Source organism: Cyprinodon tularosa, unplaced genomic scaffold (assembly GCF_016077235.1).
Source record: "Cyprinodon tularosa strain WSP-4 unplaced genomic scaffold, ASM1607723v1 ctg950, whole genome shotgun sequence".
NCBI classification, from domain to species: Eukaryota; Metazoa; Chordata; class Actinopteri; order Cyprinodontiformes; family Cyprinodontidae; genus Cyprinodon; species Cyprinodon tularosa.
This window is the reverse complement of record NW_024039730.1, coordinates 60,491-201,708: the sequence shown is the minus strand read 5'-3', so window position 1 is coordinate 201,708 and position 141,218 is coordinate 60,491. Positions and strand designations below refer to the sequence as shown.

The 141,218-nt window shown below is 39.2% G+C and overlaps 1 protein-coding gene and 1 long non-coding RNA gene across 3 annotated transcripts; both read left to right on the top strand.

Moving 5' to 3' along the window:
* Nucleotides 1–29,507: 29,507 nt before the first annotated feature.
* On the top strand, nt 29,508–79,062 carry st3gal4 (ST3 beta-galactoside alpha-2,3-sialyltransferase 4). Of its 2 annotated transcripts, none has more exons than XM_038275282.1 (12): nt 29,508–29,803; nt 43,220–43,286; nt 44,510–44,581; nt 54,414–54,489; nt 58,042–58,131; nt 61,392–61,489; nt 63,643–63,706; nt 64,036–64,131; nt 70,891–71,080; nt 71,534–71,668; nt 78,165–78,317; nt 78,407–79,062. In XM_038275282.1, the coding sequence occupies exons 3-12, from the start codon at nt 44,560–44,562 to the stop codon at nt 78,494–78,496; spliced, it is 1,014 nt and encodes a 337-aa protein (XP_038131210.1). In that variant the 5' UTR covers nt 29,508–29,803; nt 43,220–43,286; nt 44,510–44,559; the 3' UTR covers nt 78,497–79,062. The 2 variants fall into 2 exon arrangements, with proteins under 2 accessions (XP_038131210.1, XP_038131209.1); XM_038275281.1 differs by having other exon boundaries at nt 29,509–29,732.
* LOC119776706 lies at nt 55,383–56,349 on the top strand. Its single transcript, XR_005279809.1, has 3 exons — nt 55,383–55,551; nt 55,623–55,686; nt 55,903–56,349. It is a non-coding gene; the product is annotated as an uncharacterized LOC119776706 (long non-coding RNA).
* Nucleotides 79,063–141,218: the final 62,156 nt, after the last annotated feature.

Sequence of the window (141,218 nt, the reverse complement as noted above, 5' to 3'; positions counted from 1 at the left end):
GAATAGTGGTTTCAGCCAATACTGAGAAGGTTATTCAAGCCAGACCTGGCCAGCCGCGCGGGTTTGCTGCATTCATATGCTAATTAGGGCCATTAGTACAGCTGATCGCTCTCCACATACGTCATGGTACGTTTCCGACAATTTGTGGCACGACAAACGCGGACAAGCACGGGTTGCAAATTGTCGGAAACTGACGAAAATCAGGCAGATCTACGGGGGTTTACGGGGACGAAAATCTCACTTTTCATGCAGTGCTTGTTTATAGATGTTGGAGATCGGCCTGTTTTCCAGTGTGGTCCTGTTTCTCTGACCGTGACTGAGTGGATGTGCTCTCTTCGTCCTCTGGCATGGGAGCTGCCTTGGAGCTTGTCTGCCTGGCTGTGTGTTTCCTGGACGGGGCCGCCTTTTACAGCTGCTTTTTGTATCTCTGCTTCTGTCTCCTTGAACCCCAGTCGGCCTCGGCAGATGGCCGCTCACACTGAGCCTGGTTCTGCTGGAGGTTTCTTCCTGTTAAAAGGGAGTTTTTCCTCTCCACTGTCGCTACAAGCATGCTTAGTGTGAGGGATTGTATTTGAGTCAATGAGTCAATGCAATCAACTGGTTTTCCTTAGATAGAAAACTTTGTATCGATTTGACTGTATGATCTGGTTGAACTGTAAAGTGCCTTGAGATGACATGTGTTGTGAATTTGGCGCTATATAAATAAACTGAATTGAATTTAATTGAATTAATTAGAGAAACAAGGTTACCCATGCTTCAGGAATTAGTATATGTCAGTCAGTGTGTGTAAAACTGTCACTCTAACATGTAGTACTTAAACCAAAATAACAGAAAAGTCATTTAGATGAGATGAGAGAATTCAGATGAAACAGCATAACACCAGTTTCTCCCGTATCCTTTAGATTTTACTAGAATCAGTTAAAATTTGTTTCCTTTCTAGCAAGAGTTTATCTCTGTTTCCTCTGTTTTTAGTAGCAGGCACTGATTATATGCCATTATTTTTAAGGTAGCAAGTATAATAGCACACTGTCTTAAAATGTACATTTCAAACCCAAAAAGACCCTTAGACAGAGTCTAGTGCATCCTAAGGACAAAATCCCCAAACCCAATATGAGCAGAGTGGTGTATGCAGTGCAGTCAATGCAGTGAGGAATGCTCTGATCTTTAAATTTAAGAAACCAAACAATCTCTCCACAAACGCATAGCCCATCACAGAAAAGCTACCTCCTACGGACAAGACTACTTCTACACCTTATGGACAAGGATATTCTTTTGAGGACCAGAATGTTCAAATTCTGGATAAAGAAAATAGGTGGTTTGAGAGGGGCGTGAAGGAAGCCATCTATGTTAAGAAAGAAAAACCAACCTTAAAGCTGAAGTCTGTAAGTTTTTAAAAATAACTTTTTTGTCATATTGGCTAAAACTGTCCCTATGCCCAGACAGCAGTACATATGATATGTAACCTGTGAAAAAAACTGCTTCAATTGGTCCCGCATACTGCCTGTATTTCAATCTGGAAAGAATAATTCAGGTCGAGTCAAAACAACCAATCACAGCCAGAGGAGCGTCTGATGGAGTGTCAATCACAGCTCACACACGCTGATTGACCACCCCCCCCCCTCTCACCGCTTAACCTGCCGCTGCCGCCCGGCTGCAGTCAGGAGGACGCGTGTGGAAGTCATGACGGAGCGACAGCCACCAGCAAAAGAGAAACTGCCCTTACTGCCCCTGCCGACAACTGCTTACACGGCAAACTTCGGTATAACCAGCATCTTATATCTAGCTGCTTGGAGGCTCTTACCGGTTCACACTCCATGCCGCGTACGCTGCTTGGACGCTTCTGGTCGCATGCGGTAGCCGCGCAGATGCTGTGAGAGGGGTGGAGCTTGGAGGTGGGGCATGAGTGAAGCAGAGAGGGTGGGGGAGTGGCGTGAAACCTTTTTTTCTTCAAATTTTCAATCGAAGTCTGCTCTCTTCTCAATGTTACAGACTCCAGCTTTAAACAGAGGGGTGGGATTCAGCTTTCCAGCTTTCAAAAACTTATAATGCAGCAATTAAGTTAATCCCTTCCCGTTATCATTACAGCTCCACCCTCTGTACATTACAGGGGGTGGACCTCGTAATTTCCGCCATTCCAACAATCCCCTATAACGACCAAACTTTAAGACACTTAGATGGGTATGGGGTATTGCAGTCTAACAAAAGAAGCCAAACGACCCCCATTCCAAATGGGCGGACCCCTTCGCCTGTTCCCATTTGCATGTTTTCAACACAAAAACAAGGCTTTGTTGGGCTACTGTATAAAACCTCGAACTCAATGATATTCTTGACATTTTGAATTGAGAAAGCTTCCTGGATGGGAAGCGAAACGTCTTCAAACTTGGGAACCAAGTCCAGTGGATTGTTTTACATTTTTTTTAAATAATGTTCAAGCCTTTTCTAAAGCACATTTTGACGCAGTTTATTGTTGTACATCCTGAATTGTGTGTAAATCATTGCGCTCAGAGGTTCTTTATGCATACACAGGATTCACAATAAAGGTCCAAGACGTTCAGTGATCCTTTCAAGTAAAGATTTTAAGAAAACTTGTTAAATATGGAAGTTAGGTCCCCCTGAAGGTAACTTTCTATCCCGTTCTTTTCCTGGGAGCAAGTTATTTATCACTCTTAACTCAAACTGGGTAAAACCATAAAAAACGACTATAAAACAGGAGTAAAAAAGTAACAGAGTTTATTCCAGGTCAGGTCGTTACAGGACAGAGAAATTGCTTGGAGTTGGCACAGCTGTGGGCTCAAAAAACGTCAACGAGCGTTTGAGCCCCGAACAAGGTCATTTCATGAGTCCATGTGTTGCATCAGGTGGATGCTTAGCTGTCCGTATCAGAAACTGACATGCCATACATGCCCTGACCTTTATGCATCTTGCCTCTATGCCCCAGGATTACAGATAGCTCTCCTTTATCAGTCCGGCTCCAAGATATGCCCACATCCTGTGTATTTTTAAAGACACGAAGGCTGTCCTGATTAGATGACCTCCGTATACACAGTGACATCCACCATGTGAAGGAAGGCCTTCTACTCTGTCTAATCTAGCTAACAGAGTAACAATGCACACGATGTATAAAGAATAAACCTAATAACTGTTTGGAAAGTTTTATCCTGTCTATTAAAGTTATTTTAAAATCAAAGTCGTTTTCATTAGAGCTACTGCTCCACTACCTACAGGTGCTGGTCATAAAATTAGAATATCATGAAAAAATAGATTGATTTCAGTAATTCCATTTAAAAAGTGAAACTTGTATATTATATTCATACATTACATACAAACTCATATATTTCAGATGTTTATTTTGTTTAATTTTGATGATTACAAATGACAACAAATGAAAATCTCAAATTCATCATATCAGAAAATTAGAATATTACTGAAGACCAATAAAAACAAAGGATTTATAGAAATGTTGGCCAACTGAAAAGTATGAACATGAAAAGTATGAGCATGTACAGCACTCAGTATTTAGTTGGGCCTCCTTTGGCCTGTATTACTGCAGCAATGCGGCGTGGCATGGAGTCGATCAGTCTGTGGCACTGCTCAGGTGTTATGATAGCCCAGGTTGCTCTAATAGTGGCTTTTAGCTCTTCTGAATTGTTGGGTCTGGTGTATTGCATCTTCTTCTTCACAATACCCCATAGATTTTCTATGGGGTTAAGGTCAGGAGAGTTTGCTGGCCAATTAAGAACAGGGATACCATGGTCCTTCAACCAGGTACTGGTAGCTTTGGCACTGTGTGCAGGTGCCAAGTCCTGTTGGAAAATGAAATCTGCATCTCCAAAAAGTTGGTCAGCTGCAGGAAGCATGAAGTGCTCTAAAACTTCCTGGTATGTGGCTGCGTTGACCCTGGACCTCAGAAAACACAATGGACCAACACCAGCAGATGACATGGCACCCCAAACCATCACTGACTGTGGAAACTTTACACTGGACTTCAAGCAACGTGGATGAAGTGCCTCTCTTCTTTTCCTCCAGACTCTGGGACCTTGATTTCCAAAGGAAATGCAAAATTTACTTTCATCAGAGAACATGACTTTGGACCACTCACCAGCAGTCCAGTCCTGTTTCTCTTTAGCCCAGGCAAGACGCTTCTGACGCTGTCTGTGGTTCAAGAGTGGCTTGACACAAGGAATGCGACAGCAGAAACCCATGTCTTTCATACGTCTGTGTGTGGTGGTTCTTGAAGCACTCACTCCAGCTGCAGTCCACTCTTTGTGAATCTCCCCCACATTTTTGAATGGGTTTTGTTTCACAATCCTCTCCAGGGTGCGGTTATCTCTCTTGCTTGTACACTTTTTTCGACCACATCTTTTCCTTCCCTTCGCCTCTCTATTAATGTGCTTGGACACTGAGCTCTGTGAACAGCCAGCCTCTTTAGCGATGACCTTTTGTGTCTTGCCCTCCTTGTGCAAGGTGTCGATGGTCGTCTTTTGGACAACTGTCAAGTCAGCAGTCTTCCCCATGATTGTGTAGCCTATAGAACTAGACTGAAAGACCATTTAAAGGCTTTTGCAGGTGGTTTGAGTTAATTAGCTGATTAGAGTGTGGCACCAGGGGCCATCAATTTTGAACCTTTTCACAATATTCTAATTTTCTGATATGATGAATTTGAGATTTTCATTTGTTGTCATTTGTAATCATCAAAATTAAACAAAATAAACATCTGAAATATATGAGTTTGTATGTAATGTATGAATATAATATACAAGTTTCACTTTTTAAATGGAATTACTGAAATCAATCTACTTTTTCATGATATTCTAATTTTATGACCAGCACCTGTATTGGTGTCAAAAATAATCATCAGGCACTAAGACTCATTATGTGTTATCTCTCACCTGTTAGCCCAGCCATGCATGCATTTGCAGCAAAGCCTTTGATACTTTTACTATCATTTCAAGCAACAACCGAAGAAAGATTAAATTAAATCCCATCACTCAGCAGTCACAGGCAGAGTTCAAGTAAACCGAATAAGTGACAGCTCAGGCTATTAGCGGTGCCATTGTAGTTGAAAATAACTAGTGTTTAAGACAATATGATATTGGTTTGTTTACAAATATTCACAAGGATCAAAAGGATATATAGCAAAGATTTAGATCTAAACTAAATTAATGCTCTGAGACAATTAACAAGGCAAGGCAGGTCAAGGCTAATGTATCCCCATATATTTCAGTAAGACAATTTAAAATGCTGTATATGAAGAAATTAAGAAAATATCTTTATCATTGATTGCATTTGCTTTTTCACTTGTGACTTTGGAGTTGTCTTGGTTACTCTGACTTAATGATCCAAGATCTCTGTAACAATATCCTAGATCATTAACAGATTACTGGAGAATCAAAGGCTAGATGCATTTGCTGCCGCTTCCTGGCATAGATAATCAGATTAGATTTGATCAGACTGAAGACTATATGTCACTGAAACTTGGCTCTATGTATTGTACAATACTGGCATGAATAAAATTTGGTTTAATTTTATCTGTTTTGATGTAAAATACTTTTGAGATGGCAATCTAGTGAAGTAAGATTTCATAGTATAGTAGTATAATGTATAATAGTAATATAGTATATCAACTATTTTTTCTTTCCGTAAAAATTCAAAAAATATCCACTGGACTTGGTTTTCAAGATTTGAAGACGTTTCGCCACCTCTCCAGGAAGCTTTCTCAATTCAAATGTCTGGATCATTAACATCATAACGTTAAACGACCCATTCATCGGTTACCATTGCATGTTTCCAAGCAATACAAGGCCTTGTCCATATAAGACTCAAACTCACTGCGGATCCAGACATTTGAATTGAGAAAGCTTCCTGGAGAGGTGGCGAAACGTCTTCAAATCTTGAAAACCAAGTCAGGTGGATATATTATTGAATTTTTACAGAAAGACTATGACCTGGATGACTGAGAACCTTCATCAGCAGTATATCAACTACAAATGATTGAAAACGTCACATGCACTATGTATCCACTGAAGCCAGTTTTTTATTGGATTTAAAAATATGTATTTTTAATTAAATCTGATACAGTGGAAACCCATACATTTTCAGCTGTGTTTTTATAATAAGTGTATGCCTAAATCATGTAATCTAAAAAGAATGTGTTGTATCTTGAACTCCACAATAAAAGAAAACAAGACAACATTAATGGTGGGAAAAAAGTTTCAATAATCTGTTAGATTTTATGATGGAGTATTAGAAATATATATGTTATCAAATGATGGGAATAAAGTCATCATATTACCATATTAAAGTAATAAAACCAGGCCTGTGAGTTTAAAGTCATAACTTCATGTGAATAAAACATAATGTCACGAAAATAAAATCACAGTAAGTTTATGAGAAAAAAACCTTTGCAAAATTAGAAAATTGAAATCTTACAGGGCCCCCAAGGTGCCCCCCTAGATGATTGACATGCCACAGCATCAGATCTTTCTTGTAGGCCTAAACTTGATACCATGCAAGGTACAATGGAGAAAACTTAACTTAGGTTAAACTTTTACTCAAACAAAAGAAAACCTACCAATTCAAAATGTTTCAGAATAAAAAAAAAAAGTAGCAAAATGAAGAAAAGGGTTACTCAGTTACCTTGTTTTGTAAGCAGAAATGGCCCTTTTACAAAAGAAAAAGCAGGCGTAACACAAAAACTTTATGAGCCTTAAAAAAGCAAAGGAAACATTTACATAAATCAGGGTTAAATATTTAAAGTCAATGATTCACTGACTAAATGTGACTCAAGATCATAGTTTTAGCATTAATCTACAATTCTAGATTTATCTAGTTAAGGGGAGGCTTTTTTGAATCTATATCTGCACATTATTTTAACTTATACTGGACTAGTTGATCAAAGTCTGTGTACTATTATGGACAAATTAATCTAGTCTCACTCCCACCTAGAGGCCTCCTCAGTGTGACTGCTCATCATGGATAAATCATCCATTCAAAGTTACCAATCTCTCAGACACAGCAGGGGATGTCACAGGACTCCTCAACCCCTTTGACTTTTTTCAATCAAAGACAGGAAAATTGTTTGATGAAGTAAAGATCGATCTTTAGAGGTTTGTTGCCGGCTTTAAAAAAAAGCCGTTTTAATTTGGCCCTTAAAAGAATCGTCAAATCATTCGTAATTTTACCCCTTCTCATAGCTCCCAGAGTTGACCTAGCACTTTCTCCAAAACCCCAGTAGTAAGTGTGCCAGCACAACGCTTAAGCTTGCAGACTATCCCCCACTCACGTGGAAAGAAAGTTAGCAGCAGAAGATACAGTGAGGTCCCACTCCTACGGTGAATGTCTGATAACAAAATTATCGCCCACGTGGTGTACGTCCCAGAGGCGTAGCCAGAAAATTTTTATAAGGGTGGCCAGGCAATAGCCAATGTACACTGAGGGGTGGCCGAAAGTTGATAGGCGCCAGAACCTCGGGGTCAGTCTAGAACAGGAAATTTAACAAGCACAACATCTATATTTGCTAAATAAAGACAAACTATACTTTCCTACAACATCTGCTGACAAACATATTTAAAAATCTGTGCTTTCTAGATAAAAGGTATAGTGGATGCAATTCTTTCAGGTTTGAGTTTTGGGAGAACATCCTTTCCATTGGCATTACTTACCTACTTTTATTAATAATCAGCATAAAACTGATATTTACAAGTACTAATATCTACATAAATTGATTATTTAACACGTTTTATTAAAATAGTTATCAAAAGTTTAACTGAAGACTCCTAGACAGGGGCATTGCTAGGCACAAAGCTTTACTGGGGCACTGGCCCCCTACCGCATGTGCCCCTCCTTCATACACAAATACAGACAAGCACACTGCCTCAACCCTGATAAATTCCTACCAAAATTGCCAGGTGAGATATTAATAAGTGTAAGAACATATTTGTTTTAACAAACATGAAAATTTTCAACATTGCAGCTATAGAAAATAAGACATTACCAACTTTAAAAATAAAAAGTGTCCTTATACACATTCTGAAGTAATCATTAATTCCTAGGTTTCAGAGAACTAAGTTTTTCTTTTATTTTTTGAGCATTAAAGTGTACCTCCTATTTTTCATTTTTTCAAAGTGGTCAATAACTAGACTGTGACTCAGCTTAGAAAGTTCTTCCTTTTCAGCTGATAAAATAGCAGGATGATGGAGCCTGTCTTGTCCCATTGTGCACCTCAGCCAAGTGTGGAGCCTTCTCAACACACTGAATGACCCTTCACAACTACAGCTGTAGACTGGGATAGTGAGGGAGATCTGGATGACCTGCGTTAGTGTGGGGAACATGGTGCTATCAAGCAAGTTGGAAACACACTGCATATCCTTGATGACAAGGCTTTCTTTTTCAACCATAAAAAGCTTTCAAACCATTTTGAATTAAATGAAAGTTTTTTTTACTCCAAATTTGTCCTGGGGATAGTGGGACAACTTCACTTGTCTAGGACCATCATGCTTTTCCCCTAAGTCACTAATGTCCCCTTCTTGTTTGTGGACGCTGGTTGTTGCTCCCTCATCACCTTCATGGTCCTGTCTCACCTGTCTCTCCTGTCTCTCACCTGTCTCTTGCCTGTCAGTCTCGCCTCCTCCTCCCTTTCCTACTCCAGCACCTTCATTCTCATTCTCTACAGCAAACATTAAAAAACTTAAATTTATAATTATGTAAATATCAATCATATTGCTTATTACATTCCTAATGTAACTGCTTAGCTTAAATCACTAATTCATCACGGGACCTTACCTCCCTCTCTCTCATCTTGTTTTACTGCTTCCCTGTCTCTGCTTCGTGTGAGGAATTTCCTGATATCCATCTACAAACCAATGCAGTAATTTTCAGTTAGTAGCCTATAAATCATGTGGTTTCACTGGGAAAATAATAACATTGACAGGTTAGAAACGTTACGTTAAAAATGCGGTCGCGGCCGCACAGTGTCCCATCCAACTCAGCTGAGAGCAGCGCGTTAATTTACCTGCAGTTCATGCAGTGATATGCGCTGACGTGGGAGCGCTAATACATCCTCAATTTGGGTTTACCAACACACTTGCTGCGCATTTGAGTAAAAATATACGTCTCCTCCCGTTGGAATTACCGTAAATTCTCTAATATAGGCCCGGGCCTTTATTTCACTCAAGTGCATCGCTGTCCAGGCCTTTATTGGAAGGAGGCCAGAATTAGAGACAGGCCTCTATTGCTATTTGAGCAAAACAGACTACCAGTGGAATGAATAAAAAATTAGATTTTGTGTCTATTTGAACCTATAAAACACTAGGTTCATTTATTGAACAAGAACAGTTACCATAACGGTATACAGAAATTTAACAACAAATAGCCTACCTGTAATTCAGGCTAAATTCCAGTGGGAAAAAACGTAGCAAACATACCAGTAGTGCAACTAGTGCAATGTAAACACTTAACCATACATGGTGATAATTAGGCTGTTTTATAACAAAAAGCAACTTACAGGTTTAGACACCTCCTCGCTCACTCAAATTGTCTCGCTTGGTGTGAAGTAAAAAAAAAAATAATAAAAATCCTCCAACTCTGTTTAATCCTCCTCATCAGTTTCCTCCTCCTCAGTTTCCTCCTCCTCTTCATCTCTCACTGTATTCTCCTCATCACTCGCGCCAGTCTCTATCACAAGTTCATTATTGTACAGTTCCTCTTCGTCCTCCTCATGTTCTGCCGCGTGTCTGTTTTCTTCCTCGCGCAGACGGGCAGCAGTCAGGGCCTGTCGTCCAGCAGCGCAGGGCTGTGGTACTTGTATGTTACTACCACAAGTATAATTTTGAGGTATGCCCAGAAAAAACGTTTATAGCCCCGGCCTGTATAAGAGACCGGCCATTATTTACCTCCGCCATCAGCGAGACAGGCCATTATTAGAGACCCGGCCACTAATGGAATACAGGCCAATATTAGAGAACTTACGGTATCTAAATTGATGCATTAAACAAATATATCACTGTTGCAAATATTCATGAGATTTATACTGGGGCACAGCTCATTTATACTGGGGCACGTGCCCCAGTAAATGGGGTCTGGCGACGCCGATGCTCCTAGATGACTTGCAGAGACACACAATTTTCTCTTTACCCTTAAAAACAGAAAATCTATTTCTGAAAAGAGCATGAAGTCTGTACTTATCATCTTTAATGTCAGTTTATTGATGTGGATAATTAACCACATCAATATATGAAAAATAATTTTTTTTTAAATAATCCACTTGAGTATTACTGCCGCAAACATCTGTGTTTGAAGGGGAAAAAATAGTAGGGGTGGCCAATGATTGGCTAAAGGGGGCCATGGCCACCTCTGGCCCCCCATCTAGCTCCGTCCCTGGAACGTCCTTGTGATTAGCTGAAACGATGGAGTTATCTAATAGGCTCTATGCAGAACTCCACTTCCTGAAATAAAGACAGCTCATTTGTTTGCTGTCTTTTGCTACAAAATGAAGTAATTAATCTAGGTGTGCCTGACATCAGTAACCATTCGCATGAATCAGTTCATCCAGTAATGAAAGACAGGGAACAAAGTAGCTGCCAAGTTCAGGAAGCAGTGGAATTTTGCACAAAGCCCATTGTTTGCAAATCTTACAATGGAGTCAAGTCAGTTTAGTGCAAAAAGTCCTCACAGAAATAGCTTATAAAGGAACATATAACAAATGGCTTATCTGTAGCTGAGAGAAAGCGGCTGGATAAGCTCATCAGGAAGGCCAGCTCTTTGGTGGGATGCCCTGTGGATTCAATGCATGTCATGATCTGCCCTGATCTAATTACTCATTTCACTCACCTGCAATACCTTCCCCGCCTACTAATCATCATTAATTTTATCCACCTGCTCCTTCTGCTTTATACACATCACAACCCAGCTTTTGGGGCCAGATAACAAGCAATAACAAGTATGCAGATGACAAGTATGATGTTTTTTTTCGTTAGTTTTCAATTCGAGTTATTTGTTGAGTTCATGTCCTCGTTCTAGGAGTAAAGTGGATAAAGAGGGTGTTAGTGTTGTCTTGTTGTGTCCTGATCGTGCCCTGGCTGTAGCCCGCTTTTCCTGTAGTCCTGGCTCTTATCCTCTGAAGAGTAACTTGTTCCTGTCTCGGCTCAGTTGGAGGGAGCCAGTTTAAAGTTCCGCAGTTTCTCCTGGTACCATGTTTTGTCTCTGCCTCTCTGGAACTGAACCTGCCTGTTTTTGTGTGAACGTGTCTGCCTAAGCATTCTGCTGGAATCCTGGAACCCTGAACCTGCCTGAACACTCTGTGGATTCCAGGAACCTTGGATCTGTCTGTTCCTGTTCAGATCTGAGCCCCTGACCAGTCCTCGGACTCCTGCCTGCTCAATGGGGTTGCTGGATCAGGAATACTCTGTGCAGCTTCGTACCGCATCTCATTTGAGAGTCCCATCGGCTTGATCCTGCCTTCCTCAGAGAGGATGGACCGAACTGTCAAACCAGGTAGGCTAAGTGGCTCACATGGATAATCATCTTCTGTCAGATTATCATGGTCACTTACCTGTTTTTTCTCCCTCCAGAGTGTCAGTAATAGGCGGTTTCCCTGCCTCTCCTTGCAGCCGCTGAAGATCCACAGCTACACAGCTTTGAGTCCCGTTTTAGTTTGTTTATGATGTTAAACGTTTAGAAACTTCCCACTGTCTATCTCGCCTGAATACTGGGTCCTACACCTGACAGTGCAGGAGGTGAAAAAAAAGGACACCAACTAAAATAACATCTCTGTTGGATAATGTCTCCACCCCAAGCATGAAGCTTTTGCTGAAATGGGAAGCTCCTTTATTGACAGACTACGCATCCTAATGCACTAGGCAGTGTTATCAAGACCCTCCTCCCGAAACCGTAAGATCTATAACCTCCTTTTCCCCAAAAAACCCAAGTCGTTACATTGATGCTGATTTTTGCACATTTTTCGTCTTGATCACTTAATTACAATCGCTCTTTTTTTTTTTTCTCAACATTCCATTACGTAAAAATGTCCACAGCGTTTATTATTATTTATTATTCTTTCCAGATGAAACACAATTTATTTTTAAAAAAACCTGTTTTAGTAGGGGTTTTTATTGTTTATTTTCTTACTTTTGGTCCACATTTGTGTGACCAATTTTTGCTTAATTTTTGCGCTGTAACCCCCCACAAATTTCCCTGTTGTGGGAAAAAAAAGGGATTTTTATTTTATTTTTTCTATTCTTTTCTATTCTATTCTATTCTATTTTTTATTCTATTATTCTTACCTCCACAAAAGGGGTTTTTATTTTTTTAGGCAAGTTTTTGTGTTTTGTCTGTCTGTTACGGGAAATTTTGGGAAAGTTATTAACTTATTTTAATTAAAATTTAAAAAGGGTGCCCTCACCCAAAGGGAAATAACCATTAAAATTTGGGATTACCCCAATCATAACCAATCGGGTTTTTTTATTTATTTTTTTTTTTTTTCTTTTTAAAAAAATTTAGGGGAACAACCGTCTCCCCCCCCATTCAAGAGTGGCATCGTTACTATTAAAAGCTTCTGTGGGACTGGAAAAATTTTCCCACCTTTTCCAGCAAGTCCGCCGGGGATCCTCTGAGGGAGCCTCCTGCACAGCTGCAGCTCGTCAAGATATAAAGGGGGATCCACTACTTGCGGGTCTTCGACCTTGCCTCAACCCGCAGTGTTTTTCCCAGTTGGTCAGCGCTTAAGCCTAGATCCTCAAGTAATTCAGGGACTTTGAATCCAGCTAGGATTCTAACCCCTGTCTTTTTTCCAGGAAACCTGTGCCTCCTCTTAAAAGCCTGGAAAGCTAACCTCCGACCGACCCCGAGCCAAACCTGAAAATTCACAGAGAACCTCCAAGCAGCTCGGGACTAGAGCTGGGAAACCCAAACCAAAGGGTCGTTCTAATTAACTGAACGCTGAACGCTAACGGACTCTGCGATAACTCTTCTCCAAACCAAAGTGACTCTCCCAAAGCTAACCTCAAAAACCCCCAAAGGTACAATCGTGAACTCTGGAAATCAAACCTCTTTGGCAACGCTAACTGAACTTCTCTCACGCAACTCCGGTAACCAGAATCCAGGCCCCCGAACCAGAACCCGAAAATTCGTTGCTTGTGTTAAAAAACTTTTAAACTTTCACCTTGTGCCGTCAGTGGTGTTCCCATTTTTGGGCCCTTTTCATGAACCCATCATGACAGAAACGGGGCCCAAAACTCAAGGCCCAGCAGATCACCTCACCCGTCGACTGGGGGGAGCAGGATCCCAAATTTCAGGGACAAACCCAAACGCTCCGTGAGTTATACATCTGTTGAAAATCAAACCAAATGCTACAAGCTGTGCTAATTATCTGAACACCTAATGCTGTCCCCCCAAACCTTTTCCCGGGGTCCAGTTCCACCTCCGAGGTCCCGCTGGCGTCATCAAGTTCCTCCTAGTCCCCAAAAGATTTTCGGGTAACAAAAGATTGCAAAGGATTTTTTATTTAAATGTCGGCTGATTTTTCAGAACCCCCTGGCTGTTTTTCACGATCATAAGAAGATAATTTTTCATTCTCTCGCAGTTAACGGGGAAGACCCTTTAAATGGGCTCGGGCAAGATTTCCGCTGACGATAGCTTAAATTGCTCTATTTCTTTTTCATTTCTGAATTTACCCAGGTATTAAAACCAAGAAACTGATCAAACTATTGATTCTAAGCTCTTTTCATTTTAAACAGGAAACTCTTCGGGGGGTGAAATTTTTCTTTTAACTTCCGGGTTAAAGCTGCACTTCCGGATGGAACCAAAGCATTTTAAAGGGGAGCCTTTTTCAGCAAAAACGAGCAATTAAAGAGAACTCGCAACCCTCGCAACCGCTACCCTCGAAGTTTTTAAATTCGCCTCTCCATCAGAAGAAATAGAATTGGGCCGAAACATTTTCTAAGAAGCAGGGTACACTTTCCCAGCCCCACAAACAACTGTTTGTTCTCCCTCTACAGACAGCTGCCCATTCAGAGGTAAGCCCCAGTCTCTACCGTTGCCGTTCGGGGCCTCTCTGGGGCGAAAGGGATGTCAAACCCATGCAGATGGAAAACACCGGCTCACCCCAAAGGGGAAAAGACAAAGGCTTTTTTTCTAGGAAAAACCCATGTACTACCGTGGTGAGAGTGGACACTTCTTCTTCTTCCTCCCCCGCTAAACAAAAGCCTGGGCCCCCAGAGGATCTGAGAGTCTGGGGGGGGCCAAATAAACACTAAGAAATCCCCTCGACTGTTGTTTGCCTGCCACACTTTTCGTGCAAACCGAGCCTCCCCTTTCTCGCTTTTTATCGACTCGGGGTTGTGAATGTAACCTTATCGATTCAAAACCTCGTCCAGCAACTCCAAATTGAAACCTTTCCCCCTGACTCAGCCCTCAATGTACCCGTATTGAGGGAAGAAACTCCAAAGTTACCCACCAAACTCAGCCCCTCGGCTACTCGTCGGGTAACCACCGAGAACTAAACATTTTTTTTTTTTTCCCTCTGCATGTTCCCCGCTGGTGCAGGGTTTCAAGGGGTTGGGAGAAGCATAATCCTCCATTAACGGGACTAAACCACCTGGAATCAGGGTCCACTATGCCACGAGACATCCTTCGTCTGCTGCCCCCCTTGGGGGGGTTTTCCAAGGTGGGGGGGGGATGGACTCTCCTGACCTTTCTTCAGTTCCCTCTGAGTACCATGATCTAGCCCCAGTCTTCAGTAAGGTCAGTGCGACGTCCCTACCTCCACACAGACCATACGATTGCGCCATTGAACTTTTACCTGGTGCTCCTTTACCTAGCAGTAGATTGTATAACATTTCTAAGCCCGAGAGAGAAACAATGGAAAAATACATCAACGAATCTTTAGCTGCTGGAATAATTCGCCCTTCATCTTCTCCATTGGGCGCCGGGTTCTTCTTCGTGGGAAAGAAGGATGGTTCCCTGAGACCTTGTATTGACTACCGAGGTTTGAACCAGATCCCTATTAAAAACAAATACCCACTGCCTCTTCTTGCGTCTGCTTTTGAGCCTGTACAGGGAGCTACTGTATTTTCTAAACTGGATTTAAGAAACGCTTATCATCTCCTTAGGATCCGTGAAGGCGACGAATGGAAAACTGCCTTCAAAACACCCTTGGGCCAATTCGAATATCTTGTTATGCCCTTTGGTCTAACCAACGCTCCAGCCTGCTTCCAGGCCCTCGTTAACGATGTTCTAAGAGACTTTCTCAACGTATGTGTTTTCGTGTACATTGATGACATTCACATTTACTCCAAGGACCTCGAAGAACATAAGAAACATGTCCGCCTTGTTTTACAGAGACTGCTGGAGAACAAACTGTTCGTGAAAGCCGAGAAGTGTGAATTTCATCAACCTTCAGTCACCTTTTTGGGGTTTGTGCTCGAGGGCGGCCAGGTTAAACCATCCGAGGACAAGATTAAGGCAGTTTTAGACTGGCCAGTTCCAGAGAACCGCAAAAAACTACAAAGGTTTTTGGGTTTTGCTAACTTCTATCGTCGATTTATCAGAAACTACAGCCAGACCGCCCTTCCATTAACTTCTCTGTTCTCTGTCAAACGCAGTTTTCAGTGGACTCCTGAGGCTCAAGCAGCATTTGAAAAATTAAAGTCATTATTTTCCAGAGCACCAGTCCTCATGCAACCTGATCCAGCCAAGCAATTTATCCTTGAGGTGGATGCTTCAGATTCCGGTGTTGGAGCAGTCCTATCCCAGAGACTAGACTCAGATCAGAAGATACACCCCTGTGCTTTCTTTTCCCGTAGGCTTTCTTCCGCTGAGCAAAATTATGATGTGGGTGACCGAGAACTTCTGGCCATCAAACTGGCGCTGGAAGAATGGAGGCATTGGCTGGAGGGAGCTGAGCACCCGGTTCTTGTATGGACAGACCACAAGAACCTGGCTTACATCCAGTCAACCAAACAAGCTAATCCCCGCCAATCCAGGTGGTCAATCTTCTTTTCTCGGTTTAACCTAATCATCTCCTACAGACCCGGATCCAAGAACGTGAAGCCCGATTCTCTCTCTCGTCTCTACTCCGTCGATCATCCCGAAACACCTGAACCTGTTCTTCTGGCTACCTGTACAGTGGGAGTAGTCAACTGGGAAATAACTGACCTCATAAACTCAGCCCTGGCCACTGAACCCGATCCAGGTAACGGTCCCCCTAACCGTACCTATGTTCCATCTTCCGTCAGGTCCCGTCTCATCCAGTGGATGCATGCCGCCAAATTCTCTGCTCATCCAGGAGTCAGTAGAACAGTAGCTCTCATCTCCAGACGCTTCTGGTGGCCAACTCTCCACAGGGACGTAAAGGAGTATGTGTTGGCTTGCCCCACATGTGCCCGTAACAAAGCCTCACACCAACCTCCTTCTGGCCTGCTTCAACCACTTCCTGTTCCCTCGCGTCCCTGGTCCCATATCGCCATCGATTTCGTCACCGGTCTCCCTGTCTCTCAAGGTATGTCCACCATATTCACTATTGTTGACCGTTTCTCGAAGTCCTGCCATCTTATTCCCCTCAGAAAACTTCCCACGGCCTTCCAGACAGCCCAGCTTCTCATCAAGCATTTTTTCCGGTTACACAGCATTCCCCAAGAGATCCTCTCGGACAGAGGCCCGCAGTTCATCTCCCAGGTCTGGAAGGCTTTCTGTTCTGCTCTTGGCTGCAAACCCTCTCTCACCTCTGGTTACCACCCCCAATCGAATGGTCAGACTGAGCGTATGAATCAGCAATTGGAATCCACCCTTCACTGCCTCACGTCGAACAACCCCGTGGACTGGAGTCAATTTCTTCCATGGATAGAATACGCCCATAACTCCCTCAGATCTGCATCCCCTGGACAATCCCCTTTTCAGGTCAGTCTCGGCTATCAACTACCTCTTTTTCCCGCAGACGAGAGAGAGATTTCGGTGCAGTCCGTCAACCATCACATCCGCCGTTGCCAAAGGATCTGGAGGGAGACCATCGCCACTCTCAACCAGTCTACAAAATCCACTAAGCGCTTCGCCGACGCCAGGAGACGCCCAGCCCCCGAGTACTCCGTAGGCCAGGAGGTTTGGCTGTCCCCCTCGAGGGGATGTCTCGAAAACTCTCCCCTAGATTCATCGGACCCTACAGGATCACCCGAGTCATCAATCCTTCAGCCGTCCGTCTCCAATTACCTCAGTCCCTACGGATCCACCCCACCTTCCACGTGTCTCAGATCAAGCCTGTCTCCTCGAGCCCTCTGTGCCCACCGTCCGACTCCCCGCCACCCGCCCTGGAGGTCGATGGACATCCGGCCTTCACGGTTCGTCGCATCGTGGACTCCCGTCAACGAGGTCGCGGAGGGCAGTACCTCGTCGACTGGGAGGGCTACGGACCGGAGGATCGCCAGTGGGTTCCAGGCTCGTACATCCTCGATCCGGCCCTTATCGAGGAGTACGAGCGTTCCTGCCCATCAACCTCTTCCGGACCACCAAGGGGCGGTCGTTGAGGGGGGGGGTACTGTTGGGAGCTGGAGAAATTCCACCTTTCTCCAGCAGAGTCCGCCGTGGATCCTCTGAGGGAACCTCCTGCACAGCTGCAGCTCATCAAGATCATCAGAGGATCCACTACTTAAGCTGTCTTCAGACCTTGCCTCAACGCTGCAGTGTTGTTCCAGTTGGTCAGCGCTTAAGCCTAGATCCTCAGAGTAATTCTATGACTTTGAATCCAGCTAGGATTCTAACCCCTGTGTCTGTTTTCCAGGAAACCTGTGCCTCCTCTGTGAAAGCTCAGGAAGAGCTAACCTGCCGAGCCGACCCTCTGAGCCAAACCTGAAGATTCACAGAGAACCTCCAAGCAGCTCTGGACTAGAGCTGGGAAACCCAAAGCCAAGGTCTGTTCTAATTAGACGTGAGACGCTGAAGCAGCTAACGGACTCTGCTGATGAACTCTTCTCCAGAACCAACAGTGACTCTCCCAAAGCTAACCTCAAGAACCCTCAAGGTACAATCTGTGAACGTCTGGAAATCAAACCTCTGTTGGCAACGCTAACTGAACTGTCTCTCACGCAGACTCCGGTGAACCAGAATCCAGGCCCCGAACCAGAACCCGTATATTCAGTGTGCTTGTGCATTAATAAAACTGTTAAACTTTCATCCTTGTGTCCGTCAGTGGTGTTCTGCATTCTTGGGTCGCTTTCAGTGAACCCATCATGACAGCTTCAGCATTAGATAAAAAAATCCAGAAGAATTATACTGAATACAAAAACATAGGAAAGATTAGATTAGCTTTATTGATCTCACAGCGGAGAAATTCACTGGTCACATATTGGCATAGTAATGAAAGAAGGTGCAAACAAGGAGGAAAAGGTGCATTAGGAATAAAAATAAATAAAAATAAAATAAATAAAAATAAGAAATAAAAAAAAATACAAGGGAGTAACACAGAGATTTGAGGTGACATATGTACAATCAGGATGGCTTATATACAGGTGGATTGACTTTAACATCAAAGTGCAGTGGGTAAGGAACAACGGTGAGGTAGTGGTATGACTATCATATTCACATATATTGCACATTCAGCATATTGCACAGAATATTGCACAGTCAATAAATAAAAAACTCTAATATAGTTGCACAGTGGTTGTTACAGGAGTTATTGTGGTTATAGTGCAGTATTATAGAGTCTAGTGGCAGCAGGAATGAATGACCTGCGGTAGCGCTCCTTCTTACAGACAGGGTGTCTATCTTTCACTAAAGGAGCTGCTCAGCTCCTCTACAGTCTGGTGCAGGGGGTGAGAGGTGTTGTCCATGATGGATGTGAGTTTGGACAACACCCTCCTGCCACTTCCTCTACTGAGTCCAGAGGGCAGCCCAGGACAGAAGTGGCCTTCCTCACCAGCTTATTCAGTCTCTTTCTGTCCCGCTCTGAGCTGTCAGGGGCCCAGCAGACGACAGCGTAGAGCAGGACTGAGGCCACCACAGAGTCATAAAAGGTTTTAAGGAGGGGCCTGCTGACTCCAAAGGCCCTCAGCCTCCTCAGGAGGTGGAGGCGGCTCTGGCCCTTTTTATACAAAGCGTCAGTGTTGTGAGTCCAGTCCCGTTTATTGTTGACGTGAACACCCAGGTATTTGAAACTCAGGTGAGCAATGCCTTGCTCGAAGCATCGATCTGCTGATCAAATGAGAAAGCAGAATGAATCAAGATGGTTAGAGCAGAATATTTGGTAATTATCTAGATCATGTGCAAGTTATAGATATAGGCGTAATTTACAATATGGAGCAAAATAGTGTGCTTTTCCCTAATACTTTTGGGAATATTATCTTGTGAATATGTACATTTCATTTTTTTGTTTAAATCAATATGTGCATGTGTGGCTCTTATCCTGTGTGTGTGTGTGTGTGTGGATTGTGCAATGTATGTGTGGATCTTGTTTTATGCAAGTGTGGATCACATATGAGATTAAAAAAATAATAATTTTTTAAGAAGCAGAACTACAATAAATGAAACTGGGACCACTGTGGGGAAATAGTACAATAGAACATGTTATATACATATAGTAAAATGGGAAATAGCCTGTATTTGTATAGCACTTTCTGTTCCCAAAGTATCCACTCACCCATTCATAAACACATTCATATGCCAAGCTGTATTTTAGATGTTCATTTTTTAAACACAGTTTATACATTGCAAATTTCATACTGAGTCATATCCCCTAAATGTACTTAAATATATTTAATGTTTAGAAACTCTAATCACAAATGATTTGGAGACAATAGTCATACTTCATTTTGATTTTTAACATAGATATTGGACATAGATTGGAGATAGATAGTCCTCCTCTGCCCCTATACGCAAAAAAGGTTTAGCTTCGCCACTGACCAGAATAAAATGTCCCGACATTAAGAGATTAAAATGGTAACATCACGAGATTAATTTAGAAAAAAACTGACAAAAAAAGAAATTGGAATACAATGAGAATAATCCCATATTATGGGATTAAAGAAATAGTCCTCTTCGTTCATAAACTATCAGAAGAAAGAGCAGCATTTCCCACTGAATTTAAATGCCTTGCTCAGTTTAGCTGCTCTTAGTTGATGAGTCAAACCAAACGTTTCATTTTATTATCTTTTTTTCTCTTAATATAATGATTGTACTCCAAGAGTTTGAGGACATTATTGACGTAATATGGAAATGACTGCATTTTTCCAATTATTGTTTATTCTCCAATTGTAACAATGTAACTGTAGTTGCTGAAAAAAATCTTAGTTTGATACTAATAAGCCGTTGTAAAATTTTGTAAACTATATAAGAAGGAAAAAAACAAACGAGACAACTGAAAGATAAAAATTGTCTCGTTTCCACATGTATGGAGGACCAACTCTGCCAAATCTGTCATGATGGGTTCACTAAAAGCGACCCAAGTATGCAGAACACCACTGACGGACACAGGGATGAAAGTTTAACAAGTTTATTTTGCTCAAGCACACAGAATGTACTCGTTCGGGGGGCCTGGATACTGGTTCACCGGAGTCTGCGTGAGAGACAGTCAGTTAGCATTGCCAACAGAGGTTTGATTTCCTGAAGCCTACTGATTGTACCTTGAGGGTTCTTGAGGTTAGCCTTGGGAGAGTCTCTGTTGGATCTGGAGAGGGGTTCATCAGCAGAGTCCGCTAGCTGCTTCAGCGTCTCACTTCTAGTAATGCACAGACCTTGGCTTTAGGTTTTCCAGCTCTAGCCCTGAGCTGCTTGGAGGTTCTCTAGGATTCTTCAGGTTTGGCTCAGAGGGTCGGCTCGGCAGGTTAGCTCTTCCTGAGCTTAACAGAGGAGACACTGGTTTCCTGGAAGACAGAGACAATGGTTAGAATCCAGGCTGGATTCGAAGTCATAAAGTTTCACTGAGGATCTAGGCTTAAGCGCTGACCAACTGGAACAACACTGCGGCGTTGAGGCAAGGTCTGAAGACAGCTTAAGTAGTGGATCCTCTGATGATCTTGATGAACTGCAGCTGTGCAGGAGGCTCCCTCAGGGGATCCACGGCGGACTCTGCTGGAGAAAGGTGGAACTTCTCCAGCTCCCAACAGTACCCCCCCCCCCTCAACGACCGCCCCTTGGCGGTCCGGAAGAGGTCGAAGGGCAGGAACGCTCGTACTCCTCGATAAGGGAAGGATCGAGGATGTACGAGCCCGGAACCCACTGGCGATCCTCCGGTCCGTAGCCCTCCCAGTCGACGAGGTACTGCCCTCCGCGACCTCGTCGACGGGAGTCCACGATGCGACGAACAGCGAAGGCCGGATGGCCATCGACCTCCAGGGCGGGTGGCGGGGAGTCGGACGGTGGGCACAGAGGGCTCGAGGAGACAGGCTTGATCTGGGACACGTGGAAGGTAGGGTGGATTCGGAGGGACTGAGGTAGTTGGAGACAGACGGCTGAGGGATTGATGACTCGGGTGATCTTGTAGGGGCCAATAAACATAGGAGAGAGCTTTCGAGACATCCCCTTGAGGGGAATGTCTCGAGTAGACAGCCATACCTCCTGGCCCTCAGTGTACTCGGGGGCGGGACGTCTCCTGGCGTCGGCGAAGCGTTTGATGGACACAGATGATTGGTTGAGGGTGGCGATAGTTTCCCTCCAGATTCTCTGGCAGCGGCGGATGTGTTGATTAACGGACTGGACCGAAATCTCTCTCTCGTCTGCGGGGAAAAGTGGAGGTTGATAGCCGAGACTAACCTGAAAAGGTGATTGACCAGTGGATGCAGATCTGAGGGAGTTGTGCGCGTATTTGATCCAGGGGAGAAATTGGCTCCAGTCCACGGGATTGTTAGATGTGAGGCAACGAAGGGTTGATTCACACTGCTGGTTCATCCTCTCAGTCTGACCTTTTGATTGGGGGTGGTATCCAGAGGTCAGAGAGGGTTTGCAGCCGAGAGCTGAACAGAAAGCCTTCCAGACCTGGGAAATGAACTGAGGACACCGGTCAGAGAGGATCTCTTGGGGAATGCCGTGTAAACGAAAGACGTGTTTGATGAGGAGCTGGGCTGTCTGAAAGGCCGTGGGGAGTTTCCTAAGGGGAATGAGATGGCAGGCCTTTGAGAAACGGTCAACAATGGTGAAAATGGTGGACATACCTCGAGAAACGGGGAGGCCGGTGACGAAATCAATGGCGATATGGGACCAAGGACGCGAGGGAACAGGAAGCGGCTGAAGCAGGCCAGAAGGAGGTTGGTGTGAGGCTTTATTACGGGCACATGTGGAGCAAGCCAACACATACTCCTTGACGTCTCTATGGAGGGTGGGCCACCAGAAGCGTCTTGAGATCAGGGCTATTGTTCTGCTGACTCCTTGATGAGCAGAGAACTTGGCGGCATGCATCCATTGGATGAGACGGGACCTGACGGAAGATGGAACATAGGTTCGGTTAGTGGGACCGTTACCTGGATCGGGTTCAGTGGCCAGGGCGGAGTTGATGAGGTCAGTAATTTCCCAGTTGACCACCCCCACTGTGCAGGAAGCCGAAAGAACAGGTTCAGGCGTCTCGGGATGATCAACAGAATAAAGACGAGAGAGAGAATCGGGTTTGACATTCTTGGATCCGGGTCTGTAGGAGATGATGAGGTTAAACCGAGAGAAGAAAATTGACCACCTGGATTGGCGAGGATTTGCTTGCTTGGTTGACTGGATGTAAGCCAGGTTCTTGTGGTCGGTCCACACAAGAACCGGATGCTCAGCTCCCTCTGGCCAATGTCTCCATTCCTCCAACGCTAGTTTGATGGCCAAAAGCTCTCGGTCTCCCACATCGTAATTCTGCTCTGCTGAAGAAAGTCTACGGGAGAAGAATGCACAAGGGTGGATCTTTTGATCCGAGTCTAGTCTCTGGGATAGGACTGCTCCAACTCCAGAATCTGAAGCATCCACCTCGAGAATAAACTGCTTCGCTGGTTCAGTTTGCATTAGCACTGGTGCTCTGGAAAACAAAGACTTTAATTTATCAAACGCAGCCTAAGCCTCAGGCGTCCACTGAAAGGTGCGCTTGACAGAGGTCAGAGAAGTTAATGGAAGGGCGGTCTGGCTGTAGTTCCTGATGAAACAACGATAAAAGTTTGCAAAACCTAGAAATCTTTGTAGCTGTTTGCGGTTCTCTGGAACTGGCCAGTCTAAAACTGCCTTTATCTTGTCCTCAGATGGTTTTACCTGGCCGCCCTCGAGCACAAACCCCAAAAAGGAGACTGAAGGCTGGTGAAATTCGCACTTCTCGGCTTTCACGAACAGCTTGTTCTCCAGCAGTCTCTGCAAAACAAGGCAGACATGTTTCTTGTGTTCATCGAGGTTCTTGGAGTAAATGAGTATGTCGTCAATGTACACGAAAACAAATACATTGAGAAAGTCTCTGAGAACATCATTTACGAGGGCCTGGAAGCAGGCTGGAGCGTTAGTTAGACCAAAAGGCATTACCAAATATTCAAATTGGCCCAATGGTGTCTTGAAGGCTGTTTTCCATTCATCTCCTTCTCGGATCCTAAGGAGATGATAAGCGTTCCTTAAATCCAGTTTCGAAAACACTGTGGCTCCCTGAACAGGTTCGAATGCAGAGGCGAGGAGAGACAGTGGGTATTTGTTCTTAATTGTGATCTGGTTCAAACCTCGGTAATCAATACATGGTCTCAGGGAACCATCCTTCTTCCCCACGAAGAAAAACCCGGCGCCCAAAGGAGAGGAAGATGGGCGGATTATTCCTGCAGCTAATGATTCGTTAATGTATTTTTCCATGGTTTCTCTTTCAGGCTTGGAAATATTGTACAACCTGCTGCTAGGTAGTGGAGCACCAGGTAAAAGTTCAATGGCGCAGTCATATGGTCTGTGTGGAGGTAGGGACGTCGCACTGACCTTACTGAAGACAGGGGCTAGGTCATGGTACTCAGAAGGAACTGAAGAAAGGTCAGGAGAGTCCATCTCCCCCCCACCTCTAGGAGACCCCAGCAAGGGGGCAGCTGAACGAAGGCATGTTTCATGGCATGAGATGGACCACGATTCCAGGTGGCGTTCAGTCCAATTTATGTGAGGATTATGCTTCTCCAACCATTCGAAACCAAGCACCAGCGGGGAACATGCAGAGGGAAAAACAAAAAATGTTATTGTCTCTCGGTGGTTACCTGACAGAAGTAGCTCGAGGGGCTGAGTTTGATGGGTAACTTGATGGAGTCTCTTTCTGTCAATAGCGGATACACTGAGAGGCTGAGTCAGAGGAATGGTTTCTATTTGGAGTTGTTGGACGAGGTTAGAATCGATTAAGTTCCGTTCACAGCCTGAGTCGATGAATGCAGAAAAAGAGAGGCTTTGGTTAGCACAGAACAACGTGGCAGGAAGTAACAGTCGAGGAGATTTCTTAGTGTTAATTTGGCCCGCCAGACTCCTCAGATCCTCTGGCGGGCCCAGGCTTTTGATTTAGCCGGGCAAGAAGCGATGAAGTGTCCACTCTCACCACAGTAAATGCATAATTTGCTTAGAAATCGCCTTTGCCTTTCCTCTGAGGTGAGCCTAGTGTGTCCCACCTGCATGGGTTCGACATCTCCTTCGCCCGAATGAGAGGCCTGAATGGGCAACGGAAGAGACTGGGACTTAGGTCTCTGAATGGACGGCTGCTCTGTAGAAGAAGAACAAACAGTCACGCTATGTGAGGCAGAAGAAAGTGTCCCCTGCTTCCTTGAACTGTTTCTGGCACGAATTCTATTGTCCAATCTAATGGAGAGACGAATTAGATCTTCGAGGGTGGCTGGTTCGTCGAGGGTTGCAAGCTCATCCTTAATGTGCTCGTTTAATGCCATGAAAAAGGCTCCCTTCAGAGCGCTTTGGTTCCATCCGGAAGCTGCCGCTTTAACCCGGAAGTTGATGGAGAATTCAGCCACCGAAGAGTTTCCCTGTTTTAGATTGAATAGAGCTCTAGAGTCAATAGTTTGGTCAGTTTCTTGGTTGAATACCTGGGTAAATTCAGAAATGAAATCAGAATAATAGCAGTTTAAGCTATCGTCGGCGGCAAATCTTGCCTGAGCCCATTCCAAGGCTCTTCCTGTTAACTGAGAAAGGATGAAGGTTATTTTCTTGTAATCCGTGGAAAAGCTGCCGGGGGAGTTCTGAAAAATCAAACGACATTGAAATAAAAATCCCTTGCTATCTTTCATGTTACCAGAAAATCTTTCTGGAAGACTAGGACGGAACTCTGATGACGTCACTGCTGGTGACCTCGGAGGTGGAACTGGACCCGGAAATGGTTGTGGTGCAGCATTAGCGCTGTTCAGGTAATTAGCATAGCTTTGGATAGCTTGATTTTGTCTTTCAATGTGGGTGTTTAACTCACGTAGCGCCAGACCGTGTCCATGGATCTGGGCCGCCTGTTCCTCCAATCGACGGATGTAGTGATCTGCTGGGCCTTGAGTTTGGCCGCAGTGTTCTGTCATGATGGGTTCACTAAAAGTGACCCAAGTATGCAGAACACCACTGACGGACACAGGGATGAAAGTTTAACAAGTTTATTTTGCTCAAGCACACAGAATGTACTGGTTCGGGTTCGGGGGGCCTGGATACTGGTTCACCGGAGTCTGCGTGAGAGACAGTCAGTTAGCATTGCCAACAGAGGTTTGATTTCCTGAAGCCTACTGATTGTACCTTGAGGGTTCTTGAGGTTAGCCTTGGGAGAGTCTCTGTTGGATCTGGAGAGGGGTTCATCAGCAGAGTCCGCTAGCTGCTTCAGCGTCTCACTGCTAGTAATGCACAGACCTTGGCTTTAGGTTTTCCAGCTCTAGCCCTGAGCTGCTTGGAGGTTCTCTAGGATTCTTCAGGTTTGGCTCAGAGGGTCGGCTCGGCAGGTTAGCTCTTTCTGAGCTTAACAGAGGAGACACTGGTTTCCTGGAAGACAGAGACAATGGTTAGAATCCAGGCTGGATTCGAAGTCATAAAGTTTCACTGAGGATCTAGGCTTAAGCGCTGACCAACTGGAACAACACTGCGGCGTTGAGGCAAGGTCTGAAGACAGCTTAAGTAGTGGATCCTCTGATGATCTTGACGAACTGCAGCTGTGCAGGAGGCTCCCTCAGAGGATCCACGGCGGACTCTGCTGGAGAAAGGTGGAACTTCTCCAGCTCCCAACAAAATCTAAAAAAATAAATACAGAAATTAATAAATGCTCCATAAATAAATAAGCATACAAGTAATTGCCCCCAAAAGTACAAACAACAAATAAATGTTGGTAGAAATTAAATTATACTGTTAGACATTAATGTATATATCTCTTTTAACTAGCTTCTTCATTTATTAGCCTTTGTAATATTTACCTTATTTATTTATTTTCCATAATAATCTTAAAATTTATTTATTTATTCATATTTTTTTTCCGTTCTAATGAATTGAGAAACGGCCACTGACTTCAGACCTGACTTCAGACTCTCCTCTCCTCCATTAGATTCGACATATGCAGTAAGTGCTAACCAGTGTTGGGCACGTTACTTTGAAAAAGTAATTAGTTATAGTTACTAGTTACTTCTCCCAAAAAGTAACTGAGTTACTAACTGAGTTACTCCACAATAAAAGTAACTAGTTACTAGTAAAAGTAACTATTGTGTTACTTTTGCGTTTCTCGCCCGTGTAACCCTCACCACCTGGCCCCCACCTTCTCGCCGTGTGTTCCAGCTGAATAGAGCGGACGACAAAGACAAGAACCTGCAGAGAGTTTGGCATTTATTGCAACTCAACGTAAATTACATCAGGGGGGAACGCCATGTGAAGTTTTTTAACAGGGCATTCAGTTCTGGTGAGTATATGAAATTAATAACTGGGGATGTCTAATTCTGAAATCCTGTGTGTTTGGGTTGTTATAGATGCTGCAACATCTATCTATCTATCTATCTATCTATCTATCTATCTATCTATCTATCTATCTATCTATCTATCTATCTATCTATCTATCTATCTATCTATCTATCTATCTATCTATCTATCTATCTATCTATCTATCTATCTATCTAGATGTACACTCTGTGTGTGACATAAAATATGGATCTCCATCCCTGCCACAAAGGCCATCAAATATAGTTTAAAATAAAAAAATACAGTAGGTTGAAAAGGCAGAGTATCCATCCATCCATCCATCCATCCATCCATCCATCCATCCATCCATCCATCCATCCATCCATCCATCCATCCATCCATCCATCCATCCATCCATCCATCCATCCATCCATCCAGATTTCTCCCTTTCTCCATATAGGTTATCATTTGATTGTTCACGCTCTCCATAGTTCCCCTGTGGCGTGAGCACAAGGCGACTGTTGCGCGTCTTTAGCGAGCATGCACATTTCCTGTCGCTTGCGCGGTGAATCGTGCCGCCTGCGCTGTGCGGAGATGCAGGGGAAACCGTATGTGATGGGGAAACGCAGCTCGATGTAACAACAGTATTTCCATCTGGAAAAGGCTGTTTTGCTGCTGGACTCTCCATCTCTCTGTGTGTGCTGTACGTTAACACCCGCCAGCGGAAACACCCACCTACCCAACTGACAGACGGAATCTCACTATACATCAGCCATTCTCATCCTCCCCTCTCTCATGACAAGGCGCGCACGAGTCCTATCATGAAAAAAAGGTTCATTGTGCGACCTGAGTAACGCGCAGTAACAGGGTGTCTGCAATGGTAACTGCGTTATAGTTACAGTCAAAGTAATTAGTTAGATTACTCGTTACTAAAACAAGGTAACGGCGTTAGTAACGCCGTTACTCCCATCACTGGTGCTAACTGACCAATGAGCAGAAGTTGACTCTCTAAGGCTACGTTCACACTACAGCCTGAAGTCACCCAATTCCGATTTTTTTGCCCATATGTGACCTGTATCTGATCTTTTTATGACAGTCTGAACGACACAGATCGGATTTTTTCAAATGCGACCCAGGCCACTTGGGCTACGTTCACACTGCAGGCCTTAATGCTCAATTCCGATTTTTTTGTGAAATCTGATTTTTTTGCGTGTCCGTTCACACTTCCAAGTATATGCGACTTGTATGTGATCTACTGTGTGAACTGAAAGCGTTCAACCGAAGTGTCCCGCATGCGCACTCGAGGACGCGATGACGTCACATGTAGCAAGCGTCCTCAGTGTTTGCGGAAGTAAACATGACTCGTAATACCGCAGCGTATATTGCGTTCTTTAAGTTCTTCTCCAACAGGAGCAGATCAAAAAGAAAGATCAAGATCAAAAAGATCAAAAAGAAGAAGATCAAAAAGAAAGAGAGCCAGGTTCCGGTAAGACCCTTCGAGTTTGATCTGAATCGAGCTATCTTTCCAAATATGAATTAAGTCAGCAACCTCACTTTCTCTCCATTGACTGCTCTCTGTGTCATCTTCCGCAATGGTTGTTAGTTTTTCCCGCCTCCGCTTAGTAGGATGCAGATTAGTAATGTTTAGTAACATTTGTCAAGTATCAATGACGTGTAGGTCGGATGAATGCGACCTGGCCGTACAGACACAGGTCGCATTTGAAAAGATCAGATACCTATCGGATTCAGGACCACATATCCAAGTGGCCTGGGTCGCATTTGAAAAAATCCGATCTGTGTCGTTCAGACTGTCATAAAAAGATCTGATACAGGTCACATATGGGCAAAAAAATCGGAATTGGGTCACTTCAGGCTGCAGTGTGAACGTAGCCTTGGGACACTTCGGTTGAACGCTTTCAGTTCACACAGTAGATCACATACAAGTCGCATATACTTGAAAGTGTGAACGGACACGCAAACAAATCCGATTTCACAAAAAAATCGGAATTGAGCATTAAGGCCTGCAGTGTGAACGTAGCCTTAGACACACCCTTCCTCATTTGCATAAGGTGGCACAAATGCAAACAGAAATGTAAATATGACAGGCAGAAATAAATAGCGTTGAAGAAAAAAAGAGGGTAAAAAAATGCAAATGCAGAATAAAACAAACAAAAATATTATAACATGCACTTAAATAAATGCTTAAAAAACAAACAACAAATAAAGTTGAAGATTATAACGGACAACAAATAAATAAGGTCATTATTACAAAGGCAAATAAATAAAGAAGCTAATTAAAGGAGAGATCTACATTTATGTCTCACTGTATAATTTAATTTCTACCTACCGGTACATTTATTTGTTTATTGTATTTTTGGGGGTAATTAATTGTATGCTTAATTATTTATTGAGCATTTATTTATTTATGCTTTTATTTTTAAATATGGCAGAGTTGGTCCTTACTCGCGTTCATATGAATTGAGAAACGGCCACTGACTTCAGACTCGACTTCACACTCTCCTCTCCTCCTGTAGATTCATACAATTAATTGTTTGCTTATTTATTTACGGAGTCTTTTTTTTTGGTTAAATATGGCAGAGTTGGTCTTCCATACCGATGCGTCCTTTACGCATCTTTCTAAAAGGGCGAGAAAAAAAAGAAAAGAGGAGCTCGGAATAGAGAGAATAGAGAGAGAGAGAGAGGGAGAGAGTTTCTGGTAATCCGCTAACTGCTGGCGGTTTTTTATTCCGCTGACTGTTTTCTAGTGAGAGTGTGAATCAGTCCGGTGTCAAAGGAAATAGAGACAGCCTTTTTATGTCTTCACCACATCCCTGCTTCTGTCAGTCGGAGATAAAGGCGTCCACCAAAGCTCAGTAAACTTGATTCCTCCACCAACCGTTAGGGAGCGGAAAGGGTCTCCTGTTCGGCAGTTCGTGGTGAGTGGGGCCGATCTGAAACGCTTTGGGTTCGGGGAGAGGGGGAAAGCCCCCTGCTCGGCCTGCTGGAGGTTGGTATTAAACAACCTCCACATGTAGAGAGAGCTGAAGAAAACATCGTATCTGCCAGTTTAATGTGTCGGGTATTGTTTTATAAGTGAATTGTTTAAATAGTATTTTTATTTTAACGTTATCTTGGAAACTTGTGTTGGAATTTACACAGAAATTAACGGGTATCGGTTGATGATGGGAATAATGAGCACGTAAACTGAAATTCTATTAAATGTGTTAACTTTTCTAACCTTATATATATGTCCGATTAATATTTATGAATATATTTTCACATAGGATGCGCCTACAGGCGTAGCTATCCCGTGTTTTGTTTCATTTTTCTCAGTTTCCTTGGTGTTCTAACTCGGAGAGGCTTGTTATCTAAAGCTGCTCTTGTTGCTTTTTGATGGTTCCATCCCAAATAACGTCATATGTCGCTTATTTCCTGGGATTTCAGTTTTATTTGCTTTTCAGAGCAAATAAAACTCTCATACAGTATATGAGCAGGGGCGGTTCTAGACCAAATGTACCAGGGGGCCACGAGGGCGCCAGCGTGTTTTCATGGGGGCCCAGAAAAGCATAAAATGATAAACAGGAAAAAGGAATCGAATACATTAAGAGAGCTGCATGACATGAAATTTCTATTCAATTAGGTTTAATTAAAATTCTATATATTATTAGGTCAATATACATTCAGAATTTAGGATTTTTACATATTTTTTTGGTTTAATTTTAGTTAAAATTACTGTTTTCTGTAAAATCTGAATTAGGACTCAAGAAAAACAGATATTTTCAGATGTAAACAATGTAATTATTTATTTTTGTTTTGAAAAAAACATTTAGCAGATGAAAACTGGGATCCTATCTCAATACCACTGAAGCTATCACCTGTTGTTTTTAAATAATTAGTAAAATAGATCAAAAGGACCTATTAGTAACCATGTCTGTTCCAGCACAGATCATCATTACAATTTCTTTTAAGTATTATGTCTTTAGTACAGGGGCCAGGACATGAGCTACAGGGGCACAGGTCCCTGTTGGCCCCTGTCTAGAACCGCCCATGTATCTGAGTAACTCAGTTTGATATCAGTTGAGTGAAACGTACTATAATTAGAAATGTGGATAAATGACAGAAACCGTCCCACCATTTATACAAAAAGGACCATAACAATGACACAAAGTTATTTTAGTTGTAAGATTTTTAGGTTTTTCTTACTGTTTAACACAGTGCAAACATTTTAAACTCTATAATTATTTTGTTAATAAACTAATTCAGCTTTATATACTTTTAAAGCCATAGGCTGATTATTATTATTGAGGACCAGGATGGTGAATGAAAAAAAAACACCTTTTCCAAATTTAATATTACAATAAAAAAAAAATATTTAAAAGTTGAGCCTCTGATGTACCCAGCTCTCTGATTAGTTAGACAGCTACACTTTGATCATAACATGATTGCTACGATAGGAGGGGCTGTGCACATGCTAGCATCGCTCCTGGTGATTGTTTGAATCAGTCTTGACTCTTTACTTCAGGTATGGACATTTTGGTGTTTAGTTAGTCGATAAACATTTGCTAAGCTTGCACACTGAGGACAAAGCATCATGAGCCCAGGGCCGGTCCATATAATACTAATGAAATGTAATACTCTAAGAAAGTGGTACAAGGCCAAATATAGTGAACTGAAAAATGTTGAGTCAGAACTCGAAATAGAACCAACTGACACACAAGCGTTAATCCTCTTTTCTGAAAAATGAACCATTTGTACCATATGTACTATGTACTGTACCATTTGACATTCAATGTCATTTTTGTTACACGTGTTTTTGTATCCACCTCTTTCAAATATTTCCAGTTAAGCTCTGTTTCATTTTTCAGTGCTATGTCTTAAAATCTTTTCAAGGCATTTTAAGATACATTTTTTTTTATTTTTTAGAGTCTCTTTCGTCATGGAAACTGGTTTATGGCATTAAATGACATTAATTTCAAAGAGCATTCTTTAAAGAAGACTTTTTAGGGAAATAAACTGGGTAAAACTTAACTTTTCCACTGGAAGATTTCTGGATAGAGCATATTGACAGACGAAACATTTAAAAAAAAATCTTAAATGCAAAATGTATATATACTTTTTTTAAAATAATTTTTGTATAATTACTGCTCTAAGTGGGTTGATCTGTCGGCTAAAAGCATGTTCTAGTGTCTCTATACTCCAGGAAACGATTAACCGATTACTAAATTAGTTGACGATTATTTCAATAATTGATTAATCATGATTAATCCAATTAATTGTTTCAGCCTGAGGGGCACCTCTGATAAAAGTGTTATTGAAATCCGTCAACAAATTTTTGAGATATCGTGTACACAGACAGACACACACACACAGTCTCCTAAAAACAAAATCTCTTTCGCGGAGGTAATAATGTTAACTTAGGGTTTTTTTGTTTTTGCTATCTTTACAGGTATTGGCGGCTTGACTTTCTTTACTTCCTCATTGCTTATCATGTTCTTAGCCACCTTTATGTAGCACAGCTTGGGGTTTTTCTTTGCCTTAAGCAAAATACCACCAAGCAGACCATGCGTCCCATGTCCCATGAGAATGATTGAAAGGAAACTATGTGGTTTCTTACAATCTCATTTACCTGTAATAAATTATTTACAATCAGAAATGTTATGAATACAATGCCATCATGACAAGTCGTTTTATTTACCCACGAAGATTTGTTTTGCTATTCAGTATTTGCAAAACTTTGTAGCTTTTTCCTTTGGCAAAGCATAATTGCTAAGCCCTATGATACAAACTCACCCTATAACACGGTTTTTTTTTTTTTATAAATGTTTCATGAATGATTTTTGCAAGATGACAATGACATTTCTTAATCTCCATGGTGATTGACAACAAAGGTGTCTTATCTTATCTTAGTGAAACAATCTCTTAGTTTGTCTTTTGTTCATTGGCAACCGTATTCAAAACTGCACCCAACAAATTATAACATCTGTGGTAAATTCAATGGCAATTTGTTGCAGGTTGCAGAGAGCTGGTACAGATAATGAATCCCGAGGATGTTTATTTTTCAACAAGGTTGAAAGTGGTTACTGGAATTAACTTTCCAAGTCTCTAAAAAAGTGGTATCTAGAATAAATATGCAAAGACACCTTATATACAAGGATTTCTTGGAATAATTTCTACCAGAGATGGGGGATCTGGAGTCAACAAGTCATTTCTATGTCATGTATTTGTTCTACCCAGCCACTGAACCAAGTTAGTCCAATCTGGTTTATCTATGTAAATTGAAGTGGCTGGGTAGAACAGAAACATGACATAGAAATTACTTGTTTACTCAAGATCCCCTATCTCTGCTTTCTACATAACTAGGATAAATGTATTTTTTTACAATTTATTGTACGCTTTGTTTCAGTCCTACTTTTGTATCTAAAGTTACCTTTTTGGGGCCCTCCTCGTATTTGAGTGCATGGCATCTGATTATGACTCAGTATTGGTTTTGTATATGCACCAAGAAGAAATGACTTCTGTACATGCCAAAGTAACAAGTTGAAGTGAGTCTACGCTGACACCAACTAACCCTTAGCAATTGACATTTTTAGCCAGATTATAAGTGAACTAGTTGATTTTTATTTACCAGTGTCCTATAACATGTTAAAAACTAGCAAATGTAAAGCATTGAGGTAAGAGTTGCTGAATTAGGGCAAAGGTTTCATGAATATATTAATACTGAATTCAGCGTTTAAAACAATTAAAGCATGACTTGAGATAAATAATGTATCTTTCGCACCTGGAGAATACTAAATTGACAAAAGGATACTCAAGATCCCCTATCTCTGCTTTCTACATAACTAGGATAAATGTATTTTTTTACAATTTATTGTACGCTTTGTTTCAGTCCTACTTTTGTATCTAAAGTTACCTTTTTGGGGCCCTCCTCGTATTTGAGTGCATGGCATCTGATTATGACTCAGTATTGGTTTTGTATATTTACCAAGAAGAAATGACTTCTGTACATGCCAAAGTAACAAGTTGAAGTGAGTCTACGCTGACACCAACTAACCCTTAGCAATCGACATTTTTAGCCAGATTATAAGTGAACTAGTTGATTTTTATTTACCAGTGTCCTATAACATGTTAAAAACTAGCAAATGTAAAGCATTGAGGTAAGAGTTGCTGAATTAGGGCAAAGGTTTCATGAATATATTAATACTGAATTCAGCGTTTAAAACAATTAAAGCATGACTTGAGATAAATAATGTATCTTTCGCACCTGGAGAATACTAAATTGACAAAAGGATTCCTTTTTTTAAAGCTTACCATAAAATAATCAATAATTGACATGTAGGATATAATATCTAGGTAAAACAAATAAAAAGTGTCAAATTCAAAGGCTATTTTAAATATATCTTTCAGTTAAAACTTACATAATGACTCTATAAGTTTTGAAATCACTGAAAAAGTTTATTTTGGACTTTAGAGGCCTATAAACATCCAGAAACATGTCTTGAACAGAGCCCTGTACTGTGAAAGTCAGATAATCAGAAGATTCAAATTTATCCAGGAAATCTTTTCTACACTGTAGTGAATCATTAAACAGAGTAACTATTAGCATTTTGTATTGCCAAAGATATGATGCCTGTATATACAATGTAGAAAAAAAAGTCCTATACAAATGCTCCATCCATTGACGCCAAATTTGAGGTACCAAGCCGAAAGCATTTTGGAGAGGTTTACCTGTGAAAAAGTTGTGTTTATTCCACAACAAGTAATTCATGCTCCAGTCGAACCATGAAGCCCTACAGAAGTTTGTACATCTTCTCACCGACTGCTGTATGCTGCCATGCGTCAGTCTATAAGCTACTTCCCTACTAACCACATTGAAGACCTAATGGACCATGGGTTACAAGATGCACTGCAGTCCTGAGACCTTACTGAAGACAGGCACGACTGTATGACTGCTGACAGCAGCAACATAATTAAGGCTCTGAGACTAAATGGGTTTAAGAAAAAAAAAAACATAGATTAAAAGCATAAATCAGATGTATTTTATAAAAATCTGAGATTTTATTTTATCTTCTTGTAAAATCATCAGGACTTTGCAATGGAGAATATTTTTACTAGCGGTATCTGCGGAGAAAAAAAAAACAGACGACAGTGTTTCCCAAAGAAATAAATTACCAGACGGACTCAGTCTTATGTTGTCACTTGCAGGCGTCGGGGCGGCTACGCACTGGGGCTGCAACGTAGCTGCGTTCTATGGGATAAGAAAAAAAAAACATTCTAGCAACCTGTGATTTCGATCTTGAAAAACACAACCAGCTGGTGAGAAATCTTCAGGAACCTCCTTATAGCCAGTGTATCTCTGCCTTAAAAGGTCTTCCTTCCTGGCTGTTGGGTAGAGTAAACATATTCACCTGTGTGTGAGTTAAAGGCTACGTAAAAATCCCTAAGTGTTAATAGTTTGCATCCTGGACATCCTGGGACTCCAATACAGTTGCTTGTCACAAATACCCTAGTTCTCTGTCTGACGTCTACATTACATTCCACAGTTTCTTGGCACTCAAAGATGCCTTGACAGATGTAGATGCTTTAAGAACTCACAATGGTTGTAGTAAAGTGACAGATGTTCTTATAACTGTGCTCAAAATGTCAGAGATGGGCACTAGCTTAAGTGTGTTTGAATGGATTAAAATTGTGGATTATAGGCCTTTACATATTTACATTTTCTGTTCTGAAAAAACGCGCAAGGGATTTTGATTATTTCATGTGTTTGGGGTTTAATGATAGCAGCTGGCAGATGACAAAGGGTTATAGAGGAGAAAGCCCTTAACTGAAGGTCATCATTTACCCCAGTCCGACGTCTTATGCCATAACTACATCTCCTCTTAGGATTAGTCTAAAAAATAGCACAATAGTCTGTCATCATGGTGTGCTCTTTATACAGTGTAAGGGCCCATTACTTCTGTTTAGTAATATGTTAGTACACGTGCCCACCAAAATTTAAATTCTTGATATGCAGAGCCTTTGCAAAAATTTTGACAATGCCTATATTTTACCATATCTCATTGTATGACTAACATAAACTTGCAGGATTTATCCCAGAAAATTGGCTAAGAAATACCATACCCATACATATTAAATGTATTTATAAAGCACTTTAGAGAACCAACAGGACCAAAGTGCTTTCCACGATCATAAGATAAAAAGAGTCAATCATAAAAAATATGGTGGTATATAAAAGTAATAATAGAATAAAAAGTAGTATAAAATAATAAATGAACCACAGAAAGACAAATTCAACGTCTCAGACTGTTTCCAAAACCAAAGAAAAGAAATAGGTCTTAAGAAGAAATTTGAAATCAGAAATCGAAGGGGCTTGTCCTTGTCTAATGGCCAACAGAGGTTCATTCCAAAGCTTGGGAGCTGCAACAGAAAAAGCACCCTCGCAGTCTTCGGTTTGTATTTTGCACCCTCAGTAACTGGTCAGCTGATCTAAGGGAATGAGAGGGTGTTAAGCGATGTAGCAGCTCGGACAGGTAGGGCAGGGCACAGCCATTTAGAGCTTTAAAAGCAAATAAAAAGATTTGGTGATGCTCCGTTGTACTGGCAGGCAACGTAAAGAGTCTGAGATAGGGGACACTACAGTAATAAAGCTAAGGCATGGATTAGTGGTTAAAAATGCTAATGTAAAAGGATAGGCTTTAGTTTTGATAGCTGCCTCGTGGAAAAAGCTGGATTTTACAACAAATCTAATGTGAGATTTGAACTTCATCCCAGCATCTATTTAAACCCCTAAATTAATAATAATAATAATAATAATAATAATAATAATAATAATAATAATATGCTTGACATACTGGGACAAAGAACCAATATCATAGGTCCAGGCTTTCAAGTCTTTCAAACATAAAAGCAGAGACGCTTTCTTCAATGGGACATACATTTGCGTGTCATCTGCATAGTAGTGAAAAGAAATCCAATTTTTCCTGAAAGTAGAGCCAATGGGAGGAGATACAAAAGGAGAGCGCCCCAAAATGTTGCCCTGCCGTACACTACACGATAACAAATCAGAGGAGGAAATGTGGTCACCAAGACTAACACAGGAAATACGTTTAGCCAAATAAGAGTTGTATGGCCACCCACTGTTCCAAGTAAGACAGTCTGTGGTTAACTGTCAAAATAAACTCATAGATCTAACAAGCACAACAAAGTCACCAGTCAGTTACTATAAATATATCCTTTAAAAAATGTAGAAGAGCTGACTCTTTGCTGTGAAGACTTAACGCAAGACTGAAAAACTTCAAATAGACCATTAGTTGATTATAGATTACCTTCTGAAAGAGTTTTGAAAAGAATGGCAGTTTAGAAATAGGCCTATAGTTGTTCAAAATGGAGTGATCCAACATGGGTTTCTTAATCAGAGGTAGGATGACAGTATTTTTCAGATTTTGTCATACACAGTCAGAGAGCTAACATTTGTAATGCAGTTAAAAACAGGGAGGAGAAAACAAAATAAAGGGAGCGTCAGACATCACACCTCAAACACTGGTGCCATCTATAAGTTTTACGACTACCCTCTTCCATCAAAATCTTCATAATTGACATAAAATTGGAAAAGAACACAATTTTTATATATTTTACAAGGTGTTAGTGATAAAATTTAATTTAAACACCTTTTAAAAAAAGGCACACTCCTTAAATACTGTTTTAACAAACACAAATTCAGTTAAAACAAGTAAACAACAAATTCTTTTCACTTTATTGAATCATCATTTATCAGGCAGCAAATTTGGGAAAAGCAATGTCGTGCTTGTAACATTTAAAAGAAAAATGAATGAATTAAGCGCAGACAAAAAAACAACAAACGAATTACTTCAAGATTAAAGTATGGCTATGGGTTTGAGCGATTTTTATCAGTTAATCAAATTGATTTGAAATGTAATTTTACTCCCTGGTCTTTCATAGCTCAGAGTGACATCAGTTCATCACTGTTGTTCCCTAGATGTGTACCTATAACTAGCAGACAACATTGCAAAAATTTAGTCTGTTCTATTTCGTTGTTTGTTGTGAAACATTATTTCACAACCATGTTGCACAGGTTGAATTTTGTGCCCTTTAAAATAAGGTCACCTCGTGCGGATGTTGCATGTATGAGATTTGATTATGTTAAGCCATATCTTCCCTTTGCTCCATATAATTGTAGCCGCCCGTGATTACATTTAAACACACAGATTATTTTACCGATTATTGCCTTTAGCTTTATTTTGATAATTGCCAAAGGCTTTGGGGATTGAGAAGCCTAGAAAACAAAAAGGTTATGTATTTTAATCTAGTGAACTCTTGCTTTTGCATTAAGATATCTCACTACTAGTGTGTTTGTGTAGAAAGCCACTATGTGCATTCAGCACACTTTCCTACAAGTTACAAGGAGTTTCAAAAAATATATATGAAAAATAAGCACTAAAATTGAAGTTAAACATTGAATTAATTTTAAATCTGTGTTTTTCTTTGCTTACAAGCTTCAATATTAACATGTTGTTCTTCTTCATAATGCGGAATAATTACATAATAAGACTTTCCCAGACTGATTCCTTCTGAGTAATAAGGGAAGATATGGGTTTTAACAGTTACTAATTAGCAAATATCATTTACTTTGCCTTTGACATTACTTCTATTACGCTATTTTGTGGGTGCTTTTCTGCAATATTTAAATACAGTGAATGTTTGTTTAGAAAAGTGAGCTATTAACATTGCTGTCTTGACTTAGACACAGAGGAATTATTGAAATATTTCTTTAGTAAAAGTTGGCTTTGACTGGTCTAAATATTTCTCTGTTGTTGACAAACCATTACCTAGAGTACTTTAGGCTGAAGACCTTGGGATGATTAAAAGTAAATTGATTGTACTTTGGAGAGGCATAAATAATAGGCTGTTATTAGTATTCAAATGTAGTTAATGTATTAATAAAGGATAGTGATAAATATGCGTACGAATAATTTTAATATGAACAAATATACCTTTTTTCCTTTGAATATTTTGTCTGTCTTTGAAGACAAGTGTGGAGTGTTCATTTAGAAAAAGTATTTGTATAAATTTGTGTTTCCTGTAAACACAAATTTAGTATGCAAATAAGTAAAATTTCTTCATAAATCACCTTTCACAGACACAAAGCCACAAAATCCTGTACAAATACATCTTGATAAGATAAAACATAGACGGAACAATAAAATCAGGATGAGATTATAAAATACAATACATAGTAGCACAGTGAATCATAATGAGATAAAACAGGAAGCACAGTAAAATCATGACAAAAAAAACCCAACAACAGTAAGTTTTCAACTGGATTAAATATCACCAGCCAGCACATGGAAATTTGACAGTAGGCTGTTGCACAGATTTGAGCCCCTTAGTTTTCAGGCTACTATTGGGAACATTCAGAAGATTCTGGCCTTATGGTTGAAAGCTAAGAGGATCAGATATCTAATGTAAAAGCATGGGGCTCCATCTCTCGATCAACACTGGCCTTCAGAAACACAACTAATGCTGACTTGTGCCTTACACTTGTTGACTCATTAGTTAGTACTGTGATTTGAACAGCACCCCATAGCATTTCTTTGGGTCCCCTATTGATATTTAAACACAAACGATCAATTCTTTCAACATAAAGGCTCCTGCACTAAGATTCAAAGTCGATCTATTTTCTGTCTCAAAGTGCAACCTTGACCGGTTCAGCAAAGAGCCTTCTTTGTTCTGCTCATGACTCTTTTAGTTGGATTTAGTAGTGTCATTAAAATAATCAATGCTTCAATATAATAGATTGTGAAAGAATTAATTATTCAAAGACACTTACTTGCTTCAAAACTGATATAAACTGATCTATTCATATTTGGCCAAACTATGGCGTTATAAAGACTCAGCCTCTCCACTCTTAGCAGCTTCACCAGGCCATAAAGCCTAATGTGTAAAGTCTGCAAACAGTAAAGCCAGAAAAGAACAAGAAAACCTCTTTATGGACAATAGAAAAACAGAAGCGTTGTTTGTATTGACTTCTCTTAAAAGACAGACGGACAAGATGAAATGAAATGCTGAGCTGTGCTGCATGGTAAACTAATTCTATAACACTGTTGTTTCTGAGCAAAGTAAAAAATTCTGTATAAAAAGGTTAGTGAAGCTACAGTTTCCGTAACAGTGTAACAAGTAGTAAACATTCCAGACAACATGAGCTGTTATTAGCTTGATGTACACAGACAGCCCAATGACTGGGTTCTGTGTGAGCTCAGCTTTTCAGATTACTTTCCCAGGAGTGCAGTTCTGAACCATGCTGTGCTCCATTATGCTGGGGTGTAATTCAGCACAGGAACATGTTAATCAGCTGACAGTTCAGCCAGATGGTAAACAGAGAAAAGAAAAAAACAACAACCAGTCCATTCCCCAGCAAGTGATTCAAAACAGAGGTTATGGTGGAGCCAGACTGAAGCTCACAACCCCGACACTGCAATTAATCACTAAAACAATTATTATGCAAAATGACCAGAAAGACAGAAATTGTCCTGGGGTGCTGTCCATTTTCATAGACGAGTTCCTTAGTTAAACTGGAGCAAAGATATTTGTTATATACCCTATCCCTTTTAGAATTGAATCGTTCTTTATTTGTTCCGCAGTGATACATTTTATTATAGATATTAGCTAATTTACAGGTAAAATGAACAAACAGTAGTACATTAGACATAAATTAAATAATTGTAAGTCATATTAAAAGGTACAGATTTCCATATATGATAAAACTGTTATGCTGCTAGTATTGTCTGGTCTACAAATTATATATTTTTCCAAAGGAGGACAAAAACTGACAGGAGTAAAATTAAATAAATCTAAAATTTTCCCGAGTAATAAACGAATACATTTTACCGATTACATTTAAGAAGGATGAATATAACTTTGTCATTTAAAAATAAAATAAATTTAGTTTGCTAAATTTTCTGATTAACCTCTGTACTTGCTCTCCATACATTTCAATCATTCAGTTAATTAATTCAGTTTATATATACAGCACCAATTCAAAAAACACATCCTCGCAAGGCACTTTACAGACGATTCACTCAGATTAATTAAAAGTTTCTGTCAAGGAAACTAGTTTATTGCATCAAGTCAATATGTTGCAAGACGTGGTCCTCCCGGATGAGCTTGTGGCAAAGATTTCAGATTGTATTTTGTCCTTGATTCGACAGTAATACCTCATACCAAGCATGCATGTAGTGACACTGGAGAGGAAAGCTCCCCTTTAACAGGAAGAAACCTCCAGCAAAACCAGGCTTAATGTGAGCAGCCTTTTGCTAAGGCTGACTGGGATTCCAGGAGACAGAAGCAAAAATAGAAAAATAATATTTATAAAAGCTAACTGTTAATTAGCTTCAAAGATGGCCCAGTCTAGGAAACACAGTCAGGCAGATGAGCTCCAAGCCAGTTCACATGTCAAAGGATGAAAGAAAGCACAAACAGTTAGCCAAAGGAAAAGGGACTACTACAGAAGTAAAAAATAGGCTAAAATTCAACTCCTTTTAAAGATGGTGTTGATGGCAGCAGGCCAATTGATACTTTAATCTAGGATTGAGACACAGCCAAACAGGAACAGAATAGAGGAAGCTACTATGACAATAAAAACAGAACATAAAGTTATGGTTTCAAGTAAAAAATACTGCAGAATAGGAGAATAGAGATTGAATAAAACAGAATGAGGAAAAGTGGACCCTATGTCCTCAAGCAATTTAAACATATAGCAGCATAAATATAGAAAATAGCTCAGGATAACCTAACTATTTTGGATGAGGTATGAGAAAGATATGAGCCAAGGAGAGACATCTGTGTGGACTGAGTTCTCTTGAGAGAAAATGTATTATTTATTGTGTGATTTATTGTATTGTAAGGCTACGTTCTATACATAGCTGCGAAGAAATAACTAGGGTAAAAAAATACAAAGGAAGAATAAAACAGACAAAAATATTATAACATGCACATAAATAAATACTTAAAAATATAAGTAATTAAAAAATAAATTTTAAGAATATAAAGGAGAAAAAATAAATGAGGTAAATATTAAAAAGGCAAATAAATAAAGAAGCTAATTAAAAGAGTTATATACATATATGTCTCACTGTATAATTTAATTTCTACCTACATTTATTTGTTTATTATATTTTTGGTGGCAATTAATTGTATGCTTATTTATTTATTGAGCATTTATTTATTTCTGTATTTATTTTTAAATATGGCAGAGTTGGTCCTCCATAAAGTTCAGCAAAAAAGCTTCTGTTGCTTTATTTTTGATGCTTGTACACACTGAGGTCTGGCACGCTTCAAGTGCATCTTTAACGCTCCTGAAGTGCGTCCTGTAAAGTGTGCTGATCCTGTGTTCAGTGGCAGAAAGCAGCTTTTCTATATTAGCTGTTCTAAGTTGGTTAAAAATTAGTTTTTATATGTTTTTAAGGGAGAAAGTCCACTGGAAAACTTAATCTGTGCAGTCAGTTCATCAGCATTACAATCCTGCCTTCAAATATTATTTTGCTGTCAGACCACCCCGTACACCGGGGGTGCTCTGTCACTGGAAATCCCCTTCAACAGCAGCCTCTGGCTTCTTGGGGGTTTTCCGCTACTGTTCGTGGAGGCTGGAAGGTGTTTTTAATGTACGTAATCCAAACTACACGCATCAGAATAATAAATGCAAACATGTTTTGCCGTCAGGTTTCGAAATTTTAAGTGAATTTAAGCATTGATAAACTGTTTCAGGGGAGTGATCATAGCAATCTGCATCAGCAGTGCTGTGTCTGTCTCCCTGCCAGCTCCCAGATCAGCTTCTCTGATTGGTTGAGGTGGTGAGTCAAGCAGCAAAAGTTAAATTTTTCCAACTCCAGCAGCTGCTGCTTGTGCAGCTCAGAAGGTCATGAGGTGTTGCTAAAGCTTCTCAGATGCATCAAGATGTGCTGCTTCTGCTGCTCAAAACACGCTGCAGGACCTTTTGATGCCCCTTGATGCACATCCACCAACTGCTTCTGCTGTTTCCCCAGAAGTTGGTCTAAACGTAGCATAGTCTTCGATCCTCCAGAAACTTTCTTGTCCTTCTTGGTTTTGCTGTAATGAAGAAAACTGAAGTTATTTTTGCCGTATTGTACTTAATTTTTTTATTCTTAACCACAATTAAGCCTGTACAAATTCTCGTTCATCTAGATCATTGTGGCCAGTAAACAGACTTTAATCAAAGACAATCGCACTTTGGCTCCTTGTTAGTTGTTGTAAAGTTTTTAGAAAAACTGACAGAAGTGCTGTTGCCTATGGTGTAAGCCTGTTTTGTAGTTGTTGATCACAGTAGTTACTTTTAAGTGCAGAGACATGTTATAATGCTTCAGATGTCTGATTTATTACATCGTTTCTGCAGGAAGAAGGTTCAGCTCATCTCATGCAAGCATCAGGGACACAGCCTTTTAAGATGCAACAGGGAAAAGGTAAGTTAGTTTCAATTTTGTTAAAATAGCAGCACATATATGCATAGTGTGTTACAAAACAAAAAAGTCTAATAGTTCAAGTTAATATGTATGTTGCATAACCTATAAATATTTGACTGATTTGTTACCAATATATAGAATAATTAGCTGTTCCCAAAATCTTTCTTAACAATAAAAAGTTTTTGTATAATTTTTTGTATTACTAGTTTTTTAAATATAAAAACAAAACTAAGCATAGCCTTATATCCTGCTCATGATGATAACACACACAGAGTAACATTAAAAATCCTCACCTTTATTTAGAAGCTCTAGAATCATATACTGACAGAAAGGTTTATAAAGGTTCTACAGTCTGCCACTATTGTTGTTTGAATTTTTCATGTGGTTTTCATTATTTTCCACTCTCCAATGGTGAATGAGTATGGTTCTGTGCAGGATTTACACAGCTATTATGTGACTCCTATTGCAACATAGAAAGCACACACTCACCTATCCCAAAATAGACATTGAACAGTGCAAATGATTTGCAGCAATGAGGATTTGTGACACAACACTTTTCAAGGGTCAGATGTGTCAGATGTTCTTTAGGTTAAGATAGATAGGTCTTGCTGATTACCTTTATCAATCAGTTCAAAGTGTAAAGGATTTGCTGATTCTCATGCAGCAATAGTTTTTTTTTTTTCAGTCTTAGTTTGTATGGTGTAGGAGTAATGATTCTGTGTGCAGCAAACAACAATTCTTACATATTTGGAGAATTAGAAAGCTAAGCTATTGATGGCTCGGAACAAGCTCGGAACAATCTGTCATTTCAAACCCTTTTTACTTTTTACCCGACGGTAATGTGAATTAAAATTTTTGTATTTTGTTGGTTTTGATGTAGATATTCCAAATCCAAATAACATTTTTCACTCTTAAACAACAAGGCTTGTCAAATGAATTTATGGCTAATTGTTGCCTTTTAAACAAATTCAAACCTGCAATGAATTATCCATGCATCTACACTTATTCACTTTATTCACTCTGCAATTATAAATTTATTGTAGAAATATATGTCTCTATCAAGCAACTTCTATTATTTATATTTGTTTTCTTTCCTTATCTCAACTGTAAAAGCTTATACTGCGACTTGTTTTCTGTGGCTGTATTGGATAATTAATGCCCCGAAGGACTTTTTTTTTCTCCTCATGCTTTTGCTATGGTTGTTTTTTGTCTGTCTCATTCAGAATAACATCATACACTATGGAGACATGTGTGGACTAAGGAGGATGTGAAGATGCCCCAGACTGCTGCTAAAAGTAGGATTTTTTTTTCATTAAAGCAGACTTTTTTTTTATTTGTAATTCATCAAATTTAGGTGTCTTTATATTAATCTTTATACACTTTAAACTGGTTTAGCAGTGTCCTGTTTTCGGTTGCCTGGATGACAGAATATCTTTGCATTTTGTTATCTTTGCTTAAGTTTACATAACAAAATTCTAACAATCATTCATGAAAATGAATATTATACATGGCCTTTTAAAAATGTTGCAAGTTAGTCCATGTCCAACAATATGGAGGAGTAGTGGTTGGATCTTTTTGCCAAAATTGTAGCCAATGGATCATGTGATGTTTTAAGTATTTATGTGCAGATAGTGTAAGTCAATCCATTAGATAGATTTAGTACTAAATCAATTCAGTTTATATGGTGCCAATTCACAACACATGTCATCTCAAAGCTGCTTACGGAGACAATTCAGTCACATCATAGTCAAATTGGTAAAAGTTTTCTTTCTAAAAAAGGAAATTTTCTTTTTAGCACAACTTAAGTACTTCCTGTTCCATGCTGCAAAGCTAAGATACCGGATGTTCTTCAACGTTGTTTTTCTAGAAAGTAGGCAGTTCCCTTATCAGTTTCCTGAGGAAGATGAGCCTCTGAGCATTTCTTACCAGGTGCCTCCTGCACAAAAGAGCGTGCAGCTTTAACACTAAAAGTTGAGAGAGTTCTCAAACCTTGCTGTAGAAAAAAAATAAAACTGGATGTATAAATCCGTCGGTAGATTTGGTAGGTTACCGCACGCCTGTCATCCCAATTTGTGTGAAATGAGACCCATCTGGAGGAACTACTGAGTTCCTTCCTGCCTGGCGGGGTGAGAGGCCAAAAGCATCTTAAAATTATCATGGCAATCAACACACCTCAGGATAATCTATTACAGCAGACCTATAACTTACTGAATGACATCAGTGGCTCCATAAAGAAAGCTAAAAATAAGTCTGCCAACTACTTTGTCCTGCTCTGCTTTGTTCTGCTCCTTTGTGCACAAAGTATTGTGCATTTATAGGACCTAAATAGAAGAGAAGGATAACAACTGATTGGAGCTGTTTCCATCATTTTATTCAGGTGGATTAGCATTCTATAAACGTATACTATGTGATTCCGTTTCATAGTTATAGTTTAAATGTTAAAAGCCCAAAGTTACAAAAAAAAACATCATATCCGATGTTCCTTCAGTTTAAATTACACAAATAGAGTCATATTGCATTTTATTGAGTTGGTTTCAAGGATTTTTAGGTCAATATTGTAGATTTTAAAAGTTTGCCTGGATGTCATTAAAGGCATGAAAGAGGTTTCTGTGGTGGAAGATATGTCTGACGGCCAGTGTCGGGACTAACACGTTACAATACTGTAACGGCGGTATTTTTTTCACTAACTAGTACTCTAATGCGTTAGTTTTTAAATTCAGTAACTCCGTTAACATTACTACATGATGCGTTACTGCGTTATTTTATAGTCTCGGGATCAGCTAGAGACTTAAAAGCTGCAGTGAAGTATTGTCTTCCTGCATGTGTTAGAGTGAGGGAGACAGGAAGGAAACATGCTGAGGGCGTGTTTGTGTTTACCAACACTAGTCATCATGGTGGCTGCTGCAGAGCCCAAGTCGAGTTTCTTCACTTGGAGATATTCTCATTAATTTACAATTTGTGCCTTGGATCAAAGATTCTATCTACAGCCCAGAACAGCAACTGTAATCTGTCGAAACACCTACAAAAGCAACATGCTGCGACGAAGCTAGAAGCTACCGGTGTCGTGCCAAGGTAGTTATCCCTGGGAAAATTTGTATCCCCTCGTCGGAAGCACGCACGGAGTAGGACGAACAACCCGACTTAACTCCGCCTCAATTCCAACGTGCAGAACTTGAAATTTGAAAGGTTTTACGTGTATGAAAGTTGAGCTTTACTGTTTTATTCTTTACTTCACATGTTATAGCAGAATATCGCCAGTGATATTGATCTAAAACTCATAATAAAACACAAACGTTTGCTTGAAAGCTGGTCGCTGACAACAGTGTCTACTCCTTCCTCTGAAAGCAAACAGATCCTTGTTCTTTTCCACACGTTCATTAAAAAAATCTCTCATTGTTTCACAGTGTCCAAATGTTCTCATCCCATTGAAAACTGTTGTAAACCATATACTTGTAATAAAAATGAAATAGAAAATGGAGTGCATGTGTAATCAAAGACTATATGCAGAAGGAAATTATTTTTTTCTGGTTGAAATTTAGTACTTAAATCTATATTTGTGTTTTATATTAGCTTACAATTTATCACTGTTGTACTATCCTTAATAAACAGTTTGTGTTCTAACATCAGGCTATTTATTTCATCCCATATTGCCAATTCTGGCAATATGGGATGAAATAAAACCTGCTGTAATCTGTTCCCTCTGTCTAAATCAGACAAAAAAGGTCCCAGCCTTTTCATTTTTGGCTTATAAGCATCTTTTATGATGACAATTTATTCCTGAAACTTTGGAGGTGATGGACCTTTATTTCTTAAAGTTATAAGGGAGGAACAAATTATAGCAGGCCACCTACCAACTACCTACTATGTAGCATTGTCAGTTTGTTCTGCCCTGAAATAAATTGGCACTTTGAAACATATCTTTGTTGCTTGTATATAGAATTGCTTAGCAGAGTTTCATGATGCAAATGCATGTCAAGTTCTTCAACAGATGGTATTATTCTCCAGTGCAATAACATTTCTGAAATGAAGGCTATAAGGGCATAATGTGAACCTTAAAAAAAAAAAGTAACTAAATAGTTACTTTTCACAGTAACGCATTACCTTATGGTGTAAGTACTGAGTTAGTAACTAAGTTACTTTTGAAATGAAGTAACTAGTAACAGAAACTAGTTACTGCTTTTCAGTAACTAGCACAACACTGCTGATGGCTGTTTGTGTATTTTTGAATTGTGTGCATGCGTCAGTGGCCCCTCCTCCACAAAAGTTCTCTAAGCTGGAAAAGTCTCCGCCAGTGTTATGCAGAGAAATACCTGCCTACCGAGAATTACCTCCCCTCTCGCACACTGATGAGAAAATGGATAGAAATATGAACAAAATAGGAACTTTTAAACATATTCTTAATGTTTTCATTATCATGTTTTCGTATGCACGGATGTGCTAAAATTTAGAGCTTTGGTGTCTGGTGGACAGATAAATGCTGAGAAATACCTCCCTGCCATAACACCAGCGCCTCCTTTTTTTGTATTTACAGCATTATGCTTGAAAACAACACTGTTTAAACTTTTACCTATATAGACATGTTATACATCCTTAGAAAGATTCTCAACAATTCAACTGCAAAGTTCATCTAATGGACGCCATGAACACAAAAGCACAATTTATAAAGATATAGTAGCATGTTAAATCAGAATTTCTAAACTAAACCTCCGACTTCCTTCATTTGAGGCAATTCTGAGGCTGTATTATAAATTTAATTTTAGATTTTTTATATTCCATTTGTCTGTAAGGGTCTACAGATAAAAAGATTCCAGCATATTCGTAATAAAAACATTCGATGTTGAGAAAATCGCCACATAAAGTCCGTTTTTTACCATCTAAAAAGTTAATTCCTTATAGCTAATGCTCACCATCTTTTCCAGTTAGTCTTGTCAAGATTCTTTTCCACCATTTATGCTCCAGTTTACACAAAAAAGTAGGGATGCACGATATAATCGGCCCCCTATCGGTATCGGCCTGTATCGGCCTTAAAACTGAATATCGGACATCGGCCACCCCACCGATATTTGACCCGATATTTGATCAGTTTCTGAGTTTCTAAAGTCTAAAAAATACTACTTCTTCTTCTTCCTCAAAAACTTCTTTTTTACAGACTTAAAAACTTCTAAAGAGGAGGGAAAAATATTGATACATTAAAATATCACAATATCTTCATATGCTGATATATTGCCATTTAAAAACACCATATCAATCTCTTTTACTAATGAAATATTGCTATATGTCGTCGTTATGCTACGAAATCCCCCAAAAAATCACGAAATGTTGCCATATTTTTATATGTTGATATATTGACACCGTATCGATCTATTTTACTAACAAAATCTCACAAGAATTTGCAAAATATCACGAGAGTTTGTAACAGAATGATGAAATTTCACGAGATTTTGAAAGTAAAATAGATCGATACCGCGTTTTTAAAAATCAATTTGATATCAGCATATGAAAATATATTTGAGTACCGTAAATTCCGGACTATAAAGCGCACCTGATTACAAGCCGCATGCTCTAATTTTAGAAAGAAAATCAATTTTGTACTTTTATAAGCCGCACCGGATTTTAAGCCGCAGGTTTCCCACATTGTATGAGATATTTACAAAAAAAGATATTACACGTGAGCATTTTTGAACGTTTGATTTAATCCATATGATAAAAAAACAAATACGGTACATATTATGAACGTTTTTTTTTTTTTTCAAACTACCTGTAACACATTTTAAAACACATGTGTCGGTAACATGCAAATAACGCTGCATGTGCCGGGACTTTTAATTGAACAACGCATTGAACAGAACATTGCAGCCGACCAGGAAAAGTCCTTAATCATTTTCTTCTTCCTCCTGCGCACTAAAACCCTCAAAGTCCTCTTCCTCGGTGTCTGAATGGAACAGCTTCAGGATGCTGTCACTGACTTCAGTCTCATCCTTGTCGCTCTCACTTGAGCACTCGCGGTCCTCTTCATCCCGCAGCAGCCCAGCCTTCCGAAACCCGCTGGTGATGCTGGATGTTTTTACATGGCTCCACGCATTGAGAACCCACTGGCAGACATCGTTGAAAGATGCCCTTCGCATGCGACCAGTTTTGGTGAAGGATTTCTCGCCACTGGTCATCCACGTCTCCCATTCACTGCGCAGTGCCACTTTAAATGCACGGTTCACACTGATGTCCAGTGGTTGCAAATACTTGGTGGTGCCCCCAGGAATCACAGCTGCAATTGAGTTTGTCCTCTTGATGGCAGCTTTTATAGAATCTGTAATATGGGCCCTCATGCTGTCCATCACGAGCAGTGCTTTTTTTTGATGAAAAAATCCCCCCGGACGCTTGCCATAGCACTCCGTAAGCCATTCCTTCATTAGGCTTTCTTCCATCCAGCCTTTCTTATTAACTTTCACCACGATTTCTTTTGGGATTTTTTCCTTTGGCATTGTCAGCCGCTTGTCACCATGGGTGGAAGCTTTAGTCCGGATGCTGTGCAGCTCAGAACACAGGTGAAGTGCGTCCTCTCGTGACCCGTGGTTTTTACTGAGATGGACGGGTCACCTTTTTTATTTACAGTCCGCATGAGAGGCATGTCATAAATCAAAGGTACTTCATCCATGTTTATAATTTCATTTGGCCCGATGGAATGCTCCGCTAACTTTGTTTGGGTGAAAGTACGGAAGAGAGCGAGTTTTTCCTCATAGTCGGGAGGGAGCTGCTGACACAACATCGTGCGCGCCCGGACCACCAGGCCTTTTCGTTTCATAAATCTGAAACACCACGATGGCCCACCTCTGAAATCTTGAATTTTCATGTCGGTGGCTATTTCTTTAGCCTTCAGCCTGATCTGCACGGTGGACACACTGCGGCATCCCGCTCGCTGTGTGTTCACCCAGTCTTCAAGACAGTTTTCAAGCTCCGGCCACCTGCTGTGATTACCTCTGAAAGCTTTCGTGGTCTTTTTGCACCGAGTCAGTTCCTCACGCTGTTGTCTCTACCGTCTCACCATCGACTCATTTATCCCAAAATGACGTGCAGCAGCTCGATTTCCGTTTTCAATCGCCAGATTTATTGCCTTTAATTTAAAAGCGGCATTGTATGCTTTTCTTCGAGTATCCATGTTGAGGGTCAGTATGAATGACTGATTTACAAGACTGCAAATAACAGTGAAAGTGAGAATTATGTATCGCACAATTTCATTTGACCTCTCTGAATATCCATCAATTTTATTGGTCTGTTTTACGCGCCATGAAAAAAAAATAATGTATTAGCCGCACTGTATTATAGGCCGTGTTCAAACAGCGGGAAAAAAGTAGCGGCTTATAGTCCGGAATTTACGGTATATTATTTTTCAAAGTGTCAGAAATGGATAACAAAACTGCTATTTTCAATGACTACTTATTTTTGTCCAGCTTTAACATCGATATCGGTTATCGGCTACATGAGTTTTAAAATATCGGCATATCGGATATCGGCCAAAATCCCAATATCGTGCATCCCTACAAAAAAGTGTAGCTCAAAAAAGCCGCAGCAGCGAAAAAGCGTAGGAGTACTTCTTCGTGCTTTGGTATAATGGCAGACTGCTAGCCAAACAGCATATAAGTTACAAATGGAGACTAAGTAGATAACATCATGGCGACACGTATTCAAAATGTTTGATTGACAAACAAGCAGCAAATCCACTCTCAACAAAAGGGAAAACGGATTGGCTAATGTTTGTAGGCACCACAATGACCAGATTTTATGGATTTAAAATTTTTTGGGGGGGAACCGTAAGTGCAAGAATGCCATCCATCACTTATTGTAGATGAATCTGGATGCTTCATTCCTGAGAAATATCCTCTTCAATTCTTTTAATACCCTAAAGATATAGTGGAGGAAGTTCTGCAAAAAGCAACTTTTAAACAGAGTGTACCTGCTCCCCAGTGTTCCCTCTGGGAAGCAGGTACAGGGTTGTGCTTGTGCATTTTTTTTCTAAAGTGGAGAGGGAGGGTCTTTTCAATATTTCGCGAACTCCATGTTAGTTAAACTCTCTTCTCCCTCTCTAGTATCAGGAGCGAGGCATGTGCTTTTCTTCTAGACAGGAGTTTCAACCAGCTTGTCTGGAATTACAGTATTCAAAGCTTAACTAATGTTCACTAACAGCTTTGGTGCATGGATGGGACAGGGCCACATGAGTGTTTACCACCAGAATGGCGTCTTGTTATACAGTGAACCCTTGTTGTTTGCAGGTTTTATGTTCCAAACAGAACTTGTGATAGGCGACATCTGTGAAGTAGTGACCTTTATTTTTTTTAACTTATTATTGAAAACTTGTTTGAATACTTATATCACCCTTCCTCAATGATCTCTCAAATCTATTGGTCACGAATGCTTCTGCTCCAGTGGTATTTGCAAAGGGTGTCTCTCCATGCAGAGAAACATTTTAAGTCAAAAGCGTTTCATAAATTTTTCAGAACTTATTGCTGCTGTTTTCCTTATGTTATTTTCCTTCTTCTTTATGTAACGAAGAGAAGATTAATTCATTCTGTAATGGTGGCTTACAGCTGCATAGCTGCTACCCTCCTTTAGCATGTTCAGAAGTTTCACTTTTTCTGCGATAGTAAGCATCTTCTTCTCTCCGTAAGTGCCTTTGTCGATGCAGGACATTTTGTCGACATTATGGATTTTGGAGAGAGTTTGCAAACTTAAAATTGGCAAACTGTTTTACGTACATGTACATGTATATTAAGATGTTAAACACTAACATTATTGACACACAGGTAGAGAAGAAGCGTGGAGACACCATAACCAAATGCAAATCACAATGCAAATCCGTGAAGCGGCGAGGCCATGAAAGGTGAAGCGCGTTGTAGTGAGGGGTCACTGTATATAAAGACTGTCCAAACTCACTATAACTGTTCATATGGGAGTAACAGGACAGGGACTGTCATGGCAGCTTATGGCTGATTTGACTGTGAAGTTGAGGATTTAAGACAGACAGGGACTTGGACTGCTACAGGGAATGTTTGAATATTTTACAAAAACTTGTGCCAGCTTGTCCCATCAAGGTTTAAGGTCTGTTTCAACACCCTGTAAAGTCCTGCTCCTCTATTGGTGCTTATCGTTTTAAGGTGACACATTGGTTATGCTTTAGGATGAGAAAACGTTGCAGCCCTAGGGTTTGGTGAAAAGTCTCCATGCTGCTAGACATGTTGAAGCATACAAAGAATCTCTTCCAGGTATTAGGCAGGCTGGGGCCCATAGCTAAGGGTGTAAATCACCAAATATATCATGATACAATGTAGGGGTGGAACGATTCACAAAATCCACGGTTCGGTTCGATTCACGGTTTCTGGTCACGGTTTTCGGTTCGATTCGATACATGTTGATTGTTACACCGAAATTCCATAAAAAATTATGAAATTTATGAAAAAATCCCCCCAGAAATAATGGATTGTAATTATTTTAAATGATCCGCGGAAACCCTGGATCATTTCCGTATGTTTTGCTGCTTTGAATTTAATCATCTGGCGCATGCTCTCTAACCTGACAACAGCCAGATGCATGTCTCGCTCCGCCACATGCATCTGGCTGTTGTCAGGTTACATGCTCTCTACCATCTCCAAGGAACTCAGAGGGGAGCGGACGAAGCCACAGCGGGGGCTGTAGGCTTTGCTTTGAGCAGCCGGTCTGGAGCGCAGCGGGCGGAGCAGGGGTTGCTGACGGAGTATGAGGGATTTCGGGGTTAGCATGACATGTTGCTGTTAGCATAAACAAAACGTGTTGCACAATGCTTGCACACTGTTGCACTTTTATCCACAACTTTCTTTCCGCTGTCATCGTAGGTCACTCTAAATGCAAAGCGCTCCCATACAGCAGACCTATAAAGTGCTGCTGGCGCTTCTTCCAACTCCTGTTCTTTCCCACTCGCCAGTCCGACACAATTCTCCACAACAACTGATTTTTTTCCCTGCTACACCCGGCTAAGCTGCTTCGCTTCTTCTTCTTCTTGTTTACTACTGGCGGTTGGCTTTGGTCGCAGTACCGCCACCTTCTGCTCTGGAGTGTAATCGCTTCCTCTATGAGAAAAAGGAGCAGAGCATGAACCGAACGAAACACACGCGAACCGAACCGAGACAGTCGAACCGAACGATTCTGACGGTTTTCATAAATCGTCCCATCCCTAATACAATGTGCTATTGATTTATTTGGATGACATTCTAGTCAATGCTCATATATAGTTCATCATGATACCATTTCCATTCAGTTCAGTTTACAAGTCTGCCATCAATGAGATGTGATATCATCTGCTCATCTAATACAATGGTGGCTTTCTGTTTGGTAAAAGAAAACTGGAACTCGGACATCCAAGCCATTCTGTAGTAACTTAACCTCTTAATATCCACTTCATTTTGGGAAATTCTTGCCTGTTTTGCATACCCAAATGGAAAAGCATATAACTTAGGAACAGTAAGCCCAAATTACATGTGTGATACATTATTTGAAAGCTAACACCTTCTTATTTCTGAATATATACATGACATTTGGGTGAGTAAAACACCCAAGCTGCATCGAGTCCAAGCTGCATCCGTTTAAACAAGATTCAAAGTTGTTTTTTTAATTCTCAAAAATAATAGGTCTTTTTTGAATAGCAGTTATAAAGACATGCTTGCTTGTTGTGGCTGCTTTGTCATGGTACATTTTGACACGCTGCTATATCTGTGTTAATTGTGCTTTGGTGCTCGCTGTGTCCATAAAATGAACTAAGTGGTTGAATTGTGGAGAATCTAGCCTTTCCAACGATGTCATGTCTATAGTGGTAAACATTTTACTAGTGTAATTGTCATGCATTCTTAGTTATTATTTGTAAACGCTTTAAATCGAGTTTTGAGGGGTTAAAGTTTAATGACTGTTTGCCCCTTGGCTCTTGGATCTAATGTTTTCATGCTGTCTGATGTATCTGATAAGATAACTTTTGGTTATTTTCTTAATTTTTAGTTATTTATTTTACCAAAGAGAACTTGCTGTAAAATTATAATAGTAAATGTTTACTAAGATATGCAAATTTTTTTATTTGTATTTCATTTTTGTTTTTATTTCTGTTATTTCCAGCATGGTGCCTTTTCCTACTTCTCCTCTCCTTGGTCTTCTTTTGCATATACTACTGCTGGTACACCCTACTTTGGAGGTAATTCAACACACATTGAATTCATATGGTCTGCATGTTGCATCATTGAAGTAAAACTGTCATTTCTTGAGGCCTGTGTATTGCGGAGTCATTTCAGGTTAACAAAGCTGCCTACGTTTTGATGCTTTAGCAAAATGAAACCTTCATAGAAGTCCACTCCCATGGGAAGAAACTTTAACACTCAGTATTTAAGTAATTTTAAATTTAAAGAATCTGAAAATGAGTTTCCATAAATTGAAACTGAATTTAATGTTTTAAAAATTTGCTATGAAAATGTATTAGGGTTGTCACGATACTAAACTTTTCAACTCGATACCGATACTAAGGAAAATATTCGATACTCGATACCATTTTCGATACCATAAGGATAAAATTTCAACAGAAATATTTTGATTAATAATTAAAATACAATAAATAAATAAATACAATAAACAATAAGAACAACATTTTGAGGTTGTTTGCTGTGCACAGTATTTAGCAAGCTTGATAAAAAACTTACAAAATTTAAATTAAGTTTTCCTTACTTTGCTATTCTTTGCACACATAACAATGACACTAGCCAAACCGGTTAAGAAACAAAAATAATTCTCAGCAGCTGCAACTGTTACAAAAAAAGTCTGAAACTGAAAAGTGCACAGAATTATTCAATCACAGTGTTCAGAAAGTGCATTTTCCTCTATTCTGCACTTTAGATGAATGACTGTTTAGGTGCGACTGGTACTCGATACTTTTGAAAATGAGTATTGTATCCGGATACAACATTTCAGTATCGATACTTTTTTGAGTATCGATACTTTTTTGAGTATCGATACTTTTGACAAGCCTAAAATGTATTTTGTTTTTGATAAAAATTTTTATATTTTCAGTTTTATCTTCAGGGTTCCCGCGTGTAACCCAGGGTGAAAACTGCCCTTAGTCCCGCCTTACTGCCCCATTGGTTAGAGTGACAGTCAGTCACACAGTGCATGCAGCCAATTGACACACCTGAGGCAATTATTTAGGCTTGCTCCAGCTTTCCCTAGTCAGATGTGAGGGGGAGAGCTGGAGACAAAGGAGCTACAGGTTGGTGTTCCCAAACCATCAGTTTCTCTTTGTAATGCACTGTTTAACCTCACAATATAAAAATCATGTAGATCCGAGAAATCCAGTGAATTTGGAGCCTTGGAGCTGCCATACTCTCATCTATTATTGGAATTGGTGAGTAGAGAGCACAATGTTTGTTGTTTTAGCATGTTGGTGGCAGCAAATGCTAAGTGTGATCATCAATTGTTGTAATCCAACTGTAAGATAATGAGATAAATGTTCTTTATTTGGTCTAATAGATTAGATTTTGCATTTATTTCTGTCTGAAACTGGAAAAGTCTAGTTAACTAGCCGGCTGGAAATTTACTGGTCCTGTTTATTTTAATACAGGCCAGGTGATCCCTTTTTAGGGAAAAAGATGGCGAGCTTCTGAAAACTGGCTGGAGCCAGGAGAGCCTTAAGAATCACTCCACAGTGGACTGGTCTGTATCATTTCCCCCCTCCATCTCACCACTCAGGCATACACTCCATTATTCACCTCTTCATCTGAAACAACTTGCGCTGGGACGTTCTTCAACTTAAATATCTGGATAATCCAACCATGGATTTCTGAATGTGTGTCGGTCAGACTCTGGACTGATCAGCGGGGAATTTAAGACCAGTTGTGCACAAACAAAAGGATTACCACAGTACTGTGTATATATATTTTTTGTATTTATTTTGGGTTCTATGTATGTTGTCTTGTATTGTTTACTTTAAATTTGTCTAATACATGGTATTGAAAGCAGTTTTGTGTTGTTTTATTGATTACTGACAACGGCTCCAGTAGACGAATTCTAGTCTTCTGAATTTCTTCCATCTAGTCCTTTTACACTTTAAATAGTGCTACACGCGGGTCCTTAAAAAGTCTTAAAAGGCATTGAATTATTCAAAATAAAACTAAGGCCTTAATTGGTATTAAAATGTCTTAAATCAGTCTTTCGTAGGTCGTAATTTTTAAAACATCATAAATAGGATTATTTTTATTACGATTTATTTTTGTAATCTAAATAAAACGTTAAAATTGACAATTTATTTTTTTTTATAAAAAAAAAAAAAATGGCTTGCCATTATTGGTTCCGTCCCGACAGCAGAACTAATAAAACGCTGTTGCGGCCGGGACATTTGGGAGTTGCACCATTAACTTTTTGTCTGGAAAATATGAGCAAGTGTAAATGTAACTAAAAGCTAAAACCAGTACCAGGGAACATACATGAGGCACAGTGTATTTTGTGCAAGAAGTCATTCAAGCTCGGAACGATGGGAATTAAGGCAGTGGAGTCGCATGTGCAAAGCACGAAACACAAAGCGTCAAAATTGTGTTTCCGAGAAACAGCCGGCATTTCTCAGTTTTGTTCCACCCTTGTCTCTGCAACGCCTCCACTTATCACCAAATAAAACATACTAAGAAAACGATAGAAAGAAAAATGGCTGCAAAAAAGATTTAACTTCAAGAATTCAGTTAAATAATTGTTAAAATATATCTGTTATTTGTGTGTTTTTAGCTTTCTTCCTGTATGGGAAGCTTTTCAAAATTTGAAACATTAGTGCAGTGGTTTATGTTAAAATAAACCTTTGGGTTAAGTTGTCGCAAGCGGGTTTTTCTTGTTAATTTGGTCTTAAATTTTTATTTCAAGTGGAATTAAAAAGTCTTAAAAAGCCTTACATTTAACTTGCCTTATGCTGTAGGAACCCTGATCTTGTGGTTTAGAAAACAAAGTTGTATCTTCAACTTTTAGTCTGAAGGTTCAGTATCTCCAAGTTAGGGTTAGGGTTACCAGCCAGTGCTAAGGCAACCAAACATCCTTGAGTCACAGAGTAATCAATTCAGATCAGGGATTAACATTTCACATTAGGTTAAACATATTTTGACCATATTTTGTTCTGAAGCTTCGTAAATGTCAGAACCATTTTGTTCACCATGACAAACAGAATGATGTAGAATCACAGAACAACGTAACAGCGGCGGCACACTATAGTAAGCTTCTTTATCTGATAGCTACAGATAACTGGTAATCCAAGTCCTTTTTTTTTATTGTGACACTTCTTTTATATGAAAATTTGACACTTTTAATGACATCTACAAAGCTTAAGCTGCTCATCTGCTGGACGATGAAATGCCATAAAATAAATATAAAAAGAGATAAAGTATCATTCAGTGAATGTGTTTGATTACTCTTACAGCTCCTGTTGTCTGACGCAAAGAAACAGAATTTTCCAACAAAAATTGGAAATGATCATTTTAATTGCAACAAATTCATTTAGATTAAAATCATTAAATCCAGTTAAACTTTAGTGAAACACATTTTCAAAGATAATCTATTCAGTTTCAAATGACATGAATACAGGTTCTGTCAGTGCAGATCAAATTTAGTTTCTGATAGTACAGGTTTCTTCCCATGCACCCCTGCAATACTGGCACATTATTTTCTTAGGAATTTAAACAGCGGTTATTTTTTAAAGGCCAATTGTGGTATTTCTGCTTTTCAGATATGGTGATTCCAGTAAGCCTTTGAACAGCAGCAAGTCTGCGTGTGGAAGCTGGGCAACTCAGAAAAAGTGGGAGAGCCTTAACTTTAAGTAAGTAATGGCAAATCTTTGTTATCATGTTTCTACTCCACACAAAGAAAGGAATGTTTGTGGTGTTAGTTTTTGAATTTAAACTGCCAGGTTATGGAATTTCTGTAAGAAAGAAGAAGGCGTTATTTAAAAAAATCTTTTCTCATATTTTTAAAAAGCCAGATGTATTCCTGGAGTCATTTTGAGAGTAAATTACTAGGAAATAAAAAATCACTTCTCTTCCAGGAGTGTTTTTTGATAAGTTTATTGGACATAGACAAATATATTCTTTAATAAGTAAGCATTACTTGATATCCTCGAACCCCTTTTTATTCATTCTGTTTTATCAAGGTATTCAGCTGCATTGTTTGTATTTCTCTGAGCTTTACAAATTTGAGATATAGTCACCATATGTGGTTTGACTCAACCTTGTTCAGGATTACTGCTTATTTCTTTGGCCCTGTGGATTTTCAACAACTTGCCAACTGAGGCAGTTCATATTAATAATCCCTGCAAAGGCACATAATTAGATTGAGATTAACAACCCACCGTTTCAGCAGATTTGGTGGGCTGTTAATACGGTTTTATAGTCAAGAGGTTTTCCTGGCAAGCACTGTGGTATTCCACTTATTAAACCCCTCCTACCGAGATTTGTCTAGATATCCCATAGAGAAACCGCTCGCTTTGGGTAATAAATGTCTGAGAAAGTCGCTGTCAAAGAAAACAGGTCATAAACTGCTATGGTCTGATGGTATGGAAGTAAATCTGTGTCGCTGGGATTTGAATTAAAAATGCCACTGAAATTTAAATGTTGTATGTTTGTACTTACTGTTTCAGTGTTAAAATATATTCAGAACACATTTTTGACCTAAAAAAAAATTAATTGTCATTATTTCTACACAGTTGAAATTTTATTTTTTATTTTCTCTTCAAGTTAAAAATTCACTTTACTATTTCAAAGTGATTACATTTTCAATACTTATTTTTCAGTTAAATTTTTGAGTGTTAAAAAAATCTACATATAAAAAAGTTCAACCTTTCAAAATTCAAACTCAATATTTTCAGCCTCCTGAGATTCAACTGGCTCTATTTCACTGCCCTAAATTCGGAAAGGAAAACCAGCATGACGGAGCCGGTCATGTAAGCTAACGCTAACTCAACTACAGAAAAATTAAAGTAATAAACTCACCGTTGAGTTAGCATTAGCTTGGATGACCGGCTCTGTCATGCTGGTTTTCCTTCAGTATGTGCGCCACAAGCGTCACGTCACGTTACTAAGAAAACATAACGGGATTGGCTGGGTGTTGGACACCACAATCTATTGCTAATGTCTGTGACCTGAAGTAACCCTTCCCTTTTTACACAGAATTTAGACGCCGAAGATTTCAACTTGTATGTTAGATCCAGTTCCAACCAACTCATTTAAGGAAGTAATCTCTTTGATTTTCACCTCAATTTTAGATGTATTTCATCTTTCCCTGTTACAGGGATAGGTACCTCAGGTTTTTAAGGAAGCTGTGATTAAACCTTTACTTACGAAAAATTCTCTTGACCCAGATGACTTGGTCAATTATAGACCTATAACAAATCTTCCTTTCTCATCTAAAACTCTTAAGAAAGTAGTTGCTAAACAAGTGTGTGACCACGTACACCATAATGAACTTTGAGAGTTTCAGCTCATCATACTGTAGCATGGAAACAGCTCTGGTCTAGTTCCCTAGTGATAATCTCATTGCCTCAGATAAGGGACTTGTCTGTAGTTGTCCTGTTAGATCTCAGTGCTGCAGTTCATACAGTTGATCATAATATATTTTTAGAAGTAGTTGAATATTTTGTAGGAATTAAAGAAACAGCACTAGGCTGGTTTAAATCTTATTTATCTGACAGATTTCAGTTTGTTCATGTTGCCTACATGGAGCCCGCAGCATTCTTAAGGACTCATCTCACCCAGCCCACAGACCGTTTTCTCTCCTACCCTCCGGCAGGCGTTTCAGGTGCCTCCGGACCAGAAGCACCAGACTAAAGAACGGCTTTTTCCTTAGAGCTGTCTGTTTACTAAACTCTAACCCTCACTGATGGACACCTACCACCATTTTGCTATTCTGTTTTGTTTTTTTAAAAAGACTGTAAAGTTCACCTGCACTCCTGGCTGTTACTATTGTAACAACTCTTTATATGCATCTTGCACTACTCACTTTGACTGATTATTGATTTGCACTGCCGACTGCTTATATTTGCACTGCCGACTGGTTATTCACAGCACCAATTGTTTACATTTACATCTGCAATAACGTACTTTAACTGTAATATGCAATTACCTTCCACTGCACTTTAATTTAGATAGCTTCTGGCCAAACTCTATTTATTCATTTTATAGTAAACCCATCTGTATATAAGCTATTGTACATAACTGTAAAAACCTTTTTTTTAATAGTAATATCCATCTGTATATTATATTCGGTACATATCCATCAGTAAATTTAGTTCATAACACTAGTGATTTATATATTATATTCATTATTTATAATAGTATTCATCTCTATACTCATTCAGTAGAAATACCCATTTCCTGTATTTATGGAACCATTATTTATCCTGCACTTGCTGCTTTTGCACTTCTGGTTAGACCAAAACTGCATTTCGTTGCCTTGTACCTGTACAGTACATGTGTAATGACAATAAAGTTGAATCTAATCTAATCTTAATGATACATCTTCCTTATATCCTGGGGTTACCTTTGGAATACCACAGGGATCAGTGCTAAGGCAAATACTGTATACTTTGTATATGCTCCCAATTGGTAGAACATTTACACAGCATGGGATTAACTGCAGATGATACTCTGCGATATATCTGTCAATAAATCCTGATGACACTAACCCATTACATACACTACAGGCATGTCTTGAAGACATAAAAGAGAAGGTGTTAAATCATTTTGCACCTTTTTTGAATATCTGCTTTATAAAAACATTTTTGCATCTGTTTTAAGAAATGCAAAACTGTTTATATTTAGATGTTATGCACAAATCTGTACATATGAGTATGTAATGCCTTGTTTGCACCTTGCACTTTGTGCTGTTTTACATTGCGGCCAGGACATCTTAAACCATTTGTAACAGTAATTCTAAATATAAATGGATTTCTTTCCTGGTAAAAAGAGTAAAAACTCTTTATATGCTTAACCATCCTTTTAGTATATCCCATACACTGTAATATAAATGTCCTGAACCCAAAGTGTTTTTCTATTGACAATGTCTGCTTTTATACTTTTTATGCAGCATCAGCAGAAAGACACAACTTTTCCTGAAACTGGAGGATTTCTTCTGGCGGGAGCATCTTTCTCCACTTTCATTACCTTATGGCATTAAAGGCAGTGGTAGGTTGATTTTGCACTGCCCTACTTTTCTTGGGTCTGTCTCATCAGGTCCTTAGCTTTTTCACCATGATGATGCTCCTAAATACTTCTCTGATAGATGTTGCCTTAAGGGCTTTGGATGGACTTAACTGCTGAGGTGTTTTAACACATAAAGCTTGCCTCTAGGGCAACTTTTCTGCTACATATGTGAAATCTGCTATGTGAATTATGTCTTTATGGTGGTATTAAACTGGTCAAAGGTAGAAATCAAGAACAGGAGTTTTTATATGTTGCGGAAAAATAATAAGATGGTTTACATATAAAAAAATGAAAGGTATTGTGATCCCTGGTTTCAGTTGTGGCCTAGACAGAATAAATCTTGGTCAATAGTAGAGATGCACCAACCCGATACCAATACCTTGGATGGGTATATCAGCTGATACTGATCCAATACCACTTTTGAAAGTTGAACTGTATACATTGCCATGTTAGTGAAGGCATCAGGCTTGTATAGAGATCGATAAAAAAGTGACATATAAGCAGAGATGTAAATAATCACTAGCTGCTGTATGTAATGATGAAACCAGCTTTGAAAACATAGAGTTTAAGTAACTAGATCACTGTAACCATTGCTGTGTATGATATTTCTAAAAAAAAAAAAAAAAAAGAAATGACTCAATTAATCAATATCACAGCCAATATTGTATTGGATCGGTGAGTCTCTAGTCTACAGTTCTTTAGCTCTTGAAGATCTTCATGTGTTCTTTAAAATTATAGTTAAATAGAAATTTTAATAGATATTTACATAGGTATTTAGATTAGAGAAATGAAAAGAAAAGAAAAAAAGTATAATATACATTTAAAAAGACTGCAAAGCTTTTTATTAACTGAGCATTTTAGAGATTACAGAATAGTTTGTGTCCTGGAACAATTCAGAAATAAGTGGTTCTAATCATTTAAAAATAAAAATATGTACTATGAAAATAAGCGAAAAATCTTTTTTTTTTTTAAGTTTGGAGTGCTGCCTAGCTGCAGGTACAGCATCAGCCCAGGAATGTGCTCTCTCTTTTTTCCATTTTCTCTCTCTTGCTTTAAACCAAAAGTACTTTAAGCTTCTTTTCCCTCCTACGACTTTCCCAGCATTCCCCTTTCCTTTTGATCAAAAGCCAAAAATCTATCAAGTAAATCTTACCCAAGAAATGCAATTTGAACTCACTTGTAATGGGCGGGCGGCATCATGAGTGGAGTGTTGGCATTATCATGCTGGTTTTAGAGTATTCAACACATTCACCTTGAATAAAGGAGTATGCATGAATGGAGCAGCATTAGCAAGACAAGATTTAATTGGGGACCAGTGCAGGTTTGCTTGTGTTAGGATGGTTTTAAAAAGCACTTGCCCAATGCACAAAGTGCACATACTGTATGTCACTAAACCAATCAACGGATGAGGGTAAACACAAGAGATGTGCAAATTTTTTTTCTATTTTTACTTAAATATTTTTAGCCCCGTGGTATCTTCTCACTCAAAATGATTATATAACTTGAACACATCTTTAATGTTGTATGCATTTTAAATGAGTGTTATTCCTTTAGGGCATAAGCTAAAGCTTTGCGTATTTTGACTTTTGCTTAAGGTAGGAGTCATTTTCCATTATACTAAAGAATAGCTTTGACTTTAATAGAATAGTTAAGTCAGGTAAAAGGGTATTTTAGAGATCTGTGAAGATAAGGGGTCAAGTTTATGGAGAGGTTTAAAACTGGTTCAGGTTGTAAAATAATAACCAACAAGCAAAAGCAACCAATAAAAGTAAAACCTATAAACCATCAACCTATAAAATCTCATGGGTCACAGTTCAACCTGTAAAACAATGATGGACACTGACATTTTTAAGAAAAGATTAAGCTAAACTGACTTCATTCTATGAGAATACTATTAAAGAAGACTGAAGGTAACTCCGTAGAGAGCAGCTATGCTTCAGGTACCTCACAAATCTGAGGAAAGGGAGAAATAATTAAAGCTGTTATGACAGAAACTGTCTAGTAATTGAAGTTTAAGTAAAATTATAAGGGTTGGATAATAAAAAAAAGTCCATACACGCTTAGAAGCCGTTTCATAATTGAGGTTTAGAATTTCATAACTTTTTAATGGTATAAACCTTCTACTTTTCTCCCAGAGTTGCTGTTACTTCAAGTTCTTGTTAAAACATCCAACTACCATGTGCCAGCCAGCATTGAGAAGTAAGTAACAAAGCAGCCAATTCTAACTTTTATCTGATATCCTGATCCTGTCACTCATTTCGTTATTTAATTAAATACAATCTAGTCATTTTATTTTACCAGTCAGATCCAATAATGTAGATTATTGTCCAGTTCAGTTCAGTTTGTAACTGTGATATGTTTTTAGCAATACAATCAATTCCTCATAGTAACCAAGAAATAACAACAATGTTTTAGTGCATGGATGATTTTTCTCTTAGAAAGGCAAATAGCTTGTTTTTAAAGAAAATATAAAACATAAAGTTAAAAACCAGAGAAGGGATGTTTTAATGTGATGTTTTTCTCCACAGCCTTGGGTGCAGAACCTGCGTTGTCATTGGCAATGGATTTGTCATTAAAAACAGGTCCTTGGGAAGCATCATCAATAACTTTGATGTTGTTATTAGGTAAGTAGAGAACATTTTTTTTCTTCTTCTTCTAAAAGTATTTTTTTCTAACTAGAAAGGGGCTTGTAAAACTTATCATTCCATTGTAGAATCAATACGTTTTTCAAAATTTGAAAGTGCGAATGTGTTCTGGCCATAAGATGCTGCAGTATTGAGATTAACTCAAACTTGTTTGGTAGGGATGCACCAAATATTTGGCCCCCAAAATCTTTCGGCTGAAAATGACTGAAAAGTGCATTTTTGTTTTTTTTGGTTGCAACGACCAAAAATAAATTGACACATTCCCACTCCTTCTGTGGCAGTCGTGTTTGAAAAGGCAAAAGGTTTCCCAGTGATACTGCTGAGGTAGTGTAAAGGGCATAACAAAACAATTTCAGTTGTAAATACATATTTTTGTGCTTTGTTATTGGATAATTTAAAATTAATTGAACTGCCTTAAGTGTAAAAAAATACAGATCTTATAATAGTGTTAAGAACTCACAGTACCCAAAAATAGCTATGATTTTAATATTTGACATACTTACTTATTTTGGACTTTCTGGTTTTCGGCCTGGATTGCCTAATTTTTTCGTCTTCGGTTTCGGCCAGGAATTTTTTTTGCTGCATCCCTAGCTTTTAGATTTATTTAGCCATTCCAGTTCAATAACAGTACTTTATGTTCAGGGTTTGTGAAGAATTACATTAAGGGTGTAGGTATAACAATTTGCATTACCGTATTAACTATGGCCTCTTAACAGATGAACATATTGCAGCAAAGTTAAGATAAAAAAATTAATAAAATTTTTATTGCAGCTCATTAGAGAAGGATCCAGTTGGAGCTGGCAGGAGAGTAATGATTGAGTGTTTCCAAATATTTCTGTTTTTGATGCTGACAAACTCCTCTTTGAGAATCTGGAGGCCCAAATACAAGATAAAGAAAAAAAGCTTTAGTTAACCCTCAAAAAATCTAACTTTACAGCCTTGGAATGAACAATCTTTATAATTTCAAATTTAACATGCAGATTTTGGCCAGTCCGCATGGTATTTTTTTTCACTTACCAGCCCGCTCTTACTAAGCAGCTAATGGTTTCCTGGCCAAGTGGACTGCAGTTATGGAAAAGTGCATGCCTGAGAGTTTAACGTCATATGGGTGGTTGTGCGTTAAAAAAAACAACAACAAAAAAAAAAAAAACACAAACAGCCGTCCCTTTTAAAATCCTTTTGAGATTAAAGCTTCAAAGGTGTAGACCACTCATTTAGACAAACAATGTCAAGTTTGTGGCACAGCGTTCAGTTTTTGGTGCAGACTTGATTTAAGATCTCCCTGAGAAAAGAAGGTTTCCAACAGATATAGTTATTTTTAAGGAAAACACAGACACCAGATGCAGTTATAAAAATAAGTGCAAACTAAAAAAGGTTGCCAAAGGGAATCCCAGTCAAGTTGGTAAGACATTACTGTTTATAAAGTTTGACATTTTCGCTTTTGAACCATGTTTTACAAAGGACATTTACTGTGGCTGTCAGGCAAAAATAAATATACTGCAAACACTGCAACGATTATGCAAGCTTAAACAAACAAACCCAATTGCAACAGAATTTTTTTTTCAAAAATCAATGATGAAAGCACAGACAACACTAAAAAGCAAACGATAAATCTCCTGAAATTAGTCATAAAAGCTGCAAAGTCCCTCAACCAAACGGATGTGAGCTGACCACCATGTCATTTAGAATTGCAGATTATTTGCCACCTTAAAAACACATATATCCTTTAAAATTTTTAAAGATTAGAATCACCTGTTTGAAAAAAGACATTCATTTACCTCTTCTTTATTTCCTTTCTTATTGGCACCTAGTCACGTCTTTACTGATATGACCTGGTGGTTGACTCCCCTAGTTTGATTACGTTGAGCAGATTTGAGGTGTTTAACTTGATTTAGAATTTGCAGATTTTTTGATCATGACTTCTGTAATTTTTTTCCATGATTGCAGAATCTTTCCTTTGCAGCATTCCTTTGCCATTTTTGTGAGTTTGCATGCATTTGTCATGTGTTTGTCACTTGTTTCACTGTTTGTGGTGCATTTACAATCTTGCTTGTCATGGCAGTAGACATATTTTGTGGTTGGCTAGTCGTAGCACATCCTATTGAGGTTTGCAAAAGAGTCATTTTTTTGTCACAGAAAACATGAAAAAAAGTGTGAATTAGTCTTTACAGTTTACTATATACCAATCCACGTTGATTTCACAATCCTAAGATCTGTTGGTAGAGGTAACAAAACGAACAAAACCCAAAGTACTTTCAATCTTTTCCTAAGTAGGTCCCAAAGTGGTCTCAGGTAATAAGATTTATACTTTTTTTAACTACATGATGTGACTTTCTGGATCTTCTTTAGTTTCTGTTGTGTGTTTGCTGCACTCCACTGCAAAAAAATTAACAATGAAAAACAAACTTTTAAAGAGTACTCAGTAGGAAGGGATCCTTATTAAATCCCCTTACCTTAAATACTATAAAACAAATATGCAGCAGACAAGCAGCAGTTTTTCCTGAAGCAGGAGGCTTTGTTTAGCTTATTTGAGCTTAAATATGTTTTTCCTATTTTTATGCATTTTGTTGCATGGGTCCGTTAGCTAAGATCTTCACCTTTTGATTCTGCTTTTTTAATACAATTCAATTCAGTTTATTTCTATAGCTCCAATTTAAAACACATGTCATTTCAAGGCACTTTACAGTTCAACCAGATCATACAGTCAAGTTGATTCAAAGTTTTCTATCTGAGGAAAACCAGTTGTTTGACTTATTGACTCGGATGCATTCCCTCACACTAAGCATCCATTTAGTGACAGTGGAAAAAATCCCTTTTAACAGGTAGAAACCTCCAGCAGAACCAGGCTAAGTGTGAGCGGACATCTGCCGGGGCCGACTGGGGTTCAAGGAGACAGAAGCAGAGATACAAAAAGCAACTGTAAAAGGTGGCTCCGTCCAGGAAACACACAGCCAGGCAGACAAGCTCCGTGGTAGCTCCCATTTCAGAGGATGAAGAGAGAACATCCAGCCAGTCATAGTCAGAAAAACAGGAGTACACTAAAAACAGGCTGATGTCAAATAACTGAAAAGCCAACCTCCTTCCCAATGCAACTTGCCTCGACACTCAGACAGGAACTTTACTCTTGGGCGGGGCTTCCTGCAGTGCTGATCAAGAGAGTATTTTTTCAACACTTGAAATGTGATTCTTGTGATGTAAAGAGTGTCTAAATATATCATTCATTACATAAATAGGACTTTCCCATGAAATATGTAGATGTAAAATGTGCTTGTTTATCTAAAACAATTCAAATATTAAATATGATATTAAATTGTAAAATGGACAAATAAATCACTAAATGTTCCATTATATAAATACAAAAACCTACATAAGTAAATTTTATTTAACATTTTTAAATGATTGTTAAATAATTAAAATACTCCACTTAGTTACTTCACATATAGAGTGAAGTAACTAAGTGAATATGTATTTTTCGGGGCGTCACCAATTTCGTTGATTTCTACCTTTTGGGTTCCAGGCTAAAATGTTTGGAATCACTGCTTCAGGAGACCTATCAGCTTTTTTCCCCCTTTAAAACCCTGGCTTCAGATTTTAGATGACCACATCATTCTGACCACTTTTACCATGAACTTCTCTAGCTTGCTATAAAGGTTATAGCTTAAAGATGACAACTGACACCACATGAGTAACAACAACCAAAGACTGAACCCTGAAGTCTCCCAACCACTTCTTAAAAGTAGAAGTGAAAGCGGGAGGAATTCTCGTCCCTATTTTTGTTGAAAAGTTACTGATACATCAAAACAAGATGACCCTGGGTGATGAGAAAGTGACCTGAAGTGCCTTTCTCTGACTGCCATTGGACATGAAAGTCATATAGCCTGAGCTGGATGTCAGTGTGATCTATTACAGGGCAACACTGAAAATTATGTATTTGAACTTATAGTTAAGAACTACTGGACCATGAATCCAACTAACTTCGCTCTGTTTTGACATTTGGGTAAATTCATAGTACTCTACGAAAAGCATACAAAGCAAAAACATGCAAACGTTATGAAGAAAGTTGTCAGCAGATTAGCTTATGTTTTATTAACACTAGAACTACTAAATCACGACAATAATAGTTTGGAAACATTTCCCCACGGTTAACCATGCCTAGCTAAAGTGAGCTTTCTCATTTAACTTCGTCCATGAATGCATCACCCAGCAGACCAGCCCCAGATGGTTTGTAAGACTGTACGAGAATTCTGCTCCAGTGGGCCAGGCTTTGATCCGCTGCAAATCTCAATCCCTTGGTCATGTAAATGCCTACATTAGCGGTAAAAACTCATTGCTAAATATTACCTTTCTTTTGATGAGTGTGTTACGTGATAGGACGAAATAAATAATATATTTGTAATTAAATTTAACTACGTGATCAGATTTGCTATATCTTTCATCAGCGCAATCAGCTGATAACTGATCTGTAGAGAGAAATGGCATTCTGCAGGGTTGATTTGCCTATACTGATGCATTGCTTATTTTTTTTTTAAATCTCTTTCTCTTTGTTGAACGGCTTCAAATAACCAACAGAAGGGAAGAACTATATATGTTGATATAGTATTTTGCTTATTTATTTAATAACTTATTTGTGAGGGTTTTATTCCGACCTTTTTGTTTTTGTGTTTTTGAAGCTTATGCACAGTTTAACATTTATCAGGAGAATTTTTTCTATCTACCCACCTATCTGTTTAGTTTTCTTACTACTGCAATAACGGTAAAAATCCAGTGTAAACAGGTTGCTTTGCTACTTTGCTTTTTACTATATTTATCTTTTTTACCATGGACTGAATACGGTATATAAAATATCTGAATACAACTTGGTTTGAATAAATTGGTTAAAAAGTCACATTTGACAGGGGTTTTGAATTACAGAATGTATTTATGGGCGAGTTTAGAATCCAGACAGAGTTTTCAAAGTAGAGAGGATGAGTTTTACTATGATGATGTCTTGCACTGTCCAAGCAGCTCTGATTGGCAGGTGAGCAGCAATATGAATACTGAACTACCAACGAACAGCAGGATTGCAGCGTTTTATTTAGGGCCCTGTCACACCGATTTAGACAGCGTATGTCCGACGTCCCATAATCTTCTAAAATGCTGGCATACACTAAGGTTTCTATGTATTTTTTCTATTTTGGGCTAATACAAAGCGTATTCATAATGAGTCCAGAAGTTATGTCCAACGACAGCCTAACGTATGCATAATGCACGGCAGCGCAATGCCCTTGACCATTACGAAGCATCAGTTAAAGCTGCTACCCTGAGAAGCAGCAATTACCCCCCCCCCAAAAAAAAAAAAAAACTTTGCCAGTACGCCATTATGCAGTAGCTGTAAGTTAGAAACACGTTCAGTGGTCGTCTTGAAAATGTCCAATACGTTGATATGCCTGGGAGATAAGTTCTTGATAAGTTACGCATAAGTTATGCACAGTTTTGGATAAGCTGGACACCATGTCTTATGAGTAATGTACACTCAACGTATATCAATGATCAGATAACTTACCTGTAACTTATGGCCCACGTATGGCATACACTGACATGTCGACGCATGTCAACGTTTGCCAGCATGCTTAAGCGTACTTCAGCATGCTCATAACTTATACAAAACTGATACAATCCAATGTGTGCCAGCAATGTTGGCAGATTTTTCGTACGTCAGGCATACGCTGGTTTCACTGTATGTGCAAATGTTTGGTGTGCCTCCTTTATTCCAGCATCAACGTGCATTTCCTACCTTGAGCTGAACTTAAGTTGAAACTTAGATCTCAAGGTTGTAAATGTGACAGTTACATGAGAAAAAGGAGTTGTGCGGTGGAGATGCAAGTCTGATTTTGTGTTGGGAGACAGCAGCAATCAGAAAGGGGTGGCTACAAGCAGAAGGGGGCGGTAGTATGCAGAAGGGAGTTGGTGGGACAAATAATTCTGGTAGAGGGAGGGAGAAACTTCAAATCCTGGTAATTCTAGTGTTAAGAGTTTTTTAATTTGGATTAATTTGGACTTTAAAGTAGCAGTACAGTACAGAGTAAAGCCCCATTACACTTACCTTTTGAAACTATGACAAGAATGGTTTAAATGCGGTAACCAAAAATAACTGTTGAGTGTAAATGGAACACAACTGAACTGGAACATGCCAGACCCAAATGAACTGAGCTAAACTGGTACTAGTTCAGCAGGGCTTGGCACGGTTCAGTTTTGGCTCGTTCTCTGATAACGAAGAGCATATGAGCAGACTGTGTCCTCTCCTATTTACAATCAGCTGACTCATTCTTCTTCTCAGCCTATTAACAATAAATGGCATCAAAAGAGTGCAGTGCGACCGAGGCTCTCATTTAAATTTGGTGGAGGACGCTATCCAGGCAGATAAGTTCTGTTATGAGCATGGCCATTTTTGTTTGGTTAATTCCTGCCTTGAAAGCTGTAGTATCTTGGACCGCCAATAGGAGGTGAGGAACCGTGATATCGGGATGCGTAAATGGTCGTGAGAACCAACCTCAGCACTGTTAACTGATCCAAGCTTGGTCCAAACTCTGCACGGATCGATTTCAGAGGGGGAGTGTAAATGGGGCATTAAGTTATGAAAACAGAACAGTAGTAAAAATAAAACCATTAAAAAAAGAACACAAAACAGGCCTGATTTAGGAGAAAGTTTCAGATTCTAGTGTTTGATCTAAATGGTTCTTATTTATTTCCATGCTTTAGGTTAAATGATGCTCCAGTAAGGGGCTATGAGGAGGATGTGGGGAACAAGACCACCATGAGGTTCTTTTACCCAGAGTCCGCCTCCTACAACCCAACACTGCACAATGACCCAGACACACTCATGGTTCTGGTGCCTTTTAAACAGCAAGACCTGCGCTGGCTTAAAGAGATCATCTATAATGAGAAGAGGGTAAGGGGCGTGTGTGTGAGCAGGAACACACTCCCACACTCACATCTAAGCTCTGTGTTTCTCCTCTGTCTCAATCAAACACATTCTGTTTAGGTTTCCTTTCTAGCTAATGTCAGTCATCCATATTCGGAACAAGTACTTAGTAGGGTAAACTTGGGCAAAGCCACTGCTGTTCAGAGTTAAATGCTTTTTCCATTGCAAACATCCTTCACTCTGTTGCTCCTGGCATCTCCGGGCTCTTACCACTAGTAGTTGAAGGGTCATTACCTGCTAATTTGCACGTTGATTCAGTGGCATGCAGACATGAGGGATACAGAGCTTCCACTCAAGCTCAGCTTGCCTAAATCAAATGCTTTTACCAAGTGGAGAGATGTCCTTTGCTAATGCATCTCTATTGCTTTCACCTTCATAACACCTTCTCTCTTTCCCCCTTTGTCTCTTTCTGCCTTTAAGGTCAGGAGAGGCTTCTGGAGGCCTCCGCCTCAATTCTGGTTGGGTGATGTCAGTAAAATCCGAGTGCTGGACCCTCATTTTCTGCAAAAGACGGCAGATAAACTTCTCAAGATTAGATCACAAAAGGGGAAACGGGTGAGGAATTACTTTGATCTAAATACAAAAAAAAATATCATACTATTGTTATGGAAACAATGTGTTTAGAACAAGAACCTTAAATAAAAGTATTTAAGGTATTATTAATATAACATATAGTGTTTGTGCATTCATAATTGACACCTGTATGCAACATAATGACCTCCTGACGCCTCCAAAGCATTAGTAAAAGTGGACTGTAAGGAATCTTGAGTCGCAGCCAGTGGATTAGCATTCCTTTTGAAGCAGGTTTTTATTTTTTTAAATCAATATTAAACTAATAAACATTATATCGAGCAGCCGAAAGTCACGATATATTGCCAAATCGATTTTTGTTCCACACCCCTTCTGGAAACCAAGTTCAGGGTAAAGAATTTAAAACAATAGGAAGCAGATAAAATGTCTTTTTCCCAGTGTTTTAAGTTTGCATTGAATTCAAGACAGCAGCTCTATTGTCTTTGAGTCTTTCTGGACTTTATTCCAAACAGAGGGGGAAGCATTTTTAAAGCCTCTTTTCAAAAGCTCAGTTGTAACTCTGATAACAGTCAGGTGGTTAAATCTTGAGAGCTCAGTCATGTGGGAGTTCTTGCTCAGCTGTAACCTTAACTCCAGTTTTCCCACAGGAACTTCTCTCTCTTTGTTTCTTGTCCTTGTTATTTAGTTTCCCTCCTGCTCATCACAGTTTCCCACATGAATGTTAAGAAGGTCGGATGGATGAACCACAGATTAGCTGTAGTTCCTTTCAGCTATTTGTCTTGAAAGTTTCTGTAATATGATCATTAAAAACATGTAACTTGAAATTCAGCTTTTTATATTTTAAAAGTTTTTACAGGTTTTGTAATTATGATTTCAGTAAAACATGAAGATTAGCTTCTGCTTTCAATTAGTGCCTATTGCGTTTGGAGCCACACAGCAGCCCCTGGCTAAATGGGTTTAAAAGCCAAAGTTTTGTATAAATTTCAACCAGATGCTTGCATTTGTAGAGGTAATTTTCCTTCTTTACAAAACTATGTATTGTTTTGGGTGAAACGTAACCGTATTTATGTGCAAGATGATTCGATCGGCTAAAACAAAACAAACTTAAATGGAAACATACTGCGTAAAGTTAAAAGGGCCAACTGCTGTTTCAGTAACAATGTGAGAGATTTAATTGAACAATTCTGTGTTTTAAGGCCTGATATCATTACACATGTTTGGAATTAAATCTATTATTTTTGTTCTGCATATTCCCTTTATTTTGGGACGGCGAGGGGGGCGGGATTATTTTTTGCATTCATAGAAATGCAACCTGTCAGAGCATGAGAAAAGAGAGGAGTGGAAAGACAGGAATCCTAGAGGCAGTCGGCCGGGCGGGCTGACCCAACATGAGCTCTGCACATGCTGTAGAGAAAGCAATTTGGACAGGAAGTATAAGTTAAAGATGAGCTCTAAAAGTGTTTCAGCAGAACGGCTTTGCACTTTCTGTGCATGTTCTGTTTGACCCATGCGGATCTGGCTGCACTGGTTACTTCTCGTCATGGAGGACGAATGGTTTTGCTCTCAGAGTGCTGCTTATCCCCTCCAGGCGACCGTGAGGGCAATGGCCCATTAGGGGGTACTCCGAAGGCTGTTGATTAACAGACGGAAGAAAGTTTTGCTGTAACTCACACATTGTTGTTTTCCTGATCCTTCCATTGGCTTCCATGTTTTTCTTAGGATACAGTTAACTTTCTTCATAATAAAGAGACAAGTGTTTTTTTAGGCTTGTGATGTTTGAGTATTTGTTTTTATTTTTGTGTTGCATGCTTTTTTGTTCCTGGTTTTAAAAATACTCCTAACATAGGTTTTAATGGAAAGAAGATTTTTAAAGCTGAAAAAAAGGTAAAATCTCCCTACAGATAAAAAAAAAAGGCTAAATAATGCAGACAAATTCAGGACCATACAGAGATACTCAAACTAAAGGAAAATAACCATTGTGTACAGGGTTCCCACAGGTCCTTAAAAAGTCTTAAAAGGCATTGAATCTTCAAAATAAAACTAAGGCCTTAATTGGTATTAAAATGTCTTAAATCAGTCTTTCGTAGGTCTTAATTTTCAAAACATCATAAATAGGATTATTTTTATTACGGTTTATTTTTGTAATCTAAATAAAATGTTAAAATTGACTTTTTTTTTTTTTTAAATAACGGCTCGCCAATATTGGTTTGGTCCCGATAGAAGAACCAATAAAAGTGTTGTTGCGGCCAGGACATTTAAAACAAAGTTTGTGAAATCAGTTAAATAATTGTTAAAATATATCTGTCATTTGTGTGTTTTTAGCTTTCTTCCTGTATGGGAAGCTTTTACAAAATTTTAAACATTTGTACACTTGTTTATGTTAAAATAAACCTTTGGGTTAAGTTGTCGCAAGCGGATTTCTTCTTGTGTTTCTTGTAAATTTGGTCTTAAATATTTATTTCAAGTGGCGTTAAAAAGTCTTGAATTTAACTTGCCTTATGCTGTAAGAACCCTGGTGTAGTGGGTTATCAAAAATGTTTCTTCATCAACATTTTGTGCGAAACAAAACTCTTGTTTTGAAACAGAAACCATTCCATGGATATTTATTGTTGAATTTCCCACAAAGTTAAAGTGACCATAGGTTTGCTGCTGACATCTTTCCCCTTTTCCTATTTAAGACTTTGCAGTTTTTGTTGTTTAAATGAGATAGAATCCTCCAATAAAATGTAGTCCTTCAGGGCAATGCTGCTGCTGCTCCCTTTTTTTTAGGGCCTTTTTTTCATCTTGCATGAAAGTTAAAAATAAACACCCCCTTAAGCAGACATGTTTTGATTCATGTATTCTTTAGAGACTGGGGTAAGTTTAGACTGGGAAGCATGGTCTTGAGTTCAACAATCTTTATTTTTAAGAGTTAAAACTGAGATAAAATGGTTAACTTAGTGGATTGCTCAACAATGTGGTCATAGTTTTTCGTTATTGTTGTCGTTCTGCAGTTTTAGTGTCTCTTACATTTATTGTGATTGCGACACTTCTTTCCACTGCTGTGGAGTGCATTTTAGCTTCTCTTTTTATTTATTTTCTCAACATAATGTTTAGCTCTTTACTTCTGTAAGTCCTTTATGTTTTTCCCAATTTGTGATTCATCACAGTTTAGATGGTTGATCTTTGCAGCACCACAACAATGAACAGAAAAATCTTGAAGCTTTTCTGGAGCTAGAAGTTGGTTCATTTTGAAGTAGTTTAATCGGATGCCCATTTTACATAACAAAATATGTATTTATAAAAAAAGAGCTGCAGGATTCCTCATTCAAAATATACAACATTTTTGACTCGGCCAAACTTTTGCTTGTCATTCTGTCCGGTGTGCAGATTAGAAAATGTTAGAAATTATAACTAAAAGGACATGCAGCTAGAAATTTTTTTCTGTCTATGGGTTTGCCTTTAAAAAAATATAAAAGTTGCTGAAAAGTAACAACTGGAAAAACTGCTGCCAACGTCAGGGGTAATTTGGATTCAAAATTGAGTTTATCAAGTCTAAATCACTTGTACACAGCTGCCGTTTAACAGCAGTAACTGCAGAGGGTCGTTAGCGATCTGATATTTGAGAGTCCCTCCTACCCAGGATCTGTTTTAAAGCCTCTGCAGGAACTGGACTGAACATTGACAGATGCTCCTCGCCCCCTTATCTGTGAAGCTCGGGATCTGCTGCCTTTGGGCAAACAGTATTGCAACATTAAACCCAGAACTATCTGCATGTTAAACATTGCAATAATTCTTCATTCCTATCTACTGCAGATCTTTAAGAAACAATAAGGTTAAAGATTACATAATTCAGCTTGTTTACGTCAACATGTTTATATTTTTTTTTGCTGCCCATTGGGAGTGAAATGGTTCCTATGCTGGAGGCGGCAGTAAGCTAATCTTAGATAAGGCTGCCCTGCCCTGACATCCACTTATCTCCTCAGCCAGTTACTTCCATTATGTTGTCTTGTCTGTACCGACCCTCCCGCCAGTCGGGGATCATGCTTCATCTTAAATATAAACATAAACCCATACAAGTCAGTTTACCAAGGCAATGTATGATTAACCAGACTGACTAAAATACAATATTTATCTTTTGAGCAATTTAAAAATTTTTTTTTTTTTTTTTTTTTTTTTTTTTGCTGCATTGAAAAATAAAAGTAATAAAAAAAATAAACTAAGGCCAAAAAAGTATAGTTACCTGCCCATTTTAGGACTAGAAAAAAAATTCAAAATATTTAAAAGGATATGCAGAAAAATACAAACGTTTCAGCTTACAAAAAACAAGCTAAGATGATATCTCCATTTCTGTCTGAACGCCAGCATATTTCTTAGTGTAGATGGTGTGTTCACTTAGATGTGTAGTGTTTTTTTTAGTGCTGTCAAAATTATCGCGTTATTAACGCGTTAACGCGAGGCCATTTTAACGGCGATAATTTTTTTAACGTGAGATTAACGCTATGTGGTTTTATGGTACAATTTTCCAAGTACATCCCGCTGCAGCCTGCGGGAAGGCGGGGCTATTTTCCCCCAGTCTATGCATTTCTCATAGGCTTCAAGAGCGGAGCTCCTCAAGGAAAAAAGACGCTGATACACTGGGTGACGCTAGTGCCTTTTCTTTAAGCCCCACCACCAACAAACAAGTTGAGTGTCTGGTAACTAGTAGCAACCTGAAATACGCTGAGAAAACAGATTACTGAGGTGAAATGGAATCTGCTACGGCACTCTTGTCGGTATCGTGTGTGTGTGTGGGTGGGTGTGTCTGTGTGTGGGTGAGTGGGTGTGTGTGTGTTCTCATTTTTGTTAAGAGGCTGAAAAGTAACTTTCTAGAGCATAGACTACCTTCATCTAGTGATGTCGGTCTATTGATTTTGATGTATTGATTGAAAATTGTTCATTATTATCTTGGTTAATTAACATCTAATGTTAACTCTACTAAATTTTATAGCAGTAGGGTAAAATGCTTGTCTTTGTTCAAAAGACTGTATTAACTGTAAAGACTGTCTTTTACATCAGCCTGTTTTCAGGGCCTTTTTTTTTGGCTACATATTTGTTATTTTTTGCTACATGCCTCCCCATCTTCTTGCCATATGTTTCTATGGCATAAATCAGTATCTGTGACCTGTTTTCATTTAAAAAAAAGAACATTGGCACAAACCTAGCCTGTATGTATTTTTTTGTATGTCATCGAGAGTATTTAAATGATTTTCAATCAGGAAAAAAAATGTGCGATTAAAATGCGATTAATCGCGAGTTAACTCAGGCATTGATGCGATTAATCGATTGACAGCACTAGTTTTTTTTTTTCCAGTTTGACAGTTGATCCCCGATCTGTGGATCTCTATTTAATGCTCTCCTTGTCCGGTTGGTCATTTTAGGTTATGCTTTTATGGATTTTGCAGTTGTGCCACGCTTTCTCCATTCTCAGATGATTAAACTGAAAAGTGTTTTAGGAGATTTGTAAATATTGGAAAGTTTCCTTTATTTTTTTATAACTTAACCCTGCCTTAACCTCCTCCACATCTTTCTCTTTCAACTCTCTTCTATGCTGCTTGTTCTTGATAATACTTCCAATAGTGCAACTGAATTTGTCTTTTTAAACTACACAGTTAAACTGAAGGCTGTCTGTTGCCCTAGATTTTATTAAATTAACCAATGACATACATAACATATATAATAACTTATTCATCTTTTTCCTTCTACTTCACAGTTTAGCTCTCCTCTCTTCTGCTTTGTCAGATAAAATGTTGCAAAAACTCACTGACATTTCGTTAGCTATGTGAAAAATTTAAGGGTTGTTAACCTTTATGTTTGTCTAAATTACCACTATAAAACATTTAATGAGGTTAAGCTTCAGCCTCAGTTGTTTCTACCAGAAAGTGAATTTCTTTAGACCGGTCTTTGGTTTGCATATTGAATCATTTATTTTTAAGTAGAGTAAACACATCCTGCTATGTTGAAACAGTCAGCATTCTGTCCAAAATCCTCCCAGCAGTTAAGCAGAAAACACCCAACTGGGTGGTTTAATAAGCATGTTGTTTCTGTGTTGTAATGTGTGACAGTCATGTGTTAAGTTCTGCATGTGGTAATGTGTATAATCTGAACTAGAATCAGTTAGACTGTTCAGCTACTGATACATAATAAACAACATTTTTGCATTTAAAAGCTGTTGCTGATAAACATGAAAAAAAAGAAAATGTAGCCTACTACAAAAGCAATAAGTCTTGACGTCTCTCTGCTACCATCTAGTGGTCTGTAGGAGTAAATACTCAAATCATGCTTGAAATAAAGACACATGAGAAGGAAGGCTTTTAAGGCAATTTGACCTTTGCTGAAGATGTTTTTAAAAAAGAAAAAAAAAATCTTCTTTCCTGAATACTGCTTCTTAGAATCACGTATATATATATAAAAAAAAAAAAATCATACAAACATGTAGGATCTTTTTCAGTGACTGTTTTTCATCAGCTATGTCTTTCCCTCCCTCCCCCCTTTGCTACAGATTTCTGTGCACCCCACCACGGGCATCCTTGCTGTCTTTGTTGCACTCAACTACTGTGACATTGTTCACATCGCTGGTTTTGGGTATCCCACTTCACAGAATGTGCGACAGCCCATCCACTACTATGGATACGACACTATGAAATCCATGAAGGTGGGCGATTGTCAAGGTTTTTTAAAGGTCTTCTGTGCCCCTCTCTCTCTGTCTCTCTGAACTAATGCGATTTTCTGTGTGCGTTGCAGAATTCTTACCATGATGTTAATATTGAAGCCAAAGCCTTAAAACGACTGGAGGATTTAGGAGCCATTTTTTACCTGCACCCACATTTATGATGCAAAGCTCTTTTCCTTTAAAGTCCAATTTCTGATCCCAGCATTAATTGTGGGAATAAGTCCTCTCATTCTAATTTGACTAAGTGCCTTTTGCATTCGGATTAAATACTTTGCACATCAAATCTTTCTAAGGTTACTTGACTGTGAAGTTTCACTCTGGTATTTCAGCTCAGCATTTTTCAGACTTTTTTTTCATATCTAATACAACCTTGCATGACAATCTTTAACTCTGGGAACAAATTATTTCTGTGGAGGAATCCCAGAAAGTGGCCTCATAATTAGATGCAATCTTTCAAAGCCTTGCAATAAAATACATTTGTTCAAGCAGTATTGTTTGGTTTTGCTCTTAGTCTCTCTAAGGTTTGGGACTAATATTCAGGTCTGTCATCCATCCTTTTGATAGAAAAAAATATCCACAAAAATATCACATTTACTTGTGTTGTTTCATGGTTGAGGAATACTTGCTGAATTCTGCTATCATTTAATCGTTTAATTTATTTGTCCATTCTGTTAAACTGGATATTTTTGTACGTTTAAATAAATGCATAATTAAAATCTTGATCAAAGTGAGTTGCTCTGCTTTTGATTTGTGATAGTATTAGTGTTTGTTGTTCAGGAAAACGACCACAGCAAATGAGGATGCACTGAACAGGTATGTCTTAAATGTGTGATATTGCTTTTTACCACTAGATGGCACAGATGCTCTTTTTACATTCTTCTTTAAAACAGCAGACACTCTACTGCACTGCGCATGGTGCAGTCATGCAGCAGCATGTGTTGTAAAAACAGCAAACCAAACACTAATAAAAGTTTAAAAGACTATTGGGATACCTTTTCCTGCAGGCCTCTCCAGAGTAGAAGAATTTGGCTCCAGAGCCCAGGCTGTCCCTTGTGGTGAGCCTGAATATTTCTAGTCAGAATTGCTCAACCTATTGCACAAACCCAGGTTCTGATTCCAGTTAGAATACAATTTCATGTCCACTGGGTCAGTTTAGTGTCTGGGGACCAGGCCTTTGCCTTAGTCTACTGCATCCTCTTTGCGCCCTGGTCTAAGCAGACCCTCACCACGGTCTGTCATGGTTGCCCTCTGCCAGTGGTGGGGCCACTAGGGGGTGGCCTCACCACTTGTTCCTTGCACCCGGCCGGGTCCCATAAGGAATAACCTGACCCTGCTTGCTGATGAACCCCCAGGGTAAGGTCCAAGCTCTACTCCACCGGCCAACAATGAAAGTTTGATTTCTCATTAAGGCTGTAGAGCCACTCTATGCCTGATCCTTCAACCAGAACATGTTTGCCTTATAAGAACAAAAAAAGATATTTAAGCCCCAGACGACAAAACCTCTGGGATCATCCAAGGACTGAAAAACCTTGGGTGCAAATGAGTTTTTGTATGGACAGTTGCAAAGAGTCTTAAAGGAATAGTACACCCAAAACATGATTAGCCTTCATTTTCTACTCACCCCCATGCTGAACAACACTCTGGAGTACTTTTTTGATATCTCAAATGCATCTGGAGATCTGGGAGGCTTCTTGCTGTCTGCTGACATTCAAATAATGGAGGTCTATGGGGCCCGAGACAGAAAGGTCCATAAAAGTCCACAAAAAACGTGTCAATATTCCTTCATACTGCTCGTCCAATGTATTCCAAGTGTCCTGAGTGGGTAGCATCCAGAATTTACTCGAAACGAAGTCATTTAGAATGTTTTTAGAGCATAAACAGTAGTGTATAGGATTTCCTGAAAGCACGCACATGCACGCTCACGACGCTACGGAAGCCGGCAGACCAAGCCAGATGAAAGTGCGCATTCAGCGTCTGCTCTGCCAATAATGCAAGCGTAGAAGAAGAAATGTGCTGTTTACCTGTGCAAAGAAAGAAACAACGAAAGAAAAATGTCTGAGGACTTCAGTGTTGAGGAAGAGCATGAGTTCTTTGCCGAGCTGAATGCGCTGGTTTGGTCTGCCGGCTTCCGTAGCGTCGTGAGCGCGCAGGCTCGCGCTTTCAGGAAATCCTATACACTACTGTTTATGCTCTAAAAACATTCTAAATGACTTCGTTTCAAATAAATTCTGGATGCTACCCACTCAGGACACTTGGAATACATTGGAAGAGCAGTATGGAGGAATATTGACACGTTTTTTGTGGACTTTTATGGACCTTTCTGTCTCGGTCACCATAGACCTCCATTATTTGAATGTCAGCAGACAGCAAGAAGCCTCCCAGATCTCCAGATGCATTTGAGATATCAAAAAAGTACTCCAGAGTGTTGTTCAGCATGGGGGTGAGTAGAAAATGAAGGCTAATCATGTTTTGGGTGTACTATTCCTTTAAGTAGAAGAAAGTCACAGTTTAGAAATAGCCCCTGGTCTCAATATCTTCACAAAAAATGTTTGGTTGAGCTAAATGTGACTCAACAAGTCAACCTACAAACGTGACTGAGTCTCAATAGGTCTGTCTGTGATGAACAGGATAATGTTTCAGCAATCTGTTGCATAAGGCTTGCTCAAAATATGTTACATAAGCCACCCAGTTTATCAAGCAATTCTACCAAATGGAAAGAAAAAGGATCTAAGCTACTAAATTTGAAGAATGTAATGAAAACAAGATATAAATTTTTTTTTTCTAGTTTCTCAACGTCATAGTACTAGTGTTAGCTGACTGACAAAGGGAAATGTAATATGATTTCATCCAAGAGGGAACTTTTTTAATTTCTTTTTTCATATATGTATCTAAATACCTGGTTTCACATGTATGCTTTTTGTTGCACTGATTCACTGTTCTGGTCACAGGTTATTTTCAGGGATTTTAGCAGATTTTAAACCGGCTATTTGTGTGTTTTTTGAGTTATGAAAGCCAAAATAAGGATCTGAAATGTTTCCGCCTAATGTCTGTAGGAAACTTATATTTACCCTCATTCAAGCTTCAAGATTTCTTCAGCATGGAAGGATCCTTGTCAGCCTAAAGGAGGAAAGTCATTAGAGTAGAAGACATTAAAAACAAAATGTTATTAGTGTTAAATATCCTCAAACTCCTTCCCAAGACTTCTGGTCTATTTTATTTATTTTAGCTGTAACTTTATTTTTTAATTATATGTGGTAAATAGTGGATTTTCCACTGGCTACCAAATAAAACAACCAAATTCTATTATACCTGAATCCAGACATCCAGAGTCATTAAACTACGGTTGCTAATGTTGGAGAGATAGCAAGATGGGAAAGCGGCACTACCCCTTAAGTGACATCTGATTTTTTTGGGGTAAATTTTTCTGAATACATACCTGTACACTTTAATGAACCAAATAAATGTTTAAGAGATTTATTGTCAATGATTGTAGGTCATAAATGCTGCAGGATGAAGGAAATTATTGATTTTACATATTATAGCCTGCCACATATATTTAAATCCACAGGCTCTCTGAATATTATATATTTATTTCTCAATGCTTATCTCACAAAAGCAAGGGTTATATGAAGGAATGCTTGGTTATAGAACTGCTTTAGTTTACCTTATGTGTCGCTAATATCCTCCTGTTATATAATGACTATGTATTCAGAATTTTATTTTATTTTTCCTACAATTTCTACACCTCTAATGTTGGAAATTTCTTACAGCAGATTTATGCATCTTTTTCTCAAACTGGAGGATTTTTTATGCTGGTAGCCTCTTGGAAGCCTGCTGATGGCCAAACTGGACTAAGAAACTAAGATCTAAACTGAGGGAATCATAATAGTTTGATTGTTGTGTTGATCTGCAAAAGTTTTTATTCATTTAATTTTTTTCTGTGGGGGGTGGTGTTGAAGTATTCAGCACTTTGGTCCCTTTTTCTGGTCCAGCCTGTCTCTATTACTTAAGAAGGAGTCATTTTAACATTTTTCCTTTTGCTAGGCAAGTTTATTGAAATAATTATAATATTTAAAGTCTTTCACATGGAAAGGAAACAGGCAAACGTATATAACAGCAGCACTAAAGTGAACACTAAAGTCAAAATCGTAACACAAGGAAAATGAGGAACAACAACAAACATCTAAAAATATCAATAAGATCAAGATCAATTTAAATAAAACTTAAACTCAGTTCTTCTGCATTTCCCCTCCATCTACTGGAAGCTTGTTTAAAAAAATTGGAGCATAAGAACCGTATGTGTATTCTCCTTCTACATGATTTCTGGGGATGCGGAGCAGATTTAAACCCACTTCAGTCTCTAGTTAGTTCTAGTTCTAGCCTAATTTCACCAGGTTCAGGTTTGGTCCAGAGAGCCAGGTTTGGTGCTTTTCATGGGGGGCACAGAACAAAATAATAAAACACAAAGTCAGGGTTACAGTTCCTCATTATATGTAAAGTGAACAAAAAGCAGCTCATGGCTCTTAAGACCCTGATCCAGCAAATAAAGACTAAATTTGTCCAAATGACCAATCAGTTACAGTTTCTATGCCAAAGCATATCATCATGTAAAACAGATTTGGTCTTTAGTAGAGGGGCCATACCAGTGGCCCCTGTCTAGAATCACCCATGAAGACAAAGAAGTTAATTTACATCAAATTATCAAAGATCCAACTTAGTCCAAATATAACCCATCTTATTCCAACACATTCCAATCATTTAAGTAATATAGTTTAACTTAATCCTAATTTTAAAACATTACAGAAATGCAATAGATCTTATACTAACATTAAGTAATTCAGTTCAAAGCCCTTTTCCTCCTGGGTCAGCATGTGAGGATTACTTAACTAAGAGAAGAACAGCTTTGAACAATGCAACTCAAATGGGAATAGAAGAAAAAAATACTATTTTGTAAAGAAGTTATTTTAGTAGCAATTACTTTCTCTTTATTTTTTATCTGCTACCATCTAGTGGCCAGATAAAAAAAATACTTGTGACTAAGTTCAACAGAGAAAAAGCATGCAGCTTTTTTAAGAGACACATAATCCTTTAGGAAGTGCTAATGATGGATTGGTAATTCTTTTTCTCCTTGAGGATTTTTTATCAGCAGTGATGGTAGGATTGTAATTTGTCATGATGTTCCAACTTTTGCAACAGATTTCTATAGATTATTTGTTGTCTTTGCTCAGCTAGTGTAAATTAGTTTACATTAAGTAGTTTACATTGTTGGATTTTGAAATCACAGTTCATCCGCAATTATAGATGCAACACTATGAAATCCATGCAGGTGGACGGTGGTCATGGTCTTGTTTTATAAATACTTTCCCTATACCATCTCTAGGGTTTTCCAGATTAACTACCATGACCTCAAACATGAAGCAAAAGCCTTAAAAAGACGACCGTGTTCAGGAGCCATTCTTTACTTCCGCCAACATTTATGATGCAAATGTTGTAGTTTTATTTAAAATAGCATTTTATCACTAAGCTTGATTGCATCGGAAATCATGACTTACACATTAAATCCTGTCTAGATGGCATGGTTGTTTGTAACTTCACTGCAGCTCTGTAGCTGAACATTTTACAGATTCTTCAAAAATCGATATACTACAGTAGAATCCTAGATCACAGTATTTGATCTGGAAAACCAATTATTTGTTGTTGTTTTTTGTCTGAGCCTAAAAGTGGCATTTTTATGTGGTTTTGTGAGTGGAAAAATAACTTGCTCAGCAATATTATTGGGAAAAAAAAATCTTTGTGATTCATTCATCCGTGGATTTTATGTGTATCTGCCAGCAGTACATCTATAGTTATTGTTTGGGATTTTTTTTTTCTTCCCAGAAGTACATCAATTTTAGATCAATGTTCTCTTTTTTATTTCTACTGAAAATAAAAAAGAGGCTTTCAGTAGAAAGGCATGTTTAGTTCTGCATGGATTTTACATTCCATATACTTCATACTTTGAAATGAAAGTAAACATCTCACAATTTTAGATTCATTATGCTTTTTATTGCATTTCTGTTAAAAGTACAAGATATTTCTTTGCTCATTTGTGACAATTTGTTTAATTTTTTTGTTTTTATTTAGAAACACATCACCATTTGATAATCATAGATGTACTAAACTACTGTATCTGCATTTCTAATTAAAGATGGCAAAGAGGGATTTCCATTCTTTCACTTGTGATGTTTAATCTTAGAATTAATTAAAATGAAGAAACATTTATTTGAAATGGATATTAAATGAAGTCCTACCACTAGATGGCGCAGAGACTCTTTGCATGTATGACATAAAGCAGAGATCCTGCTGCACTGCAGTCATGCAGCAGTACCTATAATGCGCCTGGGGTGGTAGGATCAGTAAAACAAGCCATACTAGTTGTGCAAAGGAAACTTGTTAACAGCTGACATGTAAAAGCATTTGAACATGTTAGATAATTATTTAAATCTAGAACCCATTTTTATAGACATAAGTTGTGTGTGTATTTTACTTCTCTAATGGGGTTAAGATAAACAGTTGGTGATGCATTTAGTATCTTTAAATGTAGCTTTTCAATGTATAGTACAATATTGGCTAGTAACATAAGTTCTGCTTCAGCATCACTTGTACAGCGCCAGCAGAATGACACCCAGAATACTTTGATGGCACGTTTTATTCAGGCGCCAATGTCCTCTGCTGTCATATAGAACATGGAGTTGGTGACGTGGTGTTTTGAGCAATGATACATATTTTTCACCAAACATATGTTCTGTGTGCTCTAAGTTTGCATGTTTTGCCTGCATATTGGTAGACTATAGCAACGCAACTATAGCACTGCAGCTAGAGCCAAAGGCTAGTGAAACCTGGGCCATTTTTGCTTGTAGACAGAGAGAAAAAAGTGCAATTATCTGTGATGTGAATGTGATCAATTAACTGTGATAAAGGGATACTAGACACATGAATCTTTGCCATTTTATAAATAAGCTTGTCTCCATTTATTTGATATCAGCAATATAAACTTGGCACTGCAATATCTTTTTATGCTTTTCTTTTGTTACCTTTACACTTCAGCACCAGGAGGTTGGACAGTACAGAGAATCAACGTCTGGAGATAAAAATCCAAATCGTAAATTTAAAAAAAAATTGCCGCTGCTACAAATTTTTTTTTGTCTATGATGTAGTAAGAACCCTTCGCCCAAAAAACATAAAAAAGGGGGGAAATGTGTTTTTCACAGTGTTGGTAAATAACAATCTTTTCTTTGTTTTTATTATATAAACAGTCATGTTGTTAACGATTTAAGAATGTTATAGAATGTTTTGCTATTTAGTAAATGAAACATTAACATGGGTGTTGAATTTATTAATTCTTTACCATTTTATATACTTATTTACTTAGTTACTCTCTACTTGAGGACATGTTTGTGTGGGGTAAAAATGTGCTCTTTTGACCCTTGGGGGAAGAAGTAACTCATGTCTGCAGAATGCACAAAGGGGATCATGTCCTAGCTAGAAGCTGTGTGACTAATTTTGATTGGACAGTGGAAGGTAAGCCTTATGAGCAGGAGACTGTATCACATGCAATGTGCTGTAACAATGCAATATCCTGTGAAAATTTGACCTCACCACGATTGCATGAAATCAAAAGGCCTGCAAGAAGATCTACAGTTGGAGTCAAGCTAAGAGACTTCAGTGCACCATGTTCGCTCCTCACTTGCAAAAACTGTGTCTATGTCTGTCTAGTTTTTCTCTTTATAGGTTAAGAAATTAAATAAAGCCATCAGTGGGTGCGTTCTAAATTCATATTTATTAATTTTAGAGCCAGTGGATCAGAGACCACAATAACTTGCACAATAAATTGCCTGTTTAAGCACCTTTTGTACTTTTCCACATTTCCCAAATCTTTTTACTATGTTGCTCTAATCTGTAAAGTAAAAAAAAAAATGTATGACAGTTTGTGGTGGCAAGTGCAAAATGGAAAGTATGTGTGACAAAATGCAAAACAGTATTTTTGCAAGGCAATTTATAACCTACCTTTTTTAGTTTTGATTCTTAATCTGAATTTAGAAGCAGAATCTAAAATCTCATCATCAGCTAAGAAATCCTTGGATATGTGCTGAGATGGTGTTTCGGGATTATAAACCAATCAACCGTAAGTCACCTTCTGCTCATGTGATTAAATATTGAAGTAGTGCACATGATCAATCTCGCCTTCATTCTTCTGTCATGTGATAACCCACATACAACCTGCGTAGATACGCGCCTTATGAATTCATAAAATTATTTAGACTGCTCATAAATAAGTATTTTCCCAACAACACATGATGAGGAGGATCCAGTTCTCGTCACGCTCAGCGGGTTTTTAAGAGGGGATTACATAACTGAACAGGATTTATGTGAATCAATCTATGTTTATGGGACAACTTTGAATCAGGTCAGGTTTTTTTTTTTTTTACAGGAATCTATTGTAGTGTAAGCACACCTCTGAACCTGAAGCTTGTGTGTTTCAGAATACCGCACCTTTGTCTTCGTGCTTTTAACCACGGGATCTTCTGGGGAAAATTCCCATATTTTAGACTTAAAGTCGTTCCTCAGGGAAAACAAAGCTTTAACCTTGGTGCTCATCACACTCTCCTCTATTAACTGATCCCTGCATAAGCATAGTTATGGGAGAGATATGCAGCAGATCTAATGAGTCTGAAGCTGCTTTACACAATAACACTCATTCAAAATGCATAACTTAGCACTTTTAGCCAGACCCCCCTTAATGCCTCCATGACCCTGAAAGCATAAGCATGGAATTTAAAGAACAACAATATAATAGGAGTGTAGATTGTACATAATGAATGCTTAGCACTGTGTAAGCATAGTATAATGCTCTCAGAATCTGTACAAGTGATAGTTACTCTGAACACATCTTTCATTACACCATCTGCTCTGTGCACATCCTCCTCCGTCTGTCAATGCAACATCTTATTTCAAGGCTCTAAAGAAGTTGCCCAAATGTCGATTGCCGCTTCATCATCATATAAGTTACTGGAAATCTGAACAAAAACACAAAGCAGTGAATAATTGTGAAGATGCAGTAGAAAAACGTTTAGAATAGATCTTTGTTTTACACGTGTCAATCTGAATAGGTCGGCATATAATTTATCATTCCTTTTTTAATCTCTTATCTATATTGAACATCCAGTGCAAGTTACTGCCTAATAAAAGAGTCAATTTCTGCGTGGGAAATCGCAGCATAAATCAAGCTATTCTGTAAAGGCCTCAGAGGTTTGTTAGAGAACATTTATCAACAAACAGCATCACCAAAGGCTAAGGGACACAACAGCTCAGGAATGAAGTTGATTAGAAAGCTTAGGTTATAAAGCATTTAATCAACTCATGGAGAACTGCTCAATTCATTATCTGAAAATAGAAATAATTTTGCACAACAACTCTCCTAGCAAAATGGCTGTCCACCTCAACTGACAGACAAGAAGAGCAGTAATGAGAGAAACAGTAGACAGGAAACTTTTGGCTGCATTCCTCACATTTTTCCATTGTCAAAGCGATGAAAACTAGGGCCAGCTTAGTGTTTGCCACAAGTCATGCCAGAAACAAAGATCCGGTTAAATAAGAACTAAATATATAACGCTAGGTGAAAGTAAACCTAACCTAAATGCAAATAAATCACAACATTCCACCTGTGAAACAGGGCTGTGGCAGCATCATGCTTTTTTTCTAGATGAATTATTAATAATCCTGAAAGAAACCCTTTAGAGTCTGGAAACAATTCAGTCAGATCGCAGACACATTAGTTCAAATTTTTCTATCTAAGGAAACTCAGCTGGTTGCATCCAGTCATTGAATTTGCGGGATTAACTCCCCCTGGACGAGCAAGCAGAAAACAAAACACAAAGACTTGTTAATGGGATTGCAAAAAAAGCATGAATCCACAACATGATGACTCCGTTATATGGACTATTATTTTCTTTTCACAAATCAGATGCATTATGGTTTCTTTTTGCAACATAAAGAAATTTGAACAAAAAATAACTTGCACACTTTCAGAAATTGATACACTGTATTTAAGGTTGAATACCAAAATTTACTAGTTGTATGTTTTGTTAGTGTTGGACCAGAAATATCAGCAAATAAAACTGTTGTTATCTAACCTTAAAAAAAAAAAAAAAAAGATGATAAAATTAACGATGATACGAGTTTCCTCCTTTGACTCCCTGCCCTTGTGATGGCCGGCAAACAACTGCGCCGGCTTTCCCTTGTTCCGCATCATTGTAGAAAAATTAAACAGATGAAGACAAGCAATGCAGATTTGCGGCATGTCTGAGTGAAAAGGCTGGATTGTGTGGGAAGGTACAGTGTGTATCTGGCTACCTAGTGAGAAGGCATCTGGTCCGTCTTGCAGAATAACACCCCCACAGCCCAGAGAGCCACTGTGGGTCAGCTGCTTGTGCAAACACACTGTTTCCTGCGAAAATGAATAAGAATCAAGCAGGGTGAGTCAAACAAAACAAAACAAAACAAAACAAAAAGAAATAGAAGAGGCTTTTACTGGTTTGACGTTTTTCTGTTGTAAAACCCCATTTCCTGGCTTGCATGTGGGCCCTGCTTTTATACGATCATGGATTTCCTGTGTGATTTTTATTTGTTTCCTTCTTGATTCAGACAGGCTTTAATCAAAAAAGAAAAAAAAACCCTCACACACTGTCACTGTGACGCTGGAATAAAAAAACAAGTGACGTGATAACAGAAGAAACAATGAAATAATCTTTGAAAGTATGTAATCTGCTTTCTTTGTCTTTGAATAAATATATAAAAAATGTTAATGACATTTTCAGATATTTTTTTCCTTCTTATATTTTCTGAAGATAAATAGATTTTTGTATTGTGATTTGTATCATATTGAAGCACTGGATGTTTGATTTTTTTCATATAATTGAACAGTATGTCAGACTTATGTTGTTTGAAGATATTGACCAAAATGCACACTCATTAAAAAAATCTACAATTAGCTATTTTTTGTTTACAGCAGCTTCAAATCACAGTTGAACTATAACTAACTATATTTTCAGAAATTGCTTTTAGTTTAGGATCCCTGTAGTTCTTATTTGACAAGTCTTGAAATGATAGATTTTGTTCTGTAATGTTGTTAATTTGGTTTAAAGACCAAAGCCAATTTTATTATTGTTATATTTAATTATTTCATAATGTTTTTCAGAAATATCCTAAGGCACAAACTGTTCCCAATACAGAATGTCTTTACTTAAATATTATGGTCTGATATTTAAAAGGAATTATTGAAATAATTACAAACCTGCGAGCAATTTGGGTTTAAACTTTTTCATGCTTTCAGTCTGCTGATCATTATTTTATTAGCAAAATATGTAAAATGCTGGGTGGAGGATATACAAATCTAAGTACCTGCCACCTTCCCACTTTTTCATCAAGCCTGAAACTTATTGTAAGCACAGATTTTGCATAAGTATTTAGCATGATTTAGCAAAGTCAGGTGCAAACAAAGGAGGTAAGAAATTCAGCTTATCAACATTTTTTAATTGATATTTAATATTTTGAATTTAACCTTTGTTGTTTTTGTCTTTTTTATTTTACTTTTCAACTATTAATTAATGTAATTATTTTCTTGGTATCTGAGTGTGAAAATTTTTTTTATTTTTATATAATGTTTAGGTAGTTTAAAAAAATATTCCTCACTTTGTCTTAGGAGCTGCAGTCTATTCTTTTAAGTTTTTAGTGCTTTGATTTGTGGACTTAAAACCTGTATAAATACATCAGAACCTCCAGTTTTAAATTTGTCAACAGTGTTGCAAACATTTGAACTTGAAATACAAAGAGAAATGGCGTGCATGAAGAGGAAAAGAAAGGTCAACTCTTCTCAAGTGGCCTCGAGTCAATTGTGAAGTGGGAGATGTTGCATTCTGAGACACAGCTTCAGGACAGCTGATAATTTACCAAACTAAAAGCATGGTGTCTGTTAGTACTACAAACTGTTCCCTGGAACCTGCATCATACTGTAGATCTGTGCTCTCGGCACAGATCTGTGCTTACTTACTCTAAAGTGTGTCTTGTGCAGCATTGCGGCCGGCTATGGATGCAGCCTCTCAGTCAACTAACTGGTCTGTGATTATGGTCCTCACTGCCTCAAGTAATATAATAATTTGCAAAAATATTCTCCAGAAAAGTCCCAGTGTAGAGAGGAAGTTTGTCATCTGGACTCAAAGTTCACCAACATAAATTGATGCTGCTTAACATATGGTAATAAGTATCTGCACTCCTTTACAGACGTCTCTATGCATGCAGTGGTTTGACATAATGGTCTCTGACCATGAGTTCCAGGGATGGATGCTCAGGTGGTCAAAAAACAGCAAGCAGCACCCATGGGAGGACATGACATTCAGAAAGATGCAGGAAGTTTCAGCATAAAAAATTCCCTTTCATATTTTAAACTGTGGTGGTGATTGTCCCAATTTTGGATATAACTAAAAGTTAATTGATTTTTCTCTCAGCATCTGATGCTACCCCATTAGGAATGAATTCCAGTTGCGGATACAATAATAATAAATCTGTGTACGTTTGGATGCACAGATTTGCTTTGGATCTATGTGCTCACCTCCGGGTTATCCTGCTCAGCACGTGTAGGCTGACTTGACTATCCTGTTCTTCCTTTATTGTGCCAAACAGGGCGGAGTCTTGTCCCAGCACTACTCCCTTCGTCTCTCTGCTGTTACATCTGTCTTCTTGTGTCAGTGGACCCACCAACTAGAGGAGGTAAAGGGTTTTGTTCCACAAGGTGCAACCTAATCTATAGTAACAGAAGACATTGTAATTTATTTTAGATTAATTCACTAAAAAAGAATGCCATGTGTTACATGACTTAAAGGCTACAATAGTCTACAATTTGTGGGACATTATAAAAAACACTGAACAGACGGCAGAATGGAGTCATAAATAGAATCTAGTCTTTGTTGTTAAAACCAATCTAATTGGTTTAAATCCTTATTGCTGAGTCACAACTATGTATTAGTGGGCAAGTAAGCAAACATGCACCCATTGATTTAAAACTGTTATATAGTCCTTTATCATATATTTTTGATTTATTTATTTAACCAAATAATGCAAAGATAATAAAGTCTCATATTAACAGAAATAGATGGTTATAAATCCCCGAATTGCTGAAAATTCTATAAAGGGATGGTTTACATTTTTTTTTAAATTTAGTTTTGCTAATAGGTTCTAAGCATTTTATATCTTCCTTTTCTATATATAAAACTCCTTTTGCATCTTCATTTTAATCCAGATTAGTTGGTTTTGGAAGTAGAAACTAACAGCTTGTTCTACAGCACGCTCTGTGTTGCCCACAATAATGCACACATTTTCCAATCCTTCAGAAGTGATCCAAATGGGTTGTTCATTTAAATCCCAGAAAAATTGTTTACATATAATATAACTGTATACCAGGCTATGTATAGCATAGCCACATACCTTGCATTGTATAGTTATGGAAAGTAAGAGACTGGAAAAATACTAGATGACTGTTTCAAGGAAACCCAACAAGCTTTCCTGAAATAGTTTAAGAAAAAAATAAACTCTTGCAAAAATGTAGACAAAGCATTTAAAATATGTAAACATGTAAAATATATCATTATGTTACTCACAGAAAAACTGAATATCCCAGAAACGTTAATAAAAATACTGTAGGCAAGAAGAGTTATTAGAAAGCTAACAAAAGAGTTTCATCAGTCAGACACTTTAATTAACTTACTATCAAGCAGGTTAAGGTTACCCAGGAGGTTAAAAACCTTATTAATATTTTTTTTTTCTACTGTATACATGTATTGCTTTTGGTGTAACCTTAATTTAGCTTAATCATTAAGGATATATCTGTCAGTGATGCGGAATGGTTTAGCAGGGTCAGGAAAACGGAGTGCACTTGAAAGCTGCTCTTTGAAGAATATTCTTAATGAAACCCAATTTTAATTAAACAACAATCATATTTTACACACATCTTAAGTTTTTCAAGGTCAAAACATTTAAAAGATTTTAGCTTCATGCAACTCATAGCTGAAAGAGAAGAGCTGCTAAAAAGGAAGAGTATTAAAATGCAACAGTCATGCCTCCTGTTCAAGAATCTTTGTCGTCATTATAAAAACATAATTAAATTTTGCATCCTTTAATTTACTCCTACAGCTAATGAATCCAGATGCCACATAAATGCCAAGCAGATCGCAGCACGGCCCCAAAGGGGACAGTCCCTTATTTTTTCTTACTCCTTAATGACACAACGTATTTGTTCCTCACTAAAATTGTTTGCCGACACGAGAGGGTATTTTACTCAGCAGGTCATGTTGACTGTAAATCCAGACAAGCGACTGTAGAGGAGGTGGTGATTGGATCTGTCATGCTGCATGAGATCTTGATGTTTTTATTATATACAGATAAATAAAAGTTTGCATTGAGTGCTAACATTGTAAGTTCAAGGCTTTTTTTTTCTTTTGCTTTTTTTCTTAGAAAAAAGGCTCAGAGGTGTTGACTATAACTGCACAGTCAATTGTGCTTTTATGAAAAGATGAAACACTTTAAAAAGCACTGTCTCTTTTTGCCATATCCAAAAAAGTATTTCTGGAGTAAGCTGAAGCTGTTTGTACCTGTCAACCTACTCTAAACGTGGTAATGCCCACCCACGATGCCAAAAGGTCAAGTTTCTTTTTTTTTTTTGCCTCTCTGTGTCTGCATGTGATAATGACCACATAAAATCATTTCGAACCTCCCTCAAGTAGAGTCTTTCATAATGCCTAAAAATGAGTTCTGCTTGGCTGTATTTTTATCAGTGGGTTAAAAGAGGCCATTAATAGACTCCACTTGTTAGCACGGTCACAAAAAATTGCAGCTTCTGTTTCATATTGAGATTTTGTTCGGTTTAAACAATCGACTGTGCAAATGCCAGCTTTTATGCATATTTTTAATGCAGAATTTCTTCACTCTTTTAGATATCTGTAAGCATGTACATGTTATTAAATCACAAGTTTCAGACAACCAGTACATATAGTAAAATAAAATAAAACAAACAAAACCAAATATAAAACAAAATTAATCCAAGAAACAAAACATTTACCCATCTCTCTCCCTAAATAGACAAAACTATTATCTTTGTTTAGTGCTTTTAAAAGCTTGAGGTATGACTGATGTCACTATCTGTTATTGCAGTTATTACTTTTATTATAATGTTTCAAATGCCACATTTCGCATATGCTCCTGAGTGAAAGCAGGGAAGCTCTTCATAAACTAAAATAAAGACTTGCAGCTTTCCATCATTTTTTTAACAGTGTCCTGTTTGGCAATATGGCAATAAGAATAATTGTCTTGATGCCAAAAAGAGCCCAACAGATTTTACTTTCACAAGTGGAGCAATACGGCTGTCGCCATAGTGTTCCGCTTGATTTATGCATATAAATTGCTTTATTATAATTATGCAGGGAGTTTTACAGATTATATGGACATGGCAATGTAGGTAGAACAGGAAAGGAAACACAGAAAAAAAGTAGAAAAGATGAAATAAAGGGGAAATAAACATCTTCAGTCTGCTTCATCACCTGCAAAGAGACGTAAAAAGAAGAGCACAACCAACAGACATGATACAAGATGTACAACAAAGTGACACCTAGATACTATCGCTGCTTCTGAGTTTAAGGAATCTACAAAAATTAAATTGCATTTTTTTTATTTATTTTTTTAGGCAGCCTCAAATGGCAGCATAGGGGCAGATTTATGATATAGGTATTTAATTCAGGCACTTGGAGATTAACAAAATAAACGTGGAAACAACTCAGAGCAGAAACAGTGGAATCCAGCCGAGAGTGACAGAAACTGTGATTACTGAACAAGGATCAGGTGGTTGATTAGAAAGAGGATTGTGCTGCGAGGGAAGGAAATAAACTGCAGTTGAACTAAGCAAATGGGAGAACAGCCTGATAGGAAACAGAGCGAATCAAGAAGCAAAGACACAAACAACAGTAGAGTATCAGGAACAAGTACAATCTAACATCAAATTAATAAAAAAAACAATACATGTACAGAAAAGAAAAGGTTCAAGTCCATATTCATCTAAATAGCATGGTGCATTCAAGTATCGCTTGTATTCTTGAAGTGGTTTAAGCATTTGTTTAGTCATATCATAAACTAATTACTCCTGAGAAAATCCTCAGCTACAACACCACAACCCTTTAAGGTGTGGATTTTGTTGTAAAACTCTATTTAACATCTATAAATCCAACTTATTTTTTTATTATGAAACAAATTTTAATCTAATTTTTACTGAGCTTTATACTGCTCACTTTAAGCACAACAACACATGGATAAATTCAAATTAATGCCAGAAAATAACAAACCTATTGTCTTTACTGTTGAGTAAAGCAAAATAAATGTTAATACATTTTTTTGTTTGTGGTTTGTACTGAAAATATACCAAACCCTTTCGGGACCTGATGACTGTCTACAGCAGTCGTCAGGCGACTTGTAGCATATACGCTGGACAGGCAGCCACCCCATCACAGGGTAAGACAGAAAAACACTAATAACCATTCATCTAAACTAAACATGCTAATTTTGACTTGCTGGAGGAAGCTGGAAAATCTTGCAAACTCTCATTGCTGCAAGGCAGTTTCCATTATTTCAATACCATGAACATTTAGAATAAACCCTCCTATAAAATAAGAAAAATGCTCCACTACTCCCTTTATGTAATCTTGGTTGTTATGCTTGTAAAATAAGTCCTACACTTGTTTTTACAGCTGAAGTTTTCCTTTCCTTTGCACCTTGCAGTTCACTTGAAAACCAGACTCTCGCTTTACTGTGGCTCAGATTCTGCAACGTGGGATCCCGTCCCAGAGATTTAAATCTTCTTCTCCATGAGCCCCAATGTGACAATGATAGATGCTGCTGCCATTAGAAGCCGGGGAGCTCATCTACTGGCTGTACTCGCTGATTTCTGTTAAGCCCTTTCCCTTTTTTAGCCTGCCTCACAGAAAGAGTTGGCAGATAACACATGGATCCTCTTATCCAGTCTGTCGAGCTCTGTGGATTTTTTTCTTTATTCAATCAAAACAGGAGTAGGCCTATAACGGAAAACATTGACTTCACTTAACCAGTTCATATAGGGATGTCATATCTTCTTAAAACCTAGCTAGTCTCTCTTTTTAATCAATAGCATGCAATAGCAAACTTAAAAAAAACTTAATAAGTCTCCAAACTAAAGTAAAATTTTCCATAGTTTGTTATTGTTTTTCATATAAATTTAATTTTCTACCTTCACTTGTCCTTTTTATTCACCTAAATTTTCACCTAAAATCAGTGTGCAGAAGCTACTGCTGCGCTCCTAAACTGGGAAGTTTTTAATTTTTTAATTACAAATTTATTCAACATACAAAACCCCACATGTAAAACAGTTTATTTCTTAAGTATTTACATCTAAACAATGCGAATGGGCTTTCAGATGATACAGCTATTTAAATATAAGAACAATTTTTCAATATTTAATCCTGTATGAATAATTTAAACCCGAGTGCAGATTTTAAAAATCCACAATGAACTCCATGGCAGTTCAGCTCTTGTTATTGAATACCATAGATGTTTCTCATCCAATGTCTCCATTTTAAAGACAAATGTGTCCTCACAGACAGAAGATCTGTCACGGTCATGATGAGTCTATATTTGAACCTGTTTTTATATTTTTGCAGTGATCAGCAAAATGGCTAAAGAATAAAAATTTTTAAGGAACGTCTGTATTCTCAACACAGTCATATCAACATTTTTTTTTCTTAATCCTTGGGCAAGCTTCTCTGACTACATGAGCTTTCTTTTTTTCAAAAACATCATGTGTGACACACAGTGGAGAGAAAATATGACAGTATACAGATGGATCTTGATTCCGTAGCCTTATGCTGGAGCTTTCATGCTGCGGTGAAAAGAAGCCTTGTGAGAAATTGATCCTTTTGTGTTTTTATGGGATATTCTCCTTATGGGAGAAACCATAGGATTTATTTTGCAACCTTAGCTTATAGTGCCAAAGTTCCTGTAAACTTTTACATCCAGCCCTCATTGAGTCAGTAAGATCTGTAAGGCAATGTCATGTGCTGAGTCCCTAGTCGGCATGGCCAAAGGCATGGTAGCCACACGTAACCCTGTTTTTGTCATCAAAACAACGTTGCATACCGTACGATTCTGGGTCATGCTGCATGTGAGGAGTGTAGGATTTCTGTCAGGTGCCGGTGGAAAAACAGTGTTGTGGAATTTCTTTTAGATTTGAGAGACTACTGAGCAAAACAAACAAAGAGCCTGAGGTATTATTTTCAGTCAAGTTGCCTTTCAGTAAAGACCTTTTACTGTCATAGAAACAGTAGAAGGTACAGCATGCAGAGAACGTATACCGTGCTCTGCCAAGGTCACACATTCAGTACCGAAGGTTTTATCATGAACAGTTTCAAGTGTTTATTCTCCCGACAACCTTTCCAGTTTTTAGCGTTTCAACCAGAAACGCTCATGTTTTTATTCGGTTGTGAACATCTATACAATCAGTTCTGAGGGTTCTCTGCCTGTATGTTCAGCAACGTTGTCTTGCTGGAAAGTCGACCTCCCTCTTACTAACAAGTCTTTAGTAACCTCAAGCAGGTTTCTGCCTGCATCCTACCAACACAACGCTGACAACAAAGTGTCTTGTTTTTTTAATGTGCTATATTTTGCAGGTAGACCAAAAATGATAATCTTGTCCTATTGCACTTTCCACCACCTGTTCACTGCATACCTTACATTGCTTTTGGTCAATTTTATATACTGTATACTGCTTAGGCTTTGTTTTAACAATGCTTCTTTCACCGCTCTTCTTCTTCTTCATGCCCCTTTTCAGACAATTTACAATAATCAATGTAATTTCTCTGGCTGTATATACCAACTGGTTTATTTGGTGGAGTGTTATGTTTCTATTTATGTTCAGATAATTTGGAAATTTGTGTTTGGTTTGGTTGATGTTGACTGCTCTCTTTTGTGTGGGCATGGTATATGGTTGTTGGTCAAATTGTCTAAAACAAATTCCTTTTCATTCATTCATTCATTCATTCATTCATTCATTCATTCATTCATTCATTCATTCATTCAAGGCTAAGAATGTGGAAGGCATGAGAAATTCCCTATATCAATTCTTCCCCCAGAGCTGTATATCTCTTCATCTCCTTCAAAGACAAAACAATATCATACACACATAAATCTACTATATTACAGTTCAATAAAATACAATGCAATGAATCAGAAAGCTATCACTATCCTCCAATCCAAGATGGCGTAATGTTAGGTTCCCTCAGGATCCCTTAGTACATTGCCCACTCCTAATCTTAGTATTAGATGTTGCTCTAAACAAAGTAAAATGAGAGTTAAAAATATTTAGATAAGGATAATATAATGAGGAGCAAAAGGGAATGATTATGTGTGGTGTATGAAAAGGGTTTTCAATCCTTCAATTACAGTACGACTGTTCTGAAAGTTTTAGGTGTCTGTTTGCTATTTTACACACCTGACTCATATAAAGGACTAATTAACAGGCCTTTGCAATTCTGATGGCTGCTGAGAAGCTCATGCAATCATTTGAAGCAGGTGTGCTGCAACAGAAACATCTAACACATGCAGAGCAGTGGTACCTGAGGATTAGGATGAGAATCACTGCAAGGCTATTGTGTAATAATCTTCCCATGATGTGTGTAACCTTACTTGACTCTCTGCATTTGTATGCCTTAGAAATAATTATAATTAATGGTTTTATAACTATATGAAAGACTAAAGCATTGCTCTGTGTTCATCTTAGGAATCCAAATGAGTTATGTTAAAATTTATGGTTTTAATAAAACAAAATGTGCAGAAATTAAAATAGTATGTTTTAAATACTGGCTAACTACACTTTTTGTTCATGCACTTTTGAGGAAACAGCGATAACAGTTACAACAATATTTAATTTCCTCTTAGCATCAAGGAAGTATTTTTTTATGGAAATTATTTTTTTTGTCCTTTCTAATTGTTCCACAGCATGAATACTATATATAAATGATTAATAAATTGATATTTATTCCTTTTCTGATCATTTATGCTCAGATTAATTAAGATACATAAAACAAGCTTCAGGCACTAATGCAATATAATACACATATGACCATAAGGACTTTTAATGGGGTAAAAAGGAGGAGATTACACTTTCCAAAAGATAAATGAGGCTCAAGCTAAATTTCAACATGAAAGACTCTTCATTATCCTAACCTGGAACACCTGCTGATGTCCCTCGCTCAAGCTTTGACCAATGTAAGAAGGACCGCATCCATGGATGTCATTTAGTATTTTGCACCCAAGTAACACCTTGTTCTGTTTTAGGCTCCGCCTCAAAGATTGGGTGCTGCTTCCTGAGTCTCAGCAATCAGCGATCACCTGCACACTATTTAAGGTCTGTGAAGCTGTACTTTGGGGCCTCGGGGCCATTTGTCTGCTACACACCTCTGTGGGCTGTTGTGGGCTGTTGAATTGCTGGCATGTAAACCTGTTCAGATGTTTTTTTGTTTGTTTTTTTGTAGGGCAGAGCTATATTTTGATTAACCCCAGTTTTCTCTTGTTTAAGTGCTTGTTAGGTAGGTTATTTTGTAGACTTGTATATTTTGGTTTTAGTTTGAGTTAGGTAAGTCCACTTTTCTTTGTCTTTTAGGGTTGTTTTGTTTGTTATTTTGGAAACTTTTACCACCCTACAGAATTTTTCTTTAAATAAATGGCAGAATAAATCTCTTTAAATGCCCTTTTGACTCCTTGATTCCCTTCATTCCCGGGGCCTGGCTGGGGCTCCTGCCGGGGGGTGGGGCGCCCCGGGGGCCTCGGATCCCTGGGGCCCAGGGCCGGATTCACTTTGGGGTGGCTGGCTGCCGGCTGGGCCCGCGGTCTCGTCCCCGCGGCTCCCGGGGGCTCCGGCATTGCGATGGCTGGGGGACTTCCTCCCTTGGTGGGGGTCGGATTTCCTGGGCTGGCCCCTCCTTGGTGCCTTCGCTCTTGGGATCCTTTGGGCATCTGGGCATTTGGTTCTCCCGGCGCTGGACTCAGCACTTCTGGGGGGCGCCTCTTCGGCATTTTTTCTTTGGATAAACTTTACATGCACGTGCACTCTCACAAACAACTACAGGTGCTTGGTATCAGGTACTCAGAGATTCACTTCCATACAGAAAGGCCATATTCTTATCTTCATGTAACACAGAGTACATACCAGATTAAATAATACTACTTCAGCGATAGTACTGTATCTAGGTGTTACGTTATTGTATGTGTCGTATCATGCCTGTTGGTTGTGCTGTTCTTTTTACATCACTTTGCAGGTGATGAAGCAGACTGAAGATGTTTTATCATTATCTCCCTTTTATCTCTTTCTTTCATCTTTTCTCCTTTTTTTTCTGTTTCCTCTTCTGTTCTATTTACATTGCAGTGTCCATATAATCTGTAAAATTCCCTGCATAATTATAATAAAGTAATTTATATGCATGGGGAAATAAAAGGCGAAGGCCCAGCTTCCGCATTCAAAGCTTTAGACTAACTTTTTTTTTTTTTTTAACCAGCCTGGCAAGACATATCTGATGAGATGTATAAACAACAATGGTCTGTTTTGTTACGAACAAGGATTTGAAGTTTTGGAACAGATTGTTTGACTCATCAGTATGACTGTTAGGAGATGGATGGACCATTTATTCTTATTTTTACCCACATACTGTAAGTGTCTGTACTTTACAATTATCTCTTTTAAAATGTTATAAACCTTTTAGCCACTTTGAGCACCTTAAAAGAGGTTGAAGTTCCCAGAAAACTGACAACTTCACATTTCAGCTCTTTCCAGTGTGCCAGAAGCCAGTCGTTAAAGCTGTCACTTCTAAACCAGTCATCAGTGTCAGCATTGATCCAGCAACACAGCTACTTGGCTGTGCAAAATTCCCGAAGCTTTTCGACAGAAATGCTGGACCACCACTTTGTTCTAGATTTATAACCCTGAACAGTTCTATACGAAATTAAGCCAGATTACTATTTTAATAAAGGATGATCCTGCATTTCGACCTTGGAATAGTTTCCATTGATCATGTGCAGTATTTCTGGTAAAATACTTTCCACTTATCTTTATTCTTTTTTATAATTTACAGTATGTATTGGTTTCTTCTGATGGTTTATGTTATAAAACCTACCTTTTAACCATAATTATATTACAAAAAAAAAAAACACGCTACCCACTGCTCCACTGAGCAGCCCTGATCTGTCAATGGAATACATTTTTTTAGCTCTAACGTAAGTATGTAAGTACAGTATATATTATACTTTAAATAGGATAATGGAGTTTTTTTTAACGCATTAAAGATAACTCTACGGAATTAGTTTTCAAATTATGATTCTATATAAATCATCTTGTTCTACTGGCATATCACCTTACCTATCTGCTGAAAACAAATGCCATTTCTTGGCATTTTCAAGTCCTTGCAGATTATATATATATATATATAAAAAATCTTATACTATTACAGTTTTGTTCATTTTATCTGTTTATTTATAAAGATATTTATTCAAATTTGATTGGTTATGTATCAAAACGTGTGGGAAATAATTTTGCACTGGCTTTCTTAAGCAGGTATTTAACACAGTTTAGAATCTAATAGATGGATAATGGATATTATTATCTCTACCTCTAAATAAAATACAGATTAAATATATGCAACATCAGTATTTTAATTATGCAATGAGACACTACAAATTGTAATTACAATAGCTCTTATTCTATTACAAAGCTCTTAATTCTGCTGCTTAGGTTATAACGGGGGTAAGAAAAAAAGAAAAAAAAGAAGAAAAAGTCCTCACTTGACATCGCAGTCTTTGTGTTTCCTGCGACGCCTTCGGGTTTTCTGTTTTTTGAGATCTTGCATAATTGTGTTAGACTTTATAGTGTGTGTGTGTATGTGCACGTGTGTGCATTGGTCCCAAAGAGAACATGTAAACCCAGGGGTGCAGAGGCGGGGAGGAGCAGCTGGAGATCCACTCTCCCTTGGTTCCTGCCCCAATTAATTAACATGGACGTTGTTGTATGCATGCACACACACACACACACACACACACACACACACACACACACACACACACACACACACACACACACACACACACACACACACACACACACACACACACACAGGAACGCACCCACAAACAGGCACACACACCAACACAGATTATACACACAGGAGACTACAGTAAAGAGTGTATAGAAAACTGACAGTTCCTGCGATCCTAGCTCAATAAAGCAGTGTTCATTTGTTTTCTTTTTCTTTAAGATACACCTGGATCATGGCTAATCACTTTAGTGTGTGAAGCACTATTGTCACACTCAGGTTTTATTGCATTAGACTAAGTATACTTATCTCTAGTAATGGAGCCACTTAGGGAAGTGTCTCATTTATGATGCCTATTTTGGCCTCCTTTCACTGGACACTAATACGATTTAGAGCCATTGTTAAAATATTGATGACCTTCAAGGCAAAACTAGGCCTGGCCTCAAGCTGTGTAACGACGGCTTGTTCATCCTACAGGGGATAGAAGGACAGATTATACCCTGCAGCTAAAAGTAAGCAAATATGTCAGCAGTTTAATGGTTTCTTATGATCTGGGGATATTATAGTCAGAAGTAGAAAACATTCACAATACAGCAAGCACTGACTACTAATGATTTAACTGGGGAAAAATTATTTTTCACAAAGTGCATTAGTACTCTGTCTTTAGTAACATCAAATAAAATAACAATGTGTGAATAACATGCGAGCATAAAAGTTGATACTGACGGAACAAAGGATTACTCTGCTATAATGGACATGAAAAAAAAAACTTCAACAAATTTTGAAAAAGTGAAATGACAATGCTTATTCAACACTCTAACATACAAAAACAAATAGTTTTCTTGATGTTTTAAAACAGTTCCATTTTCTTCTCACTTGATTTAGTTTGAGGTCGTTTGTGAATACACCTACCTTTTTTTTTTGGAAAATTCCAGGACAGTGAAAGAAATATCTTTTTAAGTGCATTTTATTACCTTCTTTATAACAAGACTCAGGTCAGAATGAGTTTTAATATTTTGGTAAGGCTAATATGCTGATGTCATATCTTAGTAAGCCTTTTTTTCGAGTTTAGAACTTCTTTTGGTCTAATTCATAGTTCTCATAAACTTTGAAGACAAGAAACGTATGGAACTGCTTTCCAATTTTGCTATTGTGCATGATTGGTTCTAGACAGGGGATCAAGAGGAGCCAGCCCCCATGTAGAACTGGTTCTGTTCCCTGTTATGCTGCTGGCACTGATGACATTATACTAAATAAGTTTCTTATGATGAGATACTAACACGGAAGCCATAACCAAGCAGTCCCTTTGATCATGTTTCCTTTTTGCTTTAGGGTTTTGTTTATTTAATGTGGCTTATATAATTCTATAATGCTACAATTTAAATCTTTCATTTTTAGGGCAAAGAAAGTATGATAAAGAATGGTTAATTTCTAAAGTAGAATTCATGCTGAGTTCTGAGTTGAAAGGTGTCATGATCTGCCATTCTTGACTGTTTGTTTCTGTGTAAGTTTCTATTATGAGTTCTCATTTATGCTTTACTTTTTTAATTCTGTATTGTCAAGATTTATATCATTTTTTATTTGTTAGTTTTAGTCTTCTTTGTTATATCTTTCCGGCAATTTTTCTATTATTTAGTCTTTGGTGTGGTTTTAGTTAGTTATCAATTGTTTTATTCTTAGGTTATGTTTTCTATGGCTTCAGTTATCCCTAGTATCTTCTCTTATCCTGTAGTTTTCCCCTTGTTTATTCCATATCTTTCAGTTATTAGTTTTATTCACCTTAAGACTTATTTAAGTTATTTCCTAGTTACAGTTAAACCATGTTTTCCCTGGTTAATCTTTGTTGCCCCCGAGTGCCCATTTACTTTCCCCTCAGTTCCTTTCTAGCTGCTTCTGTCCACACCTGCTCCCAATTAGCTCATTACTCCACTCCTCGTTGGTCTCCTATTTATACTCCTCCTCTGCAGTTCCTCAGTACTGGATTCTCTTCATTTCTTCTTGTATGTTTCACCTGAGCATCTCTAGTTTTTGGTTTCTGAGTTCCCAGCCTGTTATTTCTGGAATTATGTTTTTTTTGTACCATCTACGTCACCATTAAAATTGCAAAAACTATGTCTCCCTTATCTACTCTGCATTTGGGTCCACCACAACATTCACCAACCCTGACAAAAGAACATTAATATTTAAACGTGTCTGACAAAAAGTCTACTCACAAAATAGCTGCATGAGTAGCTCAGTCCCTTTTTGCTGATGAAGGTTCTCAGTCATCCAGGTCATAGTCATTCCGTAAAAATAAAAAAAAAAATATATATATATAATAAACCAACTTTAAACAGAGGTGGTGGACTCAGATTCCAGCTTCCAAAAACATACAATTCAATCATAGACATGATTCCTTCCAGATATCACCAAACCCCCCACCCCATCACAGAGGAACGAGGGACCTACCCGCTCCACCCGGTGAACAATACCTCCTTAACGACCAACCCTTAACAATCATAGACAGGTTTCAGGTATTACAGGAGACAATCCCCCCCTTAATGGCAATCCCCCCTTTAACGACCGACCCCTAGAATCATAGACAGGTTCAGATATTACAGGCTAACGATGGAACTGAACGACCCATTCATCGGTTACCATTGCATGTTTCCAAGCGATACAAGGCGTTGTCTATATAAGACTCAAACTCACTGCGGATCCAGAAATTTGAATTGAGAAAGCTTCCTGGAGAGGTGGCGAAACGTCTTCAAATCTTGAAAACCAAGTCCAGTGGATATTTTTTGAATTTTTACGGAATGACTCAGTCCCTTTTCAAAGATAACAAAATATTAACACCTGGATTCTAATGACGGATAACGAATCAACAGCTGAATATCTGAGTTATATACAGCTGAACATTTCTGACCTTATTTTGAACACAATACATTCCATCTGGTTCTAAAACCACGGTTCTGGTTCTTAAATCCCTATCTATGCCAATGTTGATGTAGAAATAAGTAAAGCAAGCCTGCCTCTAAAGCTCTTTCTGTGTACAGACCCATTCAATAAGTCAAAATGCAACTGACTCAATTAACTCAGTCAAAGACACAAATAACCTTTATTTCTGTAATTATAATTATTTTCTACTGACTGCTAATAAAACACAACATTTGAGATCATATATTTCATAAGACAATAAAAGGAATAATTACAAACAGAGATGTAGGCTGATTAAAAATATGTTTAATACCTGCCTAGGGGGCCGTTCTTTTTAAAACGATACTATTAGTATGACAAACAAATCTCATTAAAAGTCATTTTCTAATTGTTTAATTGTGAAAAAAGCCATTAAAACAAAATAAATGGTCATAATCCATTGATACATTTGGAGGAAAAAAAGGGAGAATGAGCAATTTAGAAAAACTATATGTGAGATAAGGAGTGGAAAATTGTTCAGTTTTTTTTTTTTCAGAATTATTTTCTTATTGTCGAGGAGAAGACAGAAAAGATTTAAATTTCCATGGCTTTAACTATCATGTTCCATTTCAGATTTCAGATTGTTTATTTGGTCTACATCATACACTTAAAGATACAAACAGGATCACAATTCATGTAATGACCAAAAGAGTATAGGCTGAAGTAAACAGGAACTTATAATGCCTAAACCTAATACACAATTTAAACATTGTTCCCAAAAAAAGCACACAAATCTACAACAATTTTCTTATAACATCACAAAAACAAGGATGTCTAAGGAAACCTCCATAGATCATAAAGCATAACAACTTTCAAGAAATAAAGTTATACCGTCTTTTAAAGACTTCTACCATTTTGATTTTTTTAAATTCCTCATTTGACTTATTCCATATATTGATCCCTCTAACTAAAACACTATTTTTCTTTTGTTCTATTTTCAACATTTTCTAATATTTCTGTTGATCTGCTATTATGCTGATTCTCTCTCTCCTTAAAGAGCTCCTGGACACAGGGCAGAAGGATATGGTTAAATGCCTTGGACATCACCACAGCTGTGTTCAACTCTATATAAACAATGAATTCACAGTAAGCACTTTTTACTTATTAAAAAAAGGATTTGATTTGATGATGCAATATAATTCATTTGTTTGCTACTCTGATGCCCTTATTTAGGAATTTAGGAGTAAGTAGATGTTGGTTATGGTGGTTCTTTAAAGCTACTGTGTGTAACTTTTAGCGACATCTAGCGGTCAGACTGCAGACTGCAGCAACATGAACATCTCCCCCCCACCGCTTCTCCCCCCCAACAGTACGGCGAGCGTTACGGGACAAAATGTCTTCCACGACTTCCGCATCACCTACCTTCTCAAGTGATGAGGTTTGTTTACATAGATAATTTTACAGATAGTATGTCATTAGTCTGTGTAGGGTATAGATTTCATGTAGACTTAAGATAATAAATATACCCGTTATTTTTTCTACATTGCTGTGACGTTTTGGCGATCTCGCAATCGCTAGTTTGTTGGCTCTGCGCTGCCGTAGCGCAAAGATGTCTGCCTCCATGGCTGCGAGACCCGCTCCTATGTAATTATAAATAACGAATTCTAAGGCAACACAAATATTAAGGTTAAGAGGCTGAGCTCGTAGATGATGATAAATAACATAGTTATGTATAATATATTACATTTCTGACTGTATATCCCTGTAATTATTACACACTGTAGCTTTAAGTGTTTCACCATATTTCTAAACAGTAGTTTAGCTAAGAAAGAACAAAACCCATAAAGGAGATAAAGTTGTGTTTGATTTAAGAATGTTTTCATCTTGTTCATTATGGCTGCAATTTTAGATAAGATATGCATGTCAAAACCTTTATTAGATATAATCTTTTGATTATTTCAAATGCAATTGACATGAATACTAAGACAGGTCAACTTTGAATCGTTCCAAATGTATAGATGATTAAATATGAGATTTTCTTTTTCGAGGGAAATTATAATTTTTCTTTTTAGACATGTTTTTGAAGTTAAATAGCTCAAGTTATGAAAGACTTGCATAGATTCGAGATGTTATTTGCATTTAAATGAGATACATCCCCAGATGTGGGGTTTAAAAAATAAAAGTTTACTGCCCAACGTTATTTGGGTATGTGATATGCTAATGAAGGTTCTCAGTCATCCAGGTCCTAGTCATTCCAACAAAGTAAAAAAAAGTTAAAAAAAAAGACCACTGGACTTTGTTTTTTCAAGTTTGTAGATGTTTCGCTTCCCTTCCAGAAAGCTTTCTCAATTCAAAATGTCTGGAGTAGGGTTTGAGTTCCAGGCTTATAGAGTGGCACAAACATAAGCCTTGCTGTGGCTGAAAAAACATGCATGTTATACGTTTGTGCACAAGTTATGCAAAGTTGGGTGCTTTAAATGTAAAAGAAAAGAAAATACTGTTTGGCTACGTAATTAGAACATCAAATGCTATGATTGTTGTCCACTTAAATTGCAAAGGAACCAAAAAATTTAGCTGCACCGGTGAAGGACTCACTGTTCTTATAACTAATGAAGAGAGAAGCTTTGTAGAGGCAAACAGATTTTAAGAGTATATAAATGCTAAGCATGGGTGATGCAAAAAAGTGTGATTGGCATGATGCATGTGAAATGAAAAAAAAGGATGATGGTGGAAGTACCCAAGAGTAAGGACCAATCACTCTGACTATCTTAACCATGTATTCGTCTTATGTTCAAATAAATAGAAGCCCTCCTCTGTCAGGAGAATTTAAACTATTTTTGAAAGATGATGGTGAACACAGAAGAGAGGCAGTGTGATTGAGAGGTAAAAAAACTGAAATAAAACATTGATGTATCTGAAAAGAGATAAAAAGGACAAAATATGAGCAAAACACGGACTTAACAGAGATTACTCCTTGAGTTCACTCTCAAGTCTAAAGAACAACCTAACAATGAAAAATCCAATCATGGAAAATATAAGGCAGGACTTAAAGAACACAACAAACACCAAAGGCAAAGTCTAAACTGCCACACAAAATGACAATCTAACTTTCAATTGAGCCTGAATCATAAACTCTATCCATCCATCTTCTTCCGCTTATCCGGGGTCGGATAACTGGGGTAGCAGCTTTAGTAGGGTGGCCCAGACGTCCCTCTCCCCAACCACTTGAGCCAGCTCCTCCGGGGCAATCCCAAGGCATACCAAACCAGTCGAGAATCATAGTCCCTCCAGCCTGTTCTGGGTATCCCTCTGGGTCTCCTCTCGGTGGGAGCTGGCCCAGAACACCTCAGCAAGGAGGCGTCCTAACCTGATGCCCGAGCCACCTCAGCCGGCTCCTCTTAAAGTGGAGGAGCAGCGGCTCTACTCTGAGTCCGCCCTTGGTGACTGAGCTCCTTACCCTATCTCTAGGGAGAGCCGAGACACACTACGAAGAAAACTCATTTTGGCCGCTTCTATCTGGGATCTCGTTCTTTCGGTCATGACTTAAAGCTCATCCCCATAAATGAGAGTAGGGACGTAGATTGAACGTTAAATCGAGATCTTTGCCTTTTGGTTTAGCTCTCTCTTTACCACAACAGATCGGTACAGCACTCGCTTCACAGTAGATGCCACACCAATCCGCCTGTTGACCTCCCGCTCCATCTTCCACTCATTCGCCAACAAGACCCCAAGATAGCAGTGCTGTACATCCTCCCAAACCCGAAGAAGGCACTCTACCCTTTTCCGGCTCAAGACCATGGTCTCAGATTTGGAGGCACTGATTCTAATCCCGGCCCCTCTACACTCGGCTATGAACCACTCCAGCGAGAACTGTAGATCACCCTCGAGGTGAAGCCAACAGAACCACATCACCCTAAATAGCAGAGACAAAATACTAAGGCCAAAAAATGGATCCCCTCAACACCTTGGCTGCGCCTAGAAATTCTGTCCTTAAAAGTTATGAACAGAATCAGTGACAAAGGGCAACCTTGGCAGTGTCCAACTCTCACCAAAAAAGGAATAACTATTTCACAAAAAATTAGCTAATTTTTAACTTGCCTGAAACAGGAAATATAAACTTGTGTTTACACCATATATTTACCTGAATTTTAAATATAGAGGTCAAGTTAGGAAACAATGTGACGCCGCTCAAGTATGATAAACACTGTTAATCTGTGCATCTTTTAAATATGTTTTGGAGAGCTACCAAAGGATGCAATTAAGAGGGTTATCGGAAAACAGCTCTATTCAAAGCAGAGTAAATGAGTGAAGCATTTCCTCAGACAGTTCTCCAGCAGGTGGGCTTGATGAAGCTTGAGGAAAATTATTACTGTCAGATTTCAATTTTCTGCTTGGATACAACCATATAAATTCACAGAGGTAAGAATATTTTTCAAATCCATTAAGAGAGTGTGCATATAGAATGGAACTTCTGTTTAAGCACTTAATATAAATAAATAAATATATATATATATATATATATATATATATATATATATATATATATATATATATATATATATATATATATATATATATATATATATATATATATATATTTACCTTAGTTTAAAGAGTTAAAATATGGCAATTGTTTAGTGCTTAATGAACACTTAAAATTCCTCAGATGGTCCACTAACCTAAACCTGCAGCTTATTTACAATTTCATAAAGTGACAGGGATTTGTTAAGAGGGAGCCAAATGGAACAGGTGGAGAAGCAAATTTGCATTGATGCACCATTTTAGTTCCATACATTAAGGTTGTGCAAAAGCTACCATCTGTCCACACATGACTGACAGAAGTCAGAATAAAGAGCGACTGCAGGGAGAGAAAAGGGTTGACTGCGGAATAAATATAAAGAAATGTGACAGTTGTGGAAGCATTATGTTCCTTGGGGAAATATGCAGGACAAAAGGAGCTTTTGTAAGTACAGCTCAGCCTACTATATGGGATATGACCTAATAGAAATGTAACCACGGGGGTATATTGCATTCTGCTAGTCGGACTTCAAAGGATTGCTGTCAGCTGTGACTACTTCATCTGCTAATTACTGCAGGAATCAAAGGCTCAAATTAGCAAAATAGAGATAGGCTGTCTTTTTCCTGTTGCCAGCTGACTTATAAGTGGGATGACCGTGTCAAAATGAACACTGAATTCAAAATGTGAATGAGATGGATCTCTAGCCCAGATAATGATGCCACAGAGCGTTTATTATAATAGGGTTCAACTCTGCATGCTCCTGCTAGCCAAGCACTGGATTAGATATCAGATGAAACACTGATTGTGGACATATGGAGATTTATCATTGAAAATCCTTTAGAAAGTCTGAGACAAGACAGAACTCAGTCACTCAGAAATGCAGAAGTGAATATTCCCAGGATCTTAAACTGAAAAGTTTGAAACTTTTTGTTTAGGAAAAGTTATTTAAAGATAACTTTTTACTGTGGAAACATCTATGGAGAAGAAAAGGAATCTCAATAATGCTGAAGGCAGTGAAAGCCTCCTTATGCCAAACTTAACAAGTTCATTGGAGAAAAGCTTGAGGGCAGCCTGTGTCACTCAGCTTGATGAGCCGTCCATCTGTTTAGAAAGGAATCTCAGCACAGACAGCAGCAGTTCATGAACGTTTTTTTTAGCACTACTTGCTGTATTAGTATGCAAAGAAATCGAAAAAGACCATCTGCAATATACCAGCCTTCAAGTTATTCTGTGGTTTGATTTTAATCTTTTTAATTCCAGCTAATATCCACGTTATAAAAACAGCAGCATATCATTTATAGTCAGAGTGCAAATGAAGGCAAATCTGAAAAAAAGTGCAATTTATTTAGAATTCATATTTATTTTCTGGATTTAAATTCTGCTGATATTAAACGTTTTATGTCAATAAATAAATTATAAGAATTTACTTAATAAGGCAAACCCCTTTAAGTGTTCGTTAAGGGTCCAACACAGAGAAAATATCCAGTAAGAGATGTTTAATTGGATGAAATCACCTGTAACAACCAAAATATTTAGACACATTTTGCCGAATGGGCAACAGCAGCAGAAGACTACATCTGGAGACATGCCTGTAAGCTAAAGTAAGATTAGGAGCGTACATTTTGCACAACAACAAACTTAGACAGTAAGTAAGAAAGAGTTCCCTGGTATAATGCATCTTGATATCAGCTGCAACATTCAGAAGGTTATTATAATTTAGTATAAATAATGTATGAAAGCATGGACCTACTATGATTTATATATAAATAGTTCAAAGTGGTGACATTGCAGTAATGATGTGGAGATTTTTCTGGAAACACAATGAGATCACTACACTAGTGACTTACAAAGTCATCAGATCTGAATCTAATAAAGCGCCTTAAGGAAGAAGTGAGATAGAAAATATGCATAATGATAAAGAATTAAATCAGTGCTGAAGACTGACTGGGGTCCAACTGAGGGCAGATAATGTACTGAGAAAATTAGTATATTTAACCAGTACAAAATATAATCACTGTGTAGTAAGATATGTCAACATCTCAAGGTATGTTTTTTTCTGTTAAAGTTCAAAATCTGTATTTCCACAGATTGATACATTTAGCACGGAGAGGGAAAGCGTTAGCCTTCCCAGGAGGGAGTGACAGATTAACCTCATCTAAGAGGATGGCATAAAATATATATTAAGTTACACTCCATAAAACCTTCATAAATCTTGTTTTAAGAGTATATAAAGCCCAGTTAGACACCTTCTAGCCATTTTTTCATGAATTATGAAAGAGGGCAGCACTTGAAGGTTGGGTTCAAGTTATTTATTATTTATTCATTTATTTAAAAATTGCAAGCAACACATTGCAATGAGCTCCACCAGCAACAAAGAAAGAGAAAGATTTACATACATACAATCTGAAAAGAGAAAATAAGATACAACGCTTATAGAATTCCAACCCCCCACATCGCACCACTCAACCCAAAACAACAGAATGCAACATTTAAAGTAACAATCAGTACACAAGACAAAGACAAACAGATAACCCCAGATGAACAGACAGGCCCAAACTTAGCCTGATTCTAAACCCTTTCTTCCCTATAGAAGCACATAGTAAATATTATAAACAGGGAATAATACCAAGAAGAGACAGACGAAGCACAATGTTTAACGGCTCCCCTTACAATTTGCATTATGGTACTCAGTATTGTGTAATATCTGATTAATAGTCAAGCAATACATGAAGATTACAATATACCACACTCTATATACGTACATAGTATATATTAACATTATAACATTAACCTTTAAACAACAGTTGCTTCATACATAGATGCATACCGTCATGATCTTGAATCTGATGACTGGCTTAATGGTTCATTCCGTTCACCTGCCTAGCTCCGCCCAGTTTCTCATCGTTGTTAATTTGTGACACCTGCTTCAGTTCCTATTTAACCTGCCTGCTTCCAGTCATCAGTGCCAGAATATCTGCAACTGATAAAGAGTAAATCAGGTATTTTGTGTAAATCTACACCCTTTCATCACACCATGTGACAAAGTGGTTCAGTTTGTGTTCACCACCTTATTCTTTTTTTCTGATTTGTAATGCTTAAATTTAAACATTAGTTTGCAACTTTGCTTCACTTACTATCCTGGGTTTGTTTGTGTTAGCATTATGTTGCAGTTTCCATCTATTTATGTTTAGGTGGAAGATATTACTTCTGGATTATTGGTTGAAATTGTTTATTTTGTTTCAAAGTATATTTATGGTAATTGTTTTTCTTTTTACTCACCATTGTTTGTCCAAGTATTTCCTGCTAAATTGGCTAGATGAAGTCATCAATAACCTTGCTGGGTTCGACCATTTAGTGGGTTTCCTTTGGAGTAATGCTTTGTTTGTTTTTGATTTATCTTGTATTACATTGTTTATTTTGCAGACTCTTTCTTTATGTAGATGAGTTTGTAAAGTAGATTAATAATTTTACTCTTGTTTCGCTGTTTAGACTTTCTTTGTTTGTTTGTTTCCTACCTGTTTAAAGGGACACTATGCAACATTTTTCAGTTAATTAATGTGTTCCATAACGTTTTGGATGATTAAATGAGTCATTTCAGGTTGAACAAAGGTATTCTCGGCCGCCCTGGTGGTCTGTGGGGGAAATACTGCACTTGCAACTGCAGGAGCACCGACCCGCACCCACAGGCTCAGAAGTCTCGTGAGAGTCAGTCTTTCTTTACGGCGAGAACTGCTACACCCCCCAGTTAAAAGCATTCTTGTTGCTAGCACAGTGGCGATCTTTGTGCAGTTATGCTACGTTCACGCAGCAAAATCGCGTCTGCTGCTTCCTTTTTGCTGCTTGTACCAGTTAGTTCTGACTCGTGGCTGAAGCAGCTTTGCTGCTCCGGCTGTGTCTGTGGCGCGTTGGGCGGAGCTTCACTATCCTTTCTCTGCCTTGCAGCTATATTTGCTGTGATCAGTGGGAATAAAGTAGTTTTAATATGTGTTTAAGTGAGAAAATACACCTGAAAACGTAATCAGTGCAGTCAGTTCATTCAGATTATTATCCTGCCTTCAATATTTTTTCTGTCGGAGCCGCTCAGACCCCCACATACCAGCGGGGCGCCAACAGTATGGATCCCTTCATCAGCAGCGGTTCACCGCGGCAGCTGGTAGGTGTTTTTCATCTAAATAATCCAAACTGCATATTCTGCCGGCAGATTTCTGCATTTTAAGTTAATTTAGGCGTCAATAAACTGTTTAAGAGGAGAGATCATCAGCGCTGTGTCTCTCCCTGCGTTAAATGCACCCGACGCGCTGCTTCAGCTGCTCAGACGTGCTGCGCCTGGTGCTCAGAACGCGCCGCGGGACCTTTTGTTGCGCATTGACGCGCGTCAACCATTGACTTTGCATGTAAACTCGCTGCTTCTGTCGCGCCAGCTACGTCCAGTGTGAACGCAGCGTTAGTCATTCGCTGCTAAGCTCAAAACAACCGCGCCTGGCTTGACGGAGAAACCAGGAGAACAGCTGTGCATATTTACGACAGTGCACTTTTACTTTCGCCCTCTGGAGGGAGCCTCACTGGAAAATCAACACCGGTTGCATAGTGTATCTTTAATTGTGGCTTGGTCCACTCAAGTGCAGGTTTTACGCCACTTGGTTATATAAGCACTGAGCTCTTGGAAGCTCAGGAGGGTTGTCAGAGTGAAATGCTGAATAAAAGACAACAAAGAAATCTGGAACCGGTGGCTAAAGCAGTTTTTATTTTGTTCACCTTACTGATCCTTGACCAAACTACTTCACAAATGGTGGCACACCAACACACCTAGCCACTTTTGAACGCAGGTTGTCAAGATAGCTTTTTATCAATAACTATCCCCCAAAACCCATTTTGATTCACTATTTCAATAAGAGTATCAGTAATAGTTTTTTTTTTACTGGCGTATCGATTTTCTGGTGTCCAGAAAGCATCAATTTTGTTTTCTTTAGTGTTCATTTAAACCAATAAGTTTAAATAATTGTTTTACTTAATAATTTTATTCAAAAGATGTTTCAAATTCTCACGTGAAAATAAACTATTTATATCATCAGCAAAAAAGTTTAAATTTAATAATTTTAGATATTTTACAAATATCATTAAGGTTGGTGCTAAAATGGAGTCTTGAGGTACCCTACACAATATATTTCTATATGTAGATTTGTGTCGCTCAACCTGCAAACACTGCTGTTTGTCCCACAAATAGTTCTGTAACCAGTTTTGTGGTTTCCCTCTATTACCAGATTTTCATAGTTTATTTAACAAAATACTGTGATCAACTGTATCAAATGGTTTTTGCAAATCAATGAACATTCCAATCATAAATCTATTTTTTCAACACAATTTGTAATTTCTTCCACTATATCAATCAGAGCAAGCGATGTTGATCGAACTTGTCTAAAGCCATATTGACTGTTGGAAAGCAAGCTATTTTTTTTTTAAGAAAAAAATTTGTAGTCTAGAATTTAATAAGTTCTCTGATATTTTTGAAAACTGTGGTATAATTTTTTCCCCCCACGAGTTCAGGCCCAATATTTACAAAAAAGCTATTAAATCGATCCACAATTTCCACTTTATCATTGATAGTTTTATCATTTTCCATGAAATACTCTGGATAACAAGGGCTAGTAGAACTGTCTCCAATTATACTATTCAGTGCCTTCCACATACCTCTAATGTTATTTCTTTTACTATTCAGCAATTTAGTATAATAATCTTTTTTACTATGTCTTAGGTTGCTTGTTAATTAATTTTAATAGTTTTTATATGTGAGTTCGGTCAAATATAAAGTCATCTACTTCTGTTTGTCTCCTTAAGTGCCAAGTCAGGTTAGCTTTGCCAATCAGAACGTACTGTGTATACACTTTGGGACTAAGAGAGTCAGCAAAAACAGGTTAACACCAATCAGATAACTATGGTGGTGACACATAAATGTGTTTATTTTTCACAGAAGAGCTCTGGAAGTAGCCAGTTTTTTAATTTTAAAGATACATCCAGCTCATTTGTGACATAATAAAGGGCATCATGTAATCTTTATTCTTATTATCACAAGTGTAAAATCCCATCTCTGTGATTCCCAGACTTCCCAGAATATCAAGCTGTATATTGAAAATGCAAATTATATTAAATAAGGTTGAGTCAGCACTACTATGACTGACCAATAATGCAATAAACGTTTTTCGTGGCTCCTCTATAAGGACTGCTCCACTAAGGGACACCATTTAGTTTTTGATGTTTTGTTTTTCTGAGTAAGACATACTGCATATTATCTGCAGACAGGATTAATTTCTTCACTTTATTTAATGGCAGTTTATTCAGGTGCCGTGACAATTTGGATTTGATCAAAACTCAGAAGGGTGGTATCCATCCATCCACTTTCTAACACACTTACCCCAAGCTGGGTCGCAAGGGGTGCTGGTGCCTATCTCCAGCTGTCAATGGGCAAGAGGCAGAGCAATCCTGGACAGGTCACCAGTCCATCACAGGGAAACACAGAGACAAACAGGACAAACAACCATTCACACACACACTCACACCTAAGGAGAATTTAGAGAAGCCAATTAACCTAACAGTCATGTTTTTGGACTGTGGGAGGAAGCCAGAGTACCCAGAGAGAACCCACACATGCTCAGGGAGAACATGCAAACACCATGCAGAAAGACCCCAGGCCGGGAATCAAACCAAGAACCTTCTTGCTGCAAGGCAGCAGTGCTACCCACTGTGCCAGAAGGGTGGTATAATTTATTCAAAAATAATACAGCAATAATTCGGAAATTATTTCCTAAGACACTAAGTTTATTTATTTCCTTTGAAATGAAGGATGTGTAACACATTTTAGGCACCGAGATCAATACGGACTCCGTTCAGTTTCACTTCACTTTGCCTGGTTCCAAGGTGCCAAACATATCCCCAAAGGGTCAAATCAACACTGATTATGATTTATTAGAAGGTTCAAGGGGGATTAGCCTTTAGAACATTATGATGAATATATTTTAATTTAAAACGAGCATTTTCTAAAACACAAATATGATAGTTGTATAGTTGAGGGCCCTGAGGCTCTGCATTTCAGTAAAATTAAGCAAAGAAACAGAAACTCTTTGCAGCCTTCCTTCATTAGTCCTTCGACTCTAATATGTAATGCACCATGACAAAAATGCCAAGCAAGCAAATCATTCAAGAAAGGAATGCCTCAAGACGTAGAAAATGGTTTAAATTGTCAAATGTGAGTCATAATTTCCCTCTAGGAATAAAATAAGCAGCTGATATTGGCTCAGCACACACAGAAACATACAATATTTGCTTCTTGATCATTTTTAAGATTTCTTGTCCACATTTAGGCTGTTTTTGTGCAGAGGGCTCTAAATCTACTGCAACAAATGTATGACTAAAATGAAAGAATTTACTTTTCTGACCTCAAAGGGAACATAACACAGATCAAAACTGCTCTATATTTGGGAGTGATTTTCGACTCTAGATGGAACACAGTGAAGATAAAAATGAGCTCTTTAACTGGAATTAGCCATGACAGTTGTTTGAAGACTCTTTTAGAACCAGCAGAAAATGTCTATTGCAGATATTCAATATGCAGATAGCATCAAGAGATCCTAAACTGACAAGAACACAGTTTGTCTTCTTAATAAGTATCCTTAGTAATTAAATGTTGACTCCAGTAAAAATATTTAGCTAACAACTCAGTCTTTGATGAAATGTGGCATACAAAAAGATATTTTGTAAAAAAACAAAACAAGTATGAATAATCAACAAATAACCAGCAGGTCCCAGCTTTGCAAAATATGTAAATATACTATTTTAGATGTACCTGATTTGCTGTCAGTCGCGACTTACATGTTTAACTTGTCAAATGTACTGTAGTCATACAGAATTTAAGAAAATGTCGCATACTGTCATAAACCATCAAGTTTAATAACCTCTTCTCTCTTTTCAATCACAATTGACAGGCTCCTCAGCCATGACTTTTACCCAGTAGGAGATGTGTGGCTTAAGAGCATATTAACAACTATGCATATGTCAGAGCTTCTGCTTCTGCTTTAGAACCCATGCTACTACTTCTTTAGCTTCTATGTTTGATTTATTTATTTTTTCGTTTACATCACCCTTAACTCCAGAGGTGTCAATTAATGAAGTACTGTACTTAAGTACACTTTTAAGGTATCTACACTTTCCTCCATTACTCATTTTTCTTCCTACTTCTACTCATTACATTTTCACACAGGTATCTTTACTTTCTATTCCTTACATTTTTAAAACAAACGTTACTCGTTACTCTTGGTTTTAGTTTGATATTTATAAATATTTATTTCACGTCATGTGCGCCATCCAATGTAGATCATTGGGGCCATCCACATCTAGTGAAAACTAGTGTAATTGAATGAGTCATATAAAGCAAATACTCATTTTTTAGCTATTCGTCAAATTTATGATGACGCCAAAGGAAGTGATCAGAACCAAGCAGGTGTTCTTCAAACTGCAAACGTGAATTGTCTATGCCATGTTACAATTTTGGATTCAGAAAAAGATGTCAAAATGTCTGAAAGGTCGGAAACAGGCGAGAGCATATCGGTAGATGGAGACGGAGACCAACAAGACCTCCCTCATCCTTGGCCATACAGTATCTTAGGAATTTTTCAAAGTAGTTGAAAAATTGAGCTTTCAATTCATATAGTGGCATCTGGCTGTTTTTTTTTAAAGTTACTTTATATTTTTACACTTTAAGTCGTTTTCTGAGCACATACTTTTTCACTTTTACTGGAGTGAAGAGGTCAAGTTGATACTTCAACTTTTACCAGAGTGTTTTTAAACTGCAGTATCTATACTTCTACTTAGGTAACAAAAGTGTGTACTTTTGACACCACTACTTAACTCAAAGTCCTTGTACTTGTTTTTAAGAATTAATGATGATCAGTACTTTGCTCCTAATGCTGGAAATGTTTCCAATTTGGAGTTCTGCTTTTGCAAATGCCCAGACAATGCGCACACATAAAAACATCTGGCAACAAAAGACTGAATAGTGACAAACACAAAAAAGGTTAAATGTGACAAAAAAAATAAAAAATCTGCCAACACTCTAACATAAAGCTTTTTAAATAGTTATTTTCTGCCCCTTTTTTCTTTAATTTTTGTCATAGTTATTACCTACATAAAGAAGATTTTAACAACCAGGATATGTAAAAAAAAAAAAGAAAAAAAAAATGAAAAGTATGACCCATAATACTAATGAATTATTTTGAGGTTGCTTCATCAAATATGTTTTTAATTAAAATTAAAGCTAAATACAATCATAGTGGAAGCAAAAACATTTTCAAGGCCATTATCTTTTTCTAAACGCATAAAAAGCACAAAACTTTCAATGTCTCCTGAGTCATTGCTATCATAAAATCTTTCTTTTTTGCTTGATTAGGTGATGTTGAGAGAGGAAACATTAGCTATGGGAGATGACGGATCATTATGCAGAAATCTGCAAACAGGGAGCTGCACTACTTGATGAGCCTACCTTTGCAGAAATCCACTGAGTCAGGAGCAAACAGTCAGAGGACTAAGGATATTTACATAAAAATTTTACTCCTCACGTTTTCCTCTAGAATATTGAATGCACTTTATGACCATAACAGTAGATATTCAGGTTCTAAAGATAAGTCATGTGGTTTTAAAATGTCTCCTAAGTGATTAAGGTAAATAGACATGTTAAATGCGAAACAAAATGAATTTTCGAAAGGACAATAAGGTCCTTTTTTTGCTCATGTAAAATAGTCCATATTAAGTATTCACCGTTAGATTGAATTTTCTGACTAATTAAGGTATTTGCAATCATTGTCCGAGTTTTAAAGGCTTCCTGGAGATTGCATTTGTATTGATTTGTGGGAAAAAAACTCCATAAGGGGCTTAATTAGAAAGACTGAACAGACTTTTCTTTGTGTTTCTAACCAAATCTTTATTAGATTTTAATAATACTTTGCAGTTTTTTGCCTGACTGGTCGCTGTTATTTTTCAAGTTAGCCTCCAAGACTGCAACCCATTTGTTTAAATATAAAAATCTGGTTTAATAAAACAACATAAAACCTTTCAACTCAGTTAAAATTTCACTTGCAGTAGAGTCCGTTTTCTCCCTCAATAAGCGGTTTGAATGAAAGAGATAAGACTTCACAGCATGATGTGGATGATGGAATTAGCAAAAAAAAAAAAAAAAAAGGAAAGGGACCAGAGTGTGAACATGATTCACGGGGTCACCTGGAGTAATTCTGATGCCGTCAGGGTGGGGGAGTGCACATGTGTAGAAATGAACAATGCTTTCTTTTTCAGGAGATTTGATATAGCTCTCAAATAAGCAGCATTCAGCAGCTCATAACTTTAACGACTCAGGCTGTGCTTCTGAGTACTTATCCATGTGAACCACAAGGTTATGGAGCTCGATAATTATATTTACAAAGCAGAGTAAAAAGAAAACAGAAGCAAAAAAAAAAAAAAAAAGGTAAAAAAAAAAAGAGATTGTGGGCAAAGATTACGGAGTTGGCAGAGCGTGTGTTGGAGGCTGTCAGATTTGCCTTCCAGAGACTAGGTGCTCATTAGCATACTTCATCCATCTAAATATAGTCCTATTCCAACTCTGAAGGACAAACAAACACATCACAGTGTATGAGTGTGCATTTTTTGTGTTGGCAAGACAGGGTATTGATGATTTTTCAATTCTGAAATGTTTCATGATGACAAGAACATTTGCAATTTGTAAAACAATCATCAACTGTCTAGTTGACACACAGTTTATGACCCTTTTGGAAAACATTTACTATGCTGCCTGTGACAAAGAGCTGTGGAAATGACTTCAGGCCTTAGTGATGCCAGGGGAGTTGATAAAGGTCAGAGGAAAATCTGTCTGAGGGGGGGTTAGTGACAAGGAAGCTTCACATTTTGAAGATGTATGTATGCTGTAAGACCTCATGAGTTTCTCAGACTGATTGGCTGAATATGCATTAATGCAAACCAGTGTAACTAGATCCTCCCCCGACGTACTGAGTTAAATTCTTGGAACGTATATGGGACAAATGGTAGGTTATTTACTCTGTTCTAAACTTGATTACATTATAACTAAATAAGAATAGCGGCTTTATACATTAGAAGAGTCTAAAATAATTCCCAGTCGATAGATATAATACCATAAGCTAAAGGAGACAAAAGCTGTGGCTCTATATTGACATAGATATATATGGCAGGCCATTTAGCAAATTAATACTATAAATATTATCATGAATTGAAACCTGACAGAATGAATGATGCTTGGCAGAATGTTTATTTACAATATCTGACTAATCTTAAAATTATAAAACAAGAAAATATTCAAAAATATTCAAGAACTCAAAAAGATATACATATAAATGACAAGATGACACTGTAAGACCTAATACTAAAAGCAATTGTTGGCTGAGGAGTATACATTTGATGTTTACTGGTGCTGAGCAGAAATGTGAAATTATCCATAATTCTGACTGGCTAAGGTTGATCCGGATAACAAGAAAGAGGAGATATGTTTCTGATTTATTTACATACTCAATCATATGACAACAGCGCTCTCTGTTCATCCAAGCTGTGCAAAATCGGAGTGAAAACCCATAACACATTGTTGTGAGAGCTAATTTTGCACTTGTGTCCGCTCTTGTACCCTGAACAGCATTAGTCATGCACATTCAGGTAAGAGCTTAACAAAGCTTTTTCCTGTTTTGGTATTGTTTGGTGCGTAGGAGGCAGAAGAGTCAAAACTGTTACCCATTTAAAGAGAAGAAAAGGAAAATAGAAAATGAGAAAAAAGGGAGAGAGATGAGAAACAAATATAATGATTGTATAAGGTCATTTTTCTCCTTATGGTTGTATTTTTTATAGACAGTTGTAGGTTACTTTCCAATTGAAGCATTTCTACTTCTCACATTAATTTTACCCGAACAATCCTCATTGCAGTACTGTTTCTGGACAACTGAACAGCACTCTCTCAAAACTGTGGAATAATTATAAACACATACAGTATAATCCAGTTAGTATCGTTTTATGTGAATTTTTCCCATCATTCCATTGCAACTTTTAGCATCTGAAAAACGTTCAGGATTACTGTTTTGGACTTTGGAATAACAGTTTGGAAAAACAAATCCCATAACCCATCTGTGCTGACAAGATGGTTGTAAGAGGGTTAAGAAAAAGAAGGCTCCCTAATTAGGTTGCATATTGACTCTGCCATTGCAGCCTGCCAGTACTTCATGATCGATAAACTGTTAGACTGAATTCACACATTGATTGTACAGCATATCTTAGGGTCGGATATTCTTTTTTGCAGATTGCAAAATATTCTTTCTTTTCTCAATAGCTAATAAACAGTTTTTATAAAGCTTAAAACTGACATGCAGAGATTGTGTGGTGCAAAAAAAGAAAAAAAAAAGATAAAAAGTGCTTTTTGATAAAAAAAAAAAAAAAAAAAGAGATAGCCCAGAACTATTAATTTATCTTTTCTGCCACTGTGGACTAACATGTATCCTAAAAACCCAGCTCTGTTCTTCTACACATTTAAATGGGTTTAAATGAGTACAGCTAAAAGTACATGTAACATATTTCCATTGCACTGTGACTAACAGTGCACTGAAAAACTGACAACATGAGTATTGCACAGTGTAAAACAGTCTCACACCTGCTTTCATAACAATGAGATGAGATATGTAACAAAACCAAAATAATATTGAAATAAATAAAGATGAAAAGCCCCATATTTGACAAGACAGGTCTGCTGAAACACTTTGTGCTTCACCAGGATGAGTCAGTTTGCAAAGTGGTTGCAGAAAGTTACCACCACATGCTGTGGGACATTTTTCTTTTCTACAGTTTTAATTTTGAAGTTATGACAGGATTTGATGCTAAAGAGGAAGCACTAATTACATCTACACTGCATGCTCTGCTGGGTTTTGTTGTCTTAAACGAGGACTCAAGTGAAAGAATCGGTGGAAAGGCCAGGGACTCAAGTTTCTTAGGCAAAGGGAAGACAAATATTTAATTGCTATCATCAAATGTGAAGACTAGCTTTTTATCTTGAAGGCGCACCAACATATGTGAGGTTTGTAAACTTTTAGACAACTGTTGGGTGTGGAGCAATTTTCCAAAAACACCTTTAAGGTCTTTTTTCACAGAATAAGGTACAATCCTAGACTTAACCATCATCATCAATCTTTTAGTTTACTGTAAATTGGTTTTTAATGAACCAGTAATTTAGTCTTTATTTAACCATAAAAATCACCACCCAGGGCTACCATCATTTAAAAACATGGTAGTGCAGACTTCTGTGATCTGGATGTAAAAAAGCATTTTTTTTTTTTTTTACCTTGTTTCTTCCTGCTGCACACAACCCAAAGTCTGGAAAAAACATCCTTTTGTATCCTCACCCAAGCCAGAAAGTTTCTCTCTTCATATTAAAGTCTACATATATTGATAGAGGATGGGGAATTTGTTCTACAATAAAATATTAATTGTGTTAATCCATTTTTTAACTAACAGACAGCTGAGTGTTGTTGCATTAAGTTTTGCAACACTCTCAGATGGGTCACACCATTTAATGTCCAAACAGCAGACTAAAACATTGTCACTACATGCCTCGTTATTGGTTCATTTAGCAGAGTGGGAGCTGTATTACATAATGTTTTTCAGACATTTTTAACGGAGGATTCTGAGGGCACGTTGCTTTTGTTCTGACTAGTGCTGCAGAGAATAGCTTCAAAGGACTGCCACCACTTCTTTTGCACAGCTTCCCTTGAAAAGGGATTGTTGAGAATTGGCTTTGGTTAATATGCACCTTGCAAGGCAGAGAGGAGAGATTTAACCGCAAGGTCTAATAAAAAGGGAACACACAGATTAATGGCATACATAAACCTTCTCTTCTGGCAGTAGCAGCTGTAAGCGAATGAGGACAGAAGAGTAACAGCACCATGTAAGAAAATATTTGAATTCTTAATACGATGTAATTGCGGCAGGGAGACCCCATGGCTATAAAAAGGAGTACAGCAGAGTTCAGAATTTTGGCTTTTGATAGACTGTAGAAAAAAGGAGCAGTGCTTCACTCTGAAATGCTTTGTTACATTGTCAGTGTTCATGCCCCCATCATGGAATAGGAAAAAAAAAAAGAATCCAGCTTAAAGCAGCAACACATCTACAAAAAGCAGCTTCCATTGGTCACAAAGAGCAGAAGAGGATCCTTGGCGCCCTCAGGTGGGCAAGCCAGAGGATCCCAACAGAGCCCCCCCCTCAAGGGCGGATTCCAGACACCCCCTGAAAAACAAAAGTCCAAAAAACAAACAAAAAACAACCCACCCAGGGCGGGCGGAGGGGGCACTAGGGCGAGGAGGGCCAGAACCAACAGAAAAAAAGGTCCAACAAACAAAAAACAACCCACCCAGGGTGGGCGAAGGGGGAAACAGGCCAAGAGGGCAGAAAACAAAAACAGAGTCCAGAACAAAAAACTATCCACTTATGGTGGACGACAGCAAAAAAAAAAAAAAAAAACCTTCTTGGGCAAAGTCTCTGGTGGCCGGCCAAGGGACCGGTAGCGGGACACAGTCTCAGGTGGCCTGCCAAGGGACTGGCAACGGGACAGAGTCTCAGGTGGCCGGCCGAGGGACCGGCAGCGGGACTGAGTCTCAGGTGGCCGGCCGAGGGGCCGGCAGCAGGACACAGTCTCAGGTGGCCTGCCGTGGGGCCGGCAGCAGGACACAGTCTCAGGTGGCCTGCCGTGGGGCCGGCAGCAGGACACAGTCTCAGGTGGCCTGCCGAGGGACCGGCAGCAGGACACCGTCTCAGGTGGCCGGCCGAAGTACCGGGAGCAGGACACAGTCTCAGGTGGCCTACCGTGGGGCCGACGGCGGAGGCGTAGTTGCTGCTCAGGAGGTCGACCGTTGAGATGAAGGCGAAGCAGCGTCTTAGGGGGACCACCTCCGGGGCGGAGGCACGGTTGAGGTTCAGGAGGCCGAAGCCGACGCTCTGGGGGTCTGCTGCGAGGTCGAAGGCGAAGCCGATGCTCCGGGGTTCTGCTGCGGGACCGGAGATGAAGCTGATGCTCTGGGGGTCTGCCGCGAGGCCGAAAGCGAAGCTGACGCTCTGGGGGTCTGCCGTGAGGCCGAAAGCGAAGCTGATGCTCTGGGGGTCTGCTGCGGGGCCAGAGGCGAAGCTGACGCTCTGGGGGTCTGCCGTGAGGCCGAAGGCGAGGCTGACGCTCTGGGGGTCTGCTGCGGGGCCGGAGGCGAAGCTGACGCTCTGGAGGTCTGCTGCGGGGCCGGAGGTGAAGCTGCTTCTCAGGTGGATGACGCCCAAACTACAGCAGGTACCCCCATGGGGTACCCCGTCCCCTCCTCGGCAGCTCAGGAACAGGTTCAGCAGCAACCGCCGACTGCAGCTCAAGAGGAGGCTCAGAAGAGACCATCAACTGCGGCTCAGGAGGAGGCTCTGCAGAAACCGCCGACTGCGGCTCTGGAGGAGGCTCTGAGGAGACCGCCGACTGTGGCTCTGGAGGAGGCTCTGAGGAGACCGCCGACTGCGGCTCTGGAGGAGGCTCTGAGGAGACCGCCAACTGCGGCTCTCTGACTGGAGCAGGGGAGCCCGCCGATTGCGGCTCCGGGCCTGGAACAGGGAAGCCCGCCGATTGCGGCTCCCAGTCAGGCACAGGGGAGCCCGCCGATTGCGGCTCCCAGTCAGGAACAGGGGAGCCCGCCGATTACGGCTCCCGATTGATACAGAAAAACTAATTGTCTCCGAAACCGGAAGCACGGTATTACTTCCAGGTTCTGACGCTGGGGAATCTGAACAGCTAACCGGCTGAAAAACTAGAGTTCCTGAAATGATTTCTGGTTCTTAAGCTAGGGGAACTGAAACACAACCGGGTTCAGAAACTAAAGGAACAGAGGTGTCAGCTGAATCTAGAAGATTAACGGATACAGAGGCTACAGGAAACGGTATGCTAACAGACTCTGAGGCTAAGGAAACTGGATGGCTAACGAGTATAGAAGCTGGAGAAAATAGAGAGCAGGTAAATTCAGAGACTAGAGAAACAGATTTACTACCATGTTCTGATCCTGGATCTGACTGGCGTGGAGGTCTAGCTATTTGGGGTTTGATTAATGAACCAAACTTCAGTCTATTGACTGAGGGTGCTAACTGTTGATCTTAAAGGTGGCTGATGAGACGGATGGAACTGACCTGGCGAGTAGATGGACTGATTACTGCTGTTGACTGGACTACAGGGAGGATGGAGGCGTCGGACTGACCCACCGGAGATGGAGTGGAGGCGTCAGGCAGAACCGCCGGAGAAGGAATGGCTTTCTTGCCCCGGCGGAGGTTCCTACGCCTGGACGAGGCAGAAGGCAGAGGCGAACCAGCAGCAGCAGCAGATGAAGGTTTGGATTTGGTGGTAGGTGGAGATTGTTTGAATGATAATTTAGAAAAAGCGTCTTCAATATTCCAATAAATGAGATCTAGGTATCCGGCTAGAAGAAGGTTATTGTAGAGGTCTGGATATTTCTTGAGCTCGGAGATAATGATGTCAGCTGATGATATCCGTTCACGGGGTGGAGTAATGGTGGAAAGGTCATCTATGGACTGTTTGAAGAAAAGGAGAACTCGATTGAAGGAGTAAGAGGATGTTTCCGCAGGGCTAGCTTGTTGGCCGCAGTGTTCTGTCATGATGGGTATAGGAGCTAGCCCAAGATGCAGAACACTCACGGAGACACTGGTAAAAGTCCAAAGAGTTTATTTAATGACACAAGCACATGGAAAATAACTGGAACAGTTCAGGCAGGGGACTGGTTCACTGGGGTCTGTGCGGGGAACGGGAGATGGCTGGTAGCTGAGTTCATTTGAAGCTAAGCATTTAGCTTCAGGCTTAGGCTGGCAGTCCTGGGTTTGAGCTTCCAGCTTACAGCAGAGAACATCAGTGAAAAACACGAAGGATTTCTCAGGCTGAGCTTCCAGCTCTTAGCAGGGAACAACAGGGGAAAATCCACGTGGGAACCTCTAGGGAAACTCCACACAGAAGTCTTCAGGCTTCATCCACGTAGGAATCTTCGGGTTGGCTCACCAGGGCAGATTAGCTGGTTAGACTCTCCTAGAGCTTCTGGCTTGAGACTAGTTTTCCTGTGATGCAGCTCTCCCAGAGCTGCAGGCCAGAGACAGGTTGCCAGAGGGACTGCTCTTCCAGAGCTTCACGAGGAGACAGGAGGTTAAGCTCATCCAGAGCTTCACGAGGAGACAGGAGGTTAAGCTCATCCAAAGCTTCACGAGGGGACAGGAGGTTAAGCTCATCCAGAGCTTCACGAGGAGACAGGAGGTTAAGCTCATCCAAAGCTTCACGAGGAGACAGGATTCCTGTGAGGCAGAAACAAGGAAGAGTTAGAATCTGATCTCACTCTAGAGATAACCAAGATTCTTCTGTCACAGAGGCTCAGGACGCTAACCAACTAAGATCAACACTGCGGCGTGGAATCAAGGTCTGAAGGCAGCTTAAATACTGTGAGGACCCACGGCGCACTCTGCTGGAGGCAGAGGGTAATCTCCAGAACCTAACAGTAGCTCCAGCCCTGAGAGAAAAAGACAAAGAGCAGAAGAGGATCCTTGGCGCCCTCAGGTGGGCAAGCCAGAGGATCCCAACAGTTATCTAGCTAATCAGTCAATATCAGAGCTGATATTGCATCTCTAGGGTTTTTAGCTGATACCTCTTAAGATGTTATCTTTCTACTTGATGCTAAAATTCCCTTTAGTTCTTGGTTTCTCTAAATATCATTGGTAGAAATTTTATTTTCCATTCATTGTCATTAGAATACGAAGAATCCAATTTTAGAGTCACAATTACAACAATACAAAACTGTCATTATTGTAAGTTAGCATATATTATTCTTAATACATATGTTATTTGATGAGAAAATGGTGAATGAATTGTTCTTTTAAGTTTTTTTTATTTTTATTAACACTGTTGTACCTTTTATTCCTTGTGTTTTTAAATTCCATTACACCAAGAAAGTGTGACTTTGGCCCTGGCCTAGAAGGATCATTGCGTATTTATTTATTGTTCTTTGGCCATAATATATGTTCCTTTAGAAAATTCTTAAATTCAGATGTTAAAGCATAAATGAATGAGATAAATTATATTTTCTTCATTTGCCTTTGTGGTTACAGTACATATGGCTTCCGGCTGTAATGACAAATTTATGAATAAAGGTGTTTATTTACTGCCTACCTTCTGCTCTCCTTTTTTCACGCTCACTTACAAGCACCTTAATGTACCTATATCAATGTACTGCGTTATATTCATCATCGTACATTATTCAGATGTGAATCAATGACTGTCATCCTGCTGACGATCCTGCTGAGCTCCAAAGTTTAATAGCAGGACGAGAATAGCCTTGACAGCACACTGCTGTGATTCAGTGAACTTTTTTGGCACATTGCTTCTCATTAAAGTAGTCTCAGACTTAATGTTTTTCACTGTTTGCAGTCACTATTCCAATGTACTGACCAGGACTGGGTCTGTTTTTTTAAGTCTTCTTACAAAACTCTCTTCATTTTAAACATTTTTATACCGAAGAGCTTTTTTTCATGGTTGTTAGAATGTGTGCATTATCTGTTCTGCATCGTTTCCTAGTGTCCTTTGTTTAAATCCAAGGTGAGAATTTGTCTGAACAAAGTGTTGTTTTATTTCTGACTCATTCTTCCGATGGTTTTGTTTACATAAGAAGGTCGAAATTCCTATTTTTGGGAAGTGCTTGTAAAATTCCAAAAAATGATTTGAAAACATAAAGGAACATTCTTTGTTATATCTTCACACTATTCACAAGAAGATTTGTCACAGTTTTGTGATGTGGACGGATATGCAAAATGACCTTGTAAGCTTTAGCAAAACAGATTTGTATATAGCTCAGTTAGGCGGAAGAATGTTGTCTCTGTTACACGAGATTATGTAATGTGCTTAATCCTGTGCAGTCAGTGTAATGTTAAAAAAATATTCTTTATAAAAGTGTATATACTTCTAAATCAAAAATTGAAAGTTCAAATTCTGGACAGTTTTTTTAAGCTTCAACCATGGTGGCTTTCTTTATTCCAACTAAAAATTAACCAAAACAATTTAGTAAAATAACTTTTTAAGGAATACATTTGTGTTTGCATAATTCTCATCATTTATGTGATGTTTAGAATACTTTTCATTTAATACATTTCTTTCCAAGAGTGGATTTTTTATATAGAAAAAACAACAACAAAAAATCTAAACAAACATAAAAACGTTGTAGATTTAAATAAAAACTAGACTTCTGCTCAAGTCTTGCTGCATTATAATTCCACAAACACTTTATGAGACGAGATTCCGTCCAGAAACAGGATATGCAACACTTCTGAGAAAAACATAGGCCGTTCAGATGATGAGCACTTAAACTCTTCCTGCCCTAACCCTTGTTTTGGTATTGGGGACAGGAAATAAACCTGCACCAGGACGCCCACAACCAGGTTCTATAATGCGGGCTGCAGATTTTGCTTGGGCTTTTACAGTGGGCTTTTACTGAACAACTCAAACCAGTAGGCTGTGGATTCAGACAGATTTTCTGTTTGCTGTCCCAAAGCCAGCTCCATTCCACATTAATGATGGTAAGCCTGCTCCCTGCAGCCTGAAAGTGGTTTGGCTCCTGTTCCTATTGCTGAAATCGCCATGTTTTTTTGCCCTCCACTCTGTTAGTTGTCTTTTTATGCATGACACAGGTGCAAAACAACCTTTTAAGCTAACCATTAAGCACATGAGAACAGCAGAGAATATCATAGGGGCTCCTCTTCCCTCCAGAAAAGACATTTCATCCCAGCGCTGCGTGTCCTGAGCATCATCAGCAACCCCTTACACCCCCTCCATGGACTGTCCTCTGGGAGGAGGCTTCGCAGCATTCGATGCAGGTCCAGCAGATTACAAAACAGCTTCTTCCCCATTATTATCAGACTGCTGAACAGTGGAGAAAACTCTAAATCAAGTCAGACTACATCACACTGACAGCACCAAACCAAAACTGCATAATTGCACCATATATATTTAATGCTATGCACTTCCATATCAATGTGTTTTGCTCCATATTTTTCCCCCCCACACTGTTTACATTTGATCACTGCTGCACTTTAAGAAAGGGAAATGTCAGGAAAGCTGTACAACAAGAAATTGCATTTTGTATACACTCTGTGTACAAAATGACAATAAAAGTTGTCTAAGTCAAATAATTTGTTACAATATAGAAAAAAAAACCCAATTAATTCAGAGGCCTGGCTAACAAAAGTATCACATCCACCATTGATTGTAGGGTTGAACTCAAGACAGACAGATATCAGTTACTGTTGCTATATTGACACAGAGTGACAGGTAAGTCTTACTATATGTGTGGAGTGGCATACCCTGTCATTAAATGATAGTTCAACTTTTCAGTTCATGGTGGATTGTAACTGTTTCATATATTTTATCCTTTCCTATATTTTTTATCTACCAACCTACAGTAGTAGGTTCCTGTTTTGTAATATTTTATAAATACGTTTGATTTCAATGGAATGTAAGGAAAACATTTGCTTATTCAATGTGTGTTTAATATTATTGCCAGAATCAATTGATAAAATATAAGATTGACAAATGAATATACAACTTTCTTCCCTAAATGATTTTTCTGTTGATTACACAAATTTTTTGTATGTTCCCTATCACATCTTAGTTGTACCGGTATTTAGTTCCTGGTTTCTCGTCGTCGTCTCCCGCTTTATCCGAAACCGCGTCGCGGGGGCAGCAGACTAAGCAGAGACTCCCAGACTTCCCTCTCCATAGACACCTACACCAGCTCTGTTGAGGGAAGCCCTAGGCGCTCCCAGGCCAGCCGAGAGACATAGTCTCTCCAGCGTGTCCTGGGCCATACCCTGGGCCTCCTCCCGGTGGGACGTGCCTGAAACACCTCCCGAGGGAGGCGTCCAGGGGTTATCCGAAAAAGATGTCCGAGCCACCTCAACTGACTCCTCTCTATGTGGAGGAGAATCGGCTCTACACTGAGCCTCTCCCGAATGACTGAGCTCCTCACCCTATCTCTAAGGGAGAGCCCGGCCACCCTGAAAGAAAGAAAGCTAATTTCAGCTGCTTGTATCCGGGATCTCGTTCTTTCGGTCATGATCCAGATTTCATGACTATAGGTGAGGGTAGGAACTTAGACCGACCGGTAAATTGAGAGCTTTACCTTTTCGCTTAGCCCTCTCTTCACCATGACAGACCAGTGCAGCGTCCGCATTATTGCAGCAGCTGTTCCCTCACTCGTGAACAGGACCCCAAGATACTTGAACTCCTCCACTTGAGGCATGGACTCTCCTCCAACCTGAAGGGGACAAGCCACCTTTTTCCGGTCAAGAACCATGACCTCAGACTTGGAGGAGCTGATTCTCATCCCGCCCACTTCACACTCGGCTGCGAACCGCCCCAGAGCATGCTGTAGGTCTTGGCAGGAGCGAACCAGCAGAACTACGTCATCCGCAAAAATCAGGGACGAGATCCGCTGGTCCCCAAACCAGACCCCCTCCGGTCCTTGGCTGCGCCTAGAAATCCTGTCCATAAAAGTGATGAACAGGACCGGTGACAGAGGGCAGCCCTGTCGGAGTCCAACATGCACTGGGAACAGGTCCGACTTAATGCCGGCAATGTGAAGCAGACTCCTGCTCCGCTTGTACAGAGAATGGATGGCCCCTAATAAAGGGCCCCTGACTCCGTACTCCTGGAGCACCCCCCACAGGGCGGCACGAGGGACACGGTCGAATGCCTTCTCCAAGTCCACAAAACACATGTGGACTGGTTGGGCAAACTCCCATGAACCCTCAAGCACCCTGCAGAGGGTGTAGAGCTGATCCACTGTTCCACGGCCAGGACGAAAACCAAACTGCTCCTCCTGCAGCCGAGGTTCGACAATCAGCCGGACTCTCCTCCCCGGAAAGCCTGGGGAGGCTGAGAAGTGTGATTCCCCGATAGTTGGAACACACCCTCCGGTCCCCCTTCTTGTGGAAGGGAACCACCACCCCAGGGGGACTGTCACCGACCTCCATGTGATGTTGAAGAGACGTGTCAACCATGACAGCCCGACAACATCCAGAGCTCTAAGATACTCAGGACGGATCTCATCCACCCCCGAAGCCTTGCCACCGTGGAGTTTTTTGACCACCTCAGTGACTTCAGCCTGGGTGATGAACGAATCCAGCCCCAAACACCCAGTGTCTTCTTCCCCCACGGAAGGCGTGTCTGTCAGGTTGAGGAGATCCTCAAAGTATTCCTTCCACCGCCCGACAATATCCTCCTTCAAGGTCAGCAGCCCCCCACTCCCACTGAAAACAGTGTTAGTGAAGCACTGCTTTCCCCTCCGGAGGCACCGGACGGTTTGCCAGAATCGCTTTGAGGCCAACCGATAGTCTTTTTCCATGGCCACTCCGAACTCCTCCCAGGCCCGAGATTTTGCCTCTGCAACCGCTCGGGCCACGACACGCTTGGCCTCATGGTACCTGCTTGCTGCTTCAGGAGTCCCACAAGTCAGCCAAGCTCGATAGGACTCCTTCTTCAGCTTGACAGCATCCCTTACTATCGGTGTCTACCATCGGGTTCGGGGATTGCCACCACGACAGGCACCGCAAACCTTACAGCCACAGCTATGGGCAGCCGCATCGACAATAGAGGCAGAGAACACAGCCCATTCGGACTCCATGTCTCCAACCTCCCTCGGGACCTGAGAGAAGCTCTCCCAGAAGTGGGAGTTGAACACGTCCCTGACCGAGGGTTGCACCAGACGTTCCCAGCAGACCCTCACTACTCGTTTGGGCCTGCCGAGTCTTTCAGGCTTCCTCCTCTTCCAGCGTATCCAACTCACCACCAGGTGGTGGTCGGTGGACAGCTCCGCCCCTCTCTTCACCCGTGTGTCCAAGACATGCGGCCGAAGATCAGAAGATACGACTACAAAGTCGATCATCTGCCTTCGGCCTAGGGTATCCTGGTGCCAAGTGCACCGATGGACATCCTCATGCCTGAACATGGTGTTCATTATGGACAATCCGTGATTTGTACAGAAGTCCAATAATGAGACACCACTGGGGTTCAGAGCTGAGGGCCTGTTCCTCCCGGTCACGCCCCTCCAGGTGTGACTGTCGTTTCCCACGTGGGCGTTGAAGTCTCCCAGTAGAATGATGGAATCCCCGGGAGGGGCACTTTCTAACACCCTCCCCAGGGATGCTAAGAAGGCCTGGTACTCCGTACTGCCGTTCGGCCCATAGGCCGAAACAACTTTCAGAGTCCTCCCTTCAACCCGAAGGCGAAGGGTTGCGACCCTCTCGTCTACCGGGGTGAACTCCAACACGAGACGGCTGAGCTGGGGGGAGACAAGCAGCCCCAACCCCGCCCTCCATCTCTCCCGGGCGACGTCACTTGCCTTGCTGTATTTCTCGTTGTGAGGGTTTTTGAACCACTCTTCGTCTGACCTGTCACCAAGAGCCTGTTTGCCTTGGGAGACCATACCTGGGGCATTTAGCCCCCGACAACATAGCCTCTGGGATCACCTAGGCACTGAAACCCCTCCACCATGTTAAGGTGGCGGTTCAAGAAGGGGGTTCCTGGTTTCTGTTTTCTCTTATATTAAGCCTCCCTGTGTTTCCTCAATGTTCTTCAACTTAAAATTGTTTTTAAAATATCTCCTTATTTGTTCTGCTGTTGCTAAGATTTGGGTTCTCAACAACCTGAAATTGTGGCACCTGCTGTATTAGCTGAGTTTAACAATCGAAACAACTCAAACTAAATATGTACTGTATGCATTAGAGGAATACAATTTTATATTTCCAAAAGTAAACATCAAAATCTTAAAACATATTAGGTTTGTCAGTCTTTTCTTCGATTAACAACACCTGTGTTAGATTAACAGAAACTACAGCTGTGCCATTAGCTGGTCAATGGACTGATAATAATTCCACTGTCAGCCATTGCAGCTTTAAAAGCTAAAATGAAATTATTATTGCTTCACCAAAGGTTTCCAACTCAACAAAAAATGGGCCTTTTTTATCCAAGCATTGTCTTCAATGCTACTGACTTCTGTTGGGAGCTGGAGAAATTCCACCTTTCTCCAGCAGAGTCCGCCGTGGATCCTCTGAGGGAGCCTCCTGCACAGCTGCAGCTAGTCAAGATCATCAGAGGATCCACTACTTAAGCTGTCTTCAGACCTTGCCTCAACGCCGCAGTGTTGTTCCAGTTGGTCAGCGCTTAAGCCTAGATCCTCAGAGTAATTCGATGACTTTTGAATCCAGCTTGGATTCTAACCCCTGTGTCTGTTTTCCAGGAAACCTGTGCCTCCTCTGTGAAAGCTCTGGAAGAGCTAACCTGCCGAACCGACCCTCAGAGCCAAACCTGAAGATTCACAGAGAACCTCCAAGCAGCTCTGGACTAGAGCTGGGGAACCCAGAGCCAAGGTCTGTTCTAATTAGACGTGAGACGCTGAAGCAGCTAACGGACTCTGCTGATGAACTCTTCTCCAGAACCAACAGTGAATCTCCCAAAGCTAACCTCAAGAACCCTCAAGGTATAATCAGTAAACTTCAGAGAATCAAACCTCTGTCGACAACGCTAACTGAACTGTCTCTCACGCAGACTCCGGTGAACCAGAATCCAGGCCCTGAACCTGAAGCATTATATCCTGTGTGCTTGTGCATAAATAAACTGTTAAACTTTCATCCTTGTGTCCGTCAGTGGTGTTCTGCATTCTTGGGTCGCTTTCAGTGAACCCATCATGACAGAACACTGCGGCCAAACTCAAGGCCCAGCGGATCACTTCACCCGTCGACTGGAGGAGCAGGATGCCCAAATTCAGGGACAAACCCAAACGCTCCGTGAGTTATACCGTCTAGTAGACACTCATAACCAAATGCTACAGAGCTGCGCTAATTATCTGAACAGCGCTAATGCTGTCCCACAACCATTTCCAGGTCCAGTTCCACCTCCGAGGTCACCAGCAGTGACGTCATCAGAGTTCCGTCCTAGTCTCCCAGAAAGATTTTCTGGCAACATGAAAGATTGCAAAGGATTTTTATTTCAATGTCGGTTAATTTTTCAGAATTCCCCTGGCTGTTTTTCCACAGATCACAAGAAGATAACTTTCATTCTCTCTCAGTTAACAGGAAGAGCCTTGGAATGGGCTCAGGCAATATTTGCCACTGATGATAGTTTAAATTGCTACTACTCTGATTTCATCTCTGAATTTACCCAGGTATTCAACCAAGAAACTGACCAAACTATTGACTCTAGAGCTCTTTTCAATCTCAAACAGGGAAACTCTTCGGTGGCTGAATTTTCAATTAACTTCTGGGTTAAAGCGGCAGCTTCCGGATGGAACCAAAGCGCCTTGAAAGGAGCCTTTTTCGTGGCATTAAACGAGCACATTAAAGATGAACTCGCAACCCTCGATGAACCGGCTACCCTCGAAGATTTAATTCGCCTCTCCATCAGATTAGATAATAGAATTCGAGCCAGAAACAGTTCTAAGAAGCAGGGTACACTTTCTTCTGCCTCACATAACGTGACTGTTTGTTCTCCCTCTACAGAGCAGTTGCTCATTCAGAGGTCTAAGCCCCAGGCTCTACCGCTGCCTGTTCAGGCCTCTCATTCGGGCGAAAGGGATGTCGAACCCATGCAGGTGGGACACACCAGGCTCACTCCAGAGGAGAGACAAAGGCGCCTTCTAAGTAAACTATGTATCTACTGTGGTGAGAGTGGACACTTCATTGCTTCCTGCCCGGCTAAATCAAAAGCCTGGGCCCGCCAGAGGATCTGAGGAGTCTGGCGGGCCAAATAAACACTAAGAAATCTCCTCGACTGTTGCTGCCTGCCACACTTTTCTGTGCCAACCAGAGCCTCTCTTTCTCTGCATTCATCGACTCTGGCTGTGAATGTAACCTAATCGATTCCAACCTCGTCCAGCAACTCCAAATTGAAACTATTCCTCTGACTCAGCCTCTCCGAGTATCCGCTATTGACGGGAGAAGACTCCATCAAGTTACCCATCAAACTCAGCCCCTCGAGCTACTTCTGTCAGGTAACCACCGAGAGACTATCTAATTTTTTGTTTTTCCCTCTGCATGTTCCCCGCTGGTGCTCGGCTTCGAATGGTTGGAGAAGCATAATCCTCACATAAACTGGGCCAAACGTCACCTGGAATCATGGTCCATCTCATGCCACGAAACATGCCTGCGTTCAGCTGCCCCCTTGGTGGGGTCTCCTAGAGGCGGGGGGGAGATGGACTCTCCTGACCTTTCTTCAGTTCCTCCTGAGTACCATGATCTCGCCCCTGTCTTCAGTAAGGTCAGTGCTACTTCCCTACCTCCACACAGACCATACGATTGCGCCATTGAACTGTTACCTGGTGCTCTCTTACCTAGCAGTAGATTGTATAACATCTCCAAGCCTGAAAGGAAAACTATGGAAAAGTACATCAACGAATCATTAGCAGCTGGAATAATTCGCCCTTCATCTTCTCCATTGGGCGCCGGGTTCTTCTTCGTAGGAAAGAAGGATGGTTCCCTGAGACCCTGTATTGACTATCGAGGTTTGAACCAGATCACTATTAAAAACAAATACCCACTGCCTCTTCTCGCCTCTGCTTTTGAGCCCGTACAGGGAGCTACTGTATTTTCTAAACTGGATTTAAGAAACGCTTATCATCTCCTTAGGATCCGTGAAGGCGACGAGTGGAAAACTGCCTTCAAAACACCCTTGGGCCAATTCGAATACCTGGTTATGCCCTTTGGACTAACCAACGCTCCAGCCTGCTTCCAGGCCCTCGTTAACGATGTTCTAAGAGACTTTCTCAACGTTTTTGTTTTTGTGTACATTGATGACATTCTCATTTACTCCAAGGACCTCGACGAACATAAAAAACATGTCCGTCTTGTTTTACAGAGACTGCTGGAGAACAAACTGTTCGTGAAAGCCGAGAAGTGCGAATTTCATCAACCTTCAGTCACCTTTTTGGGGTTTGTGCTCGAGGGCGGCCAGGTTAAACCATCTGAGGACAAGATCAAGGCAGTTTTAGACTGGCCTGTTCCAGAAAACCGCCAACAACTTCAAAGGTTTTTGGGTTTTGCTAACTTCTATCGTCGGTTTATCAGAAACTACAGCCAGACCGCCCTTCCTTTAACTTCTCTGATATCTATGAAACGCAGCTTTCAGTGGACTCCCGAGGCTCAAGCAGCATTTGATAAATTAAAGTCATTGTTTTCCAGAGCACCAGTCCTCATGCAACCTGATCCTGCTAAACAATTTATTCTAGAGGTGGATGCTTCAGATTCCGGTGTTGGGGCAGTCCTTTCCCAGAGACTAGACTCTGATCAGAAGATACACCCCTGTGCTTTCTTCTCCCGTAGGCTTTCCACCGCTGAGCAGAATTATGATGTGGGTGACCGAGAACTCCTGGCCATTAAACTGGCACTGGAGGAATGGAGGCATTGGCTGGAGGGAGCTGAGCACCCGGTTCTTGTATGGACAGACCACAAGAACCTGGCTTACATCCAGTCAACAAAACAAGCTAATCCTCGCCAATCCAGGTGGTCAATCTTCTTTTCTCGGTTCAACTTAATCATCTCCTACAGACCCGGATCCAAGAACGTGAAGCCCGATTCTCTCTCTCGTCTCTACTCCGTCGATCATCCCGAGACACCTGAACCAATCCTTCCGGCTTCATTTACAGTTGGAGTGGTCAACTGGGAAATAACTGATCTCATGAACTCAGCCCTGGCCACTGAACCCGATCCAGGTAACGGCCCGTCTAATCGTTCATATGTTCCATCTTCTGTCAGGTCCCGTCTTATCCAGTGGATGCATGCCGCCAAATTCTCCGCTCATCCTGGAGTCAGCAGAACAGTAGCTCTCATCTCCAGACGCTTCTGGTGGCCCACTCTCCACAGGGACGTGAAGGAGTATGTGTTGGCTTGCCCCACATGTGCCCGTAACAAAGCCACCAACCTCCTTCTGGCCTGCTTCAACCGCTTCCTGTTCCCTCGCGTCCCTGGTCCCATATCGCCATCGATTTCATCACCGGTCTCCCTGTCTCTCGAGGTATGTCCACCATATTCACTATTGTTGACCGCTTCTCGAAGTCCTGCCATCTTATTCCCCTCAGAAAACTTCCCACGGCCTTCCAGACTGCCCAGCTTCTCATTAAGCATGTTTTTCGGTTACACGGCATTCCCCAAGAGATCCTCTCGGACAGAGGCCCGCAGTTCATCTCCTAGGTCTGGAAGGCATTCTGTTCCGCTCTCAGCTGCAAACCCTCTCTCACCTCTGGTTACCACCCCCAATCGAATGGTCAGACCGAACGCATGAATCAGCAATTGGAAACCACCCTTCGCTGCCTTACGTCTAACAACCCCGTGGATTGGAGCCAATTTCTGCCATGGATAGAATACGCCCATAACTCCCTCAGATCTGCATCCACTGGACAATCCCCATTCCAGGTGAGTCTCGGCTATCAACCACCTCTTTTCCCCGCAGACGAGAGAGAGATTTCGGTGCAGTCCGTCAACCATCACATCCGCCGTTGCCAAAGGATCTGGAGGGAAACCATCGCCACTCTCAACCAGTCATCAGAAGCGACTAAGCGCTTCGCCGACGCCCGGAGACGTCCCGCCCCTGAGTATGCCGTAGGTCAGGAGGTATGGCTGTCCACTCGAGACATCCCCCTCAAGGGGATGTCTCGAAAACTCTCCCCGAGATTCATAGGACCCTTCAAAATCTCTCGAGTCATCAACCCTTCAGCTGTTGGGTTGCAGTACCTCGTCGACTGGGAGGGTTACGGACCGGAGGATCGCCAGTGGGTTCCAGGCTCGTACATCCTCGATCCAGCCCTCATCGAGGAGTACGAGCGTTCCTGCCCATCAACCTCTTCCGGACCGCCAAGGGGCGGTCGTTGAGGGGGGGGTACTGTTGGGAGCTGGAGAAATTCCACCTTTCTCCAGCAGAGTCCGCCGTGGATCCTCTGAGGGAGCCTCCTGCACAGCTGCAGCTCGTCAAGATCATCAGAGGATCCACTACTTAAGCTGTCTTCAGACCTTGCCTCAACGCCGCAGTGTTGTTCCAGTTGGTCAGCGCTTAAGCCTAGATCCTCAGAGTAATTCGATGACTTTTGAATGCAGCTTGGATTCTAACCCCTGTGTCTGTTTTCCAGGAAACCTGTGCCTCCTCTGTGAAAGCTCTGGAAGAGCTAACCTGCCGAACCGACCCTCAGAGCCAAACCTGAAGATTCACAGAGAACCTCCAAGCAGCTCTGGACTAGAGCTGGGGAACCCAAAGCCAAGGTCTGTTCTAATTAGACGTGAGACACTGAAGCAGCTAACGGACTCTGCTGATGAACTCTTCTCCAGAACCAACAGTGACTCTCCCAAAGCTAACCTCAAGAACCCTCAAGGTATAATCAGTAAACTTCAGAGAATCAAACCTCTGTCGACAACGCTAACTGAACTGTCTCTCACGCAGACTCCGGTGAACCAGAATCCAGGCCCTGAACCTGAACCATTATATCCTGTGTGCTTGTGCATAAATAAACTGTTAAACTTTCATCCTTGTGTCCGTCAGTGGTGTTCTGCATTCTTGGGTCGCTTTCAGTGAACCCATCATGACAACGTCATTTTACCTCATCTTTTTCATGTACAATGGGTTTTAAATAGACACAACGTTTCTAAACAAGAAACTCTTGACAACGCTAACCACGCTTATTTTTACAACCTTTTAGATGTAGGAATCTGAATCTGGCATCTTATTTACTTTTCTACAGACTCATTGGGACAAGCTGATCAAATAGAATTTGTTATAATGTTTAAAAACTATTCCATGAACCACTTATAAACTGCTATTATAAAGGGGAAAATATGAAACAACAGTATTTCTGTATGGATTTACATATAAATATGATATAAATAGCTACAGATCAAGAGAGTTGCCTGCTTCAAAATTGTTTTCTGTTAGGAGGAAAGATTCATGACAGACGAGCAATTTGATATAAGAAGAGCCACATTTGGACAAGTGAAGGGTAGCCTTCCAAATTCTAAGTTTTAAGCAGGTTCTGACAGTGGAGACAACAAAAAAGAAAACATTATCATGAAATAATTTTTTGTTTTAGGTCATATGTTTGATTTTTATTATACTTAAAAAAACTTTCGGAATAATATTTGAAATCCAAAAATTTATATTATATTCATGCCGAAATATTGTCTGTTTAAATAAATGAAATGAAGGAAATCTAAACTCCATGACCTGCTGTACTGCTTTGGGCTCCTGAAAGAATAATAAAACTGCATCTCCCAAAAATCCTATGTTACCCAGAAAGGTACCAGAGCATATTATAAAACAGCAAGGAAAGTTAACAAAAAAATACAACTAAATTATTTCCATGACCTCACAGATGAATAACACATTAACAATCTCTATGTTTTATGTAGATGAGAAGAAAGTAAATTTAAAGACTTATATTAGCCTTCTTAGATCCTGAAACAACAGTAATATATATCTGTGATAAATTGTCTATCTACTGAAGAACTGAAGTGTTTTATAATCAGAATTGATGCTATCTCTAAGGTAAGTGAAAGCATTTCTGCCTGAAGCTTTAGCAAAAGCAAAGATTTGCTGCACTGATACAAGTGAGCTCCTTTTCATGAAACAATGCAGATCTAATCCAGTATGTAGGTAGCATGTGTTGAAGACACAGTTGACTTGCCTGTGGCCCTTGTATGTTGCATAACCAGACAGCTGACACAGTACAAAAATTGTCTGAGTAATGTAGTTGCAAAGTCATGTGTAAAAAAATACATTCACACACTTTTCCACTTCTTTATGCAAGCAAAAACTGAATACAGACTGTCTCTTTTTGGCCATATCATGTTTATTCTCATGAAAACACAGAAAATAGATGATATTTATGGAAATTACGATGATATTTCCATATCAATGAATGTATTGTTCAACAAATGACAAATAACATACATATAATAAGGTGCTTAAAAGGTCACAGTGGAAAAAAAGACACTAAGTAGACATATATTCCTGTAAAACAGCAATGATTTGAAAGTGAGATTTAATCATTAGAAATATTGTTTTCTTCCAAAATGTGATAGTTTGATATCATTACATTATTATGTCGAAATCACAGAACTTGCATGCCTAAAAAGTACCCTGTATTTCTTATAATGAATTATTTAACAGAGGAGGAGTAATCCTTGATTTATGCCTGTAAGCTTAGTGTTTTCTAATGAAAAGTAGGCTACTAAGGAAAGAGTAAGTCGTCCCCAGCATGCGATTCTGGTATAAAGCTTCCATGCCCTTGTCACTGACAAGGATGTCATTAGTTTTGGACTTTAATTGGCTTCATCCAACCATTCCTCCATTCCTTGAGTTGAATAATTATACAACTTTAAAGATCTGTAAAAGAACAATGAGTAGTTATGTGCGCCTCCATCCTCTTATAGTCCAAATATTTCATAGAGGCTCATCATTTGTCTACATCTATACATTCACACTTACTAACATTTGGTTAATTTTTCATTCTCAAGTTTCATCTCCACCACAATTTCCTTCTGTTAACATTTAGCATAATTCTGTGAAAATAGCTAACCTCTTTTCTTAACAAAAATCAAGGGAATAATTTGGCTTCTTAAAGACTGTCGGCGTTTGAATGCAGACCAACAATCTTCGATAGGAAGGTGTAGTGAGTGCAGCCGTTTTATTATATTTCATCCATTTCTATAACATTTCTTGAGTGTGTTTACTATCATTGACCTTAAGGTACAAGCTGTTGTGTTCAGCAGTGTGTTTTAACATTTAAGGTTCTGATTATAGCTAAAGCTTACTCAGGTTGTCATTGTGGCCATAGTTCAGTCTAAGTTTAGTCTATGTTAGTTTCTCCTGGTTTAAAACAAGCTCTGAGAAATCATTTCAAGAACTGGAGTGTCCTATTTGTGGAGATTTTGGCAGTCTACAGTTTAAACCAAAGTCCACAATGGTGCCTTAGGGTTTTTTTTCTTCTCGTAAATATCACTAACATCAATTTCCCTTCATATAATGCTCATTGTTTAGCTTAAATAGTTATGATTTTCCAAATGAATCCAATACTTAACACTAACTTTGGGTATTGCAAAACTACATTGTGAATGATATGGGGGGAAAAATGCCCACATTACATTTTTGGAAAA

Bases quoted from the DNA above. Each gene is read 5' to 3' on its own strand.
- st3gal4 (XM_038275282.1), top strand. From the start codon at position 44,560: ATGCCCCAGACTGCTGCTAAAA. The intron at 63,707-64,035 runs GTAAGTAACAAA...TTTTCTCCACAG, and splicing joins GTGCCAGCCAGCATTGAGAA to CCTTGGGTGCAGAACCTGCG. The intron at 78,318-78,406 runs GTGGGCGATTGT...TGTGCGTTGCAG, and splicing joins ACACTATGAAATCCATGAAG to AATTCTTACCATGATGTTAA.